Source organism: Mus caroli, unplaced genomic scaffold, assembly GCF_978045245.1.
Source record: "Mus caroli unplaced genomic scaffold, Mus_caroli_1 scaffold_11, whole genome shotgun sequence".
In the NCBI taxonomy this organism is placed as follows: Eukaryota; Metazoa; Chordata; class Mammalia; order Rodentia; family Muridae; genus Mus; species Mus caroli.
The window spans coordinates 49690739-49834917 of record NW_028227266.1 but is presented as its reverse complement, the minus strand read 5'-3'; the positions used below and the strand labels follow the sequence as shown (position 1 = coordinate 49834917).

The window sequence follows — 144179 nt, the reverse complement described above, 5'->3', positions numbered from 1 at the left end:
TTACTTCTCTCTCTTGGAAGCTTGCCCAGCACCTGGAACTATGAAAACTAGTTCCCAGGGTGGAATATCCTTAAAGCAGCTCTTAAGAGTAAAAACATTCTTCAACCTACCCGTTACCATTATCCCATCAAGAAAAACTATCCCTCATCAATATCATCTTACCTGCACTTCATATTAATAGATTGTCAATTCTCCATGAAAAATCTAATAGAGGTCTAGAATCCAACTGTTATACTCACTCAGGTCTTTTCAGTCTCCTGGGTTCTTATAAAAAATAGTATGGGCAAAATCAAAGGGTCCCAATCAGTTGTCTTGGCATGCCTCATATTCTAGAAGCTTCTGGTTGCTTCCCCATACTGAGATCATGGTGACATCTTTTAGTGGGATAAGAATATATGTGAGAGATGCCCTTCCATTAATAAGGGAGAAGGCTCACGATGCCAGTTGTCCCTCTGCTGGTGACATTAAGTTTGATTTTGTGCCCCATTGTTGTCTAATGAAAGAGAAGTGAGGAGAAAGCTCCAGGTGTCAATGTCATGAATGGTAGAAAGTGACAAAGAACCCGAATTCCAGCCCAAAAGCCACTGCTTCCCTCTCAAGAACAGAAAGCTTGTACTTCCTCTGCATCTCTTGCTTGCCGAGAGCATGAAGACACACAGTTTCTGTGTGTAAGGGCCTAGTATTAACTTCCAATGAAATTAAGGCAAAGTTCCTTTGGGCTTTGATACCACTTCTTTTAAGCCCGGGCTCAACACTGAGTGCCCGAAACACTTATGAAATTGTTGTGAGTAGTAACAAAAGACAGAATAGCTAACCTCTGACATAGTTTTCTTCTTTGCTATGGCCACTGGATGATTTAATATTTAATATGATTGTGGTCAAACCAAGTCTAAATGGAGCAAGCCTGTAGCTATTCTGGCCCCCAACCAAGTGGCCAGCAGCCCAATATGATATAACAGTGGTTTACTCACGAGCCTAGAGAGTAACCTTTCAGGCTGGTTGGACTCAAACAGCACTAAGCATTTCCTAGCAATGATCTGTAATGCATTTGGGAAGCCTGCTTGAATCACCCGATTAGATCATGTTTTCTAAGGGGCCTTGATGCAGAAATACTGCCAACGACTCTGGCAGAGCCTCCTTCATTTAATAAGCCATCTTCCATTCTCTCAACGACTCCATGCAGTGAACTAGGCAGAATGGCTTCCCATTTGCAGATGCGAAAATGAAGGCTCACTGAAGTTAAGTAACTTGAGCAACGTCATGAAACTAATGAGTGGCCATCACACACCCCAGATGGTGAGACTTTACATAGGTAGCTTTGGGAGATGAGCAGAACCTGACAGATGGGTTGAACAAGCTTGTGTTGCCAGCTTGTGTTTTTGCTTGGGCTCAGTTAAGAGCATCACTTAACTGAGCAAAAAGGGACTATGTGGCAAAACTAGGTAGAAAGCATATACTAAACCTATCAACCTATTTCCTACAGAGTCAAGAGAGTCCTCCTACTTGTCCCTGTAGCTTGGGGGTTAAGACTGAAGGCTTAGAGTTAAACTCATATTTGATCCCTGCCTCTGCCTTTCACCTGGAGTGACTTGTTTAATGTTGCTTGGTATGGTATTCATCTGCAAAATATGTATAATAGTAAGTCCTACCTCTCGGTGTTTGGGATGAACACTGAGTCACTGAATGCAAATTAAGTTAGTAGTAAGCCTTCCACATAACTTACTTTGTCATGTACTTAGTAAATGCTCACTTAGTAAATGCCCAATAACTAATCCATCCGAGCTCTCGAGACATTTCGTCCAGTGCTGGTTGTTTGTAGATGGTCACATTAGGACGTCATATGATTTGTAATGGCATCTGCAAGAACTGAAGAGACTCCCTTATGGAGAAGCCCATGACTTTCTTATGTGCTGGGCTTCATGTCACAGTGTTCACTCATGCTTAGAGAGAGCAAAGACATATAAAAGATATGAATGTGTCTTGCCCTCAGATAGGGGTAGCAGGTGGGGGAGGAGTATGAAAATCCATTTATATACTCGCCAAGTAGACAGCAGAGAGAATGGTCATGGGGAGAACATGTGTACATATGCATATATATATATATATATATATATATATATATATATATATATATAGCTGTTACAAATCTAGGCTCTTTGTGTTCTTTTTGCAGTTACCCTTACCTCAGTAGAGACAAGCTAGCATTGGTTCAGAGGAATTACAACTTCTATTCTCAGCCCCTTGAGAGGTTGAATGTAGGTGATTATGAATATTTGTTCCACTTTCATGTGAAGGAGACACAGGAAGAATCAGACCAAAGCAACAATGACTAAGTCGGTGGCTGCTGTCCTCTCAGAGGCAGGGTAAAAACCGATTCTAGTCTTTCCTGCTGGTGAGGAACCTGCTTTCTCATGACCCCAGGTTTAGTCACCGAGGAGGCCTTGGCCAGCTGCTCTGCCCTGTGACCTTGGTTGGAAAGCAAAGCCCGAGAAAGCCACCGAGCCTTATGTACCTTCTTAGCAGTCACCGTTCACACTGCAGGATGATGGATTGCCTAGGAGAGCAAGGATGCTTCCCTCTCTTTGGCTGAGGTCCCACAAGCCCCTTCCAGAGGACCATCTTTCACTTTTAACCTTGGAGTTGGTTTGTACCTGCAAAATCTGTACGTCCCAAATACAAGTTGGATCACCATTCCTTGAAAATCAAGGAGTGTGAATCCAGGGACAAGCAGGGAGTGATGAACAAGAGCTCTTGGCTTGGTTGGGATTGCACATATTTGTGTGTAGGGGAGAGAAAAGGATGAGGATTGAACCTTTCGCTTTTGTTTTTACATTTCAGAATCACACAAATGGCCTCTGGAATCCCCTGGCAGCTGGTGGGCTGTGATTCAGCAGGCAATGAATTATATCCTCCAGTCGAGAGTAGAATTACAAATATCTTCAAGATGTTCAGTGCTCTGGGAAAGGGCAGCCAACTCGTGCTGGCTCTGCGGGATGCCTCCTGTCTGCACAAGAATGCAGCACCTCTCCCTCCAGAGGGGAGGGGAAATAAGGCTGTTGGGGAAGAAGCATGCTGCATAAGAGAAGTGCATGATTTAGGGACATAGGTAGGGCCAAGTGTGGGTAGGCAGGGTGGGGAAAGCCCAGGGAGTACCATGGGCCTGGGCCAACTCTTCAGTTGAAGTCCTCTTGAATTAGTGTCTGAGGAGTGACTGTGTGATCAAGGGCACTGGTGAACCTGATACTGCTTGATGAAGCCTGGCTCATCTCAGATGCAAATATTCATTGTTTACCCCCAATGTAGGAAAAGATAACCAAGAAACTGCCATCACTAGCACAAGACAAAGCATATGCAGGAGCAATGACTTGATTAATTCACACCGATTTATTGAGGCATTTGACCGTAGGATAGCATTGAATAATAGTCTCAAGTCCTGTCATTTGAGAAAGTTTACCATTGAGAAGCATCTTGGCTCCCACAGCAGCCCCTCAACACCCAATTTTGAGGCTGTTGCTTTTGGGGGGAGGTGCTGCATAGACTTCATCTTTGTACTAACCTGTGAACAACAGAGGGCAGAGATTGGTTTGTGTCCGTTACCAATGGCATCTCCTCTCTCAGCACTTTTCCTGGCTTGGTAACCAGGAACGTGTAATACAAATTTGCCACTTGTGGATGGGGTCAAAAGCTGAAGCAGGGGTAGAGTGAAGTGGTGACGTCCTGCCTTTGATCTATGTAGTTCTAATGGATCTCATCAATCCTGGAATTGTTTTACTTCTCAGCCAAGCTTAGATCAGAGACTCAGCATGTTCTTGAGAAAGTGGCTCTCAGCTCTTGTATTAACTATGTATGTATCTATTTATGCATCTATGTATCTATGCATCTCTACATGTATGTATGTATGTCTGTATGTATCTAACATCTATGTATGTATGTATATATGTATTATGTATGTATCTCCCTATCTAACATCTATCTATGTGTGTGTTAGAACATGCAGCTATGTACACCTGCCACATGTGTGTGTGTGCATGCACATGCGTGAGTGTGGATTCAGAGGATAACACATGGGAGTTAGCTCTTTCCTTTTACAAGATGACTTAGGGATTGAACTCCCTAAGTCAGGCTTTTCAGTAAGTACCTTTACACACTGAGCCATCTTGTTAGCTTTGCTCTCATGGTAGGAACTCTTAAACTGGGTCTGGCATCCTTAGTAGAATTCTGGAGAATGTTTAGTTAGTGTTTATTTAAGACATTCATTTATTCATCTTCCAGTTGAGCACACAATCTTCCAGTTGTGTAGAAAGTTAAAGCAAGGTGTGTAATTGGGAAGGTACCTGAAGCAAAGGAGGCTGGTCACGAGTTCAGGCCGTATTGGCTCTGACAATTCTTTTCTATGAAGAAAGAAACTAGCCTTTCCTTTATTAGCAAGACAACAACAAGAAGTGTTAATTAATCTGTCAACTAGAGTTCTTCCCTCTCAGGAAAGAACATTTATTTATACTTATGCTAACTATTTTGTACAGCCCAGCAGTGAGAAACCCTTCTCACATTATAGCAGTATTCTTTTTTCTTATAAAAAAAATGGGCTTTGAGACAGGTCTCATTCTGTAGCCCAGGCTGGCCTTAACTCTTGTATGCTAGGATTGCAAGCCTGAGCTCTTGTGCTTGGCATTCTTTCTCTTTACATTTTAAAATGAATGTAGTAATTATAATACTAATGTGGCATAGCATACAGTATAGTTTTCCAACACATATAAACTTGTATATATTCAGTGTATGTATATATGTATATATGCACATATACACATATATATTCATTGTACACACACACACACACATATATATATATATTTCAGTGTAAAATGAATACACACACACATACACACACACATATATATATATATTTCAGTGTAAAATGAACACACACATACACACACACACACACACACACACACACATATATATATATATTTCAGTGTAAAATGAATACACACACACACACACACATATATATATATATATATATTTCAGTGTAAAATGAACACACACACACACACATATATATATTTCAGTGTAAAATGAACACACACACACACACATATATATATATATATATATTTCAGTGTAAAATGAACACACACACACATATATATATATTTCAGTGTAAAATGAACACACACACACACACACACAGGGTTATATGAAGTAGGTGATTCTTGGTTTTTGACCTAGGGTCACAAACATTCTGGGTAAGCATTCTATCACTGAGTTCCAGCCCCCATGGTATTTCCTGATAGGGTGTCTAGAGGCTGGCTTTCATAGTGTTTTTGTATTTGGTGATAAAGAGAAGCACTTTTCATCATTTGAAATGATCCACATTCCTTAGATGCATGCCACAGAAAACTCAACTAGGAGCCAGGGAGATGTCTCACTAAGTAGAGTGACTGCTGTGTTAGTGAAGACCTGAGTTCAGATCCTCAGCACAGACACAACAGCCAGTAATGACCTGCATCTGTAACACTAGCACGGAAGACAGGTAGAGGCAGATACAGGCAATTCCCTGGCACACATGGTCCAGCCAGCCTAGCCAGTCAAGGAACTCCAGGTTCAGTGAGTGACTCTGTCTCAAAGATGAGGTGAGGACTTCCACAGATGCATATCCACATGCACACATGTACCCACCCACATACACACACACCATACCACACGCGCACAGACACACACACACACACAACTAACATTACAAGAGCATTGTTTCCAGAATTAGTAAATGTCCAGGACTGGTGGCTCAATGGTCTTCAGAGAGAGACACCCAGACTAGGCCTGTCTTCATATTGCATTATTATTTGTAAATTTTCTTATTCAAGGTTAACTCAGGGCCAAGTATGATCAGAGTCATGTCTTTAAAATCCAGTCTCCATTTACGACAGATATCCACTGTTGCTCAGTGTCCCTTAGGTCCTCCTGGGCCATTTGTAACTTCTTGGTGCCTGAAAGGTATGTGAGCAGTGTGGTGGTTTGAATATGCTTGGCCTAGAGGGTGGCACTATTTGGAGGTGCGGCCTTTGTGGAGGAAGTGTGTCACTGTGGGCATTGGCTTAAAGACCCTCATCCTAGCTGCCTGGAAGTCAGTCTTCTCCTAGCTGCCTCCGGAACAAGAGGTGGAAATTTCAGCTCTTCCAGTCTCACATCTGCCTGTACAGTGCATGCTCTTGCCTCGATGATAATGGACTGAACCTCTGAACCTGTAAGCCAGTCCGAATTAAGCATTTTCTTTATAAGAGTTGCCTTGGTCATGGTATCTGTTCACAGTAGTAAAACCTTAACTGTCTTAGTCAGGGTTTCTATTCCTTCACAAACATCATGACCAAGAAGCAAGTTGGGGAGGAAAGGGTTTATTCAGCTTACTCTTCCACATTGCTATTTATCACTAAAAAAAGTCAGGACTGGAACTCAAGCAGGTCAGGAAGCAGGAGCTGATGCAGAGGTCATGGAGGGGTGTTTCTTACTGACTTGCTCAGCTTGCTTTCTTATAGAACCCAAGACTACCAGCCCAGACATGGTACTATCCACAAGGGGGAGGCCCCTTGATTACTAATTGAGACAATGCCTTACAGATGCATCTCATGGAGGCACTTCCCCATCTGAAGCTCCTTTCTCTGTGATAACTCCAGCCTGTGTCAAGTTGACACACAAAACAAGTCAGTACACTTAACTAAGATTAGCAGCTTTAGGGGACTCTGCAAGGTGTGAATTCACTCTTCAGTTTATGGAGAGCAGCCAGCCCTGGCCATGCTGCTCAGTGAAAGCCAGTTTTATACTGTCCTACCTAAATATAGTTCACTTTGACCCGTGTTTGCTCTTTTGAAGGTAGGAAGGCACCAGGAGCTTTGGCTTAGTCAGCCCAGCCAGTTTGGGGTCTAATGGGAACGGTAGTGCTTCTTGTGGCCCTGGCCATGTCTCTGTAGCCATGGAGGCTCAGCCTCTGCCAACTTTTCACCTAACTTCTCCCTGGTCCGTGCTGCCTGGTCCTCCAGGTGTTTATGGAGCCCATCCTGGCTCTGCAGCCTCCTGGCCTCTTTGACATCAGCTTTCTAACACATTCCCTTTTGTGCTTCAGTCAGTAAGTTTCTGTTGCTCACAACCATAGAGCTTTGGCTAGTTGAAGCCAAGTTCTGTGTATTAAAAATAAACATAGGCCTCATGCTTCTGTTTTGTCCATTCCAACCCATGCCTTCTCATCCCAGCTGACATCTTTATATTAAGGCTATTTCTAAACATGCCTCTGTAGCTTGTGTGCATAAAAAAAAATCATTTTTAACCTTTAATTTATCTCTAGTAAATTTGATTTTCTTTGGAATGGTACATTTATGTTAAGGTTATTTTAATCTGGACATCTTTTTTTAACAGATCTTGCTCCTAAGTCTTAATTTAAGCTACTGACAACGGCAGGCAAAAAGAAAAAATCATAACCCTTCAACTCAAAGTGACGTTTTAATTATGAAATATTTCAAAGGTGTAGAGAATAAATGCCTCATCACACTCCCGTGTCTCCACCCAGAGTAAACAGCTCTTACCCCCCACCCTTAGGAGGGAGAAACGGCAGGAACGCGAGTTCAAAGACCGCCTCCACTACGGAGGAATTGTCAAAGCCAGCCATAAGACACTGTTTCAAAAAAATCAAAACCAAACCAACCAAACAAAAAAGACCAGGAAACAAAACAAACAAACCAATAACAATAAAACCCCAAACACTGAGAAGTCCCATTTTTAAGTCTGTATCTTAAAAGTATTTCGCATGACACATGTATCAAATACTAGAATATATATGTATATGTGTATATGTATATATGTGTATTATATATGTATAATATGTATTATATATATATACATTATATATATATATATATATATATATACATTATATATATATATATATATATATATATATATATATATATAAAACAGGGCACTAGAAAAGACCAAAATATCCACTCATGTAATGTTTTCCTAAAAAGAGATTTCCAAAATAAGTTAATTAAATGGATACATTTGTTGTCACGGTATGTGAATTTTAGAAACTGTAACTTTGTGTGGGCAGAAGGTTAAGCATGTACAGAAGAGGGCACACCAGTGTCAGGTGGAGATGGAGTGACAGGACTTTCTGCTGGGTCTCTAGCGATGTATGTGGAGCTAGTTTTAAGTGAACACCTTCCTATATCTTTAGGGTTATAAAAGCAATACTGATGATCTGTGTTTAGGGTCACTGACCTGGGTCAGATCCTCCACACATATGTGTGTTAGCTGCCTGTCAGCTTTGCCATCTGTGAAATGGGAACCATAATTTCGACTATCTTATAGACTTTCTATGAAGATAGATTATGTTAGAAAAACATTTTGCATGTTAAAAATAAAAAACTTCTAGTGCCTGTTAACCATCAGCTCCTGTTCTTCTTCTGAGGCTCAGGCTATATACACAGACAAGGGCAGGAAGAGATGGTGGTGGAATGGAGGGCAGAGAGGAACCTGAGGCAGAGCTCTGTTCCCCACCAGTGCTCCAAGCACGGTGGGAGAGAGGTGCCCTGTGATGGAGGAAGCACTCAGCAACAGCTGGCAGGGAGTAAATCAGCTGAGCATCTTCGTGGAAAAACAACCAATGCTGCACGTGGATGGCAACTAGACCACGAGAAGAAAAATGCAAAGAGAACACAAACACCTCCTCACAGCCAAGCTTGTTTTGCACCCTGCCTCTCCCCTGCCCCTGGTCTGCCTTCTGATGTTGCCTCTTAGCCCTTTCTAATTTTCTCATGTTCTGGATGATGAGCACTTCATTTGGAATAAGCACTTTCAGAAATGCTATGGCTTAAACAAGGGCGTGTCCGCCCAAATACAGGTGCTACACTTTCATGGCGAACCGGTACTTTCAACAGGTGAGGCCCTTCTGAGAAGATTGGACAACAAGGGCTCCCTTCACCGGGACTGGAGTTATAACCCTTATAAAAGAGCTGAAGGGCTCGCCTTCTTTCTCTTGTGTTTGTGCGGTTTGAGCATGCGGCAAGGACGCTCCCCCGTGCCAGTGCCCCACTTGGACTTCTAGACTCTACTGCTGTAAATCACCATACAGTCTACTCAGCTGTCGCAGCGTACAGGGAGCAGGTACAAGTCGTGGCGACTTGCTGTCGCTGTAAGTCCACAAATAAATATCCTGTAATGGCATGAATGCAGGCTTTCAGAAAGGTCATGCTTTGCTCCGGGGGAAGAGCAGCGGCTGTTCCGGGTGACTCACCGCCACCCTTATCCTGAACTCACATATTCTTGCCTTTCCTGGTTCTCATCCTTCCTTATTCCAGCAGCTTCATTTTAAGTTTCTTAGAGGATTCATTTTTTTCCCCCCTCATTCCTCTGCTGGAAAACGTGTAGTAGCTCCCTTCTGTCCTTAGATAAAAAAAGCTTTTAAGAAATTGCCCTAATCCCACCCTAATCCAGTTTTCTAGTCTTTCCAATTTACCTTTTCTTAGGCTCGGCCTCAGCAGATCCCAGCATTGCTGTGCTCACCCCCACATCCCCGTCTTCTCTCCCCCCTTTCAACACACTGCCCTCTCCACCCTCCCGAGTCCCATGTGTCTAATTTCCCCCTCCTTAGTGGTTTACCTCAAATGCCATTTACTTTCTAAAACCTTCCTCGATCTCCATTCCTTTCTCCCCAAGCTGAACACGAGCAATTAATTTATAAACTTCGTAGGCGCGAGGGAACCAAGAAGGAATACTACAACGTCCCTCTGCTCTGTCAGCACCTGTCCAGTCAGGAAGGCAAAACCAGAAACCTTAACGGCGGGGCGAGGGAGAACAAGGCCCCATGGAGACTCTTTAGAACCCCTGGCATCTCTGGACTCTAGCTTTTCTCTTCCTCACCCAACCCCCACTCGTGTTCAGTACCGTGGCAGTACGTTTTCTCTGAGTCTACTCTCCTGATCAAGCCGCGTCCCGCGTGGCTACATGCAAGCCGCATCTACGCCTTCCGGATAACCAGAGCCCTTTGCAACCCGCTCCTGCGCACCTTTCTGATTCTCTCCACTTTTATTACCTCTTCCTCCTCCTTTGCCTCACAATAACCTTTTTACTCCTTAACAAGGTCAAACATTTCTTAAGCCTTGAACCAACGTCTTCCCTTATGTCAAGTCCTTTCTTGTCATCTGGGTATGCGTTTAGAGCATTTAGAGAACACCAGCTGGAGGGATGCTTGCTTGGTCCACTAGCCTATTCCACTCCCTGGATCACAGCCTTAAATCTCCTCCTCCTGTGTCTTCCCATCTGGTTTTGGATCACCTCTCTCTCACTAATGTGAGACTCCTGGGGCAGAGGCCTTGCTTTGTGGGTCACAGCTGTAACTCCAGCACAGCTGCGGCAGGGCACAGGGAAGTGCTTGGGGGAGTGTTTGTTTATGATTGAATGATGTGATAGCATGGGGGAGAGTGGTGGATCACAAGTGCAGGGAAGCACAAACTGCTTAACTGGCTCTCTCAGGTTCTTGGTTGCAGGCACCTTATCCGTTTTGCTTAGAACTGTGTTTTAGTGTGTGGGTTCTCAGTACCCATCTAAAGCATGGATGTCAAGTCTAAGGATGATGAACTAGACACAGACTTCAAGGGCTCATCATGTAGGGCCCTGAGTGTGTAACAAATAAATCAGTATTTTTGTCTTTGGAAAAGTGGAGACTCATGGAAGGCTTTTCTTGCTATGTGTTTATTTTTCACAAACATGTATCTGTTTTGGGTTTTAATTTTGATCTTGAAGTATAGATCTCCTGGGACAGAGTTGCAAAGAAAGGTTCAGTGATTCCCCTCCAGCACTTCTCCCAGACTTTTTTTTTTTAATTTTTAATATTTGTATTACATATTTTCCTCAGTTACATTTCCAATGCTATCCCAAAAGTCCCCCATAGCGCCCCCCACTTCCCTACCCACCCATTCCCATTCTTTTGGCCCTGGCATTCCCCTATATTGGGGCATATAAAGTTTGCAAGTCCAATGGGCCTCTCTTTCCAGTGATGGCCGACTAGGCCATCTTTCGATACATATGCAGCTAGAGACAAGAGCTCTGGGGTTCTGGTTAGTACATCATGTTGTTCCGATAATAGGGTTGCAGATCCCTTTAGCTCCTTGGGTACTTTCTCTAGCTTCTCCATTGGGAGCCCTGTGATACATCCAATAGCTGACTGTGAACATCCACTCCTGTGTTTGCTAGGCCCCGGCATCGTCTCACAAGAGACAGCTATATTTGGGTCCTTTCAGCAAAATCTTGCTAGTGTATGCAATGGTGTCAGCGTTTAGAAGCTGCTTATGGGATGGATCCCTGGATACAGCAGTCTCTAAATGGTCCATCCTTTCATCACAGCTACGAACTTTGTCTCTGTAACTCCTTCCCTGGGTGTTTTGTTCCCAATTCTAAGAAGGGGCACAGTGTCCACACTTTGCTCTTCATTCTTCTTGAGTTTCATGCGTTTAGCAAATTGTATCTTATATCTTGGGTATCCTAAGTTTTGGGCTAATATCCACTTATCAGTGAATATATATTGTGTGAGTTCTTTTGTGATTGTGTTACTTCACTCAAGATGATGCCCTCCAGGTCCATCCATTTGGCTAGGAATTTCATAAATTCATTCTTTTTAATAGCTGAGTAGTACTCCATTGTGTAGATGTACCATAATTTCTGTATCCATTCCTCTGTTTAGGGACATCTGAGTTCTTTCCAGCTTCTGGCTATTATAAATAGGGCTGCTATGAACATAGTGGAGCATGTGTATTTTTTACCGGTTGGGACATCTTCTGGATATATGCCCAGGAGAGGTATTGCTGGATCCTCCGGTAGTACTATGTCCAATTTTCTGAGGAACCGCCAGACTGATTTCCAGAGTGGTTGTACAAGCTTACAATCCCACCAACAATGGAGGAGTGTTCCTCTTTCTCCACATCCTCGCTAGCATCTGCTGTCACCTGAATTTTTGATCTTAGCCATTCTGACTGGTGTGAGGTGGAATCTCAGGGTTGTTTTGATTTGCATTTCCCTGATGATTAAGGATGTTGAACATTTTTTCAGGTGCTTCTCAGCCATTCGGTATTCCTCAGGTGAGAATTCTTTGTTCAGTTCTGAGCCCCATTTTTTAATGGGGTTATTTGACTTTCTGGAGTCCACCTTCTTGAGTTCTTTATATATATTGGATATTAGTCCCTTATCTGATTTAGGATAGGTGAAGATCCTTTCCCAATCTGTTGGTGTTTTTTTTGTCTTATTGATGGTGTCTTTAGCCTTACAGAAGCTTTGCAGTTTCATGAGGTTCCACTTGTCAATTCTCGATCTTACAGCACAAGCCATTACTGTTCTATTCAGGAATTTTTCCCCTGTGCCCATATCTTCAAGGCTTTTCCCCACTTTCTCCTCTATAAGTTTCAGTGTCTCTGGTTTTATGTGAAGTTCCTTGATCCACTTAGACTTGACCTTAGTACAAGGAGATAGGAATGGATTGATTCGCATTCTTCTACATGTTAACAACCAGTTGTGCCAGCACCATTTGTTGAAAATGCTGTCTTTCTTCCACTGGATGTTTTTAGCTCCCTTGTCGAAGATCAAGTGACCGTAGCTGTGTGGGTTCATTTCTGGGTCTTCAATTCTATTCCATCGGTCTATTTGTCTGTCACTATACCAGTACCATGAAGTTTTTATCACAATTGCTCTGTAGTAAAGCTTTAGGTCCGGCATGGTGATTCCACCAGAGGTTCTTTTATCCTTGAGAAGAGTTTTTGCTATCCTAGGTTTTTTGTTATTCCAGATGAATTTGCAGATTGCACTTTCTAATTCGTTGAAGAATTGATTTGGAATTTTGATGGGGATTGCATTGAATCTGTAGATTGCTTTTGGCAAGATAGCCATTTTTACAATGTTGATCCTGCCAATCCATGAGCATAGGAGATCTTTCCATCTTCTGAGATCTTCTATAATTTTTCTTCAGAGACTTGAAGTTTTTATTATACAGATCTTTCACTTCCTTAGTTAGAGTCACGCCAAGATATTTTATATTATTTGTGACTATTGAGAAGGGTGTTGTTTCCCTAATTTCTTTCTCAGCCTGTTTATTCTTTGTGTAGAGAAAGGCCATTGATTTGTTTGAGTTAATTTTATATCCAGCTACTTCACCGAAGCTGTTTATCAGGCTTAGGAGTTCTCTGGTGGAATTTTTAGGGTCACTTATATATACTATCATATCATCTGCAAAAAGTGATATTTTGACTTCATCTTTTCCAATTTGTATCCCTTTGATCTCCTTTTGTTGTCGAATTGCTCTGGCTAGGACTTCAAGTACAATGTTGAATAGGTATGGAGAAAGTGGACAGCCTTGTCTAGTCCCTGATTTTAGAGGGATTGCTTCAAGCTTCTGACCATTTACTTTGATGTTGGCTACTGGTTTGCTGTAGATTGCTTTTATCATGTTTAGGTATGGGCCTTGAATTCCTGATCTTTCCAAGACTTTTATCATGAATGGGTGTTGGATCTTGTCAAATGCTTTTTCCGCATCTAACGAGATGACCATGTGGTTTTTGTCTTTGAGTTTGTTTATATACTGGATTACGTTGATGGATTTCCGTATATTGAACCATCCCTGCATCCCTGGGATGAAACCTACTTGGTCAGGATGGATGATTGTTTTGATGTGTTCTTGGATTCGGTTAGCAAGAACTTTATTGAGGATTTTTGCATCAATATTCATAAGGGATATTGGTCTGAAGTTTTCTATCTTTGTTGGGTCTTTTTGTGGTTTAGGTATCAGAGTAATTGTGGCTTCATAGAATGAGTTGGGTAGAGTACCTTCTGTTTCTATTTTGTGGAATAGTTTGTGAAGAACTGGGATTAGATCTTCTTTGAAGGTCTGATAGAACTCTGCACTAAACCCATCTGGTCCTGGGCTTTTTTTGGTTGGGAGACTATTAATGACTGCTTCTATTTCTTTGGGGGATATAGGGCTGTTTAGATCATTAACCTGATCTTGATTCAACTTTGGTACCTGGTATCTGTCTAGGAACTTCTCCATTTCATCCAGTTTCTCCAGTTTTGTTGAGTATAGCCTTTGGTAGAAGGATCTGATGGTGTTTTGGATGTCTTCAGGATCTGTTGTTATGTCTCCTTTTTCATTTCTGATTTTGTTAATTAGGATGCTTTCCCTGTGCCCTCTAGTGAGTCTGGCTAAGGGTTTATCTATCTTGTTGATTTTCTCAAAGAACCAGCTCCTTGATTGGTTGATTCTTTGAATAGTTTTTCTTGTTTCCACTTGGTTGATTTCACCCCTGAGTTTGATTATTTCCTGCCGTCTACTCCTCTTGGGTGAATTTGCTTCCTTTTGTTCTAGTGCTTTTAGGTGTGTTGTCAAGCTGCTAATGTGTGCTCTCTCTAGTTTCCTTTTGGAGGCACTCAGAGCTATGAGTTTTCCTCTTAGAAATGCTTTCATTGCGTCCCATAAGTTTGGGTATGTTGTGGCTTCATTTTCATTGAACTCTAAAAAGTCCTTAATTTCTTTCTTTATTCCTTCCTTGACCAAGGTATCATTGAGAAGAGTGTTGTTCAGTTTCCACGTGAAGGTTGGCTTTCTATTATTTATTTTGTTATTGAAGATCAGCCTTAGTCCATGGTGATCTGATAGGATGCATGGGACAATTTCAATATTTTTGTATCTGTTGAGGCCTGCTTTGTGACCAATTATGTGGTCAATTTTGGAGAAGGTACCATGAGGTGCTGAGAAGAAGGTATATCCTTTTGTTTTAGGATAGAATGTTCTGTAGATATCTGCCAGATCCATTTGATTCATAATTTCTGTTAGTTTCACTGTGTCCCTGTTTAGTTTCTGTTTCCATGATCTGTCCATTGGTGAAAGTGGTGTGTTGAAGTCTCCCACTATTATTGTATGAGGTGCAATGTGTGCTTTGAGATTTACTAAAGTTTCTTTAATGAATGTGGCTGCCTTTGTATTTGGAGCATAGATATTCAGGATTGATAGTTCCTCTTGGAGGATTTTACCTTTGATGAGTATGAAGTGTCCCTCCCTGTCTTTTTTAATGACTTTGGGTTGGAAGTCAATCTTATCAGATATTAGAATGGCTACTCCAGCTTGTTTCTTCATGCCATTTGCTTGGAAAATTGTTTTCCAGCCTTTCATTCTGAGGTAGTGTCTATCCTTTTCTCTGAGATGAGTTTCCTGTAAGCAGCAAAATGTTGGGTCTTGTTTGTGTAGCCAGTTTGTTAGTCTATGTCTTTTTATCGGGGAGTTGAGTCCATTGATATTAAGAGATATTAAGGAAAAGTAATTGTTGTTTCCTGTTATTTTTGTTGTTAAAGTTGGCATTCTGTTCTTGTGGCTGTCTTCTTTTAGGTTTGTTGAGGGATTACCTTCTTGTTGTTTCTAGGGCGTGGTTCCTGTCCTTGTATTGGTTTTTTTCTGTTATTATCCTTTGAAGGGCTGGATTCGTGGAGAGATAATGTGTGAATTTGGTTTTGTCCTGGAATACTTTGGTTTCTCCATCTATGTTAATTGAGAGTTTGGCTGGGTATAGTAGCCTGGGGTGGAATTTGTGTTCTTTTAGTGTCTGTATAACATCCGTCCAGGATCTTCTGGCTTTCATAGTCTCTGGTGAAAAATCTGATGTAATTCTGATAGGCTTGCCTTTATATGTTACTTGGCCTATTTCTCTTACTGCTTTTAGTATTCTATTTTTATTTAGAGCATTTGTTGTTCTGATTATTATGTGTCGGGAGGTATTTTTTTTCTGGTCCAGTCTATTTGGAGTTCTGTAGGCTTCTTGTATGTTCATGGGCATCTCTTTCTTTAGATTTGGGAAGTTTTCTTCTATAATTTTGTTGAAGATGTTTGCTGGTCCTTTGAGTTGAAAATCTTCATTCTCATCCACTCCTATTATCCGTAGGTTTGGTCTTCTCATTGTGTCCTGTATTTCTTGGATGTTTTGAGTTAGGATCTTTTTGCATTTTACATTTTCCTTGATTGTTGTGCCGATGTTCTCTATGGAATCTTCTGCACCTGAGATTCTCTCTTCCATCTCTTGTATTCTGTTGCTGATGCTCGTATCTATGGTTCCAGATTTCTTTCCTAGGGTTTCTATCTCCAGTGTTGCCTCATTTTGGGTTTTCTTTATTGTGTCTACTTCCCTTTTTAGGTCTAGTATGGTTTTGTTCATTTCCATCATCTGTTTGGATGTGTTTTCCTGTTTTTCTGTAAGGACTTCTACCTGTTTCATTAGGTTATCCTGTTTTTCTTTAAGGATTTGTAACTCTTTAGCAGTGTTCTCCTGCAATTCTTTAAGGGATTTTTGTGCTTCCTCTTTACTGTCTTCTACCTGTTTACCAGTGTTCCTTTGTATTTCTTTAAGTGTGTTATTAAAGTCCTTCTTGAAGTCCTCTACCATCATCAGGAGATATGCTTTTAGATCCGTGTCTAGCTTTTCCGGTGTGTTGGGGTGCCCTGGACTGGGCGAAGTGGGGGTGCTGGGTTCTGATGATGGTGAGTGGTCTTGGTTTCTGTTAGTAAGATTATTACGTTTACCTTTCGCCATCTGGTAATCTCTGGGGTTAGTTGTTGTCGTTGTCACTGTTTAAAGATTGGAGCAGAAGCTGTGTTCCACTCACCAGCAGTCTCAAAATCCTGTGGCAGGGGTCGTGGGTAGCTGGCGGGTGTCAGCCGACCCTGCACCCTAGCTACCCAGGTGCTTTTCTGACCGGAAGAGGCTTGTGGCCCTATGTAGGCCGGATTTCTGCCTCCCCAACCAAAGCAGTCTCAGGTCCCATGTGATTGGACTGGAGCAGAAGCTGTGTTTCACTCACCAGCAGTCTCAAAATCCTGTGGCGGGGGTCGTGGGTAGCTGGCGGGTGTCAGCCGACCCTGCGCTCTAGCTACCCTGGTGCTGTTCCGGCCGGATGAGGCCTGTGGCCCTACTCAGGCCGGTTTCTGCTTCCCTAACTAATGCAGTCTCTCTCCCAGACTTTTAATGCTTGTGTTTTATACGAGCACAGTGTTGAGAGCAAGGCACAGACGATGACGTAATTCATAGAACTGACCAGATCCCATCAATTTACACGCTCCAGTCTCTGTGTACATGCTGTGCATCTTTGTCACATGCTAGTGATGTCTGGGTCATCAGTATCTCAAGATATTTCATTCTCATCAGAAGATGAAGTCTCCAGAATATATGCTGTGTTTAGATTTAAGATGTAACAGAGAGGTGAGCAGAGAGCTCAGGACATATCTTAGGAATATCAACATTTAGGGCCACTATGACATTGAATCCAGTGCAAGAAGGGTATTTTACAGGCAAACCAGTGAGGCATAGCATGCGGTGAGACAGGTGGGATGATAGAGGGAATGTGCACAGAGGCAAGTACTAAGCAGTCTGGCAACAAAACGAAGCACTTGTGGTGGGTGGCATGGGTTTTGTCTTAACACTTGAGGTAAGACGTAAGGACCTCCAATGGTCCATTTCACTTGTAAGTTTGATTGGGTTAAGAAGTACCTAAAACATTTTTTTTTGGTGAACATCTGTGAGGGTGTTTCCAGAAAGCATTGACCTGGGGGGCAGGGGTGGGGGTGCAGGGACTTCTGGATGTGGTGGTATGCTATTCCACAGGCTGGGTTCCTGAACTAAATGAAATTGGAAAGTGAATACAGCCAGGTGAGTGCCTGGGTTCCTCTTCTCTACCTTTGGCCCGCTGATATTTGAGTTCCAAACTGCTAAAAGCCGTTCCTGCCAGCACATATTCTCCACTACGGTGGACTGTTCCTTCAAGTCTGTCCTTATGTTGCTTCTTGTCAGCATTTGTTACAAAGAAGTGATTGATATAGTTCCATAATGAGTGGTAGTTCTGTGGTCACGGGAGCATGGTCATTCTATCATGCAATTTCTGTGACTCCTTACATGGTAACTGGATGAATCCAGATGAGATCTTGCCTAATACCCACTGGGGAATAGCCGAGGAGCTTTAGAACTGTGAGAAAGTAAAAACAAACAAACATCTGTGAACAGAGTGGAAGTTATTGAATGATGGGCACAAAGGTGGAGAGCCGAGGGGCCTGCGTGGCTGATGAAGCAAGGTCCCACAGGGGGAGGGGGGGTTCAGCTGACTTGGGCCAGGGTGGGGGCACATGGTGGTGGTCGTTAAGTATGGCTGCTGGCTGCTGAGGACTCAATTTCCCATTGAGGTGGGGACCACTGCAGCTGAGGGAAATGGCCTGCTCTGTTGTCCAAAGATGACTGAAGAATTCAGACCAGTCACCACCTGGTACCACACTTTGCCCCTTGTGTTTTAAAATTAGGATGTACTGATTGTATATAATAATGTGTTAGATGTAGATAATTTATTTGGATGATATTTGTCCACTGTTACTAGTTATTTCTCTTCTCCTTCTCTTCTGATTCCAACGAATTTAAGTAAGTTTACTTAAATGAGCATGGACAATCTACACCACTGAAGAAAATGTCTATCTCTTCTCCAGCCACTACTAATTGCCTATAGGCCATACCTCATGACCCCTTTCCACTCTTACCCTCAGCAGCAGTGCACTGCCTTTACGGTCTTGGGTGTGTGTGCCTGTGGAGTGTCACGAACCTTTCCCTTTTCCTTAAGGGAATCACCTGATCTTGTGTAGTTAATTACAGCTGTGGAGAGTTCAAGATTGCAGTGCCTATGCCATACCTATAAGACAGTGTTTCACAATAATGTACTTTTGTCGTTTCTCATCAGGATATGACAAATGATCTCATTCAGTCATATTACCAGCATTGATAATAGTGCCCTGCTATCTATCTATCTAGCATTGGACCAAATGAGAAAATACAAAATGACTAGTGAGAGTTCTGGATAGCCCAGCTGCAGTTGGAAGCAATCCCTCTCTCCTCTGGACTGGCCCTACCACCTATGCTTGTTGCTTGCTGTCTCTGTCTTAAGTGACTTGTACTCACATCTATGGTTTTGCACTGAGCACTTCTCAGGGCTAAGTCTGCAGGTGATTCGTCCTATCATGTAAACTACACCATAGGTGTTCAGGAATTATTAGCTGGGCGAATGAGAGTATGGTGATTTGAATGAGATGACCTCTACAGGATCGTGTATTTAAATGTCTGGTCCTCAGCTACTGCAACTGTTTGGGAAGGATTAGGAGGTGTGGCCTTGTTAGAATAGGCATGGCCTGGATGGATAAAGTGTGCCACTGGGGTTGGGCTTTGAAGTTCCAAAAGCCCATGACAGGGTAGTACCTTCTCTCTTCATCTCTTCTTCCACCACGTCCTTGCTTCCTACCCTCTGCCGCATTCCCTTTGACCTGCACCTTGGAGATCAGATACTCTTAGCTCTGTGACCATGCTTGTCTAGCTGCCACAGAACTCTGCCATGGATTGTAAGCCCCAGTTAAATGCTTTCTTCCTCTAAGTTGCCTTGGTACTTCATCATAGCAGGAGGCCACTAAGACAATATCAGGGACTGGGGTATTTTTGTGACAGGCTATGCTGCTTGTTGGTGGAATGTGGACTTTTGACATTAGATTAGGAAAGTGGTTAAATTCTTAATTGGCCATCCTAGTCAGAGCATGGAAGACAATGGTGCTGAGGGCAATTTGGTCTGTGGAAGCCCAGGTCAAGGGGATTCAGAGGGGAACAATATTAACAGCGGGGCTACAGACCATTCTTGCTCTTGTCCATAGAAAGAAACTGCTTGAGGCTAAGTTGAAGACTTTTAGACTAAAATAAAATCGTTGGCAGAAGAATTTCAAGACAGCCTAGTATTGACTATGCTACATTATTAGTGAGTACTCGTATGTAAATCTACAATGCAAGAGAGCAATCTGAGGCAAAGAGAAATATAAAGTACAGTTTGGGGAGAAAAGGAGCATCAGGAAATGTAATGTTGGAGCCAAATCTTGTGCTCTAGGTGATGAAAATGTTAAAGCAATGTCTGATGCTTAATGCAGTAAAGGGAGTGGAAACCCCTGGGCAAGGCCCCACCCAGCTAATCCTGCAACCCAGCTAATCCTGCAACCCACCCCAGCAAAGCTACCCCCCCCATCTCCCAAGGGAAAGGTGTGAGGGATTTCACAGGCCTAAACAACAATGGAAAGTTTATGCAGATGTAATTCAAGGAAGAGGCCAGGTTCCTGCCCAAGCAAGCAGGAGAACTTGGTAGCTTTGGTCATGTGGTTCTGGATTGGGTGTCAAGGATACAGGAAAGGAGTTCTGGAATCCTCCTCTGTAGTTAAGAAAAGGTGCCAAGGCCAGGCTTGTGGCAGGGGTGTCCCTGTATGGAGGCTGTGAAGGTGAAATCTGGATTGAATTGGAGACCCCAAGATGGTGGAGATGCCAGAGTCATGGGATATCTGCTGAAGAAAGCTGATAAGAGAGAATGGAACTACCCCAAGAGAGAGAAGCCTGTTGTGGCCAACAAACGTGGAAGGAGTTGTAGATCTGAAGAGCATTTGATAACAGGCACGGAGATGTAGCATTTGGAGTTTGTCCTGCTGGGTTTCAATCTTGTTTTGGTGCAATATTCTCTCCCTGTGCTCCCCCTTTCTTCCCTTTGGAATAGTAATGCATATTCTGCTATTGGATGTTAAAAGCATGTGATCTGCTGTTTTTGATTTTATTTTTACAGAGGATTTCAGTTAAGAGATTGCTCTGAGTCTCAGAAGAAACTTTGGACTTTAAAACAGTGTTGAGACTATGAAAAGACTTTGGAATTGGACTGAGTGCATTTTACATTATACTATGGCTACAGGTGTACGTGGATTGGACAGTAGAATGCAGTGGTTTGAGTGAGAATGGTCCCCATAGGTGCATATGTTTGAATTCTTGGTCCTCAGAAGAGCTGTTTGGAGGGATTAGGAGGTGTGGTTTGTTGGAGGAAGTGTGGTACTAGTGGGTAGGCCTTGAGTTTTCAAAAGCTCAGGCCCAGTGGTTGTCTCTGTCTCTGTCTCTGTCTGCCTGTCTCTGCCTCTGTCTCTGTCTCTTGGCCTACATTCATAAATTTTGGGTTCTTATGAACAAGAACAGGAATGAGTCTTTCTGCACAAGTATGGATAGATATTCAATCCTGTGAGGTAAGTCTCTAAATACAGTCCCTTCATAAAAAAATGGCCACTTTCCCAAAGTATCTGTTTCCTGATTTCATATATCAGCGTGTAAGTTCCAGTTTCTCCATATACATTAATGACATCATTCATATTTTAGCCGTTCCAGTAGTATGGAGTGCTCTCATTGTAGATTTTCATTTCTGCTTTTATAAATTAGGAATTTTAGAAATTATTGATAATGACATACATGTATACAATATGTCTTGATCATATTCACCCCCAACTCCTCCCTGCCCCTCTTCCTGGGTCCTACTCCTCAATAAGTCCTCCCCCTATCTTCATGTTCTCTTCTTTGTAAAAATGGCCCAGAGTCTAATTAGTGCTTCCTTGAGTGCTCGCGGGTATGAGGCCAAGCACACAAGGGTGGGGAATCTTCCAGAAGCCGTTACACAAAATGACTCTCTTTTCCACAGCAGCCAACATGTCAATAGCTCCCCAGCAAGAGGGAGTGCCTCATGAGTCCCCTTCCCTGTCCACATTGGAATGCTGAGTGGCATGATCGTGTGCAGGTCTTACGCAAGTGACCACAGCTGCTGTGAGGTCAGGAGGACAAAGGTCATGTCAAGCCTGGGTATCCGCATTTCTGCATTCTTTCCCCATCCCCTTGGCTAGTATGATTTTTACCCTTACCTCCAAGAGATGTTTCCTGAGCCTTGAGGGGGTTGATTTAGACCTCCCATTCAGGGATGAGTGCCCAATGGCAACTCATTCTCAGAAATTAGACCTGCTATCAGTCTCTGCATTAATTACCGTCCACTGCAAAAGGAAGCCCCTCTTCCTAGGGCCGAGAGCAGCATTAATCCAGATGAAGCGATGAGTATAAACAAATATCTAGAAAGCAGTTTGAGAACATGTCATTTAGCAAAACAACAGTAGTAACCCCTTTCCCCCCAACCCCCACCAGACTATGATCTGTCATTGGCTTTTGACAAGGTTCATAGTACTAGACATGGCTGCTGCTCGTGGAGTAGGCCCCACATGTGATTCAGAAAGTGGTTGACTACTCCCACAACAGTCATGCCAGTGTGACTGTACCAGCAGGCATATCTTAAATATGGCAGCATGCAGGATTCACTGCTGAGTATGATCATTAATGGCTTTTCTCCCCCAGAAGCCTACATAGGAACCTCTGGCCCATTGAGAGGGGGCCAGTGGGGAGGAATTTTTCAGGTCAGTTCCAGGTATTTGACTTTATGATGCCTTCAGTAATAGGGTCTTTACCATCAAGTTTGGTGGGCAACCAAAAGTAATGGCAGTTGCCTATGTTCTTCAGGGGGTCTCTGGGGCCTTCTGCCCAACAGCTTGTTGTAGGGGGATATCCAACACTCTGGCACTGAGATGTACATTTAGAAACCCATGTCTTCTGAGAGAGTCATTGTCTACCCACATTTTCATTTTCTTATTACTAATGATGTTGGGTATCTCCCAAGTGTTTATTGGACATTCGTTTAGGCCCTTTGGTGAAGTACCTTTTCAGATCTTTTTGCCAACATTGTAAGTTGGATTGTGTCTATGCTTGGTGTGTAGTATTTCTTCAGTTTAAACTTGTTAGATATGCTTTATGTAAAGCTGCCATCCCCAAGTCTGGCAGTCTGATGCAGATCTGTCCATCACCTTTTAGTTAGGCAGGATGTAGGGTATCCTATAGTTCAGGTCGGTTTCTTGAATCTCCTGCTACAGCTTCCTGAGTGCTGGGGTGACGGGATGTACCACCATCCCCTTCACACCATCATGCTATCATTTGATTAAGAGACATATTTAATTTTGATGACTGGCTCTTTTCCTTAATGAGTTGTCTAATTTTCAACTGAGAGGCACTTTCCAGCTCTCAGGTACAGTTGAGTGGGATCTAACGGCATGCAATATGATGGTGGAGCCTTGATCTTCTGAGGGTATAAAGCAGCCCAGGAGTATGGCCCTGAGAAGGCTCAAACTTAGTGATTGTGAACCCCACAACAGCTCATTATCCTGCTCGCACTTCCTGCTCCTTCTCCATCCTATGCAATTCCTATGTAACTCTTGCTCAAAAACATCCTTTGCCTTTCTGTCCCCCTGAAGGGTTATGGAAAGGCAGAAGGGAAGATGGGAAAACTAAAATCTGACTCAATATGTATTTGCATTTCTAGAAAAATATCTCTAAGGCATGTTAGTCTGTGGAGCAGAATGCCTTGTGGAGCTTTGTGCAGGTAGGAAGGTCACACGAGAGCTAGAAGGTGACAACCAAGAGGACCCAACAGGAACTCCCAAGCAAGCTACCAAAGGCATCTATCTAGCCCTTTCACCTTTAATGGCTAAACAGTCCCACCAATATAATTTTAAAATATACACCTAGAAAATTCTGAAAGAGCAAATAAAAAAAATCACAAAAATGCTAAAACACACTTTCCACAAACAATCTCGCTTCTATGATTTAAGTGGTTGATTTTCTCAGAAGGAAACACAGATCAAAGTCAAGGGCACCAACACTGCCAGCAGACTGTACAGTTTTTTGGTGTTTGTTTGTTTGTTTGTTTTGACTTGTTGTTTTTTCTGAAAAAGTTATGGGCCTGTTTTTCCACCTTTGAGGAACCCCAGCAAGCTGTGGCCAAAATTCTGTTCTTTGCAGAAATGCCTTTGAGAAAATACCTAGACTGGCAGAAATTATGAAGAGAAAAATTTTCTCTACCCTTGTTTTAAAGTTATTCACCTTTTTTCTCAGAGACCAAGAGGACATTGTGTTAAATGCAGTGCGTATGGAGGTCTTTCTATGTATGCTTCAGCATCTATAGAAAATGCCATTTCTTCTGGATTGAGGTGGACTTAAAAAGTCTAAAAGCTAAGAAAAGTCTTGTTTTTAATTTCCTCTGAGTTGATCTAACCACTGGAAAATGCCCGTTCATATATTCAAATGTGGGCTCTGCCGCACTCCAGTTGGGCCTTCAAAGCCTATGAACCTGGAGGCCTGACTGCCTAACCACCTGCTAGAGGAGAAAATGAAGCTAGGCTGAAGATGTGGGAGGAGGGGTGGGCAGCTTAAAGGTCTTTCTCAATAGCGAGTTCAGCAAACAATGGGTGCTAAGGGAAAAGAGCCAATCTGGAGGGCTTCAAAGCTGGAGTTGCTTAGTTTTCTCTGTGCATCTGTGGGAGAAGGGAAGATGGGAGGTGGATGAGGAAGACAGCAAAGATAAGAAGCCGTGGCCTGGTGTTTTGTTACAAAGCTGCCGGGAAGATGTGGAGACAGCTCTCATTATGCAATATGCCCACTGTAGACAGATAGGCAGGCGGCCTAGGGCCTTCATCTTCCTTAATCTCGGATTCTGAGAGAAAGCCTTTGTTGTAGACTGACCAGTCATTCACAGAGTAGGACTGAGGCGAATGTCAGAGCCTTAGCTGGTCACTCTGAAAGAGAAGGGGAACCGAGCTCCCGGACTACCTGTCAGTCCCTCAGCACTACACTTTGTATGCTCCTTTGCCCTCAGAACCAAGCACCTTGCCTCTGAGGGATAGGTGGGAAGGTCCCAGATCTTAGGCACATCCCACCCAGACTTGTGGCACCTTAAGCTGGGTGAAGGGTAAAAGCCTAGTGGCCTAGCCGTTTACTGGGCACCAGGCCAGCGGTTTAGATTGGTGCCACACGACACAGAACTATTTGATTGTAGACCAGCCACCTGTCCAGTGGATGTAGCCTGCACTTGAGACCATGTCGAAGGAAGGCAAGAATTCATCTGAGAGCCAAATGAATCAGACATTGGCTGGCTTGCTTAGGACCGAGCATTGCTTTTGTGTCCTTAAAGAACCAAGGGTTTCTGTCCTATTACCATAGCTCAGAGTCCATGTGTGAAACCAGTGGTATGTGACACCTGGATAAAGGCCAGAGAAGTACCAGGGCTTTTGTGAGGACTGGAAGTCAACGCCACAAGCTCAGACTCTCGGTGTGGAGAGGATTTGACATTTAAGCAGGGCCAAGGGAAGGCTGTCTCTGGGTCTCAACCTGGATGCATCTCGCCCCACTGGCTAGTCTCTAAGCATTGGGTGACCTGCTTTTCCAGTCAGCAACTGTGAGGAACGAATGTGGGCCATGGAGAAACGACGCCCTGCTGCTTCCTGCTTGCAGGACAACTGCCAGATGTGGCTCTATAGGTCATCTGAGGTTGGCCAGTAGGTTTCTTAGGTCACTTTGGATGGCTCTGGCTTTCGTTGATACTTATAATTTTTTGACACAACCTGGAAGCAACAGAAGGAAAAATAGACCACAAAATACCTAAGCTGTCAGATCTACTCTCCTTCAGCTGCACACATGTCAAGTGTTCCAAATGTCTGGGCAATTTCCCGTTCTCCTCATTGCCAGGAATGTGTTTGCCCTAGATGCCCTCAGAACCCCTGCTTCCCTCAGGGAGTCCCCCTGGACACTGGGCCAGAGATTTCCTCCTCAGGCCATGGCTCCTGTCAGCCCCATCTTCCTTCCCTACATCACTGTTTGCTTCAGCCCTCTCTACCATCTAATACATTAAATAATTACTGGCTCTGCAGTCCCACTTTTGACATCCCGAGGCTTGTTCATTACTGTCACTGTAAGTGACTTTGGAGGGTGGGGGCATTCAGAGACAGCTATTTCCTTCTGGTCAAAAGGATGCAAATTTTTTTTTTCAAGACAGGGTTTCTCTGTGTAGCCCTGGCTGTCCTGGAACTCACTTTGTAGACCAGGCTGGCCTCAAACTCAGAAATCCACCTGCCTCTGCCTCCTGAGTGCTAGGATTAAAGGCATGCACCACCACACCCGGCCAAGGATGCAAAAATTAAACAGAAAAACAAACCACTCAATCAACCCCGAGCACACAGATGTGTCAGAGGGAAAGTGCTCGTCCCACAAGTGTGAGAACCTGAGTTCAGATTCCCAACCCCATGTGCAAGCCAGGTGTGATCACCATTGCCTGTGATCTTAGACACTAGCCAGTTTTGTTTTTCCTCAGAAAACCTATCTGTAGTTTCCCTGAATTTTAAAATATTGTTCTTTAGTTATATCAGTGTCTACTCTGATCCTTATTTTCTTTTTTTTTTTTGTTTTTTTGCTAGTTTATCTTGTTTTAAAAAAATCTTTGCATGTATATGTACCTGTGAAATAAATAAATGTACACCACAAATGTGCCTGCAGAGGCCAAAGGAGGACATTAAATCCCTTAGATCAGGAGCTACAGGCATTCGGAGCCATCTGACACGGGTGCTGGGAGCCACACTCTGTTCTCGTGTCTTAACTATAATGGGATGTGGGGAGTTCTTTTCTGGTATGTCCATCTGGTGTTCTAAACACCTCCTATACCTAGATGGACATTATTTCCATGGGTTTGGGAAATTTTCTGTTATGGCTGGAGAAATATTTTTTCAAACAATATGCTCACATGTTAACTGGACTGTTGTTCATTTTTAAAAATTCCTTATATATACTGAGTATCAACCTCCCCTTTCAGAGAAACAGCTGGCATTTCTTTTGTTCTCAAGGCTGTGTCTTCACTCTAATTTTTCCTTTGCTGTTCAGAAATTTTTTAATTTAATTCAGTAATTCAGTTATAGTTGTCAGTCATAGTTATTTCCTGAGAACTTGAAGTTCGGTCCAAGAAGTCATTACCTCAGCATGACTATGAGGATGAGGGTGTTTCTGGTACATTTTCTTCTAGTAGTTTCAAAAGTCTTGATATAGTTTGATTTATCCAGAGTTGATTTTTGTACAGAGTAAGCTAGAGTCTCAATCCAGTTGTTCTGGTACCATTTCTTAAAGGGGGTTATCTTCTTTGGCCAACATATGTCTCTTTCACCTTCCTCAAGAATCTGATTACCTTAGGTAGCTGTGTGAGTTTATGTCTGCATTCTTTATCCTATTCTTTGGGCATATGAAGCTGGGATTTTTGCCACTACTTTGAACTATATTTGGAAATTAGATAATACATCCAGAATTCATATTTACTCAAGTACTTGGGATATTTAAAGACTCATGCTTCTATATAAATTTCATATATATACATATGTACATATATATATGTGTGTGTATGTGTATATATATGTGTGTGTGTGATCTATTTAAAGATCTTACTACATAAGATTTCATATTAAACATGAGATCTATTTAAAGCCTAGGACCCATGTCTGAGAGGGAAGATGGCCTTTTTCTGAACCTGATTAGTTCTACTTAATGAGTTTCTGTGATATCCAGTTTCCCACGAATGTCATGATTTCCTTCTTTTGTAATGTTGAATAAAATTCTATGGTGTATAAATACTACATTTTCTCTACCATTTGTATGTTGATGTATAACTAGAATGGTTTCATTTCTTAGCTATTGTGAATATTGTATCAATAAACATGGGTGTACATGTGTTTCTGTGGGAACGATTAGTCCCTTTGGTGTACATGCAGGAATCGTGTAGCTTGTGTTTGGTTCTTACTGGAAGTAGCTCATATCTCAAGGTCGTTTTAATTATATTTCCATGATACACTTTTGCAAATATTTATTGGCTATTTCTATTTCTTCTTTTTAAAACTATTAGCGCATTTATTGACCTATGTTTACAGTTTGTTGTTGTTTTATCTATAGTATATGTTCATCCCGAGATGCAGTTGCAAAGATTGCTTTTCATTCTGTAGCCTTTCTCTTCACTCTGCTTTTATTCTTCTGTGAAGCAGCTTTTTAACTTGATGCAATCTCACTTGGAAATTATTTTCTGTGCTACTGGAATCATTTTCAAAGAGTTCACCCTGCTGCTGCTATCTTAAGCTACCATCCCTATATTTGCTCTAGACGTTTCAGCATTTGCAGGCTTTATAAGATCCTTTCCATGCTTTAGAATTTTTAAAGCAGGATGAGAGAGATGTAACTAATTTCATTTTTGCATGTGTCTCACTCTCCCAGTGTTATTTATTGAACCTTCTGTATCTTTAAATAATGTGCAGTTTTGATAGCATATAACAACCTGATATTTGACAAAGATTTTTTTTGGGCTCTGTGTTCTAGTGCACTGGACTTACACATCTATTTTTGTGCCAAAGACCTGCTGTTGCTGTCACAATGACTCCGCTGTATAATTTAAGATCAGGTGTTATGGCACTTTCAACATTGCCTGTGATATTTGACTTTGATATTTGTGTCCTTTGTGATTCCATATGAAGTTCAGGATATTTGTTTTGGAGGAATGTGATTAGAGCTTTGACAGAGGACTATGTTGAATCTGAAGACATCTTTCAGTAATAGTTAAGATGTAGATTCTGTCAAGCCACAAATATGGCAAGTTTCCCTATTGTCTATGTTTTGACTTCTGTGTCTTCAAGTTTTTACTTATCTAGTCTTTCACCTTGATGGTTCATTTATCTCTGGAGTTTTAAGCTACTGTGATTGGAGCATTTTCCAGTATGTCCATTACTGTTATATAGGAAAACAAATGGTTTTTATGCTGATTTTTCAGAGTTCTGGTGCAGCCCTTGTGTTATCTCGTGTATAATTTGACTTCCCTTTCTCTATTAGTATTTCCTTCATTTTTTCTCCTGTTTTACTGCAGTAGCTAAGTGTCTTAAGTACTTTATGGAATGAGTAGAGAGTTGGAACCCCTGTCTCACCCCAGATTTTAGAGTAAATTTTTTGTCTCTCCCACTGTGTTGGATTTAGCTTTCTTTTGAACATGATTTTATTATGTTTCTTTTGTTACTAGTTTCTGTGGGTTTTTATCATGAAGGAAAGTTGCAATTTTGTCAAATGTCCTTTTCTGCATCTGTTAAGACAGAAATCACGTGGTCATATCTTAGATCTTCAAATGTCATATTACATTTGAGTATATTGGGTGAGCTTTGTGTCTAGGGACTAAACGAACTTAATGCCATTGTTGAGTTTGTGATTTCTATTTCTTGTTTTTGTTTCATTTTTGTAGGGACAGGTATGGACTAGGGATTTGCTGGTCTACTCTTAGAGACGTGTATTAACTTCCCAGCTCTTCTTTGCTCATTTCTCTCATGAAATATTGCTTTGTGTTCTGGTGGATGGAACTGTTGTGTAGTTTCTTCTATGTCGTCTTTGGTGCTGGCTTGAACTGAGTTGTCTTACTTGGTACTTATCTTGAGAGGTTCTTATTTCTCTAGTTACCTCAGATGCTTTTGCTGGGTATACCAATGGTAAGCCAATGCTTCTAGGGTTTGAAATACATAATTCCATGCTTTTCTTGACTTTATCACTAAAAACATTAATTTCGTAGTAAACATGAGTAAGAGTTTTCTCCTTATGGCACTAAACATTCTTTGCTTGGTAGTTTTGCCACACTGACTATGGCTTACTGGGGAATGGTTCTCTGGTTATATCTAGATGGGATTCTAATGCTAATGTTTGTCCATTTTCTGTCCAGGTTTGTGGAAGTTTCTGCTATAATCTCTTTGAATAAATCGTTTTGTCCCATTCCAAGGCATGGCTCCCAGAAGACTGCTTCCATCTCAGTATACTTGGGTAGTCTGAGGGATGGTGAGGGTACTGTCCCTCAGGTGACCTTAGGGTATCTGTGGAGAATCTCAGTTCAGACTTCATCACAATTGTCTTTGCAGCTCATTCTATTGACTTTCTGCACACACTGCATCTCCATAGGTGGCTGTCCTAACCTGGCCTGTGTCTGTGAGCAGGTAGCTACTGCTGACCCTGGCCTGTAAACTGTATAAACAGGTGTAAACAGTGTGCTATGGGCTTTTTTTTTTTTTTTTTGTGGAGAAAATCCCATTAAGGTTAATCTTTTTTTTTTTTTAACTTTTTCTTTTTCTTTTTTTAAATTAATTAGGTATTTTCTTCATTTACATTTCCAATGCTACCCCAAAAGTCCCCCCCCCCTCCAACCTGACTACCACTTCTTGGCCCTGGCTTTCCCCTGTACTGAGGCATATAAAGTTTGCAAGAACAATGGGCCTCTCTTTCCACTGATGGCCGACTAGGCCATCTTCTGATACATAAGCAGATAGAGACACGAGTTCTGGGGGGGTACTGGTTAGTTCATATTGTTCCACCTATAGGGTTGCAGACCCCTTTAGCTCCTTGGGTACTTTCTCTAGCTCCTCCATTGGGGGCCCTGTGATCCATCCAATAGCTGAATATGAGCTGACTTCTGTGACTTCTGTGTTTGCTAGGCCCCAACATAGTCTCACAAGAGACAGCTATATCAGGGTCCTTTCAGCAAAATCTTGTTAGTGTATGCAATGGTGTCAGCGTTTGGGGGCTGATTATGGGATGGATCCCCGGGTATGGCAGTCTCTAGATGGTCTAGCCTTTCGTCTCAGCTCCAAAATTTGTCTCTGTAACTCCTTCCATGGGTGTTTTGTTCTCAATTTTAAGAAGGGGCAAAGTGTCCACATTTTGGTCTTCGTTATTCTTCAGTTTCATGTGTTTTGCAAATTGTAACTTATATCTTGGGTATTCTAAGTTTCTGGGCTAATATCCACTTATCAGTGAGTACATATCATGTGAGTTCTTTTGTGATTGGGTTACCTCACTCAGGATGATGCCCTCCAGGTCCATCCATTTGCCTAGGAATTTCATAAATTCATTCTTTTTAATAGCTGAGTAGTACTCCATTGTGTAAATGTACCACGTTTTCTGTATCCATTCCGCTGTTGAGGGGCATCTGGGTTCTTTCCAGCTTCTGGCTATTATAAATAAGGCTGCTATGAACATAGTTGAGCATGTTTCCTTCTTACCGGTTGGAACATCTTCTGGATATATGCCCAGGAGCGGTATTGTGGGATCCTCTGGTAGTATTATGTCCAATTTTCTGAGGAACCGCCAGACTGATTTCCAGAGTGGCTGTACAAGCTTGCAATCCCACCAACAATAGAGGAGTGTTCCTCTTTCTCCACATCCTTGCCAGCATCTGCTGTCACCTGAATTTTTGATCTTAGCCATTCTGGCTGGTGTGAGGTGGAATCTCAGGGTTGTTTTGATTTGCATTTCCCTGATGATTAAGGATGCTGAACATTTTTTCAGGTGCTTCTCAGCCATTCGGTTATTCCTCAGGTGAGAATTCTTTGTTTAGCTCTAAGCCCCATTTTTTAATGGGGTTATTTTATTTTTCTGGAGTGCACCTTCTTGAGTTATTTATATATATTGGATATTAGTCCCCTATCTGATTTAGGATAGGTAAAGATCCTTTCCCAATCTGTTGGTGGCCTTTTTGTCTTATTGACGGTGTCTTTCACCTTACAGAAGCTTTGCAATTTTATGAGGTCCCATTTGTCGATTCTCGATCTTACAGCCCAAGCCATTGTTCTTCTATTCAGGAATTTTTCCCCTGTGCCCATATCTTCGAGGCTTTTTCCTACTTTCTCCTCTTTCAGTGGCTCTGGTTTTATATGGAGTTCCTTGATCCACTTAGATTTGACCTTAGTACTAGGAGATAGGAATGGATCAATTCGCATTCTTCTACATGATAACCACCAGTTGTGCCAGCACCATTTACTGAAAATGCTGTCTTTTTTTCCACTGGATGGTTTTAGCTCCCTTGTCAAAGATCAAGTGACCATAAGTGTGTGGGTTCATTTCTGGGTCTTCAATTCTATTCCATTGGTCTACTTGTCTTTTGCTATACCAGTACCATGCAGTTTTTTTTTTATCACTATTGCACTGTAGTACAGCTTTAAGTCAGGCATGGTGATTCCACCAGAGGTATTTTTTATCCTTGAGAGTTTTTGCTATCCTAGGTTTCTTTGTTGTTCCAGATGAATTTGCAGATTGCCCTTTCTAATTCATTGAAGAATTGAGTTGGAATTTTGATGGGGATTGCATTGAATCTATAGATTGCTTTTGGCAAGATAGCCATTTTTTTTACTATATTGATCCTGCCCATCCATGAGCATGGGCGATCATTCCATCTTCTGAGGCCTTCTTTAATTTCTTTCTTCAGAGACTTGAAGATTTTATCATACAGATCTTTCACTTCCTTAGTTAGAGTCACGCCAAGGTATTTTATATTATTTGTGACTATTGAGAAGGGTGTTGTTTCCCTAATTTCTTTCTCAGCCTGTTTATCCTTTGTGTCAAGAAAGGCCATTGACTTGTTTGAGTTAATTTTATATCCAGCTGCTTCACTGAAGCTGTTTATCAGGTTTAGGAGTTCTCTGGTGGAATTTTTAGGGTCATTTATATATACTATCATATCATCTGCAAAAAGTGATATTTTGACTTCTTCTTTTCCAATTTGTATCCCCTTTATCTCCATTTGTTGTCGAATTGCTCTGGCCAGGACTTCAAGTACAATGTTGAATAGGTAGGGAGAAAGTGAACAGCCTTGTCTAGACCCTGATTTTAGTGGGATTGCTTCCAGCTTCTCACCATTTACTTTGATGTTGGCTACTGGTTTGCTGTTGATTGCTTTTATCATGTTTAGGTATGGGCCTTGAATTCCTGATCTTTCCAAGACTTTTATCATGAATGGGTGCTGGATTTTGTCAAATGCTTTCTCCGCATCTAAGGAGATGATCATGTGGTTTTTGTCTGAGTTTTTTTATATAATGGATTATGTTGATGGATTTCCATATATTAAACCATCCCTGCATCCCTGGAATGAAACCTACTTGGTCAGGATGGATGATTGTTTTGATGTGTTCTTGGATTTGGTTAGCGAGAATTTTATTGAGGATTTTTGCATCAATATTCATAAGTGAACTTGGTCTGAAGTTCTCTATCTTTGTTGGGTCTTTCTGTGGTTTAGGTATCAGAGTAATTGTGGCTTCATAGAATGAATTGGGTAGGGTACCTTCTGTTTCTATTTTGTGGAATAGTTTGTGAAGAACTGGAATTAGGTCTTCTTTGAAGGTCTGATAGAACTCTGCACTAAACCCATCTGGTTCAGGGCTTTTTTTGGTTGGGAGACTATTAATGACTGCTTCTATTTCTTTAGGGGATATAGGACTGTTTACATCATTAACCTGTTCCTGATTTAACTTTGGTACCTCCTATCTGTCTAGAAATTCATCCATTTCATCCAGGTTTTCCTGTTTTGTTGAGTATAGCCTTTTGTAGAAGGATCTGATGGTGTTTTGGATTTCTTCAGGATCTGTTGTTATGTCTCTCTTTTCCTTCCTCATTTTGTTAATTAGGATGCTGTCCCTGTGCCCTCTAGTGAGTCTGGCTAAGGGTTTATCTATCTTGTTGATTTTCTCAAAGAACCAGCTCCGTGATTGGTTGATTCTTTGAATAGTTCTTCTTGTTTCCACTTGGTTGATTTCACCCCTGAGTTTGATTATTTCCTGCCTTCTACTCCTCTTGGGTGAATTTGCTTCCTTTTGTTCTAGAGCTTTTAGGTGTGTTGTCAAGCTGTTAGTGTGTTCTCTCTCTAGTTTCTTTTTGGAGGCACTCAGAGCTATGAGTTTTCATCTTAGAAATGCTTTCATTGTGTCCCATAAGTTTGGGTATGTTTTGGCTTCATTTTCATTAAACTCTAAAAAGTCTTTAATTTCTTTAGTCCTTCCTTGACCAAGGTATCATTGAGAAGAGTGTTGTTCAGTTTCCACGTGAATGTTGGCTTTCTATTATTTATGTTATTGAAGATCAGCCTTAGTCCATGGTGATCTGATAGGATGCATGGGACAATTTCAATATTTTTGTATCTGTTGAGGCCTGTTTTGTGACCAATTATATGGTCAAATTTGGAGAAGGTACCATGAGGTGCTGAGAAGAAGGTATATCCTTTTGTTGTAGGGTAAAATGTTCTGTAGATATCTGTCAAGTCCATTTGTTTCATAACTTCTGTTAGTTTCACTGTGTCCCTGTTTAGTTTCTGTTCCCACGATCTGTTCATTGATGAGAGTGGTGTGTTGAAGTCTCCCACTATTATTGTGTGAGGTGCAATGTGTGCTTTGAGCTTTACTAAAGTCTCTTTAATGAATGTGGCTGCCCTTGCATTTGAAGCACAGATATTCAGAATTGAGAGTTCCTCTTGGAAGATTTTACCTTTGATGAATATGAAGTGCCCCACCTTGTCTTTTGTGATAACTTTGGGTTGGAAGTCGATTTTATTCGATATTAGAATGGCTACTCCAGCTTGTTTCTTCAGACCATTTGCTTGGAAAATTGTTTTCCAGCCTTTCACTCTGAGGTAGTGTCTGTCTTTTTTCCTGAGATGGGTTTCCTGTAAGCAGCAGAATGTTGGGTCCTGTTTGTGTAGCCAGTCTGTTAGTCTGTCTTTTTATTGTGGAATTGAGTCCATTGATATTAAGAGATATTAAGGAAAAGTAATTGTTGCTTCCTATTATTTTTGTTGTTAGAGTTGGCATTCTGTTTTTGTGGCTGTCTTTTAGGTTCGTTGAAGGATTACTTTCTTGCTTTTTCTAGGACGTGGTTTCCGTCCTTGTATTTTTTTTTTTCCTGTATTATCCTTTGAAGGGCTGGATTCGTGGAAACATAATGTGTGAATTTGGTTTTGTTGTGGAATACTTTGGTTTTTCCATCTATGGTAATTGAGAGTTTGGCCAGGTATAGTAGCCTGGGCTGGCATTTGTGTTCTCTTAGTGTCTGTATAACATCTGTCCAGGATTGTCTGGCTTTCATAGTCTCTGGTGAAAAGTCTGGTGTAATTCTGATAGGCTTGCCTTTATATGTTACTTGACCTTTTTCCCTTACTGCTTTTAATATTCTATATTTAGTGCATTTGTTGTTTTGATTATTATGTGTCGGGAGGAATTTCTTTTCTGGTACAGTCTATTTGGAGTTCTGTAGGCTTCTTGTTGTGTTCATGGGCATGTCTTTCTTTAGGTTTGGGAAGTTTTCTTCTATAATTTTGTTGAAGATATTTGCTGGCCCTTTAAATTGAAAATCTTCATTCTCATCTACTCCTATTATCCGTGGGTTTGGTCTTCTCATTGTGTCCTGGATTTCCTGGATGTTTTGAGTGAGGATCTTTTTGCATTTTCCATTTTCTTTGATTGTTGTGCCGATGTTCTCTATGGAATCTTCTACAACTGAGATTCTCTCTTCCATCTCTTGTATTCTGTTGCTGATGCTCGCATCTATGGTTCCAGATTTATTTCCTAGAGTTTCTATCTCCAGAGTTGCCTCACTTTGGGTTTTCTTTATTGTGTCTACTTCCCTATTTAGGTCTAGTATGGTTTTGTTCATTTCCATCACCTGTTTGGTTGTGTTTTCCTGTTTTTCTTTAAGGACTTGTAACTCTTTAGCAGTGTTCTCCTGTATTTCTTTAAGTGAGTTATTAAAGTCCTTCTAGATGTCCTCTACCATCATCATGAGATATGCTTTTCAATCCGCGTCTAGCTTTTCGGGTGTGTTGGGGTACCCAGGTCTGGCTGAGGTGGGAGTGCTGGGTTCTGATGATGGCGAGTGGTCTTGGTTTCTGTTAGTAAGATTCTTATGTTTGCCTTTCACCATCTGGTAATCTCTGGAGTTAGTTGTTATAGTTGTCTCTGGTTAGAGCTTGTTCCTCTCGTGATTCTGTCAGTCTCTATCAGCAGACCTGAAAGACTAGCTCTCTCCTGGGTTTTAGTGGTTAGAGCACTCTCTGCAGGCAAGCTCTCCTCTTGCAGGGAAGGTGGCCAGAGGCTTTCGGACCTGCCTCCTGGCAGAAGATGAAGGCCGGAAACAGGGCTTGTCCCCGAATCTGTGTAGCTTCTGTAGTCCACACTCTCACCTTCGCAGAGTAGTCTGGGCGGGATCCGGGAACCAAGATGTCTTCCCCCAGATGCTGTGGCAAAGCCCTCCTGGGAAGGGTGGACACCTCTCCTCTGGTAGGAAAGGTTCCCGGGTGTCTGGAGCCTGAAACATGGTCTGCCCCAGAAGCTCTGTGGCTTCTGCCTGTCCCAGAAGGTGTTAGCCTCTGCAGTCCACACGCTCACCTGTGCAGACCAGACTTGGTGGAATCTCGGAACCCAAGAAGGCTCCCCCATATGCTGTCTTAACTTTTTCTAATAGACAAAACTTGACTTTTTATTCCCCTAATCCTGACTCTTCTTGCACACTAATCTCATGGAGATGGTTTCTAGTTGACAGTCTTACCTGAAGTCTTGATTGTTGAGATCTTTGTGATTCTGTTTCTTGAGTTAACTCACCTCGGGTCTGTCTATCACATTTGATGTGCCATCCCAACACGAATGGCCTTAACATTTTTTACATTCTGATATTGTAAGCTCAGTCATTTCATTTTGGGAGTAAAGATACGGAATATTTCCTTTACATTTGAAAATTCTAGGCAGCAATAATCTAGTTCCCGTGATCTGGTAGAGAAGAAATAAGTCTTCATGGTACCCATTTTCTTTCCTCTGAGTAACAGACTATTTCAGAAGGTTTTAGCTAATTTATTCAGACTGCAAAGATAATTTCTAAATTTAAGTTAATGTAATCTAAAGCCCAGATTTAAAAAGTAGTTTTAAAATCTTAATATCCACAAACCTACATTTTATATTGGTATGTGAGGTAAAAATAGAAACACTACTTTTACTTCGATGAATGAAAATACTGAAAGACATTTTAAGATATCATCTAAAATATGTTTATGTGTCCTGATGTTATCTTAATAGGGACACAAAGAACAATATTCTAATCTAATAGTATTAATAGTATGTGTGTGTGGGGGGGGGGTGTGGAGTGGGGGAAGTAAACAGATTTTAAAACCAAAGTTTGCAAATGATACCTTAGAGTCTTCTTCCAGTTCTACCAGAACAATTCACACTGTACAAAGATGAAATAAAGGTGTTTACTGTATTTAAAAAAAAAAGGGGTGGGGTGGGGGAGGAGTTCTGCAACATGAAGGTCGCTCAGAGACAGAGCAACACACGGGGCAGGCCACAAAGCCCTCAAGGGGATTTCTTACTTTCATTAGGAAACTTTGCTTTTGAGAAGATCTCATTAACCAAAATGAAAGAAACTGAAGCAAATGCTTTACCCAAATTTATTATTCACAGTATAAAATTTACTGGGAGTAATTAAAAAAAAAGCTTGTTCTTGAGTTGACAAATTAGAACCTTCTGATTCAGTGTTATGACCTGCTAAGTAGACTATAAAGAAGATAGTTATTAACATAAGATCGAGTCCTCATTAAAAGTAAATTTCTGTTTCTCTAAAATTTGGATAGAATTTAGTGTGGTGTGTGTGTTTATACATTGTAGAAATATAATTAGTAACATCTGTCAAAGTGGATTTGTCCTTTCCACCTGGCTGGAGCAAATCTAGTTTTTCTAGGTTATAAATCCCTTTGAAATAGTGGTTAGATTTATACAGAGACTGCTCAATAAACCTCAAGAAGTCAGGAGACACAGTAGTCTTGGGAAACTGTCATACATCAAAGAACAGATATCCTGGTATGTGTAGAAAGTCAACTTGGTCCTTTTGTCAGAATGGCCTAAATGTGAAAGAAAATCTCATACATGCAATCAAAGTGAGCTGTTATTTCTTTTGGCATGTGGACACACTTGTCTGTATCACTCCGGGAATACAATGAAAGAACACAATTTCTGACAAAAGGGGAACTTCTAGGTATAAAACATAACTTGTTTGGTAAACGAGATTTAAAAATATAAAAAGGAAAAACAATTTCACTCCTTTTCCCCTAGAAAAACTATGAGTAAAAACTTAAGGCCACAACTCATTATGTATGAAATGGTCAACTCAAAGGGAGCTCGGGCTTGCTGAGTGAAAGAACTCTCCTCCGCAGTCAGTATGTCTCTGTGGGACTATTAGCTGCAGGGTGGCATTTTATTTGACAGCATGGACTTGGTACATGTCCATTTTCAGTGCCTTGAAAAACCAAACAATTTAAAAGTTAGCAGCAGTTTCTGCAAGGTACAAAAATACACATTTGTTACATAACACGGTAATAAAATTTGTCAAGATATATTATACAAACTCATCGCATTTGAGATAAAGAATCAGTCTAATATATTATAGATTGATGGAGTCTAATAAAATGACATGTCTGCCTTCATACAATACTTTACAGCAATATTAACAGACTATTCACATTAAGTATCCTGGGAGCATCTAAGGAAACAGAGTCAGAATGGTTGGCAGAGAACCTTACCAGCTATTTTCTTCTATGCTTCAAACTCAGTGGATGATTTTCTACTGGACCATTATGAAAGGGGGTGGGGATGAGGTGGGGAGAGAAAAGCCAGGACACTTTACTTTGTTTAGGAGACATTTCTTACAGAGAGACAATCTAAGCCATAAGATCTTCATTCACATCTTGCAGTTCTGACAGTAGTATGCTCTAAAGGGAAGCGTTGATCTGCCAACTGTATATACTAATACCACAAAAGATATGGATGTGGAGGACATGGAGGCGTCTTCATATGGATGTGGTTGCTTACATCTGGTTGAGATTGCCAAGTGTCATGAAGGAGCTCACTGGACACAGAGTTTGAAAGTTAATTATGATTAGGGTAAACAGGGCCATGCCTGAGAGGTAGGTGGCACTTCAATATTTAATACTGAGATAAGTCCTTATCCTATAACTGACACTGTGATGTTTAGGAGAAGGAGACATCTGCCACGAGTTTCCTGGTGACTGGTAGGAGTAATAATTTGGGATAAGCTATTTTTCAAGTGGATTTTTTTTTTTAAAACAGGGATTCAAGAGATCACATAGACTTTAGGAAACTTTTGTACTAGGGGAGTAGCTCAAATGAAGGAAGATGCGCATCTATCTTAGGGTGTATCCTTCCATTTCATTCTGGACGTGGAAGGAAGACATACTGATGTAGCCTTGAAGGTAGAGAGAGAGGACAAAGGTCTATGATAAACTGCCAGGGTCTAAACTTGAATATTTATAAACTACAAATCATTTGTGAAAAGTGGAGAACTTCAGCAAGAAACCCCAAAGGCAGTGGCCATCAGAGACCACCCAAGAGCAACGTCATTGTGTTCTACTCAATAATCTTACAGTCTGCCAAACTCAAATCGGGAACAATCTGTAGAATGAAAGAATAATTAACAGTTGTCCCTTGTCTCCTCTTGGCTGACTGTAATCTAACAGGAAGGGCTACAGTGAAACATTCCACAGAGATGCCATATTGATAAATACTGCTTGTGGAACCAAGAAGGGAGAGCTGTTGCAGGAAACTGCCATTTTTCAAAATGAGAAAAGTATGACTTCTATAGAGAAGTGTCATATGGTAACTGGCCATTAGGTCTAAGTTAGAGGGGCCACTTTCTGTAATATCTTGTATGTATTGCAGGACCCAGCTTCCTGATCTGGGTATATCTCTGTACACAAGTGTCACATGGCAACTGGCCATTAGGTCTAAGTAAGAGAGGCCACTTTCTGTAATATACTGTATGTACTACAGGACCCAGCTTCCTGATCTGGGTACATCTATGCACATATTTACTTACTGATCACAGCACAATACCATTGCATGGCTGCTACCAACTCCAGCATCTCTTGTTTCTCTGAAGTCTTGCCCCTGAGATTAGTCAGCTAGGGAAAACTGACATCGAGATTAATTTCCCTAATTCTTATGTGGCTATTCTTCTGCGCTATGAGATGCATGCTATCAGCAGGTTCCTTTATGTAGGGATACGTTACATTCCCAGAACACAGTTGCATAGGGACTGTGGGTAGGACACTAAAATGGGCAAACCCTTCCTTCCTTGTCTTTGTATCTCCATTTCAGAAAGATACATGTGAATGCACTCAACCCTAAGAGAAAGTCAACAACAACAAAAACCAACCGAGCTGCCCGATTACAGGCTGTGTTGGCCCAGCACCCATGGCACTTTACCCACTAGTTTTCTCTACTCTGACTTCATCAACGAGCTGGTCCCAAAAATGACCCAGTGAAGATAAATGTGACTAAGAACAGCCACAGAAATGGCCACTGATTTGGCTTTAGGGACAGATTTTACATGATTTCCTTAGTGAGCATACATGCTTTTCTGAGTGTCTCAGTGGCCCCCCCTTTTCTTGCCTACTTATTCCATGGCATAAAGATGGCTTCTCTCTCCCACTCTTCTCTATGTGTCACCGATGCTGAATTTAAGGTACTCTGGTCTTCTCAAAACACCTGAACTCTTAGACTGCTGACATGAAGGCATCTTCTACAGAGGATACTTCCTCTACCCTTCTGTCAGTATCTGAAAATCTCAGAAAAGGACTTAACCCATGCTTTAATAGGAAAAGCCTTCCAAAACCTTAGATCATGTAACGTCTCAACAAATTTTTGCCACATAATCTTAACAAAGAAATTGCCATATTAGCAGTGATTGTCCTTGTGCTACATGCCCCCAGGTGCCTTATAAGTGGGGTTATCTAATTACTGTCTGTGTTTTCATTGGCCCAGTTCCTGTTCTTAAAGACATTGGATTATTTTGATATCAGATTCTTATTGTAGGTAACGGTCTTTGGTTAAATATCTGTTCCCGTCATCGCAAACGTTGTAGGTTCTGCACCTGGGTTGGCTGCATCCTCCGAGGTCTCCAGACTTGAAGAGGCTCCTTCCCAAGGGTTATCACAAGGGTACTGCCCTCCACTCTCTTCTCCCTTATATAACTTCATACAAGGCTTGAGTCTGCTTTCTGCCAGGTGGAATGGAGAGCCGGCATGTTGCTCTGAGTCCTGACAGGCATAAGAACTGAATCCACAGGCTGTTTGCCCAGGTCCTTCATCTCCCTGTAAGTCATCCTGACTCTCTTGTAGAGAGTCAGCCTCTGGGGTACCGGAAGCACATGACGGTAACTCCAGAGGCTCTTTCAGGGAACAGACTTTCCTGTCTTCTGGTCTGGCTGCTTTTGTTTTCTTTTTGAGGGACCAGTTTTTTAAAGTGACCAAGCCACTTCTCAACCACGCACTGGGGTGAAGGGTTACAGAATGCATTTGTGATGGCTGCTCCGTGGTACCCTTTCTTAAATAAGCTAGGTGGCTGCTGGCCTGCCCCATGGAGGGACCGGGCATTCCGGAAACAAGGCTGGGACTGTCAAAGTCTGAAGACAGCTCTTGTTTTCTTTGTGTCTGGAAAGTGCAATCTATTGGTGAGGAGGTTTCAGTGGGCGTAAACACGGAGTGCTCAGAGATCTGAGAGAAAGCGCTGTCCTGGGAGCTTACAGAGGAGCCGGATGGGGACGAGCCTGGGGAAGATAAGCTTGAATAGCTTGCCCTTGGGCAAAGGTTTAGTCTTGGGGGCAAAACCTTCTCAGTGCTTTGGTGAGAGCCGCTGCTCTTGCCCACCTCAATGCCCATGACCAAACTCTGATTAATAAGCTTTTGGCCCTCGATTTGCAAAGACTTATGCCTTCTGAGATAATCCTCCTCCCCATGCAAGAGGCCAGCCTCACAGCTGGCTTTATTTTGTTTCATTGAATAGATCCCCCTGAGATAGGACAGCTTGTAGTTCTGGTCATCTATGCTGGGTTCCGAACAGCGCCGATGTTGCACCCTTGAACTCTTTTGGGCATCTGTTAGGTGTGGTGGGGAGAACCTGCATGGGTCTGCATCAAAGGCTTGCTTCCTGGGATGATCCTGGGAGGACCCGTGGCTGTAAGATGCCACAGAAATGGGTACTGGCTTGGACTTAGTAAAAAGTGTCACTTGAGTTCCTTCATGACCAGACAAGCTTTTCTTCTTAATGTTTTCATTAGTTGCGTTTCTCTTGCTGACGTCAGTGCCTGTCACTGAACTCTGTTTAAGACACACCTTATCCCCTTTCTTCTGAGGCTGGGTCTGCTTCAGGTAATCTTCATCTTTTCTAGAGAGAACAGCATCGCAGCTGGACTTGCGCAGCTTTTTCTGGTAAAACTCCCGGAGATAGGAAAGCTTTGTGTCTAGATAGTCAATGCTGGGTTCTGAGGAGCGCCGGAGCCGCCGCAGGACTTTCGGGGCATCTGCTGCAGCCACAGGCAGGCAACTGAGTGTGCCTGGGCCAGCTGGGGCCCTAGCGTGCTCCCCTAGTGAAACCTTCCTGTAGGCTACGAAAACATTCACTGGCTTGGGCTCCAGAGGTGGCTTTATCTGAATGTGTTCCTCTTTAGACTGATCTAAGTCAAAGTTGCTCAGGGTTAAGAGGCCTTCCACTTCAGGCTGTTCAAGGTCATAGTCGCTGAGGGTTAAGACAGAGTCCATGCTCCTGCTACCCTGGCCAAGCTTTTTGACCAGGTCACTGCACGGAGCATCAGCTTCCTCATTGAGCTCGTTTTCCAAGCTGTCATAGGAGGAGTCGTTCATTTGGAAGCAAGTCATATCTGTGGGCAGAAATTACATCATGGTTAACATTCATACAGATACAGCCTGCACTACCTTTAAGGCAAGCCATGCTGCTTCTCTGCCATTTTCATGACTAGAGTTCAAACTCTTACTCCGAGAAGGAGAGGAGCTCTAAAAGAGCTTAAAATTTTTGTGTGTGGAGGGAGTTGGCGACATCCGTAGGCCAATGTATGTGGAAGGAGGTCAGAGGACCGTTTGCTGAAATTGGTTCTTCCCTTCTACCATGTTGGTCTTCAGCAACTGGGAACTAAACTCTGGTTGTCTGTCATGCCTGACTGTGGGCAGGGTCAGCACCTCCCCTCACCAAGCCACCTTGTCTGAGTCTTTTCATCCTCCCAAATGTTAGCCCCCAAGACAGAAATCTTCTAGACTCCTCTTGATTTCTAGAGGAGGAACTTTTTAAGGTAAGGGTTTCTCAAAGCAATGAATATGGCATAAAATGAAGAAATAATGAAAAATAAACGAACTCGTGTCAAGCTGACCTGGATTCTGAGTAGGAGTTTGTTTTCTAGCATGGGTGTGCTGCATACAGTATACAAGATACATGCCAGTCTCCTTAAAATCTTTCATAAAGCTCTTTAAAGTTAGGTTATTGCTTTGTTTGACTCTTATGATTATTGTAAAGATTATTTGTATTTCATAGATGAAATACTGATGCATTTTGGCACAGAATTATGGATTGAAGGTAGCATAGTTGTAATTGGAAGGAAGGAAGTTAGATTACGCAGGTAGTATGTCTATGAATTCAGAGCCCTCCCCCACTCCCAACCTCAAAGATGCTAGTTGTTTCAAACTGGGTCACAGCCTACTAGAATTTGAGGTCTTAGAGTCCACTAGGAGTTGGGGGGATAAGAAGCCTCCCAAACCAGGACTTCCCCTACTTCCTCCGAACCTTTGTTTCCAGTTTCAATAACAGTAGCTCTAATGCAGAGCTTCTGTTTATTTAAAACAAGTGTTCAAATCTTCGGTGGACATCTTGTAGGCTGAGGTCTAATCCCATGTTCATCTTAACCCCATCAGCAGGACTTCGGAGGAAGGAAGGAAAGCCCTGGGCCCCACTGACTCAGGTTAGAGGACAACCAGCCTTGTCATCCTCACAAATACCTAGTTCTTCACCGTACCTGGGGTGTGTTCTCTGTCGCTTCTCTCAGAAAGCTCCCCCAAGAGAGAAGCGATTTCTTCTCCAAATACCCTACAGCAGTTTTCAATCAGAAATTGTATAAGAAGAGAAACCTGTGCCAGATGGAGAGAATTCAAGTGTTATTATCCATAGAACCCACTTATTACGTCACACTTCATATACACATCCTCATCTTAGCCACAAAACGAAAAAGAATAGGGAAAAGTATACCAAGGGATACAAAAGCCCCACTGCTAATACTATAGACAGTAGTCTGTGTACAGAGCTGTGTCTGGGTCAGCAGCTGACACTTCTCTCTGGCACTGGGGTGACACGAATGCTTTAGACCAACAGCACTGCCCTTTAGACTAGGGCAATTCCAAGCATTCTCCATAGGGTGTTTCAGGTGCAGAAACATACTTTGTTGTTCAAGTTTATCAAGTATCAGTAATGAGGACTCACACAGGATTTCTTGTGTAAAGGGCAGGTTGCTGTAATTTTGGAAGAAGTCTCCTCTAGGGGTCCAGAAGGAAGGGGAGGGATAGGAAGACATCAAGGAAACTCGGGCAATCTCTGACTACTCTTAGCATGGCTCCCTACTACACACTCTAAGGTGCATATGAGGTTAGTTTATGACGGCTCTGTGTTGCCACTGAGGTGAATGAGAACTGATCAATGGTTTCTCTGCCTCAGACTCCTGATCAACAGCCAGTCACAGGGGTGGGACCTCAGTCTCTAATATAATTGGAAAAGGAATCACTGTAAGGAACTTCTCTCTCAGCATTGTGTATCTGGCAAATGTTGGTGCTGAGAACTGAACTCAGGCTTGTTTGAACTCAAAGGCCGCCTTCTTCTTCTTATTATTATTTTTTTAATGCTTTCTTAGCACTTGGTTCAGCCTCCTGAGAAGGAAAATCTAACAACTGATTTTTTTTTTCTTCTCCCTCTGTTAGATATTAACTTGCCATACATAGTCTACCAGGACAGCATGGTCAATAAACCGGCATAAGGAAGTCTACTTTAGCCACTTAAGAAATTGTGTTTAAGATCACCATGAATTTCAAACGTATCAAAATGGAGAGTGAGGGACATAAGAATGAAAAACGTCATTACCTTTTTTGTAAATTCATTTTCTAGCTCTGGACTGGAGGAAGCGGGAGGCCAAAGAATGCTTGGAGCGATACACACTGCTAAGTTAAATGCAGTCATCTGATTAGACAAGGAATGTTGTTCAATGTTGTGTAATACCCCAAACAGATACCTTAGGAAAACAACATTGGCTCTGGGAAGCTGATCTAATAGCCTAAAGACAGAAAAATGCAGGATGTTTTATTAAGAAACTTGTAAAGACAGGCACCCCTCACTTCACCTGCATGGGAAACCATGCAAACCACACAGGCAAACCACAGTGCAGACGTACAAGAGTCACAGGTGCTGGGCAGCATGCGGAGCAGGGGCGTGACACAGAAGCACTGGCAGTTTATTTTTTGCATCTCTCATCATCTTTATAACTCAACGGCAGTGTAGAAGAATGCATAAGGCACGTTGCTTGTTATTACTTCCGAGGAAAGCAGGCCGATGTATTTTTTGATTCGGGCAACTCCTGCAGCATTTTGTAATATTCCCAAGCAAACCCACAAAAGGTATCCTTGCAAGATTAAAGTATGCCTTGACTTCGAGCAGCAAGGCGGGCGTGCTCGCTTTTGGTGAGAACCCAAGTCTCAGGCATGGAGACTTCCTGGTTTGGTCTGGGAGCTGGGTTCTCTTTGGAACCACCCAGGTTCCAAAGGCAGTTGTGCCCCAGATCTGCCTTCTCTGGCACCCATTCTCATATGTCAATCAAACTAGTATTATATTTCCCTTGTGTTTCCCACTGTTCTCATTTATGTAAGTGATAGAGTTTTAAATTACTCACCAAAAATTACTTTTACTATCACTCAACACACACACACACACACACACACACACACACACACCTCCCTACCTCTCCCTTTCTCTGTGTGTGTGTTACTTTTTCTACAAGAACCTACAACTTTAGGACATAAGGTGCTCTGACACCAGTTGCACAAATAGCAGAATCCCTTCTTCAGTACAATAGGCTGCTGACAGTGACTCCAGATCAAAGACCCTGAAATCAAAAGATGACTTGGGTGTTTTCCTGTAGGAAATGAAGCATCCCGCCCATGCTTTCAGGTCATCTGTAAGCCTTTGGGCTGCTTCTATACTGAGCAACTGATAGCAGAGCATCCAGTACTTGCTTATAGGAATAAATTCTGTCTGAGAAGGACAGCTGACTGGTCAGCATCCTTGGCCTACAAGAAAAGCCAATCCTGTATCCATCTGTAAACTCCCATTAGCACGTCTGACTCAGATCCTGAAAGCTGGAGTTTCTGCAATCTGTTGTTGAGTGGATTGTATGGAACATATCTTAATTTTATTTTATATATATATATATATATTTTTTTTTTTTGTTTTTGAGACAGGTTTCTCTGTAGCCTTGGCTGTCCTGGAACTCACTTTGTAGACCAGGCTGGCCTTGAACTCAGAAATCCTCCTGCCTCTGCTTCCCAAGTGCTGGGATTAAAGGTGTGCGCCACCACGCCCGGCTATGGGACATAGCTTACTGGCCCTGTTATAAATTAATGTATGCAAATTAAATAAAAGCTTTGGCTTAAGTGTCACAATTTCACATTAAAACTAAACAAGTGATATTTGGGATCCAAGATTTTCATAAACCAGAAATATTTCATTTTTCTAATGTGCACTAATGCACACTACATATTCTTTTACAGTGTAGGAAATACTCGGGAACATGAGGTAATGGATTCTATGAGGGGTCTCACTGGATGGCTTTAAATACAGCCGGTTCTTTGTTGTCGTTTCTGTCTTACGCTGTAGACAAATCTGATACTATACTTGGTAGTAATGCCCCTGTGTCGGTCTCCTGAGTACTGGGAGGACAGGTATGAGCCACTACACTTGGGTCGGGCACTATATTCTTTATTAAGAGCCTGAGACTCTGTAAACCTCCTTTCCTCTCAAGAAGCTAACTGCCTTCCTATAAGAACCCTCATCAAACTCAACAAATACTTTTTATAGCAATGGTTTTCTACTGTTAGCCACATCTACTTCACATATCTACTCTACCGGGCTTCCTGAAGGGGATAGGTCATGCTCTCTACATTGCTCCAGTCACCAAATGAATACACAGAGAGAGTCATCTAGTGGGGTAGATGCAGGAAGACCCAGCATCCAATGGGCTAACAAATTTCAGCTCCTCTTAGATACAGATCAATAGAGGTAGAGGGTATACAAAATAAGACTGGGGAGAAAAGGCTTGGGGTATGGCTCAGTGGCAAAGTGCTTGTCTGACATGCACAAGGCCCCCGGTTTGATTCCCAGTAGTGAGAAAGAGGATAAGGAAATGAAAAACTACTTTAGGGGCTATTGCTGACTAGGCTGGTAGCCCAAGTTCAGTCCCTAGAACCTGCATGGTGGAAGGTGACTTCTAAGTTGTATGCACACACACACACACACACACACACACACACACACACACACTGTAAGTTTTAAAATCAAAGAAACACAACTGATATTTTAAGAGAAAAACTTAAAAAAGTATTTTAACATATATTTCATACTTAAATCATTACCTTTGAATTATATTTATTTTTTCTTCATCATTTCCTTGATCCATTACACAGACCCAGTGATCATAAAGATCTGATGAAAAGATACTTTCTGGAATATTTCTCAGAAAATCCTAGATGAAGGGAAAAATAAAACCTAATATTTGAAAGATTCTTATGCAAATTATGTGTTAAAAAAAAAAGTCCCCTCTCAACTCTCCACTGAGTTGTGTGAATGGAAGCTCACGAGTTGACATTTTTCTAAGGACTGACAGGGATACTCAATTCTGGACTTCTGTTAAAAAAAAAAAAAAAGGCACCCGATTCTGCTGAAGTTTAGTAGGCATTTTGGCAGCTAGCATGATGGGACCTGGCAGTCCACCACCTCAAATCCTTCTTCCTTTGTTATCTAAGAAGTTTGTAACGTGGCAATCACTTATCCCACCCCTCCATGTGTACTTATTCACAAGTGCTATATGCACTGCTGGGTGTATTGGGATATAGAAATGAGTCAAGCAAGTGGCCATGACCTTAGAACATTATTTTCCAGTGTTGGTGCACAATGACACGAAGGTACTTGGCTTATTCTTGTATTCCCCATGAAAAGAAGGTGCTTGTGTGTTCGAGGGGAAGAAAACGTCTAATAGCTGGGTAGGGCTAGCATCGTGCGCCTCACATGTATATAAACGCATATATCCGTGTTATGTTCTCTTTTCTGCTAAGACCACAAGTGGGGATGGGTACTGTAGAAAAACCAGACCATGGCATAAACAGGATATAATCACAGATGATTGCTGTATTGGAGTCTTTGTTTACAAAACAAAAAAAGCTTAAAAGATGAACTGAATTTGGTCCTTATATTAGAGCAGTGGGCACTGGTTCTTGGCCACCTGTGTCCCTTTTGGAACAGCACCAACCAGGCCAAGTTCGCAGTCTGATCTCAACCCAGTCAGTATTAGACAGGGAGAACTCAGGTTAGTGAAATGGCTGGCTACTTTCACTCGTGCTTGTTTATGCCACAGACACAGGTGAATGTCTGGAATTAGGCATTCTAAAATTGTGATCATTATCTCTGCAGAGAATAAAAGCCACCTCGAAGCCTGGTGCTTCTCTACCACAGAAGCTGGGATAATGTATTAAGGTAAGAAAAATGAGCTACTTCTGCAGAATTCTTATTTCTTATGGGTTCCACTAGGGCAGTGGCAGGCTCTTGCCCCCTTGGCATATACAGCAATGTAAAGTGTAGGTTGACACAGTGGAGGCGATTCCTGAACTGTTACAAAGTATCCCAGGGGAAGCTGATGGAGGATTAGGGAGATGTCAACCATAACCAGATAATTAAAAACCTCTGTAGCTGTGCTGCCTACTTTTTTTCTCCTCCTCTTCATTTTTTTGGGGGTGGGGTGGGGGTGGGTAAGAAAGGTTGGCTGTTTCTACCTTCCTCTGATTTTGTGATTCCTTCATAAATGTACCTAGACACTTGTGTGTGACTCGGATATACCCTCACAAAAGTTGCCACTGCTGTTCATAATTCTGGATCAGGCGCGTCTGCAGCGTCACCTTACCAGGCAGTTACCAGCAGTGAGCTCTGTTATTTCAGAAGTGGGTTAGTGATCACTTGTCGTGACAGGGCACTCTTCCCAGGGCTGGAACCGCAGGTTATGAAATGTAACCCCCAGCTGAGGAGGAGGGGAGCCCTCTCTGAATTACAATGCCTTCCAGTGCTCAATGAAATTCTTCCCTTCAACATCAGAGCCCAAGCTGACAGGACTTTCTGGGTCATGTGAGATGTGTCTCTGGAGCTTTCTTAGTGGGGGGAAGGGCCAGAGTCATACTGTCCTGAGCCACTTCTGACCAGTCACAGCATGGAGAGCAAAAGTTGTATTTAAGCAAAACTACGTAAGTTAAAAAAAAAAATGAAAGAAATATTTAAGTGACTTCAGACTATTTTCTAAAGAAAGCTATGTACAGAAAAAAAGGAAATGAGGGCTCAAGCTTTGTCTTTCTCCCTAAAAGCAAATGAAATAGATGGGAATAAAAAATAAAATTATACAGTGATAAGACTTCAGTTATATGGAATCCGTTTAGCCAGAGTCTTCGATCATTCAGTTGCTTTTTTCCCTTTTGCTTGCTTTGGCATAGTTAGGACCGTGCTTCTTTGGAACAGTCTCAATAATTTAGCAGAGGATTTTAATAAGTGTGGTACTGTAAAGTAGAAAGCTAGGGACTGCTTTTACAACATGGGCTGTGCCTGCCTAAATTAAGGAGAGTGAGAACCTCTAAGACATTTCTATGAGACGAGGCAAAGTTGATGGCATGTGTTTGTGTCTGACATATCTACCTGGTTAGCTTACCACGTATCTGTATGGTGTATCCTGCACTGAAGAGTAAAGCCTGCACAACAGATCAGATGGTCCTGGCTCATTCTCTGGAGTGGTATTTGTCTCTGCCAAAGCCCATAGCAGAGTTTAGACATGGCACATCAAGAAACACATTAACAAGTCATGGTGTTGACCTGATCTGCAGCTGGCCAATCTCTGGGGCAGGGGAAGACAAGCCCTGTCCACCATATTTTCCTTAGCTTCAGGTCCTCAGATGAGACTGGGGCCTTGTCTACCCTTGGCTCAGTATATCACAAACCCTCTGGGAAATGGAAGTCTGGGGCAAGTCTGCAAAAACTGTCACTATGGTCAAAAGTTCTGCTTACAGCTCGATTGTTTCTTTTTGTCAAAATCCTAGGACGTTTCTAAGAATGTGACGAAGAGATGATGTTAGAAATTTCTGTGGCAGAAGGCCCAGCCATCCCTGCTCTCTCTGTTTAGAACAGAGTGCATGAGTGGTTACAGGTAACATGGGATTTTAGGTGGCACAAGCAACTTCTCTCCATATCATGGCAAGCACAAAACTAGTTTGGGTTTGAAAACACTTGGAGGAACTTGGGGAAGTTGGATGTTGGTTGTGGTAAAACACCCTCTGTGTGTTCTGATGGTGACAACACTGTTTCACTCAAGTTTGCTTTTGTGTCTGAAGTGGTGATAGTGATGATGAGCCATTGTGTCCCATCAGTGGGGTGGCCTTCAAAGTCCAAGGCTGCTCTGTGAAATGTTTGTTTGTTTTTAAAAAATGTTGATTCTAAATCTGTCATGGTTCTTTGCACACAGGAATAAATGGAATGAGTTTTACATCTGGAGCTAAAGGCTGGGGTCCATGCTGGTTAAGCCTTCCCTACCTTCAACACAGATGCTATCACAAAGATGGATTCACAGTCAAGGTGGACTTCCATTCCAGAATTCAGTTTCTCCTTTAGCTCTCTGCAAGATTTCATGTTGGCCGACTGCCTGAAGATGCCTTTTGTGAGGGGGCCTTTTTGGTTAAGGAAGGAAAGCATATCCTGCAAGGAAGCAGAGGAAATAAACTAAAGTGGGTGCTTTACACACGCCAGCACAGGAGCAGGTGCCGGCCTTCCGAGGCAGTCAGAAGGCCAGGGTGTATACACCGAAGGACTGGAGCTGGACGGATGGCTAGAAGAATTCAAATGACATTTTTTTTAACCTACAACAGATTTTCTTTATTGGACAGTTGATTACATAATATTGTTCTCCCACTAAAATCATGTCTCAACCCGCACCCCACCCCCACCGAATACATATACACCAAAACAGAGGACACATGTGCACTGGCTTGCAAGGGAATCGGGCTCTGGATCCGACTTCACTTCTTATTAGCCTGAGCAGTACCAATGACACACTGGTTCACCTTGGAAGCAAAGCGTAGTGAACTCAGAGACTCGGAGACATTCTCTTCCAGAGTAGAACTATTCACAAACGTGAGCCTTGGCACTGCCACCCAGAGGGTTCTGCAGCAGGTAGGCAAGCTTGCTGTTTCGGTAAGGCACGTCATTTTTAGAACATAGAGTGGTTATCATCTGAGGCCATGGATCTAGCTAGGACCTGGTCTAAGAAAATGTACAATCACAACATTTATTGTATAACCTGCTGAGTATAGTTAATAGGTATGTAATCTTAAAAACTCCAGAGAATAGAGTTTAAGTGTTCTCCAAATTTGCTTTCTATCTGCGTGTCTTCTGCATCCAATATAGAAGACAATGGTGTGTGGAGACGAGCAATCCATAAGGTCTGGAAGCCAATTTCTTGTGCAATCTGAGTTAGGGTCTGTATTTTACTTTTAAATTCATAAAGTAAGGGTGATGATGATAAGTACCTGTAAACTTTACTGTGGAGGATGAACAAGATAATAAAGCGTCTGCCACAGTGCCTGGCATTTATGGATGTATGAGAGAGTGAGGTCCCTCCCAGAGTGCAGTGGGGCAGACTGCTTGTGGGGATGCTGGACAGGGAACAAACCCTGCTTACTAGTGGCTCTTTTATCTATCAGACAGTATGAACCCAGCAGTTACTTTACGTTCCATTCTGTGTACAAACACTAAATACCAGAGAATATAGCTTGACACTTAAATATGTGAAAAAAATAGTTTTTAAAGGCTTAAAACACAATTGGACAAGGCTTTCAGAACAGAAGAGCTGAAGGCTGGATCTGGGGATTGTCTGATGACATAGCACACCAATTTGTTTGAGTGGGTCAACTCTATTGTCTCTTCTTACTACATTTCCTGAAGATTCTGCTATGATGAAATCTGACTTTTAGGTTTTGAAGTGAGGATAGAGGGTCTTAGCTAAAGCCAGGAGGTGTTTATAATCTTTCCATTTTGGGGACATATTTACCCAGCAGCATGTGCCCTTCACAAATGGCCTTTCCCATTGGTTTCCAGACCCAAGTGACACTCACCAAGATAGGCTTTGGCAGATTGTCGTTCTCACAAAGATCTGGTAAAGAAACTCCAAAGAGCTGTCCTGGCATAGGGGATGTTGGTGACATGGGCAGGTTGTCCAGGTGTGTGCTAGAACCCCGCCAAAAAGCCCAGTTGATGATAGAGCGCCTCCTTTTAAATGTCTTCTGGCTGGAATCTAAGAAGTGAGAGCAGGAGGGAGACTCGTGATTCATTCAGTCTTATTTCTAGAGTTTCCAGGTTGTAGTTTATTTATTACACTGTCTCAGAGAAGTGCAGATGGAGGTCCCTTGTTACCAACCATGCTAGCTATGAAAGTCTATTGCAAATATTTGGCAAATTAAGGAAGAATCTGGTGTTTGGTTTCTTCTACCCCTTTCTGGGGTAAGACATTGCATTGCTTGCTGACTTGAGCCTTGACACTAACATTTAAAACTTAGGGAAGGGTTTACATTCCCTAGGCTGGAGGTGTCCTTCCATCGTAGGGCGCCTGACTCTCTTACACAAGACCCCGAGTTCCAACCCTAACACTGTATAACAAACAAACATTCTTTTCTCATTGAACTATAACAGCTTGAAGCAGATAGTACTTCATGTCAACACATGCTGTGAATTTAAAAGATGAGTCAGCCATATATTAAAGTGGAAGAGTGAATTAGGTTACCATTAAATGGTGAGTAAAAGAGAAGGGAGGGGGAGGGGAGGACATGATAAAAGAGAAATGAGGGAGAAGGAAGAGGGGTTACTTTTGTTTTTCTAGAAACAAAGACTGCATTGTTTTCTGATGTATCATGGGACCAGGAACAGAGACAGGAAGCTGAGGTCTTCTTGGTAACTGGGAAATCGTCAATCTGTCTTTTTCAATATGCAATTTCAGAAGGTGTGTTTAAGGCAGCATGGTGCAGACTAGTGAGACTCCCCAGGGTGGTGGGGTGGAGACATCTGGAAAGAGACCTGTATGGATCCCCTGGGAGATCTCAGGGAACTAAGACAGAGGGAGCCGCAGCAGGTAAAGGGGGATAGCAGACAGGAGAAAAGCAGGGTGTTCGAGCCACAGTGTCGCTGGCACAAAGAGCTCAAATCTCTGGCTAATACCCAAAGCAAGCACTTGTGATGCAGATTCGAAACCACTTGATAAAGGTTCAGCAGAAGTGAGCTTTGGAGATCCTTAACATCCAGAAACTGCCCATCTCCAGGGAAAGCACAGAGGACTGGACACTAAACACCATCACACGGCCTTTCTATTTAGCTATGATGATCTGCTGACCAGCACTGGACAGGAAACAATCCATGGAAGATGTAGTCAGCAGTACCAAATACTAATTTCAAAGAATCCCTTGTATCAATCACTTGATTATAAAGTAAGTCAACATGGTCTTTCCTCAGAATAATCTACTTGAGCCAAATTGGGGGATGCTAAATGAATGAGCAACATTTTCCTAAACGGCATCTTGACCATGAACCATCGCCTGTACTTATCTTGTTGCTCCTGTAAGCAGGAACCACAAGGAGGTGTGAAGTTCTCTTGACAGTGGAGTCAGGAGCCTACTTAAACTTCAGGTTCCCACATCCATTTAGATCTTCCCATTTCCTTAACTTTACCCAGGGGCATGGTTGTGGGCTAATAAAGCCATCCTGATACCAGGCGCTCCTGGCAGAGGGTATCTCTTGTACCCATTTTCCATGGGTTTGACAGCTGTTGTTAAGTGTGCAGCCATTAAAGATGATCGTCATTCTGCTCAAATATAGTCCTTCCTTCCTGTTGGGATCTAACTTCCATTCCAAACAGAATGAAGCAGGAAAGGGAGCCAATCCTGCCTTAAATCCAGGGAGGAATTTGCCCATCAAGCCACGCAAATGTCTGTAGAGCATGAATGCCAATTTTTCTGTCTGGTTTGTACCTCCTAACCTATTTTTACAAAACTGTGATATTTGGTTTTAGCCTTCACACATGTAAGAGTGATCTATCACCGAATTACATACCCTGTTATCCTATGAGCATAGAGGGAGGATAAAGTCAAAATTGAGTCATGTACCTAAATGTTTTTAGTGTCAGTCATACTGTTTGTTGTGCATAAAATTAGCGAGAGGCATCAGGTTCCCTGGGGTTGAGGAAAAACTGATGCTTATTATTTTTTTTTTGCAGCATTTCAGTGCATACTTCTTTTTTTAAAAAAGAATTATTAATTTACTTTATATAACTATACTGTAGCTGTCTTGAGACACTCCAGAAGAGGGCATTGAATTCCATTACAGAAGGTTACGAGTCACCATGTGGTTGCTGGGACTTGAACTCAGGACCTCTGGAAGAGCAGTTGGCTCTTAACTGCTGAGCCATCTCTCCAGCCCGACTTCTTTTTCTTTTTAAATGGCAAAGGCTGACGCCAAAAGATGCAATCGCCAATACTACTACTGATTATTATTAATCGTAATAACCAAAGCCACAAGGGTAAACACACAGTAAACAATGTGTAAATTTAGCCTTCCTAGATCCTTTCCATGTTTACATGACAAAGCTTAATACTAAAAATATTAATTTATACAACTTCATGGTTAAAGAATAACAGTTGTTAACTGAAAAGCTTTAACTTGAAATTCTCTTCTGGCCGTACAATTAAGTATTTTCCCCCAAAGAGTAGCACATGCATGCGGGCAACAGGGAACGAAGGGGTGTCTGTGTTCCACCATCTTCTATGAAGGCCAGTTCACCTTCAGTCTAGCCCTGGATCTGAAGGTGTGGTTCTGACCGCACTTCCCACCAAAACTGCTCACCCAGAGCCTCACTCTGGCTGCAACTAAGGGGGGGCCATCTTTATTCACCTCCTGCTGTGTCTTCCACTGAGCCAAAGCCTCAGGATGCATGTTCTCACAGTCTAGTGACACAGCTGATCTTTAGGTGTTACACAGGATACAGGTAAGAGGCACAGTAGGGGTAATGATCTTCTAGAAGGGACAAAGGTTTGCCAGGAGTGACATTTAGGTACTGAGTGTGAATAATCTTAATTTTTATATCTGGAACCTTCCAATACAGTAGATGGGGCTCATTAGAGACTAATCACCCCGAGGATAAATCTCAGGAATTTTTTTCTAGATCTAGAGGAACGTTTATTTTATTTACTCTTTAAATGTTTGGTTCTTTACTCCCTTAAGACTAAAACTTAAAGGTTCTTTCATAATAGAAACTTAATCCAAAAAGCTTAAAATTCATGAGTTTTCATAATTTAGGGATTTAAAGCCAGTTTTAACCAACCCCTACTCCTTTTGGGTGGCAGGTACAACACAATTTCATGAATATGGCCTTGGCTAGACCTCAATTCTTTATCTTAAAAAAAAAAAGATTTATTTATTTTTATGTGCATTGGTGTTTTGCCTGCATGTATGTCTGTGTGAGGGTGTCAGATCTCCTGGAACTGGCATACAGTTGTAAGCTGTTAATGTGGGTGCTGGGAATTGAATTTGGGTCCTCTGGAAGAGCAGCCAGTGCTTTTAACACCTGAGCCATCTCCCTAGGCCCTAGACTTCAATTCTTATCACTTTTACCTTAATTTCCTGAGATGATATTTTTCTTAACTAGAGGAGCCCTCTCTCAGTAATAAACAGTTTTGTGACTAATTATGGCTGATTTTAACCAGGCAGCACAAAATATTATCTCCTTGACAAATTAGATCTTATTTTCTACACGACAGACCATGGTAAACTGGAACTAAGCAATTTACAATTTTAAGTTCTGTGGGTCTAAGAGTCCTGTGCACTTGGCAAATACAGGCACATTCTATACACTTAAAATATGGGCTGAAACTTTCTAGGTCAGGCTGCTAGCCTGATAGAGCTGTGACGGAAGGTGGTGAGAAAGAGTGAAGATGGAGTAGTGTTTTATTTGTTTGACATGGTGTCCTTCTCTGTAGTCCAGGCTTGCCTCAAACCTGTAGCAATCCTGCCTTGCCCTCAAGAGTTTCTTTTTTAAAGTCTGATTTATACCAGTGATGAACTGGACCACGTGGAAACAGAGTGGCAGAGGCAGGCAGAGCATTGACAGTGCTTCTTCCAGGTGTGGTGGCGGTCAGGGGTCTGTTTCACGAGAATTCATGTTAACAGGCAACACACAGTAGGGCAGCCGGCATAGGGGAGGTTTTAATTTCTACTGTTCTATGCTTCACAATACCACATGTAGTCCGAGGAAGCTCATCTATCAATCAAGGATTCATTAAAATGCTAAGTGCTAGGTAAAAACTGATGGATAGCAGGAATACCATCATACGGAGCCCGATAATTTCATCTAGATGCTTTTCTGTAACATTCTTTTGTTTTTCAGGACAGGGTTTCTGTGTGTAGGCCCTGGCTGCTCTGGAACTCGCTGTGTAGACCAGGCTGGCCTCAAACTCACAGAGATCCACCTGCCTCTGCCTCCTGAGTGCTGAAATTAGAGGCATGTGCCACCGCCATCCGGCTTTATTGTAACATTCTTAACTTGTAATTCTCCTGCCTCAGAATCCAGAGTGCTGGGATTACAGATGTGTACCACCCCACCTGGCTCTAATCTAAAATTGTAAGATATAAAACTGTTACAGTAAAGCCATTCTGAAAACACTTTGGAACAATTAGAAGTTATAAGTACATCCGAATTCCAGCAGTATTCTCCCTTCCTTCCTCACTAACTTTTGATGTAGAGCAAAGAAAATTTCCACATGTCAAAACCCATGTAACAATCTGGGTGAGGTGACTGGTTTACAATGAAATGGTAAGAGGCAGATGCCAAAAGAAGAATCTAATAAAATTCTACAAATGTCATGCAAGAGAGAGATAGGCACAATTAAAATGCATTTTTAATAATGGCATCAGTATTTAGCTACACTTAGCTGTGTGAAATGTTTTAAGATAAAATATAAAAGTTTCATCTTCGATAACACTTGTGTTCAACTTCTGTGATTGGATCAAGAACTTCAAATTCTAAAGCAAAATGCTATGTCTTTTCCCCAAAATCCATCTCTCTTAATCTGCAGACACTGTGTTTGATTTATGAACTCTTATCGATAAGAAATCTGTGGAGATTGCTTCTCTCATGTATCATCTAAATAGTTTTCAGAATTTCATTGGCAATACTTTTTACTATTAGGCCCCTTACAGAAAAAGCCAGAAAGTTCCAAGAAGGCACTCTCCACGGCAATCTATATACCAAGCACTGAGACACTGCAGAGCTGAGTGAGTCGAGGCTGCTGCAGCGAAGGTGATTCATGTGACCCAGAGCACAGGCCTTGACTACTCTCTGCCTCCATCATTTACCCTGAGCATCAAGGATGCAAGCACCATCTGTATTTCCAATAGAAAACAAGAGAATGCAAGGCAATGGACAGAGTGGATGAAACCCCAAGTAATTACTGTGATGAAATAAAAACGAACTTGAAAACCACGAGTTTAAAGGTAGAAGGGTCGGACTATCATTTCCCTTGGCTCGGTTAAATTCTTATGGGAATTTTTCATCCATCTACTAAAAGGCCCATTAACTTGTTCATTCATCCAGTAAGTATTTACTGAATACTCAGATTCTCCAGACCAGCATCCGGCCTCCTCATTGTAGGGGATAAAATCAAGGATCCTTCCAAAGCAGCACCTCAAAATAACCCAAAGATGTGCCCAAGCAGCCTTGGAACCCCAAACTCAGTTTACTGTTATAGGAGAGAAAACGAGGGCTGGTACAGATTTAAGTACATTTGCACAGCTGATGTCTGCTCTGACTGCAGTGAGGTGTAACATCTAGAGGGCCAGGTCATCAGGCACTGGCAGGGTTGACTTATGTGTGGAGGTGTGAGTGAGACAGGAGATTCAGATTGCCCAGCCAGGATGAATGTCTGTCTGGGGTTGGTCATTAGTGACGATGCCACTCTGCCCTTCTGTACCTGTTCTTCAAAGTGCTCAGCAGACATCTGGGGTCGGGACTGTCCTAGGCATGTAGTGAAGTGAGTGGGAATGAAAGAGAGCTCAAGTCATCTGCGAGAGAGATGGTGTTAACAATGTATGGATACAGAAGCAGGCAAACACAAGCAGATGTGTGAGAAAGCGGTAGACTGGGTAGGTGAGGGAAAGGAATACGGAGAAGAATTAATTGGGAGGTGAGAGGAAGAAATATGGGCTCACAGATAGGATAAAGTTAAGGAGCAAAGCTGTTGCAACAACACCCCCCCTTTTTTTAGCCCAATAAAACATCAGAACTTAATGGGATGAACACTTAAAGCGGGGAAACCTTTTTGTATAATGAGGATTCATTACTACGTCCCTCTAAGTTTGGATAACTAAACACACATTTTTCTTAAAGCAGGGTCATTTAGCAATGCGGTTAAAAAATGGAGAAAATGAAGTGCTTCATCTGGCACCCAGCTGATGCCAATAATCTGTCCCGTGGAGGGAGGGTGGGTGGCCTCTCTTTAAATCTTACTCCCGGAGTTTGTCTGCAGAAGGCAATGTCACTCTCCGCTAGATCAGCTGACCAAGGCAGACTTAGAAGTACAGTATCCATTTCCTATCACCCTTAGACTTTTTGGTCTCAATTTTCTCTTGTTTCTTTATACAGTCTTGCTTCAGACTGAGCTCTTTAGTGCAAGCTTGGGTCAGGGCAAACTATAATGCTCTTCTGTTGAACACCACAGCTGCCATAATACAGCCTTTATTACGGGGTAGCAGTGAGGCAGCTTTGCTCACAGGGAATTCATGGTAGATCAGTAGGCTAAGGGGAGACCTCGGCAGAAATCATATTAGTCTTCACACAGTTATCAGGACCGGGATCCCTCCCGGTCAGGGCATCATGGTCTTCTGACATCCACGAAGGACAGGCTCCCTTTTATAACGTGATTATTTAGGGGAACACACAGTGGAGTGTATTACCATACAAAGAGGGCATTGACGCACCTGCAGCATCGCCTGAGCCTTGACTCTGCAGTGGGCATAAGGTTAAAGGGGGAAGGCTGGCAAGGGAAGAAGGGGCAGAGTTCTGGCCTCTTGTTCTGAGTGTAGGTCAGTTAACACCTGCTGCTAGTTTACAGAACCATCTTCCAAAATTCCGTTCTCTTCTCTTGAAAATTCATATTTGCAAGTTCATCTGGGTGGAAGTTGGGTCTTTGCCTTTGTGTCTGGGAATGCAAGCTTTTGCTGAAAGGGGGGGGTTCTAGGAAGGAGGGGGGAGCAACTCACCGCTCAGTTGCTGGGCTGTCGCCAGGCGGGTAGGTTTCAGGATGAACTGGCATTGCATCTCGCGGGGCAGCTGCTCCATGAGGAAAGGCTCTTGGAGCTGGGATGGGCTGGCGGAGTCTTTTGATCCCTGCGTCAGAAGGGCAGTGTCTCGGAGGTGGCTCATTTTAATTCCATAAGGATACTCATGTCCTACAAGAAGAATAAAATCCAAATGTAGACTTCAGGCTGAGCGAGTACCTCCAGCAAGTGCTGCAAACTGGAGTGCACTGTGACTTACACCTGGGCCATCTGGGATAAAGAATGCTTTTGTTCAGCGAGCGAGAGATCCATGTGCCCAGTCTGCAGCCGGGGCCTCTGCATATTGCAGGTGGCTCTACCAAATCTGAGAGGTTGTCTCACAGCAGATGAAGGGTAAGGGAAGGGAAAAAAAAATCTTCAAAAGATTCCTTAGAATGACTGTAGACATCGGTTTGTGGGTTGCATAATTGACCTTTTCTAGGTTTGCATCAAGAATATTTAAGAGCTTCTAAAAATGAGGACAAAGAAGCCTGTTTGGTAAAGATTACTTCAACCTAGCAATTGATTGGTGAGCCCTCGCACCCCATAGAGCCTTCCTCAACAAAAGTTTGCATTCCTGAATATAAATATGTAGGCATGGTGGCTCATGCCTGAAATATCAACACTTGGGAAGCTGAGACAGGAGTATCACTGTGAGTTTGAGCCTAGCCTGGGTGCCAGCCATACTGAAAGTGAGATAGGACCTAGGCTACAGAGTCCATTTCTCACCCCCGCATCCCCACACATTTCCCAAAGATTCACCCTGTATTCTAGCACATCTGTGTAAAACCATTTGCTGATTGTTGGTTGCAGAATTAGTTGTCCAGCAGCCCTGGTTTGTGTGATTTGCCTCTCTCTGGGCCTGGTATTCATAGGAAACAATCTAAACAAAACTGTAGTGGGTCCAGGGTACAGATACAGATGCAACAACGAATTCACAAACCAGAGCATGGACATCTGACCTTAACCCAGTTTTTGTTGGTTAGTTCTCCAGGTAAATCATGGGTGTGGCTCAGTCCTTTTATCCTGCCATGCTGCAGATTTTGAAAGCCAAGACAGCACATTTTCACTTAGACTCACTGAATGTAACTCAGCAAACCCTTCCTTTGCACTTGACGCAGGCATAAAAAGCAAATGTGTTACTGACATTTACACACATTAAGAAACCTCTAAGGACTAAGGCAAGAAGACCCCCATACCAGCATAATTCAAAAGTAACCTTGAAAAACAGTGGCCCACTAATCCACACTGCTTTGTAAGTCAGAAGTTTTTCCATTGCACAGTTTAGAGTTGTGCTTTTCAGTGAAGTTGAAAGTGGCTCTGTGCCTAAGAGTTACGGTCTTAGTTCTAACATAATAAAATTGTCATTTTTAAACGATATCTTCTTATTGCCTATTCGCTTTTGCATAAATGACATTTAAAACCAAACCTGTCTGAGGAAATTGGCTTTGCCTTCAGCGTCCTATTTTCTGCATGGCAGAATATACAAGCATTTTCTAGATAAGTTTGTTTTCAATTCCTAAGATCACTTGAAATACTCAACCATCCCAGAGTGACCTTGCACGGGCGCATGCTGCACAGCCTCCAACAGGCAGGCGGCACTCTAAAATTGCTAACTGTTGTTATGGTTATTATTTCGGGAGCTGAAACAGATACCAGAATTTATTTTAATTGCCCTATTTCTGTTCATTACAAAGTGGAATTACTAACCAGTAAATACGTTCAAGTAAATAGTGGAAATAAGGTAAGTTAAAATTTACTTCTCACTAATTCCTCAGAACAGCGGGAATTTGAATTTCAGGCCAGCCTGGACATTGTCTCCCAGGCAAAAAAGGAAAAAAAAATCCTAAAAACAAATGGAAACTTGCCCTGGAGAAATGGTAAAGGGGACTATACACTAGTTGTTTAGCAAGCCAGTGAAGACTTTCAGGAGTCAAAATGTGTTAGTGTCACTTCCTTTGTGATGCTAAGGGGATTCTGGGAGAGAGCAGATGTTATGTACTCAGGGGTGGGTGACAGTACACCACTGTACCATACACAGTACTCTGTGTATTGAGGCAACCCTGGTATTAGAGTAGGAAAGACAAGAGGCAACTCAAGATGCTGAAAACCAGACGTGTGCATGGAGCGAGAGGAATTTCAATGCGCACTGCTCTCTCATGAAGAAGATACCCCATCATAAAAGGCTTGGTAAGATCTGCTTGTAAAGTAAAAATACCAAGAGGAGAATGTATACTGTCTGACTGTAATCTTTAGCAGCCCGAGAGAAACGATCCCACTGTCTGGTTCACAGTGAACACCCGATACAGTAACTTTTAGGCTTAAGACCGTAGAGGCAAAGCAATGCGATGTTATCTTAGACTTTGACAGACACTCACCAATGAGTGGGTACGGTGCCGCTTCTTTTCCAGAATTTACCCACAGTTGGTAATCTCTCTCAGAGCCCTAGAGATAGAAGGATTAAAAAAATCAAAACAAATCTTTCATGTTAGGTACTTGAGTGAGGCGGGAGTTTGGGGCATTTTCTGCTCTTTAGAGTCACGGGTGCATCTGGCTTGGACGGGGTAGTAGTACTCATTCCTACAACCATATCCTACTCAAAGCCAGGATCCATCATTGTTGGTCCCCTCATTCCCACAGCCCCCGAGCTGACTGGGGATCTGCAAACTGCAATGGGATCAGACCTTCCTATCAGTGGCCCACGGAGTGTGAAAATCTTAAAGGCCTTCGACAAGGGAAGAATACACGTCCTGGTTCTAAATGGCTGATCCTAACCTCTGAGATCCCCTCGTCTTCTCAGAGAATACTGGACATAACGTCTAACGTACCCCTGCCAGACAACCTTTCTGTCTATGAGACTATAACGTCAAGTCTCAGAGGCTGCCTATTTAGTTAGCTCAGTGGGCTCTGAGCAGAATGACCAAGGGGCTTTCTAGAAATGGATAGATGGCTGGATGGACTTCACTTTGAACAACTCCTTCCAGTCCTGGGGACACAGGGTTAAGAATTCTCCTACAGAGTAGGCCCAATCATGGAAAACAAAGTATTTACTAGTAGAATTATAATCTAACAAAACTATAAATCCCACTTGAAAGAAATACTAATTATGTGGATTTTGCTGAATCCTCCAGAAGGGATACAGCAGAATTCTTAGTCACAGCCATAATAGAAATATTTGAGTCTGTTAGAAGCATTTTGCTGTCCTGCTTTTAATTTGCAATTAAAAGTCAGGGTCCTGGCTACTGTACATGTCGTATAGATTGTGCCTGGCCACATGAGCAGGCACACAAAGATCACTTAGTCCCCACTTTGTCCTTTAGACAGAGAGGAACAATCTAATAAAAATACATTTTAGACAACGCTGTCAGATATCTCTTAACATGGGTGTCATCAAATAGTCTCAACTTCTATTTTTCTTTTGAACCTGAGCAGATCAGATTTTAAGGAAGCCTAAGAAAATGCATCGGGGTGGTTCATCTCCCTTCCTAGCCTAAAACTATGCACTATGTTTGTGCAGGTTAGATATCAATGCAGAAAGCCACACTTTACTCTGTGTATAAAATTTAATTCTATTTCAATCATATTACTAACTTTTACTTATTATTTTATCCTAGATTTTGGTGGCCTGGAGTCATTAATGGGCTTAGCAGCACTGGAGAAGAGCAAATCTAAATAGACACAGTAATAGTATGACATCTTCAGTCGATCTGTTATACCACAGCCTAGTTTTAAATATTTATCACATTTATTGACTCTGTGTGTGCACACACATGTGCAAGGATACACACACACACACACAATAGCAGCATGACAGAATACACGTGGTGTTCAGAGGAAAACTTCCAGGGGTCAGTTCTTTCTTAGTACCAAGTGGGTCTTAGGGATGGGACTCGGGTCATCAGGCTTGGCAGCGTGCACCTGTACAACAGAGCCATCTCGATGGCTCATATAGCAGTGTGTTTAAAAATAACCTCACAAATGCTTTTTCTTAGTTTCCATTCTTCTGAAGTCTCCCAGTTAATAGAAGGATTCTTTGTGGGTTGCTAGCAGGGGGACCAAGGGAGAAGCTGCCCAGTTCTCCTCCCCCTGACCTCAATCTCAATATTCCAATAATTTCCATTAACAACATTTCACAAACTCACCCCAGAAAACAAAGGGTCAGGTTAAAAGTGAGACAGACAGACACAGCAAGGACAGTAAGGCCTTCAAATCCATGGCAGAATTCAAAGCTGTGCTTTTATTTACGGATTCTTAAGAGGAACCAGATGTCTTTTTCAGGACTTGAAGCCAGTCAATATGAATGCAAAAGCATACAACAAAGTAAAGCCTTGAGAACTGGTAATCGTCCTTAGATTGAGTCTTAGAATAAAAACAGTATCGGAAGGTCAAGGTTGAACAGAAGGAGGGAGTAGCAGAAGTTAACACTCTCTCCTGCACCTTTCACCAGATTTTTGTGAATGTACATAGGACATATAATAAAATGTGTATTATTACTCTGAAGTTCTACTTTAACCGTTATGGTCTTTGGGTCACAGAGGTGTTAAAATAGACAGCACCCGTCCCATTGTGCTAACATAGGAACTTTCCTGTTTTCTACATCTGGGGGTGGGGACAAATGTAACTTTGTTATTGGTTGTGTTATAATGCAAGGGACTGTACTTACATCCGAATTACCATATATCATTTTTGAAATCAAAATATCAAAGTTTAAGGAGTATCTTGGTGGCAGAGGCAAAGAAATCACATTCAAGGTTCAAGGCTAACCTGGGTTACACAGCAGGACCATGTTCCAAAAAGAAGACGATAGGGGAGAGGCAACTTACAGTGATCCCTAACATTTGCAGTGACATGTTGATAACTTCACTTGCTGTGTCTGAATTCATTACTGTTATAGTTTTAAACTGTACGGAGAGAAATAGAAAAACGTGGTCATAAATGAAGAGTTCACCATTTTTAAGCAAGCAGCAATACAATAGATTTTTGTCTGTTTTGTCTTAGTTTCTTCTATTTTACTGAAGGAGATAGGTAGTTTCTTAGCCCAACATTTTGAATGTTTTCTTCAAGCAGTAAGGTCTGGCTTTTAGGAGTTGGTCAGAATATTTAACTTTTTAAAAGCAAATTAAAACATAATTCTCATGAACTACATTTGTGCTCACAAGGTGACTGTTACGGAGAGCTGCTGTGTAGTCTACAGCCCACAGCATCATAAGAAGGCCTCTTCCCATCCTGTTCACTGTTGATAACAAGCTCAGCTCTTGGGCTACAATTTCAGCCAAGAAAGTCCCCATAACTGGGGCTAAAGGCTGAATGTTTACCATAGGAACATGGCAATTCCTAGATGATGATTTCATTCATAAGAACTCAATGAAAACATTTTCAAAACCACCCAACTGAAGAACTGGCAGGTTGGGAAGAGCTGATGAATACTAACAGTCAATTCCTCCTTGTGGCTTCATTGCAAGAGTCTGCAGTTGTTCCTGAAAGGACCCAGACAAGTATTCATGCCCCGAGAAGAGATTTCTGACCAGCAATGTTCTATCCAGGGCTACATGTTAAATACTGCAGGAATGTCCCTTTTTCCATTCTTTTCAGAATTTGATTTTCATGCAATTAAAGATACATATAGATGCACACCCCCACCATAGGACCTCTAAATGCTTGCCTTCTGTAGGACACACACACACAGTCTTTCAGCCTGCCTGTCTCTTTTTACATCCACAATGTTTTTGCTCTTATACAGGGACCTTGGATTTCGTTTTCTGGCTTAGAAACACTTACATAGGCACAGTTTCCAATGTCCTTGGCGAAGATTTTGAGGGGGATGCTCTTCGGGTAGTCTTTCTCCTTTTCTAGAGCGATGTATCTAATCAAATGTGATAACCCAAAACAATGCTGAGTCAAATGAGATTCACTAATAATAGCTCATTAAAAAAAAACCCAACCTATCTTGATAACATTGTCAATATACTTATATGTTCTCTTTTCTCGTTTTTTTTTTTCTTTTTTTAAGGATACAGGTAAAACTCAGCAGAATCAGATTATATAAAAGAGAAAAAAATTGATATTAGGCATGGAACTCGCTAAAGAATGGGATATCCATGTCAACTGATGTTGGAGGAGGGACCAGGTGAAGGTACCTCTGAGTGGCGGTTGGTTCTCAGAGCCTTCCTGTCTCCTCTGAACAGGCCTTTCACCTTGCTGGCAAGTACCCGACCACATACTATACTGTACAATGAACTCACTCCCATTTAGCTGCTAGGCACGGTGTAAATCTTGATTATCCATGGGGTGGGAAGAGGAGAGGAAAGAAAAGAGGGAAGAACTCTGCCTGTAAGTGGTAAGCCTATGTTGACTGTTTTATTCAGTACAGGCAGTGGTAGGGATCATAACCCTACATTGAGGTGCTCTGAATAAATCCTTGCAGTTATGGGGACTTGAAATGCTCTATGAAGAAATGACTAGCTCATAGCTTGGAGACGTCAGACCGAGAAGACACTGGTAATTCCTTTCTTTCTGATGGGATCTAATCAGACCCCAGTGTTCTCCTTCCTAGAAAAAAGTACTTGTAGCGAGAGAATACTATTTATACTATGTTCTAGCCAGTGTACAATCTGAACCATAGGCTATTTTTAGCAGACAAATGTCAGTTTCCATTCAAGAAGAAAGGTGCACCCCTGGGGCATATTTGGCAGTAACATGTTTGGTTTAACCACAGGTTAACGACAACATCAAAACTGTGTGAACTGAAACATACCTCTGAAGGAGAGACAGCCATTTGTCCTTTTGTTCTGGAGAACTGCAATCAGAGAAAATGGAAGAGGAAAAAAAAAGCCATATGAAATATTAATGCCAACATTTTAAAGCCCGCCACTCCAGGTGACTATACCAACAGCCTGCTGTTACAAATGTAGCCGTGCACGTACAGTACAAGCTTCACACCGCTGCTTAGAAGATGCTGCAGGCCCTGGGAATGATCACAGTCCAGTGTCACTTTTTTAAACTCACGCAGGTGGATCGGAGGCAGGCTGTTTTTAATGTGTTACTGTTCGCTCACCAGTGGCATTAGGCCACAGGGGAGGGAGGTCCCTTGGTGGAAAGAATATCTGATTTGGAATTGAAACAACTGCATGCAAGCTAGAGCATCATGGCAAGCCACTTATCCAAAGCTGCAGTTTTTATACCTGAGAAGCTGGGTTAATTATCCTCTCCAAGTGCTGTTTTCCAGCTAAAATTGTCATTTATAAAAACACAGAGTAAAGCCGGGCAGAGGTGGCACACGCCTTTAATCCCAGCACTTGGGAGGCAGAGGCAGGTGAATTTCTGAGTTCAAGGCCAGCCTGGTCTACAAAGTGAGTTCCAGGACAGCCAGGGCTACGCAGAGAAACCCTGTCTCGAAAAACCAAAAACCAAACCAAACCAACCCAACCCAGCCCCCCCCCCACAAAGTATAATATTATTACTTAATAAAATACTTAATAAAAGCTTAATATTGAGATGAAAGCGAGCTTTGGCGGATGGGCAGAAATGCTAGGCCCAGGAACCAGTCTATTGTCAGGAAAGGAAACGTTTTTTTAATCTCATATACACAAGGCAAAACAGCAGGAATTTAGTAGATTTGCTCAAAGCAAACTTATTTTAATTGCAAAAACATTTTTGATTAATAAGGATGTATGTACAATTAAATATGTTTCTACTGCCACTGCTGATGGTTAAAGTGAAACATTCATCTAATTTCTTCTTATATGATCCTGCCTGTCACAAATTCCACAGAGACAGTGAGGTTTTGTGAATTTTACTTACTTGGCCCTACAACAAGCAAGAGCCTTGAAAAAACGCTGAGTGTTGGTGCCTTCATTCAAGAGTTAAAGCCTCCCCTAGTCTTCCACTTCTCCTGGCTCTCCAGAACCCCCTGGCAGTTGCTGTTTCTGTTCTGCTCTGAGTTTTAAGCAGATAAGCAGTTAACTACAGGGCAGCCCGGTATTAAGACTGCATTTTTTTTTTATATTACAGGCAGACCTCAATAATTTATTTTTTGAAAGCCACTTAGCTTGGAAAAATTGTTTCCCAAAAAGTTATACAGAGAACAGTAAATTCCTGAAATTTGCCAGCCAGTTGCTTCTTCTGCACCATTGTTATCACAGTCACAAGGCAGAGAACCAGGAACTGCTGCCATTTACCAATAACCAAAACAGGGCCACACATGGCCTTTAGGGACTGTGTCGCCTTAGGGAAGATCTATAGTAATTTTTTAGTCTATGTTTTCCTTTGGCAGATTTGAGGAGGAGTGGCTAGGGAGTCTGGGATTTTCTAGGATTTGACAGATGTTTATGATTATATATATATACATATATATATATATATGTATGTATGTAGATGTAGATATATACATATATATTGTTGGGAGGGATGTGAATAAATGCTACAGAAGTGAATTGCTCTTATCAACATATATTGAGACACATGTGGCATTTGTATGACATTGCTGGGGATATTAGCCTTCATCAAGTGGTTAAAGAACTATGCTTTGCCCAAGCAAAATGGTCCCATATTTCATCCCTCTTAAAAAGAGTGGAGATTCTTGGTAACACATGGTCAGCCCCATGGGTGGATTGCTTCCTTTTACCAAGCTGATTAAACATTGGGAAGGGACACTATCTTTAGAGATCTGTCACGGACAGGAAGAGATACAGAGACTGACACAAACGTGCTTCTTCTGAACAGGCCCTGCATCAGGTCCTCAGTGCCCCACAGCGCATGGCAAGGCACGGCCTGACGGGCCTGCTCCCGATTTACAGAGAACAGTGTGGAAAGGTTTAGCAGTCGAGCTTCAGAATGACGCCTGGAGTAGACTGGTGCCTCCTGTGCGTGTGATGAACACTAGAATCGTTAAAGGGAAAATCAGTGCTGGAGGTGGTGTGCAGTCGTTCAAAATCACAGAGCCAGGCCGTCAAATAACCATGTCAGACTGAAAGACACACTCTGTAGTCACACAGACTCGGAATTAGTTTTAGGAAACTAAACACTTTAAAACAAGAAATATGCTTCTGGTTACCATATCTCTATAGATAGCTAATCAGAACTTAGCATACAAAGTACTTTGACACATCATCTGTATAACAAAAAACTGTTTTTTTTAAAATTGAGAGTAAACAAGTTATTCAAATATTATTCAAAATGACCCAATATTTAAACTTAACTCTGCTGGTTTATTAACAGTGAAGTGGCCTTTTTTGTGGTTCAAAAAGACTGATCAACTTAAAGTCTCAATATTTCAAACAAACCCCTAGCCATTAAGAATGGAGGGTTCCCGGATGGACCAATTCTACTTCCACAACCTCATACATTACTTTCCTACCAGTTGTCTCCAAAAAACTTTTTTTTTTTAAACCAACAGCTAGCCCAAGGTGAATTGCCCTTCTAATCCCCAATATTTATCACTAATTTTTACACATTTTAATCAAATAGTCTTCAGATGAAAAGTCAGCCATTGGGAGGATTTTATGGGCAAAGGAAGAATTACTCAATGCATAATCACATTTTCCTTAAACATTAGGCATGAAACTGGCAAAACCACATCTCTTTATCCTAGACATTGTTAACAGTAGCTGACCTTGGTAAGCCTAGGACAAACCTTGGCTCTTACCTGAAAGTAGCCACAAAGTTCACGGTAGGCCAGCCCAGGACAAAGGACTTCAGAGCATTCGTGTTGCCTTCTCCCACTTCCTCCACACAGCTAGCTGTCCACATGTCGGTTAGTCTTATTTTATTCTTTATCTTAAAATTGTTGTTATATCTAGCAAGACAGAAACCAAAACAGGTGCTCTTGTTATTTTGTTTCTTGAGTTTTACAGGAGGTTCCGTGTTTGTCCTGCGAGGGCAGTTTCTACCCATTGTGGGCGAAGAAAGTCTTATTGTTCCCGTCTCCAGTTCCTGAGTCAGCAGACTGTACTGTGGATGGTTACCCAGGCCTTTGAAACATTTGGGAAGGCTTGGTTCTCATGCCTGCATTAGCAGCAGAAAATATCTATAAACTGCCCTTTTCCATAGGTGGAGCACTACACTGGGATCAAAACCCAACTTAAATTTATTTTTGTGACAAAATATCAGTAATTTGCTTATTTTTAAAATTACTTCAACATATATACACAAAGACATGCTTTATAAGATGTTAAGTTCTTCCATGTTAGGAGTTAGAGAAATTGATAATAAGCTTTCAGTAGAATGGTTGTTAAGACTTTGTGGTTTCAGAAACACAGATTACCTTAAATTTCACTTAAGTGGTTCATTTTCTAGTATATTCTTGCAAACACTGAAAAACTGTAACCTAAAAACAGAACCTAAACTAGACAACAGCAGCAACAAAGCAGACAAAAGCAGAGGGGAGGGCTAACACAGCTAGTGGTCAGCTCTGGGGACTGAGGTGCCGAGTTCGTTAGCGGGCTGCGACTGTGTCTGGCAATATCTTCCTAATCATCCTCAAACCCTTGACATGGAGGCACAACGTATTCTAACCTAAATAATGTATTTAATACTCATGGTAGTTGTGAGACATAAGTAGTTAGAGGGCAGTGGGAACTATGAAGGGAATGCCCAGGGAAATGGCTCTCCTAGCCCAGGGAAATGGCTCACGTAGCATTTAGAACCATTTGGGAACATAAAAGCTGCAATGAAAATCAAAGATACAGCAGGCGGACAGGAGCCCCCCAAAGCCGTCACTACAGAGGTTATAAAGCTCAAGTGAGATTTATAGTGGTCCTTCAAGGACTTTGAAGGAGTGATGTGAAAGGAAACTAAATACTAAGGGCTGCACTCAGTTATTTCAGCAGATGAAGTCATCTGGCTACCACCCCGTCCTTCCTCCAAGGGCAAAGGGTGACAGAGTAGCCATAGGCTTCACCTAGCAGGGAGTTCACATAGAGGCTCAGCCGGTTACTAACTTAATAGTTCTGGAGTATCACTTCAATTTCCATTTTTACAAGGGACATAATAGTCAACTCAAAAGGGCCCTGAAAAGTAAAGCCTTTGGATTAATTACTAACAGGTTCTATCAAATTTTTCGCTCTTACTGCCATAAGCACACCTCTTGGATTAAACTTACTTTTGCCAAATTAATACCTAGCTTGGTCCAAGTCTTATTTTTCTGATGCACCATGACATAGTGTAGAGATAACAAGCGTTTACTTTTCTCTAGTGACTGAGAAATGCTTTGCAGAGAATGAATCTGTTAGAGTGGTCTGAACCTTGTTGGTGTCCTATAAATAACAAGGAAGCAGAATGGAGCAAGCTCTGTAGCCACAGCCTTTCTGTTAGCTGTCCCGTCAGCTAGTGTTCAACAGGAAGAGAATCTTCTTGGTACCCCTCTAAGGTGTAAACCCAACATCCCCAAGAAGTCTATAACTGCCATTTCCCCCAGGCAAACCCCTCATTGTCTCCTCCCAGGGCCACTACAGCAACCTCCTGTCTGTCACCTTGTTTCCACTCTTTTGATTTTCCGACAACCAGCTCTTTATGATGAATAAATATTTCAAAAATATGTATCACATGATGGCACTCCTCAATTGAATCTAAAAATTGATTTCAAACTCTAGTGTAGCTTAGTGATTCCAGCCTTCCAGAGGGCCCCTCCCCACCCCCCAGTACTCTCTGCTTCCTGATACACTACTGTGAATAGTGTATTTTATACCATGCCCAGGTTGGTCTGTGTAGCCAGTAGCACAGGTCAGACATGTTGGTGTTAACAGATCTGAAAGACTTTTCAGTGTGAAGGAGGCAGGTGACATGTTGTGAGATGTACTCCTGGAGGAGAGCAAAGGAAGGGAAATGAACGTCTCTGGCCAATAGCTAGGGAGAAACTCATGATGCTAGCTTGCAAGTGAATCCTCCAGTCAAGCCTCAGGGTCTGGAGGGCCATTGAGCCATAACTACCCTCTTCAATACTCTCGAGTCCTGATTCAAACTGAACGAAATGCTGGTAGTTTTTAAGCAGCTATGTTTCAGAGGAATCTGTTATTTATTTAGTTCATCCTCTCAAGGTTTTAAAGATTAGCTGCCTTTCATCCTTTAATAAGTCTTTACCCCAATTATGTACACAATACACTCCCTTATCTTCTACTTCCTATTCTAGCACCTAAGTTTTGCTCTGAGCATTGGGCGCTATCATCAACTCTTCACACACAAGGATGCAAGCTCTCACATCCCTTCCCATAAGGGTGGAGGCTTCAGAGGAGCAGGGATTAGACCCATCACATTCTTCACTGTCCCTCCTGAGGAACCTAAACACTCTTAATAAACAACTTTAAAAAAAAAAAACAAGCTCCCTATTTAAGATATTAGCTATAGGTGCTGGAGAATTAGCTCAGTAGTTAAGAATGTTGACGGCTCTTCCAGAGACCAGCTTCAATTCCCAGCACCAACATGTTGGCTCACAACCATCTATAACTCTAGTTAGGGGCTAGGGGTGTGGGTGGTGTCTGACGCTATCATCTGGCTTTTTTGGGCACTGCATGCACATGGAAAAAAAAAGTCCATATACATACAAACATAAAGCTTTTTAAAAGCCCCTTGATGGAGGCCAGACCAAGTAGAGAATGTGGTCTCCATTAGAAGAAAGTCGCTTTAAAACAATTACTTGCGGCATATGCAGTTTACTTACTTGATTTTGGCTGAGACAAACAGATCGTTGAATAGGAAAAGATGCCTCTCCTGCCTCTGCAGGCCTCTTTTAAGTTCCACTGGACCATCAATCAGCAGAGTCCGACTGGAGCACATGAACGACGACAGAAATGCACACGTGTCAATGCTGGCAGAATGGCTGTCTCTGAAAGAGACCACATGTAGCAAAGCTGTCAGTCAAATGTGCATCCTCAGGACAGAGATTTCTACAGTAGAGGCCGACAGTTGTTTATGGATATGGAACCCAAGGGCTTTTTTCTTTTTCTGTTTCCTTAAAGCAGAGAGGCTCAGTATCTTTTCTGGCCTCACTGCGGATTCTGCACACAGCAGTATCTTAGAACTTCATTATGAAAAAACAACAAAAAACAAAACAAAAAACCAAAACCTTAAAACAAACTTGAAAATAGCTTCCTAATAAATGCCCGTACAATTGAACTAGACATTGGCATTAATGTTTTATCTCACCGGTTCCTCACGTCCCTAATCCAACTGTCTTTTCTAGGATTCATTAACTCATTTCCTTTTTGGCATTTCAGTCTTAACTGTGTGTCATTAACCAGAGCCCAATGTTTACCTAACAGTTGTCCTATAATTAAAATGTATGCAGCAATGAAATGCACAAGGCCAAATTGCCAGTGCATATACCCCAAGTTTTGACAAATGCACTCACCTGTGAAATCTGAACTCCTAAACTAAGATACTGACAATCATTCCAAAAACCGCCATCCTTCTCTGTCACTATATGGGGCCATGTGCAGGTCGCTGGGTGGATTACCCGCCACAGGTCGAGACTGATGCTGAATTCAAGTTTTACACACCAATGACATCAAAATTATCCCACACAAGCACATTTTAGCCATTGTTAGCCTGCCTGCTCTGCATAGCCAGCATCTGTGAGCCAATGAAGAGTCTTTTGTTATGTGAGCTCAGGTGGCAGAACTCTTTCCCTCTTCCACATTCTCAGCAACAGCAACTTCACCTGCAGCACCCAGATGAGCTCCCTCCCACATCCTCCTCTTTAGGAGTTCCTTCTGGATGGCATCTCCTTGCCACAAGCCAATCTCAGGTGGTGAGGACCTCTCCACAGCCCTCATACTGCAGAATCAACCACAGATAACGCCTGAATGGCCAGGGGAGGTTGTGGCCTGGCAATGCTATACAAAACAAAGCGTCCTGTCTGGGCTACAGTTTGTTCTACGCTTTGGTTCAAACATTTACTTCTAAAACTTAGAAATTCAGGGCGAGAGCCACTAACTCAGGAGTGATCATTATTTGCTTGAGGTTAGCTTGGGCCAAGGTTTAATGTAGGTGATTTTTTTTTAAAGGTTTACCCTTGAAAGCAAAGGATTTCCACACATAATAAAACCTTTACCTCATAGTTAATATACCTTCAAATAGTATTTGGTGGTACTGTTGGAAAGACCCCCCCCAAAACATAGAAAGATTTTTTCATTTTCAAATTTAGCAATGTGCAAGTCTATTATCTGTAATTTTAAACTTTTTTATGTATGACAAGAAATGCTTCAAGACCTTAGTAAGCTGAGCCTCGATTTAAAACAAAAACAAAAACAACACATGTTACAGTACGTCTGAAGAAAATCAAAATCACTCGGCACTCACATAATTAAAAACTTTCATCTAAGGGAACTCATACATAGCTTTGGCATTTTTAAAAACTAGCATTTTGGTGTTTTTCTATTTAAAAATGCATTGTCAGACACTGATGAAGTATTTATTTTTATTCTGAGTGCAACAGAGGTGTGATTATTTTTGTCTCTTATAGTATAGGAATGGGAGGAGGGTAAGATCATAGCCTTCTGTTTAACTCTTCATACAGCCTGAGTAAGATCTACAGGTTATAATTAACAGAGCTCTAAACTGATTTAACAAGTACTGCAAACTATAAAAATTAACCTGCTGCAACTTCTGCATGAACATACCATCTTAAAGACTTTATGAAGCTACTTCTGAATGGCAAAGAGAATTTTTTTTTTCCGAGACAGGGTTTCTCTGTGTAGCCTTGGCTGTCCTGGAACTCACTTTATAGACCAGGCTGGCCTCGAACTCAGAAATCCTCCTGCCTCTGCCTCCCGAGTGCTGGGATTAAAGGCGTGCGCCACCACGCCCGGCTGCGGCAAAGAGAATTTTAAGACCTAGTTGTTACTAAAACCGGGTGACTTCCCTGAATCCTGGGATAGCATTATTCCCTAATATGTTCTGGTTGGGCTTACAGTAAAGCTCAAGTTGAGTTTTAGATAAAGCTTGAGAGTGGTAGTTGCTTCTTAGGAAATCACAAGGCAGTGGTTGGGGAGATGACTCAGTAGGGAAGGGGGTTGGGGTGCAAATGTGAGCATCTGAGTTTGAATCCCCAGAACCCAAGGAAAGCTGGGTGTGGTAGAGCAATCCGTGTTACCAGGACTGGCGCAGTGAGAGGGGAGCGGAGACTGGGGGCCCCAGATGGTGGCTGGCCCAATAGCCTGTGTGTGCACTGCTGAGGCTAGCAATAAAGACCCTGGCTCAGGGTAGAGAGGACTGACATCTGGGGTTGTCCTCTGACCGCCACCGATACAATGCTGTATCATCAGTTCACTGCTGACCCCACACCCCCAATACAAAGCATTACAAAGTAAAATAGACAAAACTGCTCAACTCTTCTTGGGAAACACCTATGTTCATAAGTGATAATCAATATGCTAAGTAGGATCCATACAACCTCAAGTCCTGGTACATTACCTAGTACACAATTACAATAATTATTGAAAACAATGTACTTCCTCAAAATATCCCCTAACTCAGAACCCATTCCAAATGTCCTATCTTCTATGATGGCGTTCTCGTAAACGAATCTTTGCCTGTCATCTCTTGTATGCTGTACACTCGGTACTCTGCTTCCTTACTATTGTCATTTAACACTGTGAATAGCATGCAATACATATAATAGTGTCACATTTTGCTTTGCTGACGGGTTCATTCGTGGAAGACAGATCTGATTGTTTCCCTGACCTCAAAAAGTCAGCTATCCAATAGAGGAATCGGACAAAGAAAACGATGAGAAACCAGTGACACGTCAGACATGCAGGGTACTGAGGCCCAGCAAAGCTATGAGCCTGGGTGGGTTAGGACAGTTTCTTGTAGGAGGCAAAGTCTTAAAGGATGGGCAGACAGATCAATAAACCCAGAAGGGCACTCTTAAGTAAAGGAAGTGTGTTCTAGGAAAAGCGTTGTTCGGGAGGGATTGGATTACAGGACTGGTGAAGGATATTTCCCTGTGTTATAAGAATCTCATTTAGACTTTACCCCAAAGCACAGGAGGCTTTTAGGTAGGATGCTGTGTTTGTAACATATTGAAGGGAACAGAGAAGGGTAACTTAGGGAGAGGAAAACCACTAGGAAGCTGCCACAGTAAACTTAGGCAAGAATGTGGGACATTCAACAGTGAGGAAGAAAAGGACAAAGGAAAACACATTTTAGAATTATTAAAATCTGCACTGCTAAAACTGTAATTAGCTGTGGTACTAAAATGAAAATAAAATGGACAAGAATGTAAGCCTTACTGTTCAGTCTTTACTCAACTTTTCTTTTATTCTTGTATGCCTTGCTGGGCATTGAACTTAGGGCCTTGTGCATTCATGGCAAGTGCTCTACTACTGACCCATGTCCCCTGCCATCTGATTTCTATTTTAAGGCAGCCTCACCAAACTCCCCACAATGGCCTTGAATTTATTCTGTCATCCAGACAGGCTTTGGGTGTGCCATGACTCACAATCATGTTTTGTTGGGTCCACACAGAGACAGTAACAATTTTGCACACAGTTTGTCACTTTCCTTCTATGTCTACTGTACTTCCGCCCCCTGCCCCCCCCACCACAAAGTACTTAAACCAGTGATTTTTGCTTAACTATTGCTGTTTTTAAAGGCTCATCTAATTTTGAATTCTGTCAAAAGTTATATCAAATAACATAGATTTTTTCATATTTGTCTGTATGTGTGCATGTGTGTACATGTGCATGTGTGTGCGTGTGTGTGTGTGTGCAAGGTATGAGAAGTATATATGTGGGAGATAGAAGTCAAACTCAGTGTTTCTTGGGAGATGTCCACTTGTGTTTTGTTTTGTTTGTTTTGTTGCTGTTGTCAAGACAAGGGTCTCACACTGGGAACTGGGCTCACCATGACCTGGGAGCCCACCCATCAATCAGCCTGTCTTGGCCAGCAAGCTCTAGAATCCTTCTATGTATATACATCTCCAGTGCTGGGATTCCAAGCATACAACATCATGCCCAGTCTTTTACCGTGGTGCTGCGGACCAGACTAAGGTCCTCACTGCTGTGTGTCGAGCTCTTTACTGACTAAGATCTTTCTACTGCCCTTGCATTTTACTCACTTAAAAATGTAAAATTCATTAGCACAATATGCATAATGAGCAACCGTTATCACTATCTAGTTATTGAAGACGTATATCACTCATAAAGGAAAGCTCCTCATCAGGCCTGCCCCTGCCCCTCATGGATCTGCCTACTTGGCATACATCATACTGGTCTGTATGTGTTCTCGTCTGTCTCCCTGCTTTAGGCTAGTATATAAGAGTTTCAAGGTTCGTTCTGTAGCTTGTCTCAATGCTTTTTATTGCTACTACATGTTACACTGTATGGATATATTTCTGAAGTCATTAGCTGAGGGGTACTTTGGCTGTTTGAACCTTGTGGCTACTGTGACTGATGCTGCCACGGAAATGTCTGTTCTCAGTGCTGAGTATACTGAAGTGCTGGATTACATGACAATTCCATATATAACGTACTGAAGAACTACCAGACCTCACCATAGTCGCCTTATCACTCCATACCCCACCAGTGATGGATAACAGGCCCTCTTCTGCTTATGTTTTAAGGGTATTCTAACACACATACACACACACACACACACACACACACACACACACACACACACACAGAGCCAGAGCCAGAGAGAGAGAGAAACAGGGCCCCATAGCCACTTCTATAGTTTGTAACAGATGCCTTAACTGAACTCTACTTTCCATTCTTCAATTCACATTTAATATTTCCATCAAACTGAAGCTTCTAAATGCATCGTGCCAATGATCTTAGAATGTAAGCCGTCTAACAAGTAAGCTCACCTTGGCTATGATATGCCAGTTTATAACTCTCTTTATCGTCTTAGCGTGGTATCCCTGCTGAGCTGTTCCAAATAAACTAGGCAAGAAATAATTTGAAACAAAAGAACACAGCCATTGAAATGAGGCTACAGAATCACTATTGGTACCCATCCATGTCGTTCAGCAATAACACTCCATTTATGGTATAGTCGTGACCTTCTTGAACATTTCAGCAGTAAAACAAAACCTGGAAATCTAGTCTAAAGCAATTATGTCTTACTCATGGGTAAACAAGCAGGTGCTGAGGCCTCTCAGTATTTATCACTGTAATAAAATTCACATGCAAATTACTAAAAAAATACTACTAAGTATACTATGAAATGAAAGTGTGCCATATCTTTTTATCTATCTATCTATCTATCTATCTATCTATCTATCTATCATCTATCTATCTACCTACCTACCTACCTACCTACTTACCTATCTCCAAATTAACTAGGCAACATAATGAACAGAGAAATGCCCTGGATTGTGAGAACAGAGCCTAGTGATAATGCTAATATTACGATAAAAATGAACTCAGGACAAGGGCTTTGAAGAACAGATGGAACAATGTTTAAATAAACAGAATGAGCAGCAAGAAATATACAAAGGACCACTATAATCAGTAATTATTGATTAGAGTAGGTAGTATCTATGTTACAGTCATCAATATATCATATATATCAATATATCATATATTGAGTACATTAATAATTAGATGATATAAATATTCAAAAATGAAGGAACACAGACAAGTAAAACAGAGTAGCAAGACAGAAGAAGGACATGAGGGGCAGATGGATGCCAATAAACAGTTACACTAATAGAGTCAGACCCCCACACACAACAGAGAGTGTTTCTAAGACTAAAGCACTTAATGCCTTCACAGCCTTGACAAAGAAGTGGTTCAACAACACTGACTTAGAGTTTAAGGCACTTGTGAAATGTTAGTGACAAAAGGTTTTGTGATTGGTCTCTCCAATGCAGTCTCCACTTTCCTAATGTAGCCACATTTTAAATCAGTTCCTCAGGCATGGCGACCCCCATGCATAACATTTCATCGCTACTATGCAACTATAATTTGACGGCTCTTAAGAATTGTCATGTAAACATCTGTCTTCCTAGTGATCTTAGGAGACCCTAGTGAAAAGGTTATTCCATCCCCAAAGGGGTCATGATGAATGCACGGATCGAGAGCTGCTGTTTATCCAAAGACCACAGAATATACTCAAAGACATGGCAGCTCCCTTAACAGGAGGAATCATGGATTTCAGAACTTCAAATGAGACGGTAACTTTGCAAGGGCAGTTCTATTGCAAAATGAAAGGATGACGAGAAGCAGGTAAGCCTCAGGTAAGCCTCAGGGGAGGACCAGAGGAAATGCCACATGAATCTCTTACTTTTATGTGGCCTGTTGACTTCAAAATACCATCTATCCCTATTATGAACTAACTAAGATTAATTTCAGTCATACTGAATCAGAGAATACTAAACACATTCCAACAACTTAAGCAATTTATATATGTACGGGTTAGTGTGATGGGGCCACATGTTTGAATGCTAACTGATTAAAAATTAAGCCAGACCGATCACATATTGACTAGATTCTCCGTGGGCAGATTGGTTCAGGTAACAACTAAACAGTGGATGGCATGTGGGAAGGAAGAAAACAATTATAGCTCATTCAGTCATTCTGTCTGTAACTTACAGATATCCTAAAGTTAAAAATGCCACCCGATAACTTTAATTTTCCTTTTGAGGTAAGCTTGCTATGTGTGTTGCCCAGGCTGATCTTGAACTCCTGAACTCCAGTGACCTTCTTGCTTCAGCCTCCCAAGATGGCTAGGATGATTAATCATGTGCTTTTGTGTCCAGCTAACAACGTCTAACTAGAAGATTAAGGAATACAAATTACAAAGTCCTTAAGGTGGTATGCCACTGGCAGGGACTGAGGCTGTTTATAATCTCCAGCTCATTTACAGCAAAATATCAATATTTACTTAGTATATAAATAAGTCGATTCCATTAGCTGGATGCTGGTGAAAGAATGAGGCTGGCAAGCAAGAAGCCTTCCCTGCCCCTGTCTCGTACCGGACCTCTCAGGGTAAGGAGGAATCTCATGGCGAGCACTGTCGTCTTCATGGTTTTGCTTTGCAGCTTTAGTTTCCTGACTCTAAAGAGTTATATGAAAAATTTCAGAAATAAATAGTTCCTGAGTTTAAACCACACGCCATCTTAGGCAGCGTCATAAAACTTGTCTCTGTCCCACCTTGTATCTGTACTATGTATCTTTATCACTTTTTGCCTTCGTTTTCAGACTGATGCCACACACACACACACACACACACACACACAAATCAGTGCAGTGTTCAAGTAACCTTTGTGTAACCGCCTGATGCTGTGTCACAATGCCCATGTCATTCATGGTACCACACAGATAGAGCATCATTTCATAATGTCACAAGATATGTAACGACAGCACAAAGGACACTCTGAAAGACTGTATTCACAACCTAGCTTTTATTATAATGTACAATTGTAATTATTTTGTAATCACTTTATTAGTTGTTGCCAACATCTTGCTATTCCTAATGTATGGATTAAACTTAATCATAAGTATAACTTAGTGTAATATATGTATGTATATACACATATACATATACATACATATATGTGTATATCTTGCATATATATATATACACATATCTTGCATATATGTACGTATGTGTATATATATATATATATACATATATATATATATATATATCTTGCAAAGGTAGGAAGAAATTGTTCTTTTGTGGAGAATAATTCTGATGGGCCTATAGGAACCAATTACTTCAATTTGTGTTAACATCAAACTTTCATTCACTGATGATTTTAGAAGGCCACTGTATACAAATTTTGGGAAAATATTAAAAGTTATCAATAAAATTAGAAACATATAACCTAAGTGTCTAAGTCTAGGGGTGTCCTAATAAAATGTATTAAGCTATCATTTATTAGATTTGTAATGTTTATACCCATGCAACGCTAGCATCCTAACTAATGTTCAAATGGCAGTACTAATTGCACTAAATGAGTTACTATAAAAAGGAAGGGGTTGAAGATGGCTCAGTGGTTGAGAGTCAGAACTGTTCTTGCTGAAAATCAAAAACTGGTTCCCAGTGCCCATGCTCATAAGTGCCCATAATTCCGGCTCTGGGGGATCCAACACCTAGGAACTCAGTGGGCATTTTCCTCTTGTGCACGCCCCCCTACCCCCACATTTTAAATGAATAAAATTAACATTTTTAAAGAACGAAGAGAGGAGGTTGGGAAGGGTATGTGGGTAGAGTGATCTGGTAGTAACTGGAGGGAGGAATTGGGGATGGATGTGATCCAGAGACATTGGATTCAGGTATTAAATTATCCAAGGATAATGAAAAAAAAAATTAAATCATATAGTACAGCCAAGTTGGCTCCATTTTATGAGTGCACAGTTGGTTCGACATCAAGTCAATAAATGTACTATACAATACTAATAAAGACATCAGTCACATGATCATCCTGATAGATGCATAAGCAGTTCTGAAAACATTCAACAGTCTTTCAGGATAAGAGTTATGAAGAAACTAGGAATAGATGGAATATATCTCAACACAATAAAAGCTAAACATAATAAAAAGCAGCAGCCATTATCTTACCAAATGGCAGAAAATGGAGATCGTTTTCCCACAGATCTAGACTTTTAAGTAAAGGACATCTCCACATTTGATTCCTAGTCAGTATTTATAGCGCTTGATTCTTACATAGAATGACGAGAAAACAGAAGGATATAAAAAAAATGGCAAAAATTGAATAGGACATGGTTCTATTCTCAAAAGAGCCATGGCCTTCTTAAAGTTTTGGATGTAGTAAATACTTCAGTAAGGTTTGTAGAATACCAAGAGTCATGTACAATAACAAACCTGGTAAGAACAAAATCAACACAAAGAAGAAAACCTAACTGAGGAGATGAACGACTTCTACAAGGAAAACTGCAATGTGCTGAGAGAAGAAATAGAAACAGTGGTAGCTGAGGGAAGACCTTCCAGTGTCTGAATTATCACTGTGAATATGGGCTATGCTAACAAAGGTAATCTACGGGATCAGTACAACGTACATTAGAAGTCCAGTGACACTCGTAGCAGAACTAGGAAAAAAACAATCTTAACATTTGTATGGAAGCACAAAAGACACAGAAAGAACACAGACCTGGGTGCCTGGAACCAAACTCTGGTCTTCTGCAACAGCTGTAAACACTCTTAACCACACAGCCCTTTCTCCAGCCTCCAGATCTCAACACTTCTTGAGAATTATTTTTGGCTATCAGTCATGAGGAACCATCATATTAAAACCATCATTCTCAACACGCTCTTCCTCATGCTGACATTATGAAGAGTTTAGTCACAGTGACCTCACAATGTTAACTATTGGGCGATCTGGCTTCTATTTTACTCAACTTTTCACAGATGTTAAGAGGACGAGAATAATAGATTACGCTAATGATTGCTGCCGCATATTAAAGTGTGAAATCCACAGGTTAAAGGTTCGACAAAATAACAATCGACAGTTCAACCAGTAATTTTCCACAGTAACTCATCACAGAGATGATGCATTTTTCTCTTAAAGCAGAAAAGGCACACATTGCATCTGTGTTGGCCGGACTGAGCAAACACATGTGTGGGTCTTATTTCTGTCCAGGCCCTGAAAATGTTAGTACAATGTCATCAGACTCTTTCTGTGTTCATATCGCTCAAATTCTAAAGCATGAAGCAGTGCTACCCCCCACAGACAAGTACACAGGCACAGACACACATACACAGAACGGAGTGGATATTAAAATCTAGGATCACATGGAAAAGCAAGTGTGGCCTTTGAGTTAGGCTTATTTTGCTTAATTAATGATTCCCAGCTGTGCCCATTTCCCTGCTTTTGTCATGAGCTCAATTCTCTTTACAGTGGGGTAAACTCCACTGCGCATGTATAGCACACTTTCCTAATCCATGCCTCCACTGAATGGAAAGCTAGCCTGGTTCCATCTCTTCCACTGTTGCAAAAGCAAAGCAACAAATGTGGACATGCACGAATCTTTGAGTTAGGACTATGGTCCTTTGGGTACATATGCAGGAGTGGAAGAGATGGTGCAGTGGAGCAAGAATAGCTCCAACAGGCGCCTATGCTTGAATCCATCTCTTTTTCCGCCCTCCTTCCCTCTCTCTCTTCCCCATCTCTCTCCTGGTTATTTTAAAATATGAGCTCTCAGCTACTGCTCCAGCATCATGCCTACCTGCTGCCATGTTTCCTACAGTGATGATCATGGACTCTAACCCTAAAACTGTAAGCCCCAAATAAACTCCTTCGTTAATAAGTTGCTTTGGTCATGGTGTCTTAGCTCAGCAACAGTAAAGTAACTAAGATACATGGTAAATTATGTTTTAGGCTTTTGTTTTTGTTTTTTTTGGGGGGTTTTTTTTTGTTTTTTTTTTTTTGAGAAATTCTGAGCTTAATTAGTGGCTGCATTAGTTTAAATTTCCACTAGCAGTAAATCAGGGGTTGTCTAAAATTAAGATTTATTTTTAGTCTATCAATTAATGATTAGCTGTGGAATCTGACCTGGGCAGGACTGGGAGAAATATAACGTACAGAATAACTGAGTTAGTTACTTTTGGATTGGAACATTAATGTAAGCTCCATGAAGCCAGTGGGGTGGTTTTTTGTTTTGTTTTGTTTTGTTGTTGTTCTTTTGGTTTTGTTTATTTGTTTTTGTCTCTACCTAGAAGTATCAGATGATAGAAAACACACTAAATGTTTGCTAAAACAATTATAATGATGAATGTTTATGTTCTTATAAAACGCTCTGTGTGTGTGTGTGTGTGTGTGAGAGAGAGAGAGAGAGAGAGAGATAGGTAGATCACTGGAAGCAGATTTCTGCCTTGGATGCAAATCTGGGAATAGGTAACATCTATTCAGTCTGGTACCTTGTACTGAACTCTGGGACTGCCCACCAGAAAGAGGGGATCTTCCCCAACCACCCTAACTTACTCACCTTCTAATAGACCCATTTTAACTTATATCAGACGCCACTTTCTAACATCCTAAGTTATTTGTACTCTTTTTATTCATACTCTCCCTGCTAGAATATAACATCTACGAAAGCAGAAACTTTTCAAGTACATACCCCAAAACCTGGAAAAGTAAATAATTTATTGTCACTAAAATCTTTGTTAAATAAACGAACAACTTCCAGGCATTGTATTTTAGAGGGCGAATGAATCAGATAAAACTGTTCTTCCGGGACTCACAGTATATGAAGGCACAACAGACAATATAGATTAAGAAGACCTGATCCAAAAATCTGAAATCCAAAGTACTCTTTAGTCTAAAAGTTTCTGAGTGCTGCCAAACTGATGTCAAAATGAGAAACTTCACATCTGACCTCTCATGACAGACAATAGCAGAGTTCAGAAGGGCAAAAGCCATCATACAATCAATCGTCTTCTAGCTGATATAAACAAGGTGTGCATGAAATATAAGTGAGTTTTGTGTTTTAGAGTTGTGGTCCAGCCTCAAACATGTGATTATTTAAAAGTTTCAAATCTACAATTTTCAAACTCTGAAAATCTAAAACAGTTTTTCCCCCTCAAGAATTTCAGACAGATTAAAAACTCAACCTGCATTAGAAAAAAGAAATTTGAGGGCCATGCGTACAGAAAATTTCCTTACGTCCCTATTCCCCCCCCCCCCCCCCAACGATTTCAGTTTGCAGCACAACTACTTACTTATCTCATTTTCTGTGCCAACCACCCTGCCAAGGCTTAGTCACTCCCAAGGAAGACTTCATCTACACAGTGCCTTAGGACAGTAGCTGTCAAACTTTCATCTACCGGAGAACCACAGACAGAGCTTCTTAAAATACCGAGTGTGTTTACCATCCTTGGTGGTTTTGATTCAGAATGGGGCAGGCAGGGGCAGGGTGCTACCGTGGGTTCTAGGCTGCCAGGTGATGCCGATGTTACTCCTGAGGATGAGGTTCCTCTCTGGACAATCACTATTCCACATTGTGGTTCCCCATGACTGACAAGTCAGAAGAGAGCACTGTCGTGATTCCCAGACACAACCCTGGCAGCAGAAGTGAGGAAACACTTCAAGTCAAGGGCAAAGAACAAGGATGGAGTGCCCTCTGGTCAGCTTTTCAAAGGGCTTGGGTCTCCAGGCCTGACCTAGGGATGAAGAGAAGCAGGTCAACCTTCTTCTGCATACCACTCCCGTTAGATCTCAGTGGCAGGGAGCCCATGCATCAGGCTCACCTGCAGAAGCCTTTCATGAGCCCTGACACAAAGATGGAGCTGTTAATTCAAAGAGTGCAGTCTTTTGGGACAAATATCTTGACCTCTCCCCAGCTCTTAGACCTCAGAGAGTTTACTCACATTTTCAATGACCTAGAAAGCAAACAAAAACTACTGCTATTTACTATATGACTGCTGTACTTGCTAGTTTTGTGTCAATTTGACACAGCTGGAGTTATCACAGAGAAAGGAGCTTCAGTTGAGGAAGTGCCTCCATGAGATCCAACTGTAAGGCATTTTCTCAATTAGTGATCAAGGGGGAAAGGCCCCTTCTGGGTGGGACCATCTCTGGGCTGGTAGTCTTGGTTCTATAAGAGAGCAGGCTGAGCAAGCCAGGGGAAGCAAGCCAGTAAGGAACATCCCTCCATGGCCTCTGCATCAGCTCCTGCTTCCTGACCTGTTTGAGTTCCAGTTCTGACTTCCTTGGTGATGAACGGCAGTATGGAAGTGTAAGCCGAATAAACCCTTTCCTCCACAACTTGTTTCTTGGTCATGATGTTTGTGCAGGAATAGAAACCCTGACTAAGACAACTGCCTTGTTGCTTGAGAACAATGGTCTCTTGGCCATCTACATTTATGTCTACAAATGAGATAAATAAACACTCAGTATCTTACGCTTAAGTCACCCCTTCAGGAACTCAAAGGGCTGTGAAGAGCTCTTCAATACCTTAGAAAAATCTCTGCATTCACAAAAGATGAATAATGTGCCCTTGCATTCACTGGCTCACCTCGGTATTTTCAAAGGGTCTCTTGGCACACTAGGCAGAAAGTTAGAAGTCTATTCTTTTCTGTGACCACAACAAGTTACTATTGCTGTGATGAAACACCACGAGGCAAGCTGAGAGGAAAGGGTTTATTTGGCTTACATTTCAACATCACAGTCTATCACTGAACAAAGTCAGGACAGGAAAAACAGGGCAGGAACCTGAAGGCAGGAGCTGAGGCAGAGGCTGCGGAGGGATGCTGCTTACTGGTTTGTTCAGCCTGCTTTCTTATAGAACCCAGAGCTACCAGCCCAGGGATGGCACCACCCACAATAAGCTACCCGCACCCCCCAATCACTAAGAAAATGTCCTCCAGGCTTGCCTGCAGCCTGATCTTACAGAGGCATTTTCTCAATTGAGATTCCCTTCTCTCAGAGGACTAGAGTTGTGTTGAGTTGACATCAAAGTATCCAGCACAACTGTCAATAATGTGGGATTTGTAGTCAGAATTTAAGTCCTGACTCTCTTACTTACTAGTTGTGTGTTCTGGCCTTAAAACTCTATGAGCTGAATGCTTTCTTGTATACCGATGAGAATAACTAAAGAATATTATCTTTCGAGGTTAAAATACAGAAATCTTTACAGAAAGGTGGCACATAGTGAAGGCACAAGGAGTTAAATTACTGACATTGAAAATCATCTGAAATTCAAAATCTTGCTCCATCAACAGGAAATCTGGTACATGTTGTGATATCAACTTATAGATTGATAATTGCAAAGGAGGAAAACTACCTTAATAAAGCCTATGAGGTCCCCTTGGCCAGGTCAGACAACCTGATATTAATGTGAGCCCTGAAGTGATATGGCATAAACGTATACCACATTGTCTAGAAGACGGTTTTTAGATTGGAGATTATACTGGACATCTGCCTCAGATCTGTGATGCTCAGAAGCACAGATGTGTCAGGGAGCACTGCTACAACTCAGCCTTCCCACTACAAAGTTAGCCCATCTTCCCAGTGTTTGCTGGAGGTCAAGACACAGACTTGACCTTCTTCTCACTCTCCCCTCTTCATCTCTTTTTCTTTTAATAAAAACCAGACGAGTCCCAAGTTCAAAAAGAATTAGTCCATTTCAGTGCCCAGGTGCACAAACATAATCCTAAACTCAGTTTTATACAATAAACGTAAAACACACGTTTAACCAACATGTTAGGCTGCAAACCCTGGGATAAAATCATCCGTATGACAAAAAATTCATACTCAGAATTTAACTGAAAAAGACCTGTAAAAGACAAGGAGGGGAGTTTGCAAATTTAGAGAATTTTACTTCTTACTGCCATTATCATCTGCAAACGTTACCTGAAGACAGGGTACAGTTTAAGAAAAATTTAGGTAGCACTTTAATAATCAATGTATATGAAGTATACCTTACAAATAAAATAATCAAAATAACTCAGCATTAACTTTTTATAAGAGTATGACTATAGATTTCAAAGATAAATGATTAGACAATATTATGAGGAAATATAGGGCTATGTAACAGACAACTTAAAGGAGACAGAAAAAATCCTTAATATAACACACCACAGCTTACTGAAAAAGGAATGATACAAACATCCTTAGTACATAAACTTAACACCATCACAGACATCCATGCCACACATACACATAAACTAGACTTGCAGACCCAAGCAGCTTCCAAGGTGAAGTCAAACATTTGAGAGAGCACTACCTTCTACACAAACTCTTCCAGAAAACGAAAGAAGGAAAGAATATTTCCCAAGTTATTCACAAAATATCAAAGTAGTATCAAAGCCAAAGACACTACAGGTAACAAAACAAGAAAAGAAAACAAACAAAATACCAGGCCAAATATCTTCCAGAAATATAGGCCTAGGGACACTAAAAATACCCTTCAAACTGAATTCAACAATAAGTCATAAAAATGGCCTTATATCATGATATATAGTAGGCTTTGCTCAAGAATATAAGGTTGCTTTCACGTGAGATCAACGTAACCTGCATAGTAACAAAAGGAAAAATTAAATGATCATTCTTATGGTGATGCTTAAAATGTATTTGATAGGACATAATATTCATCAGAATCCATTTTAGGAAGGGAAGGCAAGCTTGCTCTCTCTCCTTTACTTCTGGGGAGATGTCTGCTGATACCAGTCTCTCTGCTGTACTGCAGATTCTGACTAGAGAAATCAGAATCTGAGGAAGAGACAGAGAACGTTCAGATCAGAGGGAAGCAGCAAGGGTTATGTTCATGGGTGGCCCAGTCTATGTAGAGTTCCATGGAAGCCACAAAAAATAACTCAAGCTAACTCAAGTGAATGTAGAAATACTTTAGAATATGATCACTATAAAAAGCCAAGTACATTTCTGTATATAGAGAACACACATTCAAAAGTGAAATAAAAATGTTATTTTTTTTTTTTTGACTACAGTACTGTCAATGAAAAGCTGTTCCTATTGTCTCAGGCCCAGTCTTATTGGAATTGCCAATCATCAGATTAACACATTTACATGGACGATCTTAGGGCGTGAAATAACCAGAAATATGGGGGGAACCCCATAACAGTGAAGTCGAGAGACTCACACACCTAGATTTGAAAAGGTTTCAGAGCTCTTATTACTGGGATAGTGTCATTTGGGCATGAATAGCATTGAGTACAGAAGAAGGTATGTCCGGGACACAGCAAAATGACTGTGTGACAAAGAAGGAAGGGAGCTGCATAGGGAGAGGGTTCTTTAAAAGCTTGGAAGTCACTGGATAACCACATGCAATAAACTTGAATACTGACTTTCATTGTAGATCATACATAGAAATGACCCAAAGTAGAGCATATTCCTAAATGCAAGCATTGCTAAAATAAGGCACAAAAGGATTATCTTGACCTTACATCTAGCCAAAAAGAAAAATAAATAGAGAAAAATAAACAAATAAAAAACAAAATGATAATAATAAAAAACAGAATATAGCACAAGGCTTAAAAAGAAACAAGCACTAAGCTGAACTTGATTAAAATTTACAATCTGTCTCTTTCAAGGACAGTGTTGTTGGGGGAAATCACCAGCTCTATGTTTAGAGGGGGGGAAATCACAAGGCATGCACTGGGGCAAAGCTTAGCATATAGGCAACTGCATGGAGATCTGAAAACAGTCTACCAGCATTGAATCATGGGTAATAATGGTTCACATCTTCACATGATCTTAAACTGCAGCTGGAGCTAGTGGGGAATGGGACCTGTAGTATTTCAGTGGCCATCATACTGGACAGTACAAACCATAGCATTTAACACTCATAACTCAACAATCCAAACAACTCATGAATCAAGACATGTAAACTAGCATTCTACCAGAGAAGATACAGATATTAAATAAGCTGACGAGAAGATGCTCAACACCATTAGTAACCAGATAGATCACAACTAAACCAACAGGAGATAAAATGGCACGATACAAAGAATACTCAACATTAAAAAGCTGGACCATACCTGGCGCTGACAAGGGTATGGTACACATGTAGCTCCTGGGAATATAAAGTGGTACAGCCACTCTGGTGTTTATTTTGTTTTGTTTCTTTGTGTGTGTGTGTGTGTGTGTGTGTTGGTATATATTCTTGCCAGGGGAAGGAAGCAAGTGGAGGTCAGAGTACAATCTTTTGGGGTTAGTTCTCTCCTTCACCATGTGGGTTCCAGGTATCAAACCCAGGTTGTCAGCCTTGGTGGCAAGTGCCTTTACCCACCAAGCTGTTTTGCAGGCCCAAGGTCAACTTCTTTGGAAAATAAATTAACAGTTTAACTTACATCTAACTTAAAATCCAGATATTACACTTGTCGATACTTTAAAATGAAAGTACTGGAATACAAGGACTTGTAATCGCTGATAGATGGATGTATGAGGCAACAATAATTGGTTGTGTGCTAGAAATGCCTCTCCTATCTACCAGCAGTTAAAAAGGGGCGAGTGAAGGTGAACCCAGACTGCCATATGACTCAGCAGTAAAGAGCAGCACCGTACTTTTATTAATGTCTCAAAATAAAAACAAAACTCTATGACATCACACCAATCACTGATTATCTGCATGTGGGTGGAGGAACCACGAGAGGATAGGTACAAAGGCACGCAGCCAACCTTTGGAGGTCACGTGTCTCTTTATTATTTGACTGTGAGGTTGGCTTCATGCTTGTACAGCAAATTAAAATTCATCATGTTGCAGGTATGTGTGCTTTATTACATATAGCTATTCAACAAATCTTAGCAAAATAACAACAACGAACCCCCAATAAAGCCCAAAGAACACAGCAGAGAAGAGGAGAGAGCAACAAGGCTAAAGCTCACTTCTTAGAAAACACAAACAAAACAATGCCTTTGGCTAAACAAAGACATCGGGAAATTATCAATATTGGGAACGAAAAGGGCATAGTGACAGTTCTGGCACACTTTAAAAACATCAAGGCATATTTTGCTTCAAAAATAAAATATTATGATTAAATTGAGGGCAAGGATGAAACAGACACAACCCTCCAAAGGCAAAAACCGACTCAGAGAAACAACCAAATGCTTAAATAATTCTGCATATTAACTATTCAAGAAATTAACATACTAATTTAAGACATTTCTAGACAAGAGAGCACAAAGCTTAAATAACATCACTAATAAATAGTAGCATTTTCCTACACCCTCAGAAAGAGGAGATGGCTTCTTTCCTCAGTGGGGGGCACCATCACAGGGCTAAGACTGAGTGGCTTTTCCTAAGCTGCTCCCAAAGCAAGTGGCCAGAGAAAAGTATGAGAGCAAGCGGGAGTGGATGTCCATCTTTACAGCCTCACTGCAGTGATGCCAGCCACTACACTCTGCTAAAGCCACTGGTGATATAGGGCAGTCCTATGCAACGACAATGACAAAATCAGATGAGCCAGTGACTGCCAAGAGGCAGAAGTCACCAGGGGAGGGGCACTGCAGGAACCAGCTGACAAAAACAGACCAGAGATCCCACAGAAACCAATGTTCAGCTGAAAGATTCTTATCAGAAACTAATGTCCAGCCTCATCACTGAAAGGTTCCTATGTATTTCTCAGTGGTACAGCATACACTCCGATATTTTAAGAGGTGCCCAAATGTATTAAAGGGCATGCGTTAAATAGAAACAATTTTATACATGCAGATGAAACATTTTTCATAAAACTTAAAATGTTAAAAAATGTTTGTATATACCAAGAACTCAAGAAGTTAGACTCCAGAGAAACAAATAACCCTATTAAAAATGGGGTACAGAACTAAACAAAGAATTCTCAACTGAGGAATACCAAATGGCTGAGAAGCACCTAAAGAAATGTTCATCATCCTTAGTCATCAGGGAAATGCAAATCAAAACAACCCTGAGGCTTCCACCTCACACCAGTCAGAATGGCTAAGATAAAAAACTCAGGTGACAGCAGATGCTGGCAAGGATGTGGAGAAAAAGGAACACTCCTCCATTGTTGGTGGGGTTGCAAGCTGGTACAACCACTCTGGAAATTAGTTTGATGGTTACTCAGAAAATTGGACATAGTACTACCTGAGGACCCAGCAATACCACTCCTGGGCATATACCCAGAAGATGCTCCAAGATGTAATAAGGACAGATGCTCCACTATGTTCATAGCAGCCTTATTTATAATAGCCAGAAGCTGGAAAGAACCCAGATGTCCCTCAACAGAGGAATGGATACAGAAAATGTGGTACATTTACACAATAGAGTACTATTCAGCTATTAAAAATAATGAATTCATGAAATTCTTAGGCAAATGGATGGATCTGGAGGGTATCATCCTGAGCGAGGCAACCCAATCACAAAAGAACACACATGATATACACTCACTGATAATTGGATATTAGCCCAGAAGCTCAGAATACCCAAGATACAATTTGCAAAGCACATGAAACTCAAAAAGAAGGAAGACCAAAGTGTGGATACTTCTATCCTTCCTAGAAGGGGAACAAAATATCCATGGAAGGAGTTACAGAGACAAATTTTGGAGCAGAGACTGAAGGAAAGACTATCCGAAAACTGCCCCACTTGGGGATCCATCCCATAAACTACCACCAAACCCAGACACTATTGCATATGCCAACAAGAGCTTGCTGACAGAAGCCTGATATAGGTGTCTCCTGAGAGGCTCTGCCAGTGCCTGACCAATACAGAAGTGGATGCTCAGAGTTATCCATTAGACGGAGCACAGGGTCCCCAATGAAGGAGCTAAGTACCCAAGGAGCTGAAGGGGTTTGCCGCCCCATAGGAGGAACAACAATATGAACCTACCAGAACCCTCATAGTTCCCAGGGACTAAATCACTAACCAAAGACATGGTGGGACTCATGGCCCCAGCTGCATATGTAGCAGAGGATGGCCTAGTTGGTCATCAATGGGAGGAGAGGCCCTTGGTCCTGTGAAGGCTCTATGCCCCAATGCAGGTGACTGCCAGGTCCAGGATGTGGGAATGGGAGGGTTGGTGAGCAGGGAGGATGGGGGATGGGATGGGGGATGGGGTTTTCAGAGGGGAAACCAGGAAAGGGGAAATGTAAATAAAGAAAATATCTAGTAAAAAAAATAAAAAAATATGTATATATCAAATAAGAGAGATGTAAGAACCAGCCATACCATTTCTATTCTGTATGTTACTGGGTTACTGTTTGTGTGTGCGCATGTGTGTGAGTGTGTGTGTTTATGTGTGTATACACAGGCATGTGTTTGCACACGAACACATACAGACATGTGTAGAGGCCAGAGGCTGATGCTGGCTCTCTTCCTCAAGTGTTCTTCTCTCACCTTACTTTTGAGACAATGTCTCTCACTGAACCAGAGCTCGACAAGACAACTCAGCTATAGTATGTTGGCTAGCAACCACAAGGAATTGGTATGTCTCCAATTCCCCAGAGCTGGGATTACAAGGGTACTCTACTGAGTATGGCTTGTAAAGGAGGCATTTTATCAACTGAGCTACCTTCCCAGCCAATCATAAAACCCAAATGTAGTATACATGTACCTGTTACCCTAGTGCTGTAGGAATGTGTGTGTGTGTGTGCTTGTGAGAGAGAAGTGGGGAGGGGGAAGAGGAGAGGGAAAGAGGGGAAGGGTAAAGGGGGAGATCACAGGTAGCCTAGTCTCAGGTACAGTGAGAGACCTCATCTCAAGGGAATATGGTTAAGAGCAACAGAGCTGGATCCTCAGTGTTCTCTTCTGGTCTTCACTTGCATGCACAGGTGTGTGCATCCATATCCATGCATACATCACACACACATACACAGACAGACAGAAGACAGACAGACACTGATTTTCTTTGAAACAGGGTCTCACTAGACAGCCTTTACTGGCCTAAGGCATACACAGTATGCAGTCCAGGCCGTCCTCAAACTCAGAGATGTTCTTCCTGCCTCTACATCTCGAGAGCTGAGATCAAAGGTGTGTGTCACTACATTTGGCAACAGAGAAAATTTAACTAAAACTCATAGAATTGGATGTGCATTAGAAAGAACATGAAGGAGTCAGCTTCCTCTAAGCTCCAGTTCTTCTATATAATTGATGATGAGGTATACTACCCAGGTATAGAAAGTATATGGGATTCTACCAAGGTGAAGTGTGGCAGGACACTAGACTCTATTAGTTGTGTCTTCTTCTTATAGCAGGAACAGTGAACAGGAGGACAGGAGAACCAACAGCATTGGTCCCTAACACTGAGGACTCCTGGGAGCCAGGCCAACCGGAGACTTTCTCAGCGGCATGATGAACAGCCAAAGGGGATGTTAGTTCTGAGTCCTTGCCCAGGTGCAGACTTTGCCAGATCTGGTCTGGGGCTGAGGCCAGAGCCTTCAAGGAGTTAAGATTTGGCTTCCAAACCCCTGCTTTCGCCCTGAAGGGTCGTGGTTATCAGCTGTGTCTGAGGCGTCCCATGTTCTCCTTGCCAATGTGATTTGATTTAGCTTTCTGTTGACTGTGGCCACGTTCCCCCTAGACATGAATATAAGACGCTGTATTCTTAATAAGCTTGCTGGGCATAAGCTGATGGTTTATATAAGGCCTCCTGGTCTCAGCTTCCTGTCTTCATTGTTTTCTCACCCTTGATCCTCCCCTTTGACATCTTGTTGTTTGGGACCCTTATTCACTGGGGCTCAGGTCAGAGGACATAATAAAATAGTCAAGCATTAAGTCACCATACATTCAATTACTCAAGAATTCTCCCGTCCAGGGCTTCTTCTCAGTATGGATCATTCTATTCGTTCTCAGGCAGTCAGGCTCTTACCCAGCTAGGCAAGAAAAGAATAATGGATTTAATCCAGCTAATGTTTATGCACTGAATACATAGATTTTTTTTTTGATGGCCTTTGGTCTATATGCAGCACAATGAAGATTAAATAGGAGCCACCTGAAGACATAAATTTGTTTTTTTACACAGAATATACATACACATTTATACAAACATTTACATTTCATTCACATCCTTTTTTTCCCCTAATTTTTTATTAGATATTTTCCTCAATTACATTTCAAATGCTACACTGAAAGTCCCCTATACCCTCCACACCACCCTGCTCCCCTACCCACTCAGTCCCACTTCTTGGCCCTGTACTGGAGCATATCAAGTTTGCAAGACCAAGGGGCCTCTCTTCCCAGTGATGGCCGACTAGTCCATCTTCTGCTACATATGCAGCTAGAGACACGAGTACATTCTTATTTACATATTAACACATTCACATTTTTTGTTGGGCCTAAACACTGAAGACAAATTTTTAAGAGTAGAAAATATGGTCTTCACCACACCACATAAAGGTAGAAAGAAAGAAATGACCTCATAAGTTGTCCTCTTATCTCCACATGCATATACCAGTAATCATTCGTTTTAAGCCACCATCCCAGACAACACCAGTGATGAAACCTTTTTAAAAAGACCTCTAAAACAGGTGTGGTGGTCACACCTTTAATTGCAACACTTTAGGAGGCAGAGGCAGGCAGATCTCTGTAACTTTAAGGCCACCCTTGTCTACTTAATAAGCTCCAGGCCAGCCAAGAGTGCATAATGAGGCCCGAGGAGGGGCTTTTAGAGAACTGATGAGACAGGGAATCCAGTGTCTCAGATTTTAATACAACTTTATATTAAAACCAAAATAAATAAATACAATTTTTTTATATATATAAATAAAAGAAACTTGTGGGGTGGTGAGATGGCTCAGTGGTTAAGAGCACTGACTGCTCTTCCAGAGTTCCTGAGTTCAATTCCCAGCAAGCACATGGTGGCTCACAACCATCTGTAATGAGATCTGACGTCTTCTGGCATGTCTGAAGACAGCTACAGAGTACTCATATACATACAATAAACAAATCTTAAAAAAAAAGAAAATGTTGTCTTATCAGTTGGTCAAATTGGAAAGACAAGATTTACATCTACACTGAGATACTAAGGTACCATGTGACTGGGGACCAAATGGGTTTATATATAGTTATTATATATATATATATATATATTGATAAATATGTTTAGCAAAAGCTTACATTGTAGCTGTAACATGTAGGTTGTATTATAATTGCTATTTTAATATATTAGCTCACTTTTACAGACAAGGAAAATAAGGCCTAAAGAGGAAAAATAGCTTGCCAAAGTTCTCACAGCTTGTAAGAAGACACAGCTCAAGCACTAAAAAGTAAGTATCCAGAGTTCATTTACTTTCAACCTCTACTATAAAGCCTCTCAACTGTGGCGAGTAATGTTTCAGGCTTCCTTCTGTTCGTGGTTCTAAAGGAAAATCAATCCTAAAATGCCAAAAGTGCCCTGGGAAACTGTGGCTTTCAGCCTTACAGGGTAAAGAAGCATCCGGCCCAGTGCAGCAAGGACACTGTCTTAGTCAGGGTTTCTATTCCTGTGCAAACATCATGACCAAGAAGCAAGCTGGGGAGGAAAGGGTTTATTCAGCATACACTTCCACATTGCTGTTCATCACCAGAGGAAGTCAAGATTGGAACTCAGGCAGGTCAGGAAGCAGGAGCTGATGCACAGGCCATGGAGGGATGTTCTTTACTGGCTTGCGTCCCCTGGCTTGCTCAGCTTGCTTTCTTATAGAACCTAAGACTACCAGCCTAGGGATGGCGCCACCCACAATGGGCCCCTCGCCCCTTGATCACTAATTGAGATAATGCCTTGCAGCTGGATCTCATGGAGGCAATTCTTAACTGAGGCTCCTTTCTCTGTGATAACTCCAGCCTGTGTCAAGTTGACACACAAAACCAGCCGGTACAGACACCCTAGGACAGCCTGCTCTCCCTGTGGACAAGATGAAAAAAGGTAACTCAATATCCACTAGTGAGGCAATGATCCACATGAGGCAGTGCTCCTTGTGCGGCAGTGCTCTGCACCAGGGCTCAGTGGTGAAGAGCACTGACTGCTCTTCCAAAGGTCCTGAGTTCAATTCCCAGCAACCACCTGATGGCTCACAACCATCTGTAACGGGATCTGATGCCCTCTTCTGGTGTGTCTGAAGACAGTGACAGTGTACTTTTATATACATAAAAGTAAATAAATAAAGATTAAAGAAAAAGAGGATAGATAAGACTGATTTGTAACTGCAATGAACAGATCAAGTCAAGCAGGAAAGAAGAAATCAAGTGGATGTGCCACTCTGCAAGAACAAAATTAGACTTGATCAACCCTGTCAACGTCCACTAGAACAAATACATCCTTCTAAGGATCCCCAGATTATGTCACAAGAAACAGCACACTGCACCAGGGACAGACCTGTCTGATCGTTTCTGAAGAACAGAAAAGTGTTGGCTGAGGATTCTCACTCCCACAAGACTGAAAGGGGGAGGTGAGCTCACCGCCCTCCGTTTCCCCACTGGAGACACACGCTCACCCGCCAGTCTCTCTTTCTAAAGACCCCTCTCTGCCTTAGCCTTTCTTATTTCTTTCCATTTACCACGTTTGTGTTTGGCTTCCTGATTCCATAGCTCCTGACATCATTCTTCTCCTCCTCCTTCTTTTTTTTTTTTTTTTTTTTTTTTTTTTTTTTTTTTTTAAACCAAAACCATGAGCACCTGTGGCTATTCATGTTCCTTCTGGAAGTTTCCTGGCTGGTCCCAGTTCTAGTAGGTTTGCTATCATCTTGATTTGCTTTCAGAAGTTTTAATATTTCCTCCTAGATTTCTTCAATGACTCATTCTTTGCTCAAAGTGTACTGTTCAGTCTCCAAGCTGTGTAGTTTGTGTGCGTGTGCGTTTGTGTGTTTGTGTGTGTTTTCTTTTTTGCTTACTGCAGATTTCTAGTTTTATTCTATGATGGCCTGATATGACACAAGGAATTTCTTTAATTTGTTTGTATTAGTTGAAGATCGCTTTTGTAGTCTTTAATGTAACTATTTTAGAGAATGTTCCATGGGCCACTGGCAAGAATGTGTGTCCCCTCACTGCTAAGAGAATATTCTCTAGCTGTGTGTGGGATCCACTCCATCTATGGCATGTTAGCTCTGGAGGGTTCAATTTTAGTTTGGAAGACTGATGTAAATATGAGTGTTGGGTACAGAAGTTCCTCACTGCTACCACCCTGGGGCCCAGCTGACCTCTCATGCTTTTCAGTGTTTCTTTTAGAAAACTGGGAGTGCTGACACATGATGTGAAAAATGTTCAAAATTGCTCATGTGCACTCTAGCTGAATCGTTTCCATGTGGGGTAGTGGTGGTGTGCACCTTTAATCCCAGCACTTGGGAGGCAGAGCCTGGTGGATCTGTGAGTTCAAAGCCGGCCTGGTCTACAGATGGAGTTCCAGAAGAGCCAGGGTGACACAGAGAAACCCTGTTTCAAAAAACAAGCAAGCAAACGATGTGGTGGCTTTTTCCCATCCCTGATCAGTGACTGAGGAGCCCACTCACCAACCATGACAGCTGCCACAGCAGCCTGGTCATGGCTTTAATGCACTTGCTAGACTGACTTCCATCCAGAAAGCTGCGATTCTTGGAGACGAGAGACAGTGAGGGCTTGCTTTTTAATCTAATTAGTTACTGTGTGCCTTTTGACTGATGGGTTAGGGCTCTTTGCACTCAACGCCATTCATTGAGAGGGCTCTGCTATTTCCTACAGTTTCTGTGCCCCATGTTCTGATTGGACGAGCAACAGTTCTCTTCTTGCCTACCTGTTAGTACCAAGGGCTTTCTGGCTCACTGTGCTAAATGAATGAATCCTTCCTGGCTCTCCTCTGCCATTCCTCTTGTGAAATGTTTGTTTTCCATGGATAGCACTATCTTTGCTCTTTCGTGGGTTACTAGTATTGCTTCAAGTATTTTCTGCACTATTGTTTTGGCTGTGATAAGTTACCTTAATTTGTATTTATCTTCTGTTCCATTTCCATTTCCCTCTCAATTTTAAGGGATAACCTTGCTGGATATAGAGATCTTAGCTGAGGATCACCTACTTCCAGGGCATGAACTAATGCTTTTCTTGTGAGGGAAAAGGATAATGAGAGGTTTGTTTGTTTCTTTGTTTTGTTATCTGCCATTTCTGCCTTTGAATGTGACTTGGCAGTTTTTCTCTGTAGCTTTTAATTACTGTTTCTTTGTTTTGTGTTTCTGAGATTTTTGATCGTGGTACATGGTAACGTAGTGGCTCCCAACCTTCCTCATTCTGGGACCCATTACTTTAATACAGTTCTTCCTGCTGTGGTGACCCCACAACGAATAAAACTATTGCGTTGCTACTTTCTAACTATAACTTTGCTGTTATGAATTGTAATTAAATATATGATCTCTGACATGTGACCCCAGTGGAAGGGTCTTTTGACCCCTCAAAGGGTCATGACCCACAGACTGAGAACCAATGTGACAGACTACTTGGGCTTATTTGGGTTCAAAATACCTCTTGTGTTTGGATATCCGTTTTGTTTTTTTCTTTAGGTTTGGGAAATTTTCTGCTAAAATTTCATTGAATAAACTGCTCCTGTCCAAAGATGTTATTTCGTCTGCTCTGTGAGTTGTTAGGTCTGTGCATTTGAACCTATTCCAGAGGTTCCGGGAATCCACTAGTGCTCCTCAGCTCACTCTTCACATGTCTTAGAGTGGACTGTTGTCTGGACCTTACTCTACACCTCTGAAATCTGTTCTCCTTGGTTTCTGGGCGATCCTTTCCACTGTGTTCATTTGATGACTCTTCCATTTTTAGAATTTGTTTACACAGATTCTCTGGTTGGGTCTCAATTTCCTTTCTGAAATTTCCTCCATGATTTTGAATTTCTCCTCACGGGCCAGTTCATCCTCTGTGGAAGCTTCCCATTCCAGGTCCTGGATTGACTTCAGACACATCCACCTGAGTTCTCTTGACAGTCATCAATCCTTCTCACAGGTAGTGTTCTGATGTTGTTCTCTGAGATTTCAGTTATCCTTGGTATGTGGTGTTTAGCGCTTGTGAGCCTGTGGAGGTTTCTCATCTCTCTGTGTGTTTATTGGTTGTGCTTTGTGTATCTTTTGGGAGGATGTGTCCTCCAGGCTTATCCTTCTACGTTTCCCCTCTTTTAGTTTCCTTTGTTTTATTATGGGTCCTACTGGTGAGCTGTCTCCACTTGGAGTTTTTACCTATGGCTACTTAGGAGGAATAGACCACTGCAGAGACACACATAATGAGCTGACAGCAGCAGGCGCAGTGTTGATGTGTAGTAGGAGACACTTGTCTCCCCAACAAGCTTCAGAGACAGTGGGGTCCTGGTACTGATGTGGGAAAATACAATTTATAAAATGTACTTTAGAACCAAGGCTATTAATAGTGAATTAGTGAAATGAACTTACAATGGGGAAGATGGGGGAAGAATGAGTAATAATGAGATGGAAAGTATATAATATAGTTATAATATATAATGTATCATAAGGCATATGAGGAAATACTTTTGAGTAGGTATAGAGATAGGACAATCACAAGCACTTTCTGGTGATTACACATTTAAAAACACAACAGAACAACTAAAGTAAGAAAGTAATAACAATTCAATGACAAGCATAAGCAATACAACAAAAGAGAAGGCACTATGGTCCCAGGTGGAGTGAGAAGGCTCCTCCCTGCCCTGGGCCTGTCTTTCCTATCAGTATCTACAGGTTGGAAGGTGGGGAGGCTAGCTGCTGGTCTTAGTTATTCGAACACATTACATGCACGGGCCTTCCCAATGAGAAGGGCTTCTGCAATGAAGTCTGTGTTCAGCTAGATGCCCTGATGCTACAATTGTACTTCTGATGCTTCAGGGACTGTTCTTTCCATGCACAGAGCTTTCCGTTAGGCTCTGAGTGAGTAGAGCAGGCCTGTCTGCTTGTGTTGACTTTTGTCTAGCTCGTCAATTGCATCATCAATCCGCAGCATACTTAAGTGATCGGAGGCCAGTGGTCAGGGCTGAAGACATCTTCTCTGAGAGTCAAGCTCCTATGCCACTTTCTGTTCTCATCTCCACTCCCTGCATTGCTTTAGCCCTCTCTCTTCCTACATGCTACCTCCAGTATCTGGCTGCATTTTGGCCTCTCTTGGCTCTCGAGCTCTCTGCCCGTGAGAATACTTCCTGGGTGGCTACAGCTGACTTTAGCTAAGCTCACATAAGTATGATGCAACTGGGCACTGGTGCCTTGCCTCCTGATTCTGTGGGCAACAAAACAAAACAAAGCCATCCAATTAGACCAGTGGTTCTCAGGCAGTGAGCTGGGACTCATTGGGAGGAGGGTCACATATCAGATACTCTGTAAATGAGATATTTATAGTATGATTCATAACTGTAGAAAAATTATTGCTACAAAATAACAATGGAATAATGCTATGTTTGGGGAATGACCCCAACACAAGGGACTGTTTTAAAGGGTCACAGCATTAGAGAGGTCAAAAACCATTGAATTAGACTCTCTCTTTCTCTCTCTCTCTTTCTCTTTCTCTTAGAGAAACAGGATCTTTCTAACAAACAAACAATAATACAATAACAAAATCGTAGCTTCTGTCTCTGATTGCTTGGATGTGGTTTCTGGCTAGCCATTTGTCTGTTTCTTTCTATTTATGGTTTTTGATAACTAAACCACATGCCCTTTATTACATGAATCGTCTATGTTACATAAACACACCTATCTATTTTAACTTCTCCTTTTGTACTGTAAAATGACATGTAAACATAACTATAAAATATTAATCAGAACCCCAATAACAGTAAAAAGGAAGACCACACCTAATGTCAACCTCCACACACATGCACAGATGCATCGATGCGGATATGGGACACACATGCGCGTGCACAAAAAATAAACAACAAAAACCAAAAAAAAAACCCAAACCTTGAATTAGTGCTTGAATATCAATTAAATTTACACACATTATAAAAGACTTTTAAAAAATCCTCCTAAAAAATTATTTAGACTTAATAAATGAAATGGTTAATAGCCAGCCTCGTTACTAATTTACAATAAAGTCTGTAACACCAACCTTTTAAAGAAAATAATCTTAATGTGGTTTGTTTATTTACTCATAAATGTAATTGGGAAAAGATTACCATATCCATGCACAGGTACTACACTGTGATCAAAAGCAAGCACATATGTGGGTATAATGCAGACATTCAATTTTCAACACTGGGATTTCTAATTTATCCAGATAAACACTGACCCTTTGTGCTTGGACACATGAGCTGTGTTGTACTGAAAGTCACTCAGTTTGGTTGTAAAGCAACTGGGTACACACTCTACCTCTAAAACCATCTATCTCTTCTGAAAGAATGTCACAGGTCACAATTCCTATCACCAAGAAAATGCTGGTGCCGACAACCAACCTTCACACTTACTAAAAGATGACCTGAAAAACCTCATCAGATGACGCAGCCTCCTCCATGTAGGGTGGGGCAGCTGTGACATGACACCTGCACTCACCTGGTGCTCGGCCGCTTCTGTAAGGCTTTGTCCAGGATGAGGGACGGGGCGCTTCTCCTCCTTTCTGCGAGTGTTTTCATTTTCTGTTGAGGGGGGAAAAATCAAAATAATGACCAGATGGCTCATGAAGGAATTAAATGTTGGTTTTCAACCCAATTCAGCAGAATTTCACGTTGACCATCAAAGACTCTACAACTTCTGTTACAGATCTAAAGCAGCCACCTTTAGGACCACAGTATTTTTTTTTTTTTTTTTTTTTTTTTTTTGGTTTTTTTGAGACAGGGTTTCTCTGTATAGCCCTGGCTGTCCTGGAACTCACTTTGTAGACCAGGCTGGCCTCGAACTCAGAAATACGCCTGCCTCAGCCTCCCAAGTGCTGGGATTAAAGGCGTGCACCACCACAGTGGACTAGGACCACAGTATTAACATGAGTGAGGTACAGGCAGTTTTTATTGCCAGGGAATTAAAAAGAAAAAAGAAAAGTAAAAGGAAAGAAACCCCACCATAGCCTTTTATCTATACATGCTGCGAGGTCAGTGGTTCTTAGCCTTGCTCAGGCTGTGACCTTTCACTGTAGCTCCTCATGCTGTGGTGAGCCCCGACCATAAGGTTATTTTCATTGCTAATTCTCAGCTGTAACTTTGCTGCTGTGTAGTGAACTGTAATGTAAATCTCTTGTATACAGGATATTTGATATACAAACCCTGTGAAAGGTTGTTCTACCCCCAAGGGGTCAGGCACCACAGGCTGGGGACTGCTGTGCTAGACAGACATGAACCCTTTCATTTATATTCCAAGCTATAATGGGAGATACACTTTTGACTCCATTTCATGGTGATCGCGTGTTCTCAACAAAGCTGCAGTGGAGGTCAAATAAAGGAAAGGAGTATCCGTTAAAGCCCAAGCCAGAGTGAATAGGTCCTTTTTTTGTTTGTGCAAGGTTTATCTATTTTTATGTGTATGAGTCTATGTTAGCATGTACCTATTGTACACCATATGCATGTAGTACCAGTGGAGGCCTGAGGGTGGGGAGCCTCAGATCCGCTGGAACTGGGGTTACAGGTGGTTGTGAGCCACCGTGTAAGTGCCGAGAATTGAAGCCCAGTCCTCTGCAAGAGCATCAAGAATCCTTAACCACTGAGCCATCTCTCCACCGCAGCCACAGACTCTTAGTAGACATGGAATCAACTCTATTTTACATTCAGATATTCACACACATGGGTACTTTACCTCTTAAGAAAAATCCATTCTCTATTTAGATAATTTATAAGGAGCAAGATAGGCTTTGATACTTCAAGTTCTCTATTTTTAATAACTGAAAATTTGGTGGCGAATGAGAATCTATTCAACTTGAGTTATCCAGATAATTATTCTCTAATTAAAGACTATAGATGCAAATAGCTGTGGATACACTCAGAGAGCCTGCTTCTAGAGACTGGTAAAGTTAACAGAAATCACAAACAGCCATGATTAAACTTCAGGCCACACGACACAAGCCACCCTTCCTGCTATCCTCCTCCCAGCACGGCCCAGGATCGGACTTACCCAAGAGCTTGGAACACCCATGTTTGAGAACCGGACATGGCTGTCGTAGTAACCATACAAAACTAACTAGCTGCCGGCTCAGGGTCAGCATCTCATTGTGTGTGTGTCTCACAAAAGAATTAACCCTTTCTTAGCTAGTAAATAAAACTTAAGATACTAACACAGGGGCAGAAGAATCATCCTTTAGTTGGATGATACACTTCTTTATTACAATTCTTACTCCCCAAATTCATCATGTTCACAGGGACCTCCCAAATTATTGCTGTCACTGCTGCCCTGGACTTATTACTGGGGCTACTTCACCAATCCTTTGTCTCCTACGTGGATGCTCTCTCCTCATATCTCTCAAACACATCTGACACGGCAGCTGAAGCAATTACACAGAACAACAAAGACCAGGAAACAAATGGGATTAAGAAATGGAGACTCCCAGACTCCTGGGTCAGGCATTATTATTGACCATGAACCAGTAACAGGTTCCAGGTTACAAAGGGAAACCAAGTCTGCATGGTGTGTGTATTTGGTGCCTTCCTCACAGGAATAGCATATAGATCCTCAACTGTAGCAATTTCAACAACGGAGCTCATACATCACAGTGTTCAAAGCCCACCTCCCCGTGTCCATTAGTCACATCAATCTGACATCCCAAGGCTGCAACTACCGTCTTCCTGCATGAGCAGCCTCAGTACTAGAAGACAGAGCCGGTTTTACTAAGAAAGGTGCAGGCTGTTAATGTCATCAGAGCCGTTTCAGACTTTTTTTCATGACTCCCTTTCTTCTGGCTTTGTCTTGACCCCCTTGTCCCCCATCTGCCCCCCCACCCTTGCTCATTTTTGTTATTGTGAAATTCGAAATGTAAGCAAATCTGCTGGCCCTACTGGAGGGAGCCCCTTGCCACCTGTGTGACCTTGAGGACTCGCTGACCTTATCTGTGGGGTCGCCTCTGGGGCCTCTCCATTACTATCAGCAAACTTAAGTCCTAGAGCAGTTCCTCACCTGTAGATGGTTTCTAATTCTGAACTCTGCATTCCGGCTTGATCAAGAATTTGGAAAGAATTGGGAGAGCCTTGAAATGTGAAGAACACACACACACACACACACACACACACACACACCAAACAAACAACAAACAAAAATCCTAAACCCCATAACAACGAGCTTCTTTATTTTGAAATAGATGTTTCCATGGTAGTGCAGCCCTGTTACACATAGGAAATGAGCATCCATTTTAAGAACAAGGCAGGGTGGAATGGGAAAGACTCGTGGAAGGAGATTTGAGGGTAACCTGGGCTAATGTGTAATTTTAAACTCACAAAAGCTGCAAGCTAATTTTTTTCCACAGAATTTCAAAGATCCTGAAATGAATTCATTAAAAAACTAATGTTTAGCCGGGTGGTGGCGGCACACGCCTTTAATCCCAGCACTTGAGAGGCAAAAGCAGGCAGATATCTGAGTTCGAGGCCAGCCTGGTCTACAAAGTGAGTTCCAGGACAGCCAGGGCTACGCAGAGAAACCCTGTCTCGAAAAAACAAAAACAAAAACAAAAAACAAACAAAACAAAACAAAACACCCCCAAAACAAAAACCTGTGTGATTTAAGAACATCTTCCTGAGAGTTATTAAAACATGAACATGGGTAATTAAAAAAACGAAAAACAACAAAAAATACCCCAGTGACATATGTTCCTTTGTAAAGGTATTTTAAATAATTCTTTTTCATGGAAACCACATAAAAGAACATTCTTAGATACAGTGATTATATTCTATCCACCTCACCCAGTTAGATTCATACTGAAGGGGATGCAACAAGATCACAGAGAGAATACCACTACTGACTGAAGTCTTAGAGTCAGACCTTACGCCAACAAAGTCATACGAGCCAAGACAATTCGATCCCTTCTATGGCTTCCTACTGTCTAGGAAACAAGAACATTTGAACTACACAGTTTCTTAAGTCATTCAATGTTATTATTTCTGATATTCTACCTGGAATTGAAAAAAAAAGAAAGGAAAAGCATCATATGAACCATTTACGATTTACAGGATTCACTTTGCCCACAATTAATGAAAGCCTCAGGAGTGGCCGATATAACCCAAAGTATACTGGAGTAGGTGTTACTCATTCAGAGCCACAGATCTCTGTCCCTTACGTGGGAAAGCCAAAGGCCTATGGGGGCTTTGACATGAAGCCACTGACCTTCCTTCACTCAGGCAATGAGAACTTGGACTTCCTATTTGTCTAGAAGGACATGGAACTGGGCAGGTTGGAATAAGACGAGAGCGGATTCCTTTGTAAACCTGTAGCAGTGCGAGCTTGTCAGGCCAGGCTGCACTAGGCCAGCAATGTTTACAGCTGTTCTGAGATTAATTATGGCTCCTGGTTTTGTGAGTAAACTGCAAACACTGTATGTTTTGTTAACTGACAAATTACTATCCAGTTTCTTACTATTTTCTTCTTTTCTGAATTTAAGCGTTTGATGTTTAGAGCAATGTGACATCACAGTGGATGCAAGCTGGAGGGGAAATATTTTTCTTTTAAAGCTCACCGTTTATCTTAAAAAATAAATTAAGATATTCAAAGAGAAAGAAGGTAGTTATTTTTATAAAATGCATAAACTATACATAAAAAAGCAATTGTATACATCTTTGGGACATGAGCTTCATGTGATAGCATTTTTTCAGGGTGAAGCAGCTCCAAAATTAACAAGAATTTGGGGCCTGCTAAAAAATCAAACAAACATGAAATAGTATTCTCTGTCTACTCCATTATCCCCAAATAGGATAATATCTTAAAAGAAACTGTAATAAAAAATTGTGACTATCTTTTCAAACCTGTTCCTCTTTCCAAGCAGCCACGTATTGGCTAGGCATGGGATGCACGTTAGGGACAAAAGAAAGCTTTGGTTTTTAATGCTGTCTCCTCTGAAGCTATATTTAGTTTGGCAGGTCAAAAGAACTATTCCGCCCAAGAGCAAATGGGCAGAGGTCAGAACTGCAGATGAGAATGAAAAGCATGTAATTCATGTTTTGGTTTGTATTTCCAAAATAACCCAAAGCTTCAGCGATGTTTCCCACCCTAAGCTATTGCCATCAGCGGAATCCATCGGACATCCGACCCTCGGTGTTCCCACCTCAATTAATGTGCTCTGCAAATGTTGTACAGCCTTTGTTGTGGCATCTGTCTGCCCCTTTCCAGACAACAGGGACTACCTCCTCTTCCAAAAGTGCCCGCTTTCTTCAGCAATTATTTATTGAAACTCGAATTTGCATTCCCAAGCTTAGTGTAACATCGGCATAAATTGTAGTTAATAAACAGCAGAAGGGGTGATGTGAATTTTAAAGCCTGGTCATTTACCACATCGAGACTAGTGCAAACACACACACACACACACACAGAGAGAGAGAGAGAGAGAGAGAGAGAGAGAGAGAGAGAGAGAGAGAGAGAGAGAGAGAGGCGTGCCAAGGCATAGTACTCACACCTGTAACCCCTGTACTTGAGAGCCTCAATAGGAAGATGGCTGTGAGTTAGAGGCTAGCCAAGGCTACACAGTGAGGTCCCAATGGAAGGGGGGGGGGAGCAAGCAGTCGAGGGAGGGAGGGAATAAAGGAGGGAGGGAGGAAGCATCTTTAACAGATTCTGTGAAATGAGGGCATTTGTGAAGGAACTAGAAGACAAGCAACACTCCTGTCCACTGGAAGCTATCCTTACACACCCTGCTACCATCACTTGATGCGCCTTGGCAAATATCTGTCTAATGATTTAGCAAGAATTTATTAGCCATCAACAAACTGTGCCAGGATAACTGGATAATTACATGCAAAAAAATGAAGTTGGGTTTGTAGCTCATGCCACATAACAACTGACTCAAAAGTGACAAAAAGCAGGAGTGACTATAAAAACCCTACAAAATACAAGCCATCTCGGCCACTTTCAATGAGACAGCCAGCTGCTTCTTCATGTAACACCGCAAACACAAGCAACGAAAGAACAAAACTGGTAGACTGTGTACTGTCCACACTGAATGCTTGCACAGAACGGGGACGGTAAACTATACCTACGTTAAGTGACTCATACCTAGAATATGTAAATAGCTATTAGAACTCAGTCATAGAGGCCAATTACCCAAGTGGAAATAAGGTGAAAGATATGATTTCTGAGAAGACATGAATACACATGAAAAACTGTTCAACACCATTAGCCACCAGGGAAATAAAAGCCACGGTGAGCTACCGCTTTATGCACACGGGGATGCCAATATGAAGAACGGAGACACCAGACTCTTACACACTGCTGTCTCGTTCCAAGTTAGAACAGTTATTCTCGAAGAGAGTACAAAGCCCCGCAATCGGTTAACCACGTGAATGATCCTGCCATTCACGCCAAGGTATATCCCCTCAAGAGAAGTGAAGATGCATGGTCATACAAAGGCTCGCACGCCATCATTCACCGCAGCATCATGGAAACACCCACGCTTAAGAATCAGGAAGCCCATTGTCTCATGTTACATCTGAAATATTACTTGGTAATAAAAGAAGTACTAATAGGCACTGTGGCACGGCCTGTCTGAAACTTGAAAACATTATGCCAATTTAGGGGAGACAGTCATAAAGGCCCATGTCGTATGGATCCCACTTATAGAAGCTGTGTAGAACAAAAGGTTTGACAGAAAGGAACTGTAGGTTAGGGTTTGTCCCGAGCTTGGGAAAGGAGATGACTCAGAGCTGTGAGTTCTTTATGAGGTAATCAATGTGCCCCGTAGCTGCTTGTATTATGAATGCTAATCGTGTTCCCCAGAAACTGTCTCTACAAGAGTACCTGCATGTAGCTTCTGGGAACCTGCCCCAAGTTGGTTCTGATTGGTAAATAATGATGCTGGCAGCCAATGGCTGGGCAGGGCAGATAGAGGCAGAGCTTTTAGGACTCCTGGGCTTGGAACAGAAAAGGAGAAGAAAGAGCGCTCCCACGTTGGGAGTGATGAAGGAGAGGAGTCACCATGCCTGAAAAGAGCAGAGGAGAAGGGCGGTTATAGCAACCGTGTGAAGGAACCAGGAGAATGTGGCCCAGAGCACTGCCCAACTGGACCCAGGGAAGCCAGGGTAGAATAAAGAATTTTGTAAATGATAACTTGGGATTATCAATGGTAGGTAGATTAAACCTGTGGCAATTAGGAAGTGGCCCAGCTATTGCGCTGTTTAAGGTATATCAAAATATAAAGGCTGAGTGTGTTTTTCATTCAGGTAGTGAACAGGTGCCAATGGGATTTACATATAAAATACATTGCTACAATGCCCTAAGACCAATGCATAATTAAAGAACCAATGTAGAAATCAATGACTGTACACTTGAGGCAGGAGAATTGTACAGCATTTCAATTGTGCGTTTAATAAAGGATAAATTTTAAGAAAAAAAAAATCTAACTACATGTTCACTAAACCACTAGGCTCTGTCTCAGCAAACTCATTTGGGACCAGAAGTGAGAATATTCTAACAGCCACCCAATGGATACTATGTGGACATGTAAAACTGACTGCTCTTTATATGGGAGGAGTAGAGAGCTTGGTGGCTCTGTATGAAACTCGAACTGGCCTGACTACTTGTTGGAGTTTGCTGTCACCCACTCCCTTAGGTGTACGCATGGCAGGTCATCAGAAGTTGCTAGGTAACAGTGGTTACGGTTACTTACACGTAGGACTATCAGGTGGTGAGTGTACCTATGCAGGGAAACCGATTTACAAACAGGCAGCTGAAGGAACAAGCTGGCTTTTTCATCAACTCAGAAAACATTTTATTAATTGTTTTGGTGTTTCATTGCTTAAAAAGATGTATTCAGTAAAGGGAGGAACAAAGAACACATCCCTCTAGTGTTCTCCAGAAAATACTGCTGGGTCATTAACAAGTGTTTTTCTTCTCTTAAAAGTTATTTAATTTCAATATTTTAAATATTATCAAATCTGCCTCTGTTTCCTTCCCTGTAACTCTTCCCCTGCCCCAATACTACTTCCTCCTGCCTTCATGTGCAAAACAAAAACAGACACAAACCCCATTGAACCCACTTAGCACTGCCATGGATGAAGGCAGGGCCACCTGCTGGAGACTCAAGGAAAGGGGCCCAACCTTCCTAGCAGTCATTGGTTGGCACTCAGCTAGGAGGGGACAAGGGACACCCCCCTCCCCCCCATCCATAGTTGGATTTTGTCTGGCTTGATTTTGTGCATACAACCACAGATGTTTGAGTTCATGTGTAGCATGTCCAGAAACACCTTGTGGATTTTTGTTTGTTTGTTTGCTTGTTTGTTTTTCTGCAGTCATCTACCATCTCTGGCTTTTACAATCTTTTTCACTCTCTTCCAAGATGATCCCAGAGGCTTGGGAGGAAAGGGTATTATACAGATGTCCCATTCTGGGATGTCTACTCTAGACTTCTATTCTCTGCATGTTGATCATCTGGATGCCTCTGTGCTAATTGTCATTTCCGCAGAAAGAAGGTTCTCTGATGAGGGCTGAGTCGCACACTAACCTATTGATGTAGGGTGAGCATTTAGAAGACAGTCTGATACTATGTCCACTTAGCAGGATAATGCTAGTAGAGCTTCTATTAGGGCCTATGACTTAGCATTCACAAGTTCATGGGACAGTTCACGGAACCAGACATGAGTCTCATTTTGCGAGGGTAGGCCTTAAATTCAATCAGAAAATGGTTGGTTACCCCCATAACACTCATGCTGTAATTTCACTAGTGGGCATGTGTTGTCAGGCCGGTCGTCATTGTGGTTCACAAGGTTCACAGCTGGGCATGGCTGATGATTGCTTCTGTCCTCTGTTGTGTCCAGAGCACCCTGCCAACACTGTGAAAGCTAGCCAGGAGGAAGAGTACTTCCTGGCCAGCATCAGCTCTACTCCTCCACCCTCTCAGAGGCACTAGGATCTTACCACCGAGTTCTGGAGGGTAGCCAGAAGCAACCACAATAGTCATTATGCTTTGTTTTTTTTTTTTTTTTTTAGGGGTGGCAGTGGCAGTGGTGGTGTCTATAAGATCTTACTGATCAACAACTCATAAGAGGGAATTACCTACCTGGCATCAGACATTTAATTTGTTAGCTGATTCTGCCTGGGAGAGGCACTGCTGTCCCTCTCCCTGGTCTAGGGTAACTCCACTTAAACTCTTTGAAACTCTGTTGATGTTTATGTGGAAAGAAACCCCTATAGATATAAGTCTCCACAGGGCTTTTTCAAAGGTCTATAGGTGGAGCCCTCTCTGTGTAAAAGCCCACCTTACACATAAGTTCTCATTAGAATGTTAGTCGAATGTCCACCGAATGCTATGGCCCTGCTTTATTCACCTTACACATGAGTTCAAATCTGGCATTCTTAGCCTTCCCCATAAGTAAACATAAATAAATACTATCAAAAGAAAGGGATAGGATGGAAGATTTAAGTAGAGGTAAACTGTAACTTTTCATGGTTTATTTAGAGATTAAAAAAAAAAATCAAACATTTCAAACTTTACAGAAGTGGTGCTAACATCACCCTTGAGCTTTTAAAGCAAGCAAGAACAACATTAAAATGAGAGATTTGAGGGAATCGTCTCAAGAACTACAGATCTTCACAGCTACAAAAATACTAGATCAAGTTTACAAACTAGCTGGCTCAAATTTGACTACTAATCCTTTTGTGATGAGTCTGTGCGATTCGGTCGAGCAGTGAACTCTCTCTCTCGTTCCCTGCATGCCTGCAGTATTTATTTGTGGAGACATACTCAAGCCACTGCACAATTATAGTTCAAAAACATTGGCTCTGCAGTGGGAAAAGAATTATTTTTAACCTTGCACCTTGCTTCTGGATCCTGCTATCACAACAAACTTTTGAGCACTGGGTGAGGTGATACTACTCCCAGCTATTGTCAGTTCAGCCTGTGCTAAGTATAATGTTCTATATATTCATAAACAGTCCCATCCAGAATCAGTCTGGACTCTTAGCTCAACCAAACATCACAATAACGACTAAGGTTAACGTTCATTCTGATGGTAGGATAGAAACATTTTTACTCATGGCTCTTTGTTATTTCCTCAAAACCATTGTTTTGAAGAACAACAACAAATCAAGAGTCTACATAAAGGAGCAGACACTGGGCCCTACTTCCATGACATAATTTCTCAGATTCTCTCTAAAATAGATCTAATTCCTGCCCCATCTCTCTGTGTGCATGTATAAAAGATTCCCAAGCTGAAAAGTACTGTGATATTAGGGCACACATTCAAGACTTACAGTAGTGTCTATAAATGAGAGAACATCACACTCTCCCTTACACATTCTTTTTCCTCTTCCTCCATCTCTACCCACAATGCATTCTGTCCTATCATCCCAATGGGCTTTTGAACTGGCTGGGCTGTGGTCTCTATCAAAGCCACCAGCTTCAACCTTTGGCCACGCTTCCCTTTCAAAAGCAGTACTCAAGTATACAGGTCGACCATAGACGCTTTATGCCTTAGAGCAAGGTTCTGCTGAAGTTTTTCACATCGTGGCCAACACAAAATGGTGCTGTTCTTACAGTCATGACACTCTATGACAAACAGGTACAGTTGGGCTATTCCAATACCCACCTGTCTGAGGGCCAAGGGTTTAATAAAGGTATGAGGCATACTGCAATGACTGGGAAGATTCACCTTATAACATAGTCTTGATTTTCCACACTTAGAAGGAAAAGGTGTTATGATCAACAGAACCACATCAGGGTATGTCTGGTGTCATCTAGTAGTGTTCTTCTCCACATTCCGGTGTAAAGTGGCCACTAGAGAGAGAGAAGAGGGAATACTAGGGCCCCCTTGCTGTAAATGGGCCCCAGGTAAATCAGGAAAGCACAGGCTGTGGAGAAGTTGGGTTTTCTAGATCTTCATCTGTGAGCTGATGTGGTGACACATACTTCCCATTCCCAGAGTCCTCTTGAGTGACCCAGACATCTAAAAACAGCTTTTATGTCCAGTTATACCGTGTGACAGGTGTCTGTCAAATTAGGTCAGGACTGCTCAGCTCACTATTGACACGCAGTGCTGACGGGGCTGCCTCTGCTGTTGGCTGGATGTTTCTAAGCTAAACTTATCCTGAAGAAAATAAGGCTGAGACAAAATTTAAAAATAACCTGGGCTGTGCTGCCTACAAGCACCGTTGGGGTGGAAGGCAGAAGTCAGTAAGGGACCCTTGCTGCTTCCCCTGCCTTCCAGATTGTGGCAGAGCCTTCCATACAAGAACAAATCTAAAGATTACCCTACCCTAGTTTCAGACAAACATTAGAATTGTGACTACCAGAGAGAGCCTGCTCTCTCTAAGTGTCTTAAACATACAGGGACTCCTAGAATTCTAATCTTGAACATTAGAGACCCAACAGAAACAGCAAGAAAGCAAGCTTTTCCTACAGTACAAGTTTATTTTAGATGCATTTTAGACATGATGGGTGTATTTCAAGACACTTCACAAAGTAACAAAATGATGTATCTGTATGTACGCACACACACACACTAACATGCATGCATGTGTGTCTTCAAAGTACTATATATATGGAATGAGTGTATGTCCATATATATGTCTATACACCTGACTTTAAACAGCTGCTTTTGGTAGTACTTAATACTTAGTAATAAATGTTAGGGTCCACAAAGGTTGAAAAACAATGCCAGCTGTATAATTACATGTCTCCAGTAAGTTGTGACACATGACACATTTACAATCAATCAACTAATCAATCAGTCAATCAATCAATCAATCAATCAATCAATTCAACACATCCTGACAAGGTCAAGAGCCACGAAAGAATGGAGACTCCTCAGTTATTAATAGGAAGGGATTCCTTTCCAGCTTTCTTGCTCCTCTTCAGTCACCAAATGTGTTGCAGTTTGTCTCACAGACTGCTAATTTGTAACTCAAGAGAAAGCTGAAGTCTCTGGGAGCAAGCCTCGCCTCCCTGCAATCTTTATTTATTTCAGGATGATGGCCATGCAAGAACACTTTAGGTCTCTATGGGTTATGCACTGTAACTGCCATTTTCATTCCTGAGACTCACTCTGCAAATTTAACTAACTGGGACTGGTGAGACTGCTCAATGGCTAAGTGCTTGGCTGCAAGAATGAGGACCTGTGTCTGGATCCCCAGCAATCACCTATAAAGACAAGCACAGCTATGTGTGCAGCCCTGGCATTGGGACCAGCAGATCCTATGAGCTCCCGGCCTGGCCAGTCTGTCTGCTCAATAGAAAGGCAAGCTTTGGGGTCAGTGAGAGACTGTCTCAAGGTAGCAGAAAGCCAGCAGAAAGCCATCAAGGAAGACTTCTAGCCTCTGCATGTGAACACACACACACACACACACACACACACTTTTGAATAAAAGCATGCAGATAAAAGATGCCTCATTTCATATCTGACTGATTTTATCATAACATGAAATTTTAGAGCTACAAAAAGTTAACTATTTTTGCTATGTTAGAATCCAGTATTGGGGTACATTTGAAGAATCACCCCTGGACGGTAAAAAACAAAAACAAAAACAAAACAAAACAAAAACAAACAAAAAAAAATCCCTCAGACTCAAGACTTCTAAGTTTATTGATGTAACTTTCAGGGACATTTTCCACACATCGCTTTCCACAGTGGCGTTATCAGAGACACAGGAGTTGGAGCATTTCCACAGAACTTCGAACTATAGTCTACGTGCAGGATATGCCAAGCTTTCCAACAGTAGGCAAGACTAAGCGAGCAGCACGGACATTCAGCTTGTTTAGCAGCTCCTGAACCTCTAGCTGTCTTCCTTCTATGAAACACCAGAAAGGGGCAGACATCAAGGTGCAAAACCTAGTGAGCTGACAAAATAAGAAGGCTTGTGATAGCTGCATCAGGGGTCACTATTAGTCAGTGTTCACCTAACATTACCTAGGGGCCACCATGACTGCAGCAAAGACTCTTTCCTAGTTGGTTTTATGCAATTCACTTTGTGAGTAACACCAGAGAAGGGCTCACTAGGACGCAGTTTTAAGCAAGGGCTTTCTTTTCTCAGTACTGAAGAATAAAACTAAAGCCTGCTATTAAGACATTCCATTCAAGGCTGAGTGCCACACATACGCTTGGCTTGGTTAAAGTCGTCAGCTCTTGGCGTGTAGTGGTGGTGGTGCTGCTGCTGATGGTGTTCTACCACCAAATGCTATAAACAGATTTGGACCCCCAACAAAATGCATAAAGAGGAAAGGGTACAGTTCATAACCGCAGCTGCGACATGTGAGATGCTACAACTATTTCCAAACTATTTTACTTTGGCTGGTTTTCTATGCCTATACATTTCTTCCCTATCGCAATACCTGCTGCTCTCGTTAAAAAGTTGTTAAGTATCAAGCGAAGGCCGAGGGGCAGTATGCAGGAGTCTGACCCAAGCCACTCCTAACACCGACATGGCTCTGATATGGGCTTCCATCCACTGTTCCAGGGATGTGAAGGACAAATATGGACACCCCCCAAGAACACATTATTCCAGAAGAATTTAAGTTGTCCTCTGCGTGCTGCAGGTGCATTTGAGAGCTCTATTTTAGGAACCACTACACAGATTTACTGTCTGTTCTTCTGGGAACCCCCAAAGACAGGATGTAGGAGTCTATCGTCTAGGGTAGATAGACTACATTTTTCTCTGAAAAATCATTGTATCCTGTGTGTAGCAAATAAAAGTGAGCTTTTCAGCTATGTAATTATTGAGGTTAAAACAATAAATAAAGCTATAAAGCAAAGAGACTGACTTCTGTGGTGCACCTACAGGCTAGCTGCTCAAACAGACCCACCCTAGGACCTCTGGATTTAATTTCACCCTTTCTGAAATCCTCTTCTAATGTATGGGCCCTGTCCTTTTCAGAGTTAAAGGGCAATTTAAACAGGCCTTCCCTTCAACAGCTCAGTGTAGAATGGTCCATCTGAATACTTACATTTGTTCAAACCAGGATTGAATTTTAATGATCCATTTAATAACACAATTTAATAATTGTTGTGGTACAGTTTTTAAGCTCCCCCTCTAGACCTGCTATCCAATATTGTTATCACTGAATAAACATCACTATATAAATTTAAATTCAAGTTAATTATGATAAAATCAAATTAAAGAAAAATAAAAAGCAAGTTAGATTTCACCCAGTGAAGAACTTTTGTTCCTATAAAAACAAGGCTAAAGAAATAAAAATACAGATCATAGACAGACAGGAAATATTTTGAAAATCATATACCCAATAAAGGACTTGAAGCCAGAATGTATACAGTACTCTCAAACCTCAGTAATAAAAAAGCTCACAACCCAATGAAAGCTGGCCAGGCATTCAAACAGATAATTAACCAGAGATAATGTGTGGCTGGTAAATACAAGATCACTGAGGATGTGCAAATCCAGATGAAGAGGTACTACTGCACCATGCCCCTAGGATGACTAACCCACAGAGAGGTGCTAGCAGTGTCTGTCAAGATGACTGACCCACAGAGAGATGCTAGCAGTGTCAGGATGACTGATCCACAGAGAGATGCTAGCAGTGTCGGTAAGCATGTGTGGAACTGGATTACCATACACTACTATTGGAACTGTAAGATCACTTCAGAATAAAGCAACCAGATTTCTCGCCGGGCATGGTGGTGCACACCTTTAATCCCAGCACTCCGGAGGCAGGGGCAGGCAGATTTCTGAGTTGGAGGCCAGCCTGGTCTACAGAGTGAGTTCCAGGACAGCCAGGGCTACACAGAGAAACCCTGTCTCAAAAAAAAAAAAAAAAACCAAAAACAAAAAACAAACAAACAAACAAAAACCCAACTGGTTTTTCTCAGAGTCAAGTATATGGCTAAATATGACCTAGTTAATCCATGCCTAGATATTTACTGCCCCTGACTCAAAGCATAGGTCCATGCAGAATTGTGAGCGAAGGTTCTCAACATCATTACTAGTAACAGCCAAGAAGCAGAAGCAATGTAATTGCCAGAGGAACGGGTAAGTGAACTATAGACTCAACATCCCTAGTTCCCAACCCTGGCATCCAAAACTGCCTCAAACTTGGAGACTGTCTGCTTGCTGATTAAGACAGAAGAAGGACATTCTATGCCACATCCTGTGATGGGCTGAGGTCAAAATGCAGGCATACTAAAAACAATGAGCAAAATGATCTTTAGATTATGCATGTAAGAGATATGAATTAATCTTATATTGAGATTTGAATGCCACTCATGAGTGATCTCATTTTGTATAACCAAACAACTCAAAGTCTAAAGTATATGAAACCTGAAACTCCCATGCTAAGATATTCAGTCTTTACGGCTCATCAATGAAAGGCACACACAAATAACCATAGGTGGATATGAAAATTACATCTAGTGAAAGGAAGGCAAAAATAAAAATAACAATAAAGGATTTCACTTACCTAAGCTGAAAATGCACGATTAGTCTATAATGACATAAGGCAGACAGGTGATTTCTTGGGAAAATTCACATTTTCTAAGTGCATACATACATCAGACCTTGGATTTATAAATTCTAAATATGTGAGGTTACTGTCTATCAATTAAAATTCAAGAGGGATGTTAAAATCTTCAGGGTAGCGGCCACATTTCAGGAGCTGAACAGGCACATATGGTTACTGGCTACCAGACACTAAAGATGATCAAGCCTCATCACCTGACCAGGTCCCACAGAAAAAACAAACAAACAAACAAACAATCAAACCAAATCAAATCAAACCAAACCAAACCAAACCAAAATACACAAATGCTTCAGACCAGAGGGCAGCAAACTACAGGGTATGTTTATATTGTTATTACATGTGTGTATGATGTATATGGTGTGTGTATGTGCACATACACACACCTGCATGCTATGTGTGTGGAGGCCAGAGGACAACTTGGTGGAATCAGCTCTCTCCTTCCATGTTAGCATGGGTTCTGGGCATCAAACTCAGGTTCCCAGGCTTGCTCAGCAAGGGTATTTATCTGATGAGCCGTTCTGCTGATCTCCACTACACGTGAAATTCTGCTGGGGCACAGTCAAGCCCACTCACTTAGGAAGTGTCCATTCTACTTCAGAGCTGTAGAGGAAGAAGCAAGCAGAGACCCTAAGGCTGGCAAACCTCAAGTATTTACTGTTTCTTTAAGGCTTGCTGATCCTTCTCTTAAAGGCAAATTCTAAGGATAGGGGCCACACTGCTCCTGTTCCTTGCTTGCCATGACCCAAGGAGTGCTTATGAAACAACTGCTATCTAGCAGGACCCACTCTAGTCTTGAGGACACAGTTGGGAGGGAGGCAGGTAATGAGAAAGAAATAAGCAGAGGAGAAAATGCCAAGTACAATGAATGCTAAGACAACCAATAAAGTGGAAGGCCCAGAGTGTGACAGGAGGTGGCTTTCATTTACAAAGGAAGAGGGGAGGAGAAGGGAGAGGGAGAGGGAGAGGGAGAGGGAGAGGGAGAGGGAGAGGGAGAGGGAGAGGGAGAGGGAGAGGGAGAGGGAGAGGGAGAGGGAGAGGGAGAGGGAGAGGGAGAGGGAGAGGGAGAGGGAGAGGGAGAGGGAGAGGGAGAGGGAGAGGGAGAGGGAGAGGGAGAGGGAGAGGGAGAGGGAGAGGGAGAGGGAGAGGGAGAGGGAGAGGGAGAGGTCTCTAGAGACCTCTAGAAGACCCAAGATTTGCACAACATGAGAAAAAGAAAAACCAACCAACAATTCTTTGGGCAGACATAAAGGGAATAACACCAATGCCTACCTAAAATAGGAATGAATTTGACTTAGTGTATGAAAGTGAAGGCCCAGGAGGCTGAAGAACATACAAAAGTGGGGAGGGTGAAGGAATGGGAGAAGTAGAAGGGACCAAGGAAAAGTGTCCGCGTTTTACTAGGCATGCAAAATGAATCTCCTTCAGAATTGTAAGCAAAATGAATGTCATCATCAATTCAAATGAAAAAAAAAAACCCACCCATTCTGGCACTGCTAAATGCAGAACGGGTCACAGAAAGACACGAGGGTGTCAGAGGGAGTTACTGCAAAGGCACAGGTTAGAGATGGGTACTGGGCAGCTCAGACTGCACTGGAAGCTGTGCAGGATGGAGTGGAGAAGTTTGGGACACTTTGGAAGGGTGGCAGCTGTTGTGGTGGGTTGGCTGTTGCTGACCCATCCTAGATGACAGGCCTGAGTAACCCAGAACACGAGTGTTGTGAATTACAATCACGGGGAAAATGCACACGAAGGGCTAACACAATCGCGCCTATGTGCCATCATCCATTCAATTTTCTCAAAAATCTTGGGGGAGTAGAGATGGATGTGGAAATGTACTAGCTCTTTATGTTTTATAACGAAGGACACCATCCTAGAGATAGTGCCTGTGCCGAGAGAACAGAGCATAGGAAAAAGGACACAGCCTCCCTTCCTTTATGGGACAAGAGCGTCTTGAAAATGATAAAGCTACTCTTTAAGGCTCCCTCCCCTCTCCTCCCCTCGCTAGCATACTTAATCAGTCGCGGGGCGGGGCCACAGTCTTTAAGAAAACAAATGCTTGATTCTCTCCAATTCCTTAGGTTTACAAAACCCAAACGCTTTAAATCTCTGCCAATTGCCTAATGTTCCTCTACCATCCTAAATTAAGAATGACATCCTGACAATTTCACGTTTTATTTGGAAAAACTGGAACACACACACACACACACACACACACACCACATACAGCGCGCGCGCGCGCGCACACACACACACGCACGCGCGCGCGCACACGCAGACACACGCAGACACACACACACACACACACACACACACACACACACACTGTCTCTGAAGGGTGAAAAAACCCACAAGGGCAAACATCAGCCTCCATACATCAAAGGCTGAGCCGCCACTACTGCCCATCCATCAAGTTCACAGACACCCATAGAGGGCTCTGCGACAGGTCCCAAGGTCCTTGGGAGCTCACACACATTTCTATACAGCTACCACCTCTCTTCTTTGACCTCCAGCCAAGCCACCATTCTAGTGGGAAGATTAATGAAAGGCCATAAAATCCGGACATGCAGGGAGCCAGTGTATCCCTTCGAGTCTCTAATTATAGTAATGCAACGTTTTCACATTATTTGTTAGGGAAGAACTAGAATGAGCTCTCATCCCAACTTGTTTCCACAGAAGCTGGAGAAGGCGACACCACCGTAAGGAACAAATATGGCCAGATATCTGAAGGTTTAGTGCTGGAGGAAGGGAGGGGGACACCCATGGCTACAGCACCCAAATCAATTCCCAGGAGCCCAGAAGCTCGCGGCCCACGTGCACTTGCTCGGGGACCTATTGCAGAGTCCTGACCTCTATCGAAATCCTCCCGCTGCACGGTGGACCAGTCAATCACCAGCAAAAGCTACAAGTAGTTACCCGGACCAGTCCTTCGGGTGTCAGGGAACAAGGGCGCCGCCCCCACAGGCAAATGCAAGGTCCCTTCTCAGGGGGTGGTTCTGAGCCAAGCCCCCCATGCCCTGCTGGGACCTCCGGAAACTGCCCGCCCACCACCAGCCAGCCTAGATCTAGGCCGAGTCAAACCTCCGGATCCCACAGTGTGGCCCACGGCACCCATCTCCGACATCCCCTGGAGGCCTTGGGTGGGCGCATCATCCCTCCCCTCCGGGGCCGCCTACCTTCCTCAGGCTGTCGGGTTAAGACTACCTCGGGAGGCTCGCAGGGAGGCACTCCCCGGGTCAGAGGTGGAGAGGCAACGGGCTTCTCCGAGACCCAGACCGTTTCCACCAGAGAAGACAGCCGGGGATCCCGGGAGGTGACCCTCCCACCCTACGCGGGGACCGTTAACCCCTCTCAGCACCAGGCACCCGTGGAAGGCGCGAGCCCATGGGGGGGGGGTCCCCGCTCGGGCGTCCTCACCTTCTTGGTGCCAGGGCCTCCCGCGATGCGAGACATGCCTGTCAGCGAGGAGGAGCGCCCCGGCTGCGCCCCTAGAGCATCCTGCTGCGGTGACATCGCTTCCATGAAGAAGATCTGCAAGCTAAGCCCAAGCCGAGGACCGGGTGGCTGCGCGGCGCGGTCCGCTCAGGCCGGACGCCGAGCTGCGGGTGCGGGCGGCGCGCCTCCCGTCGGGGCCATGGACCGCCGCCCGCGCCGCGCTCGTCGCGCTCGCCGCACTCTGCTCAGGCTGCAGCAAGCGCTCCGGGCGGCCGCCCGTCCACGCAGCCCCGCCCCTCCGCGCTCGGCCCGCCCCGGCCCGCCCCGCCTCTCCGTGTCCGCCCCGCCCCCCCCGCCCTCCCCGCGCGGCCCGTGCGCACAGCCCGGAGCGAGCTCTCAGCGCTCGGCGCTACCGAAGCCACTAACCTTGAGAGGTGCCTCCGCGGGTACGAAGCTTTCGCTGCCGCGCTCCACGCGCCGTGCACCACGCACCACTGCCGGTGCAGCTCCGCGCGCCTGTCCGCTCGCTCCCGCCAGCGTCCCTTCCCGCGCAGCTGCAGCGCGGGAGCTGCAGCTACCGAGGCTCGCTCGAAGGTGGTGCAGGGGCCGCCAGCCTAGCCTCGCTTTCGCGGACTGCGGAAGGGACCCCACCCTCAACCCCGGTCCCCGCTCCGCTGAAGAAGGAGTTAGACAAATTTGGAAGCCCTGGTGGCATCGCCAGACTTCGGGTGCAATATCGAACGCTTGCTAGCTAAGCCTGTCAGGGTAACCCAGGGCTGTTGCTTTGCAGTCACAGGGCAGCAAGCAAGGACAAGCAACCTTGCATGTTTGCACCACGGGCTTCGCAGGCAGCAAGCTGCAGGGACCCTGCATTCTGAAGGAGAACGCGCAATAAAAAGGAAAATGCAGGCAGAGAGGAGGTTGAAACTTGGCATAGTATCTATGAGAAGGCAACAATATGTGGAAACGTTGATCTGATATCCCGAGCTCAGAGCCTAACTTCCTGTAAGCCCAAATAGTGACCCCTCCCCCTTTTTTGGACTAAATAATAATCAAAGGGCAGTTGGAACAGACGAGGGTTAAGTAGTGCTCGCACTTTGAAGGGCTGGCTGCTGGTGTAAATGATACAGTAGGTGGCATTCTTCCCTTGGAATCAGAACTAGGGTGAAAAAAAATCACTAAGGATATCACTCCGTGATTGCGAGATGGCTACGGATTCGGCTTATTTTTGTGACAAGGAAAAAAGAAAAGAAAAGAAAGGGAGAGAAAAGAAAAGAAAAGAAAAAAAGAAAAAGGTTTCTTGCAGTTTTGGGCGGCTATTGGGGCAGGTTATAAGGAACAGAACTCAGGTGGGCAGTGTTCCAAGCTAGGGGATGCTGTCCAACACACACACACACACAAAGACACACCCACACAATCATCCAAACCTAAGATTGTTTGTTGTGGAAATATAAGGCTAATTTTAGTCACATCACACTACATTGTTAAAAGGAAGCTTAATAAATCTCATATATATGTATATACATCTGTGAAACAGGGGTGCTACAGCTGTGGTTCTCATGCAGAGAAGGGCTTTCACCCACTAATTTATAGGTTGTGCTTAAAGAGGGCTTTGCAGTTCTGTTCATTCACTTGGAACCACCCCCAGGCTCCTTAATCTCTTAATTCTTTGGTGAATGGACACCCTGGCTTTTCTTAATCTGCCTCATATTTTTTGTTTGTTTGTTTCAATTCTTTTATCTCCAAATAGTTCACTTAGCTCAAAGAGTCACAGCCATCCAGACATTTTTGTTCTTTGTTGCCTCCTGATACTTAAAGGCAGTGTCTAACATAATAAATGTTTGTTAGTTAAATGAAATGAGAAGACACACAAATGGTATAAGAAAGATGCAGAAGGGCCAAGCCAGAGCTGGCTGTCATTCAAAGAGCCCCATGGACTATAAAGTATCTCTGTGATGAAATAGCCAGTGTTCCAAATCAAGGTGCCCCCTTTTCCCCCCAGCAAATGTGGAAAACTTTCACTGTTCATTTCGTCTTTTTATTCCCAAGATGAAATAGCTTGGATCAGCACAGAAAAATTGCTCTCTCCACGTTAAGTTTCAAGGCAAGGCTACTCAGGAAATTTGGGTTGGGTCAGCTGACAGTAGAGACACATGTCTGTCTGATCACAGCACTGCCCTGCTAAACCATTAATTGTTTCTTTGCTGTGGAATAAGCCAAAAATGTCATAGTACAGAATGAAAGGCAGACCCCACCGCCACCCACCCTACCCTCACTTCACTTTCTTGCTGACTCTTGTGTGTCTTTGCTTCTCACCGCATTCTCTGTCACCTTGAAATCGTCATACTTTCAGAAGCCCACTAGGACTTTGGACTTGTCCTTCGTGTCTGGGAATTTTTCAGGCTACATCTCTACCCTCTTTTACTTTACTCCGAAATGTCTAGTATCTGGGGCATAAAAGGTACCTGGTGAATCGTCCTGGAAATCTTCAGGACTGTCAGAAACCGAGAGAAGTCTTCCTAGGTTTATCTCTTCCCCAGCTCCAGGCACCCAGGCTTGAGTGTAGCTCCGGCAATTGCAACAGGAAGCCCTTGCTGAGTGTTTGCTCTATGGGAGACTATGAGTATTTTACAGATATAATTAACTCCCATCTGTATCAGATGGGGTGGGTTCGTTTATTCCCCCATTCCACATATAAGACAACAGCAGGCCACGAGGACATTGAACAGTGGTGGTAACTTAGAAACTGATCATGCAGCTGCAGAACCTGGGTTCCCCTCAACCACCTGGTCTGCTTCCCGTGCTGCGAAAAGGTTTGCTTCTCTGAGTAACTCACACCACACTATACCAGTGTCATTTGCTTTACTTGCTTTAAGAGGAAAAGTTGCATTTTTCTCTTCTCTATACCATGCACCCAAGCATGCTGCAGTAATTTTTTACAACCTTTTATATTTGAATGGATAAAGACACTATTATATACAACCATAGGTCACTTCCATCATTCTGTCTAGTGTGAGGGAGATGTTTTACAGAGGAAGACAGAACCCTGGACTAGTCCTTGTGTTGTTTAGACGATGAAAACCATTTTCTATTCACCAGGATTCTTATGCTGTAGGCAAGTGATACCAGGACATGAAACTGATGATAAAGCAATTGAAGCGTGGGAAGCACAATGCTAGACATAAGCAGGATGCACCTAAAATACTGTGAGGCAATCCTTGAAGCAAAACGCTAGCATCTGGGAAGCTCCAGGAGCAGGCCTGCAATGGACACTAAGAATGAAACCAGCATCTTGCCAATCATCAGAATGAATAACAGTGAAAACACAAATACTAAAAAAACCTTCATGCAATGTTTCTTCATATGTAGGACGATTATAGCAGGTGCTAGACGAGCGGATAGGGATAGTCATTATAAATACAAGATGCACTTAGCAGTCATTTCCACTTTGTATCCAAATGCCCTTGACCCACGGTGGAAACTGATGGCCTGAAGTGGGAGTTCAGATATGAATATTTTAAAAATATTGTGTTGTCAAACTTAAAAGTCTGCATATTTCCATATAATTCCAAGTTCTTTAAAAATTTAAGTTCTTTGAGAAATCATTTGGGTCTATTATTTTATGTAATCCTAAACCCTTATGGCCACCACTGAGAACACCACTGGGAAAGCAATGGAGGTGACAAACTGTGGAGGGGAGGAAGATAAAGAATTCAGAGAAAATGAACAGTGCTAAGTGGGTTCATTTTCAAAGTCAATATAACGGTTATGGAGAAATAGTGGCTGACATCTTAGGCTGCAAGAGGTGAAAGTGCACCTGGAAGGGGGAGGGAGAAGACTGGGACTTCTCTTTATAGATTAGCTGTGGATAGAAAGGAAAACAAGACAGCCCTCATCAGAGGGAGAAGGAGTCTGTTTATCACCAACACAGGAGGCAGATCTGCTACGGGTGAAGAAGGGGAGAGATGCTAATATTCATTTATAGAACAAGGTCAGAGGAAAAACACTATGGAAAGATAAAGTGACCAAGAAAGATAAGACTGGAAAAATACCTATTATTTTTATGAACAGCAGCAACAGTGTATGTGTGTGTGTGTGTGTGTGTGTTTATCTATCCTATCTAGATCAGCTTAAGTGATATGAATGGGATGGGTTTTACAAATGAGAAAGAGTCCTATAGTATATGTGCATGACTCTTTTTGGAGGTGTGTCTGGGTTGAAAGAGAAAGCAGAAACTAGAGAAGAGATAGTGATCTGAAGGGAATCAAGGAGGGCCAAGTGAGTTCACATAAATACCGAAGGGAAGGCATTAGAGGTGACACAGCTGAAGACACTGGGGCCAATGGTGCAGGACAAACAACACTGATTCTATTACAAAAGGTAAGTAGGAAAGAATTGTGGGTAAGGCAGAAAGCTTGCCTAACATATTGTAAGCAAGGGTGCTGCATACAGGTTGAGGCTAGGGGGATCAGCGAGTTCTGCAGAGAATGTAGGGAAACATATGAGCATTGGAGAATAGATGGTAAATAGAATGCTTTAAATGGGCTCTGAAGAATGAGCAAGGCCAAGACTGTGTTGCCCGCTTATTCACAACCCGAATGAATTTATAATGGACTTGCCTTCACAAGGCAGGGTTTCTCTTTGGGGATTCTGGAAAGTGGACTGAATTCATTCAGAAAAAAGGTTAGTTTGTCAAATGAGTGGGCATAACAATCGAACAGAAGAATTGAGAATACTTGTTACAGAGTCAAAGCAGCAGACCTTGACCTGGGCTTTCTCTTTGGAGGTTACTGGCTTGTCTTTCTTCTGGTGTCCACACCAAAGTGTTCGGTGGACTTATTTCTTCCCCCACCCCACCCTCAAGTCCTGGAAACAAGGATTTACTCTCATTCATTTTAGTATTCTTCGAACTGTGTCTGGCTGTGGTCATACCACATACTTGCAATGTAGTACTAACTAGGTTCCTTATTTCTATCCCAGTTTCACAACTGAGTATCCAGTAGACTCACCCATTTGTGAACACTGCTACTTCATTGGGTGTAAGGTTGATGTTTTTAACTTCTTATCTCCTCCATCCCTCACCTATTCTTTTTTTTTCTTTTTATTAGGTATTTTCCTCATTTACATTTCCAATGCTATCCCAAAAGTCCCCCATACCCTCCCACCCACTCCCCTACCCACCCACTCCCACTTTTTGGCCCTGGCGTTCCCCTGTACTGGGGCATATAAAGTTTGCACAACCAATGGGCCTCTCTTTCCAGTGATGGCCGACTAGGCCATCTTTTGATACATATGCAGCTGGAGTCAAGAGCTCCGGGATACTGGTTAGTTCATAATGTTGCACCTACAGGGTTGCAGATCTCTTTAGCTCCTTGGATACTTTCTCTAGCTCCTCTATTGGGGGCCCTGTGATCCCATCCAATAGCTGACTGTGAGCATCCACTTCTGTGTTTGCTAGGCCCCGGCCTAGTCTCACAAGAGACAGCTATATCAGGGTCCTTTCAGCCAACGCTTGCTAGTGTATGCAATGGTGTCATCGTTTGGAGGCTAATTATGGGATGGATCCCTGGATATGGCAGTCTCTAGATGGTCCATCCTTTTGTCTCAGCTCCAAACTTTGTCTCTGTAACTCCTTCCATGGGTGATTGTTTCCAATTCTAAGAAGGGGCAAAGTGTCCACACTTTGGTCTTCATTCTTCTTCAGTTTCATGTGTTTTGCAAATTATATCTTATATCTCGCTATACTAAGTTTCTGGGCTAATATCCACTTATCAGTGAGTACATATCATTTGAGTTCTTTTGTGATTGTGTTGGTCACACCTGCCTTTGTGTGCTTCACAGTTTAAGCTCAATAGCTTAGATCTCTCCCTTTTTCTTTTTTTCCTCTTTTCCTTTCCTTTCTTTCTTTTTTTTTTTTTTTTTACAGTCTAGCTGTATCCCTGCTCCTGGTCCCCTCTTCTACAGTACCTCATCCCATTCCTCCTTCCCTCTGTCTCCCTCCACCCCCACCAGACCTCCCCACTCCCCGGGGCTTCAAGTCTCTCCAGGATTAGGTGCATTAAATCCAGTCAAAAGAATCCCACTTACCTCCAGACCACTCACGGACACGGCATCACACTGTTGACCACCAAGGCGTCTGTTAACTTGCACATTTGAGATTTTTTTTTTGTCTTTTTCTCTCAGCCATACCCACAGACAATGTCTGAACTATCCCTTAAAACTTTTCTGCCCCCTTTCATGAATGGGGGACACTGAAGAGGGAATTCTTGTTGTTTCCTCAAAACCTTAAACCTAAATTACATTTGACTCCGAAATTCCATTCCTAAGTATATACTTCCGACAATTTGAAAACAATGACTCTAACACAGTGGTTCTCAACCTTCCCAATGCTGTAAACCTTTAACACAGTTTCTCATGTTGTGGTGGCCCCACACCATAAATTATTTTCATTACTACTTCACAACTGTAATTTTGCTACTGTTAATGAATCATATTGTAAATATCTGTGGTTTTTGATGGTCTTAGGCGACACCTGTGAAAGGGTTATTCTACCCTTTAATGGTTTTGATCCATAAGGTGAAAAACATTTCTCTAGCAGGTACCTGTACATCAGTGTTCTTAGCAACCTTATTCAAATATAAATGTGGTATATACGTAAAATAGAGTACTATTTGGTCACTCCAAGCAATGGACTTTTGATGTACACGGTACAACACACATCATGTTAGGTACCAAATGCAACCTGCAAATATCCTCCCAGATCTTCCTGCCTGCATCTCAGGGGTGCATTCCTGTTCCTGTCTGACCTGTAGTTAAGCTTTCCCCATGCCCTCAATTCTGTACAGCAAGAGGATAACTGGATGGCACAGAGGCTGCTTCCAGCAGTCTGAGTGTCAGCAGAGTCTTGTGATTGAGATGTTTAGAAGACTGATCAAGATCAGGCACGAGGCTTTATTCACCTTCTTTGGGTTGTAATCTCTCAAGAGGCTATTTACACAGGGAACATAATCCCAGTCTAAGAGGTTTTGGGCCATAGAGGAAAAAGGATCTAGAGAAAGGAGGGAAAAAAAGAAAGATTATAATGGGGAGATGCTTGGAACCAAAGCTAGAAAAATAATTTGGGGAAACAATGTGAAGGATTGTGGATTCTAATAAAAATGTATACATTGATTTTCTAGGAAATGTGGAAGGAGACTGACGTCTGTGGAGTCCCTATCGTATGCTAGGTAGGCTGCATATACATCACACATAATCTTCAGTGATGCCAAAGAGGTAGTATTATGATCCTTTTTAAAGAATTTCATTATGTTCATGTGTGTGGGTCTATGTGGGAATGTGAATATGACTGCCAGGGTTCATGGATGCCAGAGGCGTTAGATTCCCCTGGAGCTGGAGTTATTAATTATGTTATAGTGAGTGAATTAGAATTTGAACCCAAATATGATGGATTCCCAAGCCTGATTAGACTTTAAATATGGACTATCAGAAGTATCCCAGTAATGCTCATACCCAGTCACTTAGTGGGACATAACTTTGCAGGATAATGCTTTGGGCCTTAAACACTATATTAACATTTGTCATTCTGTCACAGACCTCAAGACACTTCCAGTGACTTGCATTTTTATGCTTGTTACATAAATGAACAGCTTGGTACTAAGGGGTGTTAAAGTACTTATCGAAGTCCATGTAGCATGGAAATGCAAGAGCCAGCATCAAGTGTAGGAGCCAAAGCCCATAATTTTTATCACAAAATCTGATGGTAATGTTTTTGATTTTCATGACCACAAACTGAGATGCATCCATTCTCATGGAACATGTGACTTTAAGTATCCTACTTAGCTTTCTTGCAGGCCAAAGGCTTATCATAATCATTAAATATATCTCTAATCCTAATATCTGTATCTATATCTATCTATGCACATATCTATGTATATATCTTACAAAAGCAACTTGATTGTTTAACAAGAAACAGAAGAAGGCAGAAGAAATGCATTTTCCATTGCATTTTAGATTGCTTCAGGAGACAGACAAAATTAATTTACCAATCATTTGTCCTCCACTGTGACTTTTTCTTGCCCATTCTTCAGGGGAAAGCCCTATCTGTGACACTTCTCTCTCTTACAAATCACTTCAGGTTCCTCTGGTTTTTCCTTTGGTTTTCCCTAGGTGTTTGATCTGACTGCATGTTTGTTAGTTCGCTCTACACACTTGTGATCCATTTCTTGTAGAGGTTTACGGAAATGAATCTTTCCAGCATTATTCCTCTGATTCAGGGCTGTGTGATATCCTCTTTCTCTTAAATTACAAATGAAGAGATAAAGGGATGATCAGAGGGTGAGAACACTTGCTTGACAGACGCGAGGACCCGATTTCAGACCGCCAGAGCTCACGTGAAAAACCAAGTATGGCTGGCTCTGACAGTTAACCCAGCATTAGGAGAGGGGGTGTGGATACAAGAAGATCCCTAGAGCTCACTAGCCACACAGTCTCCCCAAAATTGTAAGCTCCTTGTCCAGAGAGAGAGACTCTGTCTTAAGGCAGTGTGGCAGAGAGTCTTAGAAGAAAGCCATCAATGTGTTGTTTTGGCCTCTGCATGCATGTGAACACCCATTCTCTCTCTCCCCCACCCCGTATGTGTGTGTGTGTGTGTATGTGTCACATAAACCCACACACACACTTCATAAGATAAATAACCACTAAAAGAACAACCTTTGCATATTTGCTATAGAAAATGAAAGAAAATAATTTGCAAAAGTGCTTAATACTTTAAAAACAGTAACAAAATAAAAGGAAGTTTGACAAAAAAGTTAGATGAAGACATTCTGAAAAAGTGTTTCGCTTTGCAGCATATTTTAGAAAGCACGTCATATGCAACATTACTGCCTTAAGATTCTCTAGGAGAATATAGAGTTTCATAGTCAAGTATGTTTTAGAAAGTCTGCTCAAGTGACAGTGTACATTATTAAACATGTATATGAGAAGTGCTGATAAACTCTGCAGTTTAAAGAAAATCTATTTAATCGTTGGTTTATCTTTTTCTGTCTTATCATAATCAATGTGTTAATTCCAGCCTATCAGAGATGGGCATGGGGTAAGGGGGGGTATCCCTCCCTTAATTACTTGCTTACCATTGTTTTTCCCCCTTGGTTCACAGTACATTCAAATCTTTTACAGTTTTTTTTAATTTAAAGCTTTTTCAAAACTATTTTTTTAAAGGAGCAATTTTAGGTTTACAGTAAACAAAAGGAAGGGTATAGAGATGTCCCTACTCCCACATTTACAGCATCCTCCATTGTAACATCCTTTACCACAGGCACATCGGCTAGTACAAATGAGCAGACAACAGCCTCTAGTTTACATTAGGGCTCACTCTTTGTTTTTGGTTTCTCTGATGTATTGATTTCATTTTTTTTCTTGCAGCTGTATTTATCACTGTCATCATCATCATCATCATCAGAAGCAGCAGCATCCTCATCATTATTGCCACAAATAATTTGGTGTCCTGCTTTTAGGTACATACCTATTAAATATTGTTTCGTTTTCTGGAAAAGTGACTCCTTTATTGTAACACAATATCCTTCTGATAAACCTTCAATATCCCTGATAGCTTTCTTTGCTTTGCCCTTTGCTTCATCTGAAATCAGCATAGTTACTCCTGCTTCCTCTGATTGGCACTAACTTGAGGGGTTTTTCTTCTACTACTAATTTTTAATCTGTATGGTTTTTTGTTTTTGTTTTTGTTTTTGCTATGCAGCTGAGGCTGATACGGAACTCTCATCTCTCCTGCCTCAGTCTCCCAAAGACCAGTGTCTTTGCATACAGTGTGGCCTTTTATAGATTGCATACAGCGTGTCTTATCTTTTAGATAGACTGATGACGTCATTCAGTCACTCATTTGAATTTTCTCTCTTTTCTCTCAAATAACACCATATTTATTGCTTTATGGTAGTGAAAATACTTGCAGCGAAATAACTCTAATGCCTCCTCCTGCTTGCTTCCATTCTCTTTACATAGGTATGCACATATCTGGCAACTGCATAAATGTAGAATGTAGTATTTTGAATAAGCTGGTTCTGATAATTAAATATAAAAAGTGTCTTTACTTATTTCTTATTCAATGGTTGGTTAGAAATTAATAGTTTTGGGGAAATGGATTAAAAAGCTTTCATTTGTCTGAACTGCTTCATCTTATAAAATTGGCTTATACAACCAGTTTTTACAAGACTAGTTTTTTTTTAAATGAAGAAAAATAGAAGTTAACTTGTTAAATCTATATAGTAGTTCTATAAATAAAATCTTATTTCTTCTTATACTTAATTTTCTATTTCTAAAAACTGTTAACAAAAGATTAAAAAAATCCCTAGAAATTCAGTGAAACAAATACCTCGTGAATAGGCACTCATCACTTCTCTTCAGGATGAAATTTCAATTTTAAAATAAAATTTGTCCTAAATTCTAAATTGTAATAGATGAACATTTGATAGATGTTAAACGTGTAGACAATGTCCAGTGGCAGCTCAGAGAGATGCATCTGGACCCAGAGGGAAAGCTAAACCAACAGCACTCACAGGTACTTACGATGCCCTTGCTCTGGACAAAGGTTTTCTCCACAATATCTGTACAGGATGGGTAGTAAGGGTATTCCTAATTTCAGAAGTTAGGATGCTAGGATTTTATGGTTCTGAGTCACTTGCCATGACTCTAACTTAGGCTGCCTGACTTTGAAGCTCTTTATGCCTCTTCTCATGCAGCCTCACAATAATTCTGTGGTGGATTCCTCCTTCGAAGAACTGGAAACAGATGAAATAATAAAGATAAAATTATTTTTCCAAATTACAAGACAGGAATGGATTCAAGCCAGGCCTGGCCAATTCTACTGCTCCAGGGTTTCCAGCATGCCATTTTCCAGTATGTGAGTGTACAATCACATGCTATCACAGGGACAACCTTTTATATTGATTTAATAATTCATTTGATTTTGGCCTATTCTTCTATAGTCATCTTTTCCCTGGAAAACATGCTATATAGGGAAAAACAAAAACAAAAACAAACAAACAAAAAATAAAAACCCACTGATTCCTACGACTTTCACTGCCCAATTCAATTTTATGATCTAGTAAAACACACCTGGGGCATTTTCACTCCAGATCAGAATTGAACTTTGTAGCTACAGAATTTATGGTTCTGCATGCTTTCCAGAAAGAAAAGCAGTTGGATAAGGGCAGGGAACACTGGGTCTTCACAGCACCACTGAACATTATTTTTCTACTTAATTCTGCAGCAGGAGACAGCTTTTCCTGAGGAAAACAAAGTGAAACAAATGCAATGAGTTCTAACTTGTAGATCTCCTCAAAGTCTTCCATTCACTTCCGTTTCCCCCCACATCTTCTCTCCCCCCCCAACCCCCAATGCTTACTTTAGACTCTACAAAGAAAGCAGATCTGGAGTTGGTTCAATGGAGCAATAGCCAACTGCTTGTGATTACTGATGAAGAAACACAGCACAATGACAGCACCCGTTGATATGACAATGTGGATAGGAAAATTTCACCGAGCCCCAATCTTCTATGAAGAACTACAGGCAATTAATGACTACAGTGGAAGAAGAATCCATCTTCTCTAGTGACCCTGAGAGATTATCTAATCCAAGGGATCTGCCCCAAACACCAAATGGACTCAGCAGACTGTATTTATAGACACACATTGTATCTATATAATATGTATGTGTGTGTAAAAAAGAAGTCACGCATATGAGGGAGAATGTGGGGCACAGAGTCCTGAACATGAGAGGGAGGTGGAGAGAGTGAGAAGGAAATGATATAAATACAGTACTCATGTATGAAACTCTCAAAAATTGTAAAAAGTAGAGAGTGGCTTTGGAAAGGCAACAGAATACTTTTGGATGGAGTCTGTGAGATTAAAAGATTTTTCTATGTTTACAGAATTATATAAAGCATATTGTCAGGGTGCTTCTGAGATGAACAAATCTGGGGATATAGGTTTTATTTTTATGAAAGAGACCAAAAACAGCACTTAAAATTAATACTTTGGCTTTATTCCACCTGCTACTACCACCCTAAAGTAACAGGCCAGCGAGAAAACTGCCCACTATCGTTGGGATTCATTCTGTGGTTTTCTAGAGGGAGGCGTACAGTCTCTAAGACCCATAAAGCTATAGACAACAAAAACACAGAATTGTATTTCTGTAATTTTAAAACCACAATATTTTCGTTGTTTCAGAGCAATGCTTAAATTTGGATTGTCCAGTGTGGATCCAGTGTGTCGCTAACACCAAACTGCTAATGATTCTAATGTTTGATTTAGTGATGTGGCACTTTTGTTTGATAATATTGTTAGAGTTTCTTTGCTAACTTATTGCTTTTGAATTAACTTAAAAACGTATCCAATATCCAAGTGAACACTGATGGCCTGCTTCAGGAGGGTAAATGCTCTGGGTTTATAGCTTTGAAAACAGGCCCTTCTATGGGCAGCAATTAACCTTGAACCTGTGTACCTCATTACTTTTTACACCTACAAGAAGGCTGGACTAACAAAAACATTGCAGAAACTGGCCTCTGAATGGAGATATTTTATAGTTGACTTAAAATATGAATACTAAAAACTGTTTTATTCGAACTGACCATGGCCTGCAGGATGGCTCGTGTGTGTGTGTGTGTGTGTGTGTGTGTGTGTGTGTGTGAAAGTGCTTTGCTGTAGACTCATGACTTGAGTTTTATCCCTTGGATCTAACATGCTGGAAAGAGAGAAATGTGTTCTAAAGGTTGTTCTATCATGAAAAATATGTTTTACACACACACACACACACAATTTTGAAAAGAGCCAAGGAGATAAAAAAAATCACAGTGTGTATATGAAGGAGAGAATATTTTGTAGTAACTATATATTTCTGACATTTTTAATCTACTATATTGGATCTAATAGATTTGAGTGCCTAGAATGTAAAATTACTAATCTTTAAGTTTAAAAGTGTTTAAAGAGTACGTTTAAGAATCTAGGTTTATGAATATGTAAGGAAAATTATTTCTAAGAATCATTATCAGAAAGCAAAGAAATGGCATTTGGGTCAAAGAATGAACTGACCTGCTTCCTGGAGCCACCTTTAAGTGTGTAAACACTGGTAGATTACTTAACGACACCAAAATTCTATTCAAATATATTTAGTTAGTACTACCTCAAGATTTATTGAGCTGCTCTATATGAGACAAATGTAGGTAAATGCATGTTATATAATGAACAACATCCATGCAAATGGCCTTTATTATTGTTATCTAAAGCTTAATATAGAGGTGGGGACCCTGAAACTTGAGACCTATGTTGGATCTACAAGTTAATTCTGGAGTGCTCGATGCTCTAAGCCTTGTGATAACCCTGTCTATACCCCCCCAAGGGAGAAGACAAGGGTAAGAGAGAAAGGAGGGACCATCATTCTGCTTATCTTTCCCACAAAAAGTCCTTCCACAAATCAGAGATTATGAACATAAGGGTGAAAGGATAGAAATTCATTCCTCTGCAAATTAAACTTGAGAATGCTTGGCTTTCCTAGGTGAGCTGATGGTTAAAACACAAGAGGTTGTCTTCAGTGACAAAATGCCGTAATGTTAAATTACTGGCAGGTGTTACACCTCAGGAAGTGGAGGCTGATGAGAGAAGAAAACGCCCGTGTTGACACACAGAAATGTTTGAGTAATCATCAAGGAATAGAGAGAAATAAAATATACACGCACACTTAAGGAGGTCTTTAGCATATTAAATTTCACAGAAATGTGCTTAAGCATGTGGCATTGCTTAAGGGCTAGGCTCACCAGGTCAGACCATCAGGCGGAGCTTTTTGTTTGCATACTGTGTGTGGCAAAGAAGGAGAGAAATACACACTCATTTCTGGAGGAAGACATCATAGCTCTACTAAAGCAGTTATACATGTTCTTTTTAAGTATTTATGTGGAAAGAAATATCAGGTATGATATACATCAAATACAAGGACAAAATGAGAAAAGGTTTTGTAAAAAGGACATACCAAATGAAGAAACATATACAACATATCACAGGCTATTGCTATAGGCGCACTGTTGCATTGTGGGGGGACGCTAAGAAGAGACAAAATAAAACTACAGCTGACACTGCATTTTTATGTTATCTTGACAAGAGCATCAGCAGGACTTAGCTTAACCAAACACTGGCACTCTTCCCAAATGCTAATGAAATATAAGTAGAGAACTGGAGAATTCTGGACTTAAGTATTCCATTGGCTGAAGCTTTACACATGTAGCTTGTTCTGTACTGAAGCACACACCGACACAGAATTATCTCCCTGTGTGATCACATTCCAGGAACTGTCAGAGTTAACTTGTGAGTCTTTAAGCCTTTAGATGAGGGTTAGGACTGGAAAGGAAATGAGAGGAGGGAAACAGGGAGAGGTTCAGAAGGAAAGAAAAGAGAGAGAATGGGAGGAGAGACGGGAGGAAGAGAGGACAAACAAGCTATGCACAAACAAATCTAGTTCATATAATCTTCAAGTAGGACATGAAGAACTGACCCAAGGTTGCAAGGCAATAAAGACTGGGTCTTTAATAAAATTTATTAAGAAATAACATATAATGGAAAAGAAACACGACCAAATGCATTAAGCCCTCTTTTGCAGTTCATTGTGCAAACTGATGGTAATATCCTTTAATGACTATTGCAGATGAACAACCTGATGACTAAGGGAACTATATAAATGAAGGACTCAACATAATTAAATTTCAAAAACATAGTTTAGATTAGGTCCTCATTAATAAAGACAATGTATACATTGGTCACATGACACAGAGAAATCAATCCGGAGCTAAGCCTTAGGGTTTTTCCCCACTGGTTAGCCTTCATAGTGCCAGAAGGTGTTATGTAGACTTCTTGGTTTAAAAAAAAAAGGCATCAATAGTTTCATCTAGCTATGAATATTGCAAGCCACAATAATGTTCTTCAGGGAAGATGTGATTTCTAGTAAAATAGTGGTATGGGTATTATGGGGTAATCGGCCACTTTCTGATTGGATTTGAAGCCTGTTGTGCAGGAGGGAACTCATACCTTGTTTTGCAAACCTGGTCAAGAGCACATGGCTTGGGATTCATAGACCCTAAGGAGAAATCTATTGTTTGACTGAAGGCTTGGGGAACATCTGGGAAAACTGATGGGAAGAATGTACAATCTAGACTATGGGAGATACTCAGTAGCATTATGACGTCTGCTCTCAAAAGAGCTATTCACTCATGAATTCATTGAGACTGTGTTTATCTGCACACAACCCACACAAGATCAGACATATCAATATTTCATTATGTATGGGGAGGAGTGTCCATGGAGACCCACCTCTTCCTAATGGACTACTGACAGGTAATGATTGTTGGGGGAGGGGTAGCATTTTCTTCAGTGTTGCCCTTGTTGCAGGAAACAGTCTCCCCGCCCATGCACAGACAAAACCTTTAACTAAACTCAGTGTGTTGTACAGGAAAAAAAAAAAAGACATGGAAGTGGTAGGGGAAACTGTTGGACACCAGAGGGAGAGGGAGGAAGATGGGAAGGGAATGGGGTATAAAATGTATTATGTAAACATACGGATCTGTCAAACAATAGTAGGAGTTTCCCACATGGCAGGTGGAATACATTACTGAAGAGGCCATCTTGGCTATAATGTTGTATTGTTTGTAGGTTATTTTCATATAAACTGATGTGGTTTGAATGCCACTTATACTCTTCATTGTAGCATAAAGATACCTGTCTTCAGGAATATATCTTAAGTATATATCCAATAACATTGTGGTCTGTTTTGTTAAAGATTTTCCTATTTATAAGTTTATCTGGTATATCATATAGACATATTCTAGCTCACTTTATTTCTTGAAGAAAAATGTTATATAGATGATCTTTTAGAGCATTCCTGCTAAAAGACCTCAGGTCTGGAAGTGGGGAAAAGGAGAAGAAATCTTATTATTACATTCTTCTTCCAGCCGTGGTCCAGTGAAGCTCACCCTAAGTGTCTCTTAGTGTAGAGAAATCACTTCACAAGGATGGCTGATGAGCTGACACTGATCTCTCAACTTAGGTGCTTCCCACAAAACATACTAAAGTATATAATATAGTTTGATCATGTGTCCCCCTTCCTCATTTTCCTCTTTTACTCCTTCCTGGGCTCTTAGTCTCTCAGCCTGGAGTCTTAAGGTCTCTAGCAGTTCTCACACATGTGGTCAGCATGGTATGACATTCTGCAATAGCACCATCACTCTGCCAATCTCTCAAAGGCCTAACTGCGTGTGGCTCATTTCTTAATGTGAGGGCACTGAGGCAGAGCGTGTGTTGTTGCTGCTTCGGAGGAGTCTCTCCAGTGTGTATCATTTCTTCCCATCTGCTCCACTCTTACTACCATCACTGTCCTGGGTCAGCTTTTATGATTATTTTAACAATTTATTTATCCGGTGACAATACATTTCATACATGTATTTATTTTGATCATATTTAGGCTTACTCCCATTCCTCTCTGTTATCTCCCTCCCTAGGGTTTTAACCTCTATGGCATGGAGTCCTAAAATTTCTGGCTGGTTTTCATATTCTTTGCAATTCTACCCATGAATCTACTTGCAATAGCTTTATATCCCCAGGAATAAATTAGGAGGTGCTAGATTTGTGTGCAGCAGGTTAACCAGAAGGTGCTCACAGGAGCATGTCAATGCAGTGAAGGAGGCAGAATAGCAGATAAAGTTGTAGACCTGTGCTATATAGCTGCAACGGAGGCTTCCAGACTCAATTAGAAATTCTGAAATGTTGGTCTTCAGCGATGTCCACAGTTGAGACAATAGGACTGGGCCCATGTAGTTACACTCAGATTAAAACTATATGTGGATGTCCCTGGGGCTTGAAGACAGGGGAGTAACTTTGTGCAAGTATCTCCCTTCATTGGAGCATGAGGTTGAGAACAGAGACATGATTGTGCTTTTTTATAGGAAACACTTGTGGCTATTGAAGTGTGTGTGTGTGTGTGTGTGTATGTAATACACACACATATGTGTATATATATATATATATATATATATATATATATATATGTTATGAAGAAGGTTTAAGAATTCACCTCTTAGAACCCTCAGATCCTGCTGTTACTTCATGTAAGGTATTTATACAATCTGGACAAAATCCATAGAATTTTGATTGTCTTTTTCTTTCTGGAAAATTACAGGAGGAAGGTATGAAGTATCTTGTATAGTCTTTGCCCCTATAACTGGTATGAAGGTGTTGTATAAGAAAAAATTTCCTGTGGATACACAATATACATCTACTCATCACAGATGACAGAGAATATATGGGTACCGTGAAAGTTTGACTTGGTGAACCAATGAGGAACCAATGTATTGAGGTTAATTACAGGAGTGTGGGTGAGGGTTAATTATATGTGCAGAAACAACACAAAGACCACTGCATCATCAAAGCCCATGCCAGCTGGAAACCTGGAGCACACTGCGCAACTTGCTCCCATCTCAGCAGGCTGGAGAGTGCCCATTCCAAGGGACTCAGTTGGTCCAAACCTCTTCTAGGCAGCTCTGCTTTTTTCTGCTTCTTTTAGCCAATTTCAGTTGGGACATCACTGAAATATAAAAACACTGGCCTTTGACTTTTTTGTGTTAATAAGATTACTGAGTCAATTATGTGGTTTTTATATAATGCATTTTGCTTGTAGGTAATGACGGGAAAGAAAATACTGGAAAAGTGTGCAATGGCTTAGCACAGTTTTGTATAGATGAATCGGTCTGTTTGAGACACTATTTCCTCCACAGAATAGCTGGATTGGCTTTGGTCAGCAGAGATGCTATTTTTAGAAAACAAAATTAGCCTAACAGCTGTGGCTTGCCCTGCTGGGGCATCCCCCTTCCCAGTGTGCCCGTTATCTCAGGGTCCCATATGCTTCCAAGGCTAGTGCCTCCTTCCAGTACATAATCTCCTGGTGTCAAGGGGCTTAACTGTAATACCTTGAGGGATGTGAAAGCAAAAGGAGAGATTTAAAGGATTGAGATCAGGGGAAATTGGGAAAGAGGAATATAAGATGGAAGTGAGGGTTGACTATAGTCAAGTTATATGACTATATACTCATCCCAAATCCATTTTTGTATGATTAACATATAGTAATAAAATGGAGGATGAATTTTAAATTGACCTGAATAATACAACATTACTCATGGAACATACTGTGGACCAGTGACTTTATTTACATTATCTCAACTGATCCATATATCAAGGACACAGAATATATATTAATGCCACAATTTACTGAAGGTCATATACCATTATATCGGTTCTAAAAGGTACTCAGCTAGTAAATATTGGAAGTCTGCAGTGAAAACCAAGTCAGCTCAAATAACCCTAAATATTCATGTGCTATTATTACCTTTTCATTTTATCACAGAAGAACATAATAGCAGACTCAGAATAGTTTCTCAAGGGAGAATGCACGACACACCTGCTTTCTTCCTAGCCACACTCTCAAACATGGGACCTGTGGCTGTAGTACCACCATGCAGCTAATTCTATAAGATCCCACTCAATATGAAGAATGTATATGCCAAAGTGTTTAAAGAGAAAACACTATTTCTAGAAATACTCTTGAAGAATTGCATTAGGTCTTTCAGTAACCAGATCACATTGATTGTTAAGATTATATTCAAATATTACTAAATTTGAAGACGTAAAGACACAAGAGAGTTCCTCATTTGGGAGTTTATAAACTAGTGAGAGAGGAACTTAAACAAGCAATCAAAATTCATATGGTAAATGAAATGATAGAATCCAGCACATTCCAGTCTCCTTGGGGTTAAAATGATTGTGTTTAGGTCATTAAGATTTTCTGGAAGTAGCTCTTTAGCTTGGCTAAGTGTGGGGAGATAGGAGAAGCACATGTATAGAGAATAGTACCCACAGATGATGGTCAACACATCTCATGGAACATACTACGAGCCAGGGATTTTGTATACATGACCTCAAGTGATCCTTATATCAAGTACACAGAGTGTATATCAATTCCACAACTTACTGAAGGTCATATGCCTTTATAGCTGTTCTAGAAGCTACTCAGCTAAAACACATTCGAAATCTGCACTGGAAACCAAGCCAACTCAAGTCATCTTAAACTTTCATATATGCTTGCAGCTATACTACATATTGAAAGTGCACTGTTAATGTATTATACAGTTCATGGAACCCCCCAATATTGATAAATTTAACTTTCATTTTATACTGCATTTGGTCCTCAGTCTAAAAAGCAAGATCTACATTAGCTATTGTTATACACATTTTGTTAATAGATGTCCATGTTACCAATATGATAGATTACTTTGACAAAGTGAGAAAAAATGAAATTTCAAAAAAATGATATATGTATTGTGATAAAAACTGCATGGTACTGGTATAGGGACAGACAAGTAGACCAATGGAATAGAATTGAAGACCCAGAAATGAACCCACACACCTATGGTCACTTGATCTTTGACAAGGGAGCAAAAACCATCCAGTGGAAAAAAGACAGCATCTTCAACAAATGGTGCTGGCACAACTGGCAGTTATCATGTAGAAGAATGCAAATTGATCCAGTCCTATCTCCTTGTACTAAGGTCAAATCTAAGTGGATTAAGGAACTCCACATGAAACCAGAGACACTGAAACTTATTGAGGAGAAAATAGGGAAAACCCTCGAAGATATGGGCACAGGGGAAAAATTCCTGAATAGAACAGCAATGGCTTGTGCTGTAAGATCGAGGATTGACAAATGGGACCTCATGAAACTGCAAAGCTTCTGCAAGGCAAAAGACACCATCAATAACAAAAAGGCCACCAAAAGATTGGGAAAGGATCTTTACCTATCCTAAATCAGATAGGAGACTAATATCCAATATATATAAAGAACTCAAGAAGGTGGACTCCAGAAAATCAAATAACCCCATTAAAAAATGGGGCTCAGAGCTAAACAAAAATTCTCACCTGAGGAATACCGAATGGCTGAGAAGCACCTGAAAAAATGTTCAGCATCCTTAATCATCAGAGAAATGCAAATCAAAACAACCCTGAGATTCCACCTCACACCAGTCAGAATGGCTAAGATCAAAAATTCAGGTGACAGCAGATGCTGGCAAGGATGTGGAGAAAGAGGAACACTCCTCCATTGTTGGTGGGATTGCAAGCTTGTACAGCCACTCTGGAAATCAGTCTGGCGGTTCCTCAGAAAACTGGATATAGTACTACTGGAGGATCCTGCAATACTTCTCCTGGGCATATATCCAGAAGATGTTCCAACCGGTAAGAAGGACACATGCTCCACTATGTTCATAGCAGCCTTATTTATAATAGCCAGAAGCTGGAAAGAACACAGATGCCCCTCAACAGAGGAATGGATACAGAAAATGTGGTACATTTACACAATGGAGTACTACTCAGCTATTAAAAAGAATGAATTTATGAAATTCCTAGCCAAATGGATGGACCTGGAGGGTATCATCCTGAGTGAGGTAACCCAATCACAAAGGAACTCACACAATATGTACTCACTGATAAGTGGATATTAGCCCAGAAACTTAGGATACCCAAGATATAAGATACAATTTGCTAAACACATGAAACTCAAGAAGAACGAAGACCAAAGTGTGGACACTTTGCCCCTTCTTAGAATTGGGAACAAAACACCCATGGAAGGAGTTACAGAGACAAAGTTTGGAGCTGTGACAAAAGGATGGATCATCTAGAGTCTGCCATATCCAGGGTTCCATTCCATAATCAGCTTCCAAACGCTGACACCATTGCATACACTAGCAAGATTTTGCTGAAAGGACCCAGATAGAGCTGTCTCTTGTGAGACTATGCCGGGGCCTAGCAAACACAGAAGTGGATGCTCACAGTCAGCTATTGGATGGATCATAGGGCCCCCAATGGAGGAGCTACAGAAAGTACCCAAGGAGCTAAAGGGATCTGCAACCCTATAGGTAGAAAAACATTATGAACTAACCAGTACCCCAGAGCTCTTGACTCTAGCTGCATATGTATTAAAGATGGCCTAGTCAGCCATCACTGGAAAGAGAGGCCCATTGGACTTGCAAACTCTATATGCCCCAGTACAGGGGAACGCCAGGGCCAAAAAGTGGGAGTGGGTGGGAGGGTATGGGGGACTTTTGGGATAGCATTGGAAATGTAAATGAGGAAAATACCTAATAAAAAGTATAAACAACAATAACAACAAAAAAAAACAACAAAAAAGAAATGTTGATGACTTTTTTTCAAGTTTTTATTATAGTAAATTACACAGAGCATAATTCATCTTAACCGTTAACCATTTTTCGATGTTCAGCTCAGGAGAGTTGGTGTATTTATAGCATCATGTGACTATGGTACCATTTGATTTTGTACTTATGAACAGTAAATCACCATCCTTTTTATTAAGGCAGAGCCTCACACTGTAGCTCATCCAAGTTTCACATTTGTAGTATTCTTCCTGGCTCAGACTACAGATATTACTGGTTTGAGTCATTATACCTATCCTCTTGGAATCATTTTGAGTAAAAAGCTATTTCAATACACACATACAAATGTTATAATCTAAAGATGATGTAGTCAAATAATATAAAAATATCAAAAACGTTAAACTCTGCCCAATGGATATTCTAGTTATTATATTTAAATTTGTGGAATGGATCCTAACTCTTTCCTTTCTGTATGTTCTTTTCAAGATTCAAGTCAAACACAAATTGCTGTAGTTGGTTGGTGTGTGTGTGTGTGTGTGTGTGTGTGTGTGTTGGCTATCAATACACTGCTAAATAGAGCTGAAGAAATGCCCCAGGGAACTGTTCCCTCACTTTGCTGAGGTCCTTTGACAAGAGACTCAGATAAGTATAAGATCCTCAGAAAAGCCAATAACCACAGGCTGTGCTTTGGGGGAAAAAAAAAGCCTCAAGGACTGGTGGCCTCCCTACAGGCATCACCAGCTCTAATCAAAGATTCATCAGCTTGCTTGGAGGCAGGTGAATGCTTCATCCTGTTGGTGTCTCTGGAGTCATCTTGCTCAGAGGCAGACTTATTAAATCAAAATGAATTAAACACAGACTAGGAACCATAAGTATGGCTTCATTAGAAAAGCATGGCTAACTTTCTCCTACTTACCTTGTCATGACTTCCTTATAGTAACAGGACTCATAACCCAAGAATTGTTTATTAGTTCTTAAGAACACACAGAGAGAGGGAAACATCACATTTACCTCCAAGTCTTCAATGTAGAGGGCTATCAAGGAGAAAGTGATTGTGATAGATTTAAATATGTAGACCAAGAAGCAGAAAGAAGAAACAGGGGGCGATAAGAGACACTTGAGTCTATTTCTTCATTGTTCCCATCATATCTTGGCACATATGATAAAGAAGTCAGGCTAAGGGGCTGAGCCCCACAGCCAGATTTTGGAGCCTTCTCTAAGCACATTCAAATATGCTTGTTTAACTGGTTAGTTGTGTTTTTAATCTGGTATTAGGCAAGGATGTTTTGAATCTGTGTTTGCATTCAATATGCTTGGAAGGACATTAAAATGAAGTGAACAAAAACCATGCATGAGACTCTTCCAGGGACATAGCAACTACAGTTAAAACAACAAAGGACAGAATCCTCAGCTGATCACTACTGAAACCCATCTTCTCTTCCATGGAATGTTATTATTTTCTTACCTGTGTTCTCTAGATTATATCTGAAGACTATGAGTAAATAAGAGTTGATGGTGTTATTCTAGGGTAGCTGGCTAAGGAGATGAATGAATCTGGGCAGCAGGTACAGAGGACAGGAAGTTACTACTGATGTGATGGGCCTAGAGTCTCCATGTTCATGAATTGACTATCTATCTATCTATCTATCTATCTATCTATCTATCTATCTATCTATCTATCATCTTTTATCTCTATAATTTCTAAAATTTCAATTCTATCTACATACCTATAATCTCTCCATCATCTATTTAGCTATTATCTATCTATCTATCTATCTATCTATCTATCTATCTATCATCTATCTACATGTAGAGCTGATATTTCAGACTCTGGTTCTACAGCTTCTATGTCATCCTTGGTCTTCCACATACCATAGATCCAGACTAAGCTACCTGGGGAGGTTTCCATGGCTATGCTTTGGGTGATACCTCTCAAGCCATTAGGAATCTTAGTATAACCTCTGAGGCTTGATCAAATGTGCAGGATGTAGAACTTGGGCAGGCATCTGAGATTCAGCCAGTTCTTCTTGAAAGTCCAACTCTGTGAAAAAACAGACTTTAGTCCTTGTCAGAGAAGCTTCTCACAGTAGGTGGGAATTAATACAGAGACTCATGTCAGGACAGTGTGTAGAGAGTGAGATTCTTTGGAATGCTCAATCCTTGATGAGATATCTTCATCAAATCCCTCCCTTCAAGCCTCATGGATCTATGCAGAAGAGGAAATGGAAAGATTGTAAGAGCCAGAGGTGGTGGATATTTCCAAGAAAGCTGTCTTCCACATACAAAAGGCCAATGCACATATGAATTTGCAGATACTGTGCAGACCCCATAAGACTTGTGAAAATTCCAGCCAGATGGGGTCCTATCACTGTGAGGAGGAAGTGGATACAGGGTTCTACTTCTAACCAATAATCCATTTGCAATTGATACCAATTGATAAACAGACAAACAGTTTTCTCCAATGGAATGTTATTGGGTATATCAACCACAGTCCAGGGTAGGCCTCATGCTCAGGAATAGTTGGGTAACACAAAATAGACTCCATGGTGGGCTTTTGTTTTGTTTTGTTTTGTTTTGTGTGTGTGTGTGAGAGCTTTTTGTTTTATTATCCTTTTAACTAAAAAATGATTTGGAAATCCATACTATAAATAGTATCTAACTATTAAAATTATTTTTAAAAAATTATATTGGTCTATATTAGTTGGTATGTATGGTTTATGTGCTTGTACAAGACTGTTCAGTCTGAGCAGGACAGGCCAGATTTGGCCCACTTATTTTCATGTCCTTAGTTTCTAAGGAGAATGGGGGTGAGCAATTGTGGAACAATAGAATCAGTTCAGTAACATTATCAAAGAGAACAACAGGAATTTAACTAAGTCTTTAAGACATCATCGGTGTCTCCTCTGTGTTCACAAACCATAGAATCACTGGAATTATATCCAGTGACAGGACCACATTCCTTTCAGAATACTAGGATGCTGATTTCTATTGCCTTAATAGTTTTATAAGATACCCTAGAAGCATCTTAGACATCACTGGTGGGGCTACGATGTTTTTCTTTTCAGTAGTTGTGAACTGGCTGACTTTAACTCTCTGAGGAAAAAAAAAGCCAGATGACTGTTTTTAAACAGGTACTACATCTTACTCATTGTATTTCAGCATGTAGATATTTTTCATTGACAAGGCAGAAGTAAAACAGAAATTAAGCTCCATTTTCTCTTTTATCCATTGATAGTAATGAAAATGATTAGTATTAATAACCCATAACTAACTTAAATTAAACTCTAAAAGTGATCACATAGCTGCCCTATAGGAACATTCTGGGTAAAAGTTGAACCTAAACCAAAAGGGACAGATGGTTTCAGTCATTTATTCAACAATACATTGATCATCTGTTACATGTCAAGAAGCAAGCACATGAGGTATTATAGACACAGAATTACATTTCTGACCTGGAGGAGCTCAAGACTAGCTGGTGGGGAGGGAGTGGACTGGGGGGGCTGGGGAA

General features: G+C 41.8%; 1 protein-coding gene across 1 annotated transcript; it reads right to left on the bottom strand.

Moving 5' to 3' along the window:
* Positions 1 to 37037: 37037 nt before the first annotated feature.
* Positions 37038 to 119635, bottom strand: Arhgap20 (Rho GTPase activating protein 20). The gene is given in 16 exon segments (XM_021172655.2): positions 37038 to 40533; positions 40536 to 42335; positions 43479 to 43590; positions 44591 to 44780; positions 47131 to 47240; positions 50336 to 50497; positions 51913 to 52091; positions 59096 to 59284; positions 61531 to 61597; positions 63976 to 64053; positions 64931 to 65015; positions 65907 to 65948; positions 68796 to 68945; positions 71805 to 71969; positions 100953 to 101035; positions 119389 to 119635. Coding segments are annotated over 16 exon segments (3567 nt in total). The 5' UTR covers positions 119494 to 119635; the 3' UTR covers positions 37038 to 40483.
* Between the last annotated feature and the right edge of the window lie 24544 nt (positions 119636 to 144179).